Genomic DNA, 125,106 nt, shown 5'->3' on the forward strand with positions numbered 1-125,106 from the left:
AGCCCACAGAAATGCCACCAACTGCAGCCCAGAACAAGTCACCTGACCTGGCAGAATGCAATAGCCAGCTTTTCTTAGACAAAACTATCAAGGTAGATTTATTGCTTGCATGTAAGGCTCCTTCATACTGTAAAGGCAATTTTGATCAAGTATAGGACTGCAACGAGAGAAGTCAGCTCCCATCCTCCTTCCCCCACCCCTGGGTCCCAGCACTGCCAGGGGCCCCCAGGACACCCCACTTAGACATGGCCTCTCAGGGGTGCTACAGGACACAGGCCAAGCTCTTGCAGAAGGACCCAGTTTCTTAGAGAGCAGCATTACTCCCAACACCCAGATTTTCCTGATAACTGAACATCTCCATGAACAGACCCCTCCTTTCAAGCATAGCACAAGTTCAAGGCAGTCTTGGTTCTACCTCCATCAGAGCCTGACGAGCCAGGGCCACATGACAGTGGGAACTCCATCAGCCATCACTGCCAAACCATATCTGGTATGGAAGCAAAATGAAACTCTTACAGATAGGACAGTAATCAAATCAATTTAATATATAGTCAACATATTGTAAATGCATCTGAACCCTACGCTATTGCTATCAGCCACGGCCATCAAGCCCAGGGGACCACCCTTCTAGAAAGGCACAGAGAGGTAGGAGAGTTGGGTCATTTCCCTAGATTAGTTGCAAGTGAGAATGTGCACATGGGACCTTCTTCTGGAGGCCAGAGATAACCAGAAACTTGTGCTTTTTGAAAGGAATGTTAATGTGCTGGGACAAGTACAGGCACTTGGAGTAACAGCCAAGGCCTCCTGCTGACCAGTAAGGCAAGAAACTCTTGCTGGCTTTTACCTATACTAAAATAATAAAAAAAAAGATAAAAAGAAAAACAGGGGACAAAAAAGCCTGGCTGTGTGTGTGAAGGGTATTTGGTGAGGCAGGAGCAAGAGAGATGGATTAGGTTGCTTTTGCCCTTGGCCAGGGACAAGGGCTATTTGCATTGGACTCTGTTACCACCCCAGGGGTGAGTGAGAAGAAATGTGTCATCCTCCAGGAATGGCACCACATTTTCCTGCACCAGAGCAAGAGCAAAGTTCTGGAGCAAACAGCACCTGGAGCAGGGACAGTGGTGTCACCATACGTTTGGCTCATCTGCTGTGGCAGCTGAAGTGGAAAGTGGCACCGTGGTCATCTCCTTGTGGCAGGGGAAGCAGAGTCCTGTGGCTCTGTGGGAAGGCACCATTCACTGGGGTGGGCAGGTCTGGAGTTGTTAATTCTCAAATTTTGCATAAGGGTTCTCTTCCTTGAACAGGCCTAGAAGAGAAGAGAGATTCATTCAGACAGCAGCTGCCATACCAGTCATGGCCAGCAAGAAAACTAATTCTTGCTAACAACTCTGTCATTTGTGCTTCATCCAGCCTCCTGTCCCACAGCCCTTCCAAAAGACCTGCTACCACTTGAGCTGCACATGCCATCAGCACCATTGCACTCTCCTCTGCACAAGAGGAGAGATTCATTAAGAAGCTCAACCTGATGGCAAACTCCTCTCTCAGGCAGTCATATAAAGTCCAGGTAAAGCAGCATAACTGATCTTTCCGAGCAGCCCTTCTGCATGCCGATTCTGTTGGACTGGACTTGGAAACAGAGACCCCAGACCCAAATTAAAACTGCTCCCCTGTTGCTAAACCCACAGGCTGGGAGAGAGCAAGGCAGGGTATGGGGCTGACTTGTGGGCCTGTGACAAGCCCCTGTGCCACTCTGCTGGCTGCTTTCCCAGCCCCAGCCCAACACTTTAGAGGTGGAACAGACAGAAAGGATGAGATTGCAAACTCTGAGGTCACACTGCAGCAAGACAGAGCCCCGTTGTGGAAAGACAGCCCTGGAGCACAGCTCTTCCACTTCCATGAGCAGGTACCTCCCCCACCAACAGCTCCTTTAGGCGCAGCTTTGCCTGCTCTTCCTCCCTCAAGAGAAGCCAGCCCAGCCAGAGGCCCCTGGATCTCCTGCCCAACACGGAGCAGCAGCAGGCAACATCTGCAGGCACAGAAGCGTCTCCAGCTTTCCCTAAAGTCCCCCACAAAGCCAGAGACCACCACACTCAGCGTGTAGGAGCCTGACTGCTCCCTGGCCACCCTGGGAGAGCCCCCAGCAGCCCCATCGGGCAGGCAGAAGAGACCTCTCCACCAGTTCCATGCAACTGGCTGCTCCCTGCTTCCTACCAGGCTGCTGTCCCCAACCTGCTCTGGGGCAGTGGGACTCACCCGAGGGACAGGCCAGCCCCAGGAGGAAGGCTGTGCATCCCAGCAGCAGGGGATTGAGCCACCTCCCCAGGATCTGCTGCTGGCTCAGACGACTGGCTCTGCAGTCAGGCGGTGCCCGCTCTGTGCTTCTGCAGCAGTCAGCCCCCTGCTCCCACCTGGCCCCCTGCCCCGGGCTGCTGGCTCCCCAGGCACTCGCTGACCAGGGCTGCTGGAGGGCTGTGCCTGAAGGGCAGCAGCATTACAGCTGCTGCCACATCTACCAGCCTTTGCTTCTCCCCTCCAGTCAAGCCCCAGCAGCTTCTCCCACGTGGCGAGTTCAGAGGACACAGGTTCCACGGAGCGTTAAACACTCCCTCTTCCCTGCCCAAGAGGAGTAGCAGTAGTGTGGGTTAACACACCATGACCCAAGCATCTCTACACTTGCTGCCAGAGGGCAAGAGAGCAATTCACTGAGATTAAGGAAGCGGAGACTGCTTTCTCTTTGCTAGCCAGGTCTCCTTTGCAGCTGCAACCACAGCAGGGAACACAGTTACTGAGGCTGCTCCATCTCAAGCTCAGTTTGAATTGCTCATCTCAGCACTGTACCGTATTTCCTTCGGATTTCATCGTGCCGTGATTTCATCTCTGCTCTCCTGCAAGAAGCAAACACAAAAACCACCAGTCAGTGACTGGCAATACAAAATCAAGCCAGAGGAGCTACAGCTCCTTCCTTCTTCCCAACCTAAGGAGCTCTAGGCTGCCAGGTTTGCTCAGTGCCCCCGCCCCCCACCTTCCAACTTCCTAAAAGCACTGGGAACCACCAGAGCCCGTGCACATCAGCAGTCCTTGAGGAGTCAGATACATAACACTGTTGTGGTGGTGCACCCACAATTTGTCCCAGAAAGACACTGCTCACGAGGTTCACGTTTGAGCTAGGGTTGAAGCAGCCACTGGCTGCGTGCATTGAGCCCTATGTGCCTCTAGGCATCATGTTTGATGATACGGACAGGAGCCAAGTTGTTCTGCAGCCTGAAGCAGTGTGGCTTGCTCACAGGGGAGCGAGGGCTGGGGGGCAAGCTCACCTCTCCTCCTGCCGCACCCGCCTCTTCTCCCGTTCCCTGGCCGCTCTCTCATCATCCTTGTCTGGCCTGACAGAAAGAAAAGCCCATTAGTGACACTTACCACTCAGGTCTGCAACAGCACATGGTTGCATCAAAGCTACTCCGAGAAAACGGGGAACCCCTCCGATACTTGCTTTTTGCTCTTTTTCTTACAACAGCAGCAGCAGCAGACCCCCAACATGATAAGGATCGTTCCTCCCACCACAGACATCGCAATGATCAGGGCTTCAAAGTTCACTAAAGGATGTGACAAGACAAATTTAGTACATAAACACACGGCTGTCTGGATTTACAGTTTTTACAAGCATAAGCTACTGTCACCAGCAGCTTCAGTCACTGGGCTGGAGACATGCGTAACCACCTCAGAAAGCAAGATGGACATCATTATCTATAGGTACACCAAGCACTAGCACCAGCACGAACACACCGAGCAGATATAGCTGCTAACTACAGCACTCATTTACTGGCTATGAAGACATGCAAGAACAAATGCACTGAGGTCAGACCCCTCTGGCAGAAACAGAAGCAAAGTTGTCTTAATCACTAATCCAGGTGAACAGTAACCCATCAAGGGGAAAAAACCCTGCAGGCTGCAGTGCTGAGAAGCAACCTCTGACAAAGAAGCTGCAGCTGGCACTGGAGTTGCTGCCCACAGGAGCTGGCCTCAGAAGTCATCCAAGATGAAACGACAGTGGACTGGAGGCACTTATGGGCGTCTGGAGCCCTTGGACAACAAGCAGAGCAAGACAAGATCTGTTGTGATTTATCAGCTCAGGGCCAGCAGCATGGCTGAAGCAGCTGAAGGTGGAGGGCTGCTTCATGCACACCACCACCACATCTCCCCAGGGCTTGGGGGATCTGCTCGCCCATGCACAGCGCAAAACCTGCCAGGATGTGGTGGTGAAGCAGCAGCCTTGAGCCCTGGCCCCAGGGATGCAGTCATCCTACTCAGCTTCTGTCGTGACAGCAGTAGAGACACTGGCCAAAATGGACATATCTAGACATCACCTGAAATCTTTTGCCACAAAGAGGAATTTCTTCCAAGTATGATTCAGACTGTTCAGCGACTTGGGCCTCTAGAAGTATTTGTTTACAAGCCGCTTCACGAACAGCAGCCAAGTTGCAGAAATCCTAGAGCACCCAAGCCTGCTCAGAGCACTTCCAACCCCCACTTCTCCATGCATCTCAGACCGTAAGCCCAGTGGAAAACCTAAGCACTACACATCACGTATCTCAGGATATTTCAGAAGATGCCTGCCTGTCCCCTTGCTGCAGGGACTCAGCTGCAGCAATCTTACTGGGGTGCTCCAGGCTGAGCTGACTCCACCACTGAACTTGCTTTCAAAGCCTTCTGCTCCCAGTGGAGAGCTTCATTGCTGCCACCTGCGCCCCCGACTCTCAAATCATACTGCATCCCTACCCAGGTTACTGTGGCATGCACCATGCAAGGAATGTGGTTCCAACTGCAGACCACTGCCATGGCCTCGAAGGTCACCAGTGAGCCCAGAACTCAGCAAGCCACCAGCCTGCAGACACTTGTGTTTGTCCCCACAGGTGGGCTCGTGCAGCCTCTCCAGCAGCCACCCTGCAGCAGGGAGGTCAGCAAGTCTATGTTCCCAGTAAGGCTTTGAAAAAGTCTGAATTTGAGACCTGACGGTCCATGGCACTGTCTTGCTTCAGAGCAACATGAAGCTTTTGTGAGTCCACCGCAGCACACAGCCAGCAGTCACACAGGGGACAGCCCAAAAGCCAAAGACTAGAAGTCAGCCCAGTGGGGGTAGCTCAGAAGGGAGTTTCTCCACTAGCACATGTCTGTACTGGTGCCTCTGAAACCTTGGCTTTCAGGGTGAGCCTGGGGGCTCAGATCACCCCTTCCCGGACAGGGGCCTGTGGCAGAGCACCAGGCACTCCTCCACCTGATGATAATGTCACACACACTAAAAACACAGACTTGTTTAAGAGCTAATCCCCCACAGGACTAATCTCCTCTGAAGCGAGTTTTGCAAGCAAAGGAATGTGTTCTTCTGTAATTAAAGTTTTTGTGAAGCTGCTCACAGAAAAACTTGTATTTCAAGGTCTTGCACAAGTTTCAGAAAAGCACACTGTGGTGCTCACAAAGAGCAGATTCTTCCTCCACAAGGTATCACAGCAGCTTTAACTGTCCTGTGGGTAGAGAAGAGAGCCCTGCCTCAAGCACAATAGGTGACATATGACCACAATTCAACTCCAAGCCCCCCACACCAAGGGGATAGGTGAGATAAGCCAGCTTGATTCCTAGCTGCCCCAGAAGCTGGGTCCTGTCCGAGCAGGAGCATGCACCAAGCTTGGTCTAAACAGACACCAATTTCTCCAGAAACACACCAGAAAACAGAGCACCAAGGAGTAAAGTCAGCCAACAGTCAGTGTCAGCCAGAAAACGCTCCCAGAGGTGACCCGGCTGCAGGCAAGCCAGCTGCAGCACAGCTTGCACAGGGCTAGTTTCAGAAGAGGGCATTTCTCAGGCAGGTGAGAGCTGAGCAGGACTGTGGGATGCTCAGCACTAGAAGCCCATGCAGCCCCCTAGGTAAGTCACCTCACTTCTGATTCCAAGAGGCCCCATGAATTTTGAGAGCCTGCCTGGGTCCACAGCTGCACTGCTAAACATGAAAAGCCAGAAGCAGCGCAAGGAGCGACGCACGGGGCGCAGCAGATCCTGGTGAGCACGCCTGGAGCGCCAGGAAGGGCTGCGCAGGCAGCTACCCACAGAGCACCTTCGGCTCTTGTGCCTAGGTGCTAGCCATGTCGGAAGCCTTCCTTCACACCAAAACATGAAGAACATATTTAGTCGCTAAAGCCCCACTGGTCCTTCTTGCCAGAAGGCAGGAAACTGCTCACACTCTGCTTTCTCACCCACGCTTCAGGAAGTTTACAGAGCCCTGATTGACTTCAGCCTGTCAGTGCTACACCAGCAGCGAGAAAGGGAGGCAAGGGAAACCTCCTGTCACCACTAGTGCAAGCAGCAGCCCGTGCCATTTAGCAGCAAGCACTAAAGGCAGCCATCACTCAAGCATCATCCACTTACCCCAGCAGACTCCCCAGTGCGCAGAGCGGAGCTCACAGAGGTCAGCTGGGGGGAGGACTCTTCGGACGGGGTACTCCACACACCTCCCACTACTGGCACACCACAGGCACTGGGACACAGGAACCAGGCAGCATAGCGTTACTGGTGCATGGCTGTGCTGCCAGTTAGCCATGCTCTGCTTTGTTAGCCACAGCGACAGGGCCACTGACACCTGCTCACGAGAGCCAGGCACCACCCATCAGCAACAGGTAACAGTAGTGTTCAGTCAGCACAGGCTGCATCAGGCTTTCCCGCACCAGGGGAGAGGAGTGCACATTTCTAAAGCAAGTGAAAGTGCTGAGCGCCCTTCTCCTGGCTTGCATGATGGTAGTAACAACCAAATCCTTTGTGTTTATTCCACACAGCATTTTGGGGACAATAAGAAAGCCTTTGAAACAAGCCACTCACAGAGCTGATGAGCAGGAGAGGTTTGTGTGTGCCTTCACCAGTCTCCCCTAGCCAGACTACCTGCAGCAGCTCTGCACCCTCCTTTCCTGGTGGCTCCAACCCCCAACACCAGTGTTTGGTCAAACTGGTTCTGGCTACATCAGCTGCAAGATCTGACTCAAGTTCAAGTTTGCTGATATCAAAGATAAGGTCATCGGTAGTTGGTAGCACACAGGCACATGTCCTGCATCCACCATCTACCCACTGCCACAACACCCACACGCTGCTGGGGAGGCAGTTTGACCAGCCAGTCCAGCCCACTCTGCTCCTTCTACATGCACCTCCCCTGACAGTGTCTCCCACCCGTGAGGAAGGGCTCAGCAATTCCATTACTCACCTCAAAAAGCACACAACAAAACCCCAGGGTTTCCGGCAACCTCTTCCCAGAGCACTGAGTCATGGCTGGCTGCTCACCAGCATGGGCCGGTGGCATTTGCAGCATGCTCAGGATAAGGGCAGGGGCAGCCCCTCTTCCAGGAGGGAAACTGCTCCCTAACAGCCCTGCAAAGCCCACGCTACATTTTCAGGCATCATGAGAGGTTGGGAGTTATACTGCTGATACTTACGGTGACATTTTTCAGACACTCTTCACAGCTCCTGTTTGTATACTGGTGACAATCTACAGGAAGGAAAAAAAAAAGAAAAAAAGACATCTCAGTACTTTGAGGACTTCTCAGTGGTTTAAAACTTGAGGTTCCTCAGAGCCTGCTGCCTTGCGGGCTGCAGGAGGCAATCGCTCCCCTCTGACCAGCAGCAATGCAGCATAACGGTGCTGCAAGAGCTGCCAGCTTCAAGAGACACTCAGTGTCACAGTGGGAGGCCTAAATGCAAATGGAAGTCATCTGCCTTGCCCATGCTGACCCAAAGCCCTGAGCTATTGAGTTCTTTTCCCTGAGTCTTATTTTCCCTAAAAGCCTGAGCATCTGCTGTGGCCAGCAGGCAGCAGGACAGCTGGGGTCAGTCCAGAGGGACCCTCCAAGGATAACAGGCACTGGGTAGGCAGAACAGTCCCATAGCACTGGATGACAGAACAGCCTAAGCAAACAAGCCCCAGACAAGGAAGTTACCACAAGGAAAAGCAGAAGCAGAGAAGCACGAGGGGTGGGGGGGGTGGACAGGCACAGCTACAGTCCCCACAGGAGCGTGTACCCTCCTGCTGCACATGAGGGGCCATACACTGCCCCAGCCAATTCATCCAAACCCTCCTTCAGCAGGAAACGCTCTAGCTGATGGAAGTGGCACCACAGCCAAAATCTGCACCCTTGTTCAGGACCTGTTCCCAAGCCCCTCTGGCAGAGAAAGACCCCTGCTCTATAGGCAGGGGTGGCTCTCTGCACCAGTGCTACCACAGACGACAGCATCCCCAGGGGAAGCAGGTAGCTGGGAACAGGGAACAGATCAGGTCTGAACAAGGGACCAGGTGGCCCCATCCAGATGCCTTCCTGGGCTTGCCTGCAGCTGCCAGCAGTACTAGCTCTTCAGGAAAGTCTTCCTATAGGATACTCACCTGCTATTTCACTGGTACGCTCCCCTAGATCCTCAGGGATGGTGGTTTTTGAGTCCTTGAGGGTCAGCCATTTAAACCGCATCCCTGCCCACAGGGTCTAAGCATCAGCCTGTCTGACTGTGGTTTAAAAAAACCAACCAAACAAAACACCACAAACCAATTTGCTTGACTACTCAGTAACTGGTGGAAGAAGGATCACTGCTTCACAGTACCTTAATCAGGAAAAAAATCCATCCCAGAGGTGCCTGTTTTCAATACGAGCAGCAAAGCTGCATTTTCTCTCTCCAGCTGGCAGGAACCCTCAGCTGTGACCCACTGTCAACAGTCACATGCTCTGTGCAGCCCTCCAAACAACTGGGCGATTTATTAACATAGCTCAGATAAGGGTGTTTACACACTGCCCAGAGAGGCCAAGACTGCAGATTTCAAACACTCTAGGAATCTGAGTCTTCCCCATTTCTCCAGTGGAGGCTGAAAAAGCATCACAGCGCCTGTGCTGCTCCCAAAGCCATGTGCTTACCAGGAGTCCTGAAACTGCCCTCTCACGTCACGGGAGGCCATCGACAGGCAGAAGGGGAGCCTGTGGTTTTAACTGGGCTTGCTACTTGATGCTTTCCTCCGGGTGTCCTCTCTCCTGGCACCCCTGGCTGGCATTCACTCTCTGAGCTGTTAGGTCAAAGCCACACTCTCACAGCTGTATGGGATGGGGCAATTTCCAGGACCTTGCAGCCCTCCAGGACTGGGGTTTTATCCAAACGCCCAATCTCAGTGGACCAACCCACTCACACAGGATGGCACGGGAAGCATTGCAGTCCTTTGGGGCAGAGGTGGAAGAGCAGCTCTTGGGGTGGTAGAAGCCTCCCAGATGATACTTTTGCCACTTGGCAACAGAAGTGAAGCGAATGGCTTGGGGTGGAAGGAAGACAGCAAAGCACGTGCTGGTCCTCACCCTCCCCCCAACACCCTCCCCCCAAGCAGAGCTGCCGTGCAGCCATCAGAGGGCTGGTCACCACGTCAAGAGCTGCTCGCCCAGCGGGGCGGGTGGGCTGCCCGGGACCCCCCGACGGGGACGGTCCCCACCCTGTACTAGAGCTTCTGCTCTACCTGGCACGGCCCTCGCGGTGCTGTGCTGCACCCTCCGTCCAGCAAGGGGGCACAGCCGCCCCCCACCCTCCCCCACGGCACCCGGGGCTCACCCAGCCCTGAGGTGGGACCCCCTCCCAAGGGCCGCTGGTGCCAGGGCGGGCGCCAGCCACCCCCCCCCCCCCCCCCAGCCATTAGCATCACCGCATGCACAGTCACATCGCAACATCGCAGCGGCCGCCGGGCATGTGGCGAGCACAAGCTCTGCTGCAGCCGCACACCTGAACGCTGGGGATCCGCACCGCGCAGGATCGCACCCTGCGGGGCTCCGGGCAGGGACGGGACCTGCCCTCCCGGCTCCCACGGCCCGTCCCCGTCCCGAGTGGGCGGCCACGTCGGAGCAGGAGCGCAGCGCACAGGCCGGCAGCCGGCGCCCCCCGCCCCGCAGCAGCGGGCTCCGGGGTAACGGCACGGCCGTGACCGCCGCGCGGGGAGCGCCCGGTGCCGGTGCCGCTGCCCCCGCCCCATACCCGCGGCCCCGGGGGCAGCTCCCCGCGGGGCTCGGATCCCCGCTCCCGGGGGGGGCCTGGGCGGCGAGGGCAGCCCACCCTTACCTCCTGCCATGTCCTGCGCGGCGGCGGGCAGCAGGGCCAGGGCCAGGGCCAGGGCCAAGGGCAGCGCCGGGGCAGCGCAGAGGCGGAGCGCCAGGGCCATGGCGGAGCCGGGCGGGGTGGCCGCCGCCGCTGCCTATGTAGGGCCGAGCGCGGGGGCGGGCCGGGGGCGGCCCCTCCGGGGGCCGCACGGAGCGGGAGCCACCGCCCGCCCGGCTTTACCCCCGCAAAGCGGGCGGAGAGCCCCCCGGGGCGGCCGGAGCGCGCCGGGGCGGGCGAGCCGCCCCCCGCGCAGCCCCGGACCCGGCCGCAGGGGGGGGCCAGACCCCCGCGCAGGAGGAGCGGGCGGCTGCGGGGGCGGCTGCCCCCTCGTAAAGCGCCCCCGGGTTGGGTTGTGCCAGCCCGAACCGCGGAGCCTCCTCCCGCCCCGGTGCGGACCGACCCCCGAGGGTCCCCCGGGCCCCTTCCTGCACTGCTGCGTCCGTCTTTATACCGTGAAAGTGCTTTAACTCTGTTGGTACATGTATTAGTTCACATGATGCAAGGTGATGAGATAGTGGAATTTTACTGGAGACTTTGGTATCGTTCGTGCTTAATTAAAACAACCGAAAGGGCGGCCCGGCCCTGGAACAAAGGGTTGTGCTGCTGGGAAGCTCAGGGCTGTCCGTGAAGGAGAAACAGCTTTATCCCTGGGACAGCCACGCTAACGCCGCCCCACAGCCCCTCTGGCACGTCTTTGAAACCCTCCCAGCATCATCCGGTGTCACAGGTCCCCACCGCCAGCAAGACCGACTGCAGGGACACTGGATCAACAGGCGAGTGGCAAGAATGCTGCAGAAACAGAGCGGCTTTGCAAAGTTCTGCTGCGATCAGCGATTGGTGGCGTGGGTGTTGGTGATTAGCCAAGCCGTGTTGTACCGGAACACTGGAAGGGTGTAAGAACCCCGTGTAAAACCACACTTGGGTGCCCTGGTTTGGCTGGGACACCTCATGCGTGTGAATAACCACTTACCCTTGTAGTTCTCTGCTTTGCATCCCGGCCTCTCGCCTCAGACAGCACAGGCCAGGTGCAAGTTTCTGTGACTCGTGGTGCTGGGGTCTCTCTCCTGGTCAAAGCAAGAAGCCCACTGGCCTCAAGCCCACGTGTTCAATGTTCAAGATGTGAGAAGTTGCAGCACTACATACAGGGATTTTTGTATGCTGTAGGTCTAGAACACCGCTGAGTGCTTTCCTTTGTTGGAGCCAAAGAGCTCCGTGTTCTTTGATTCATGCCCAGCAATCCAGACAAGATTCCCAAAAGGAATGAGTTTCCAACTGTCACTGTGAGGATGGTTGTGACACTGCAGGTGTAGGGCTGCTCTGAGATCTGCTTTTACCCCCAATCCCTTGGGAACAGAATAAGGGTATCACTACATGCATGTGGGCTTCTTGGCAGCAGCAGAGCAAAACTGCTGTTCCTACACCCATCTCAGCTTGCAATCCCGCGCCTAGGCCCCCACGGGTACCGCAAGGTGCTGTATCCGCACTGGCAGCTGCTTCCCTGCTCTGCAGTGATGGTGAAGCCAGCGTCCCTCGAAGCTGGGTGTGCATCGGGCTGCAGCACAAAGGCACACTCAGGCCAGGCTAATTGAGAACAAGACCAAGATTTTTCCCTAGAGGGAGTCACGCCCTGACACCATCACCCCATACCTGTCACACTCCTGAAGCACACCGTGCTTGCGTTGAGGTGTGGCAGCAGCAGGCAGCCTGGCACAGGCAGCGAGGCAGGAAGACAGGAGCTACCCCCACACCAGCACCACGACCAGGCGCACCCTTGGGATCCCGTGGAGGAACTAAGCATCACACGGATGTTTTTCTGTAGGAAAGCTGGCTGAGTTGTTCATGGTTGACTGATTTCAGCCATGTGGCAGGTGTAGGGGAGCACGAAGGACCCCATGGGTGGGAGGCAGGAGGCTGTGCCAGAGCTGAGTGTGGGTGCCAGGGGCAGAGCTCTGGGTTGGCAAATAACTGACTCCTCAGCGTGTAGGCATCTTGGGGAGAAGGAAGAAAATGTATTTTGGATTGCCCTAAAGTAAATTAAGAAGTCAACTAATATTTTTCAGCAAAATGGAAAGTGAAACTTAAGGAAAGTGATCCCATGGCTTGAGCAGGCAGCATCGCTGGCCACCCCTGGCACCGCCACCTTCATCATGGAGCTCATCATCTGCTCAGAAAGATTCACTCCCCCTGTTCCTGGTGTCCTTGAGAGCCAGATGGGCTGGCCGCTGGTGACAGAGCTCCCGTGGACCGGGAGAGTAAATAGCTGATAGCATTAGGTTGGCCGAACCATGGGATGTATGGGCTGAGCCGTGGGAGGTGCGTGATGTGGAGGAGGGAGCGAATGGGCCTCTCTTGATTTTGCCACTGCAGGCGAGCGCGCTGACACCAGCAGCCGCCTCTTGTAGGTGGTTCAGATTTTGGCAGCTCCTTGGGAGAAACACGGGGCTCTTTGCACGTAGCAAGGACTTGGGGGTTGCCAAAAAGACACGGAACCTGTGTGTTTGTTCCTCCAAAAGCAGCCGGTGCTTGAGGCTGGGCAGGCATGGGGATTGCTCCAGCATTAGCAGGTCCTGGGGGGGTTCTCCCTGAAGCCACCTCCTCAGCTGGAGGCAAATCTTTCACACTTGCTGAGCGATGCGCTGATGCCGAAGCCGCTGCCGGCCGGCTTGGGCAGCAGGAGGAAGTGCCTACTGAACCATTTCTGTCTGCAAAGTGCCTCATTCGTTTGTCCTGGGTTCATTCATGAAGCAACACTTGGGCTGCCGAGCGTTCAGGCGACATGGGCAGGGACCCAAAGCGAGCGGCCACGGGTGGGTACCCCGGGCGGTGAGAGCAGGCAGGGTGCCAACGGGCAAGCCGGGGGAGACGAAAATGCTGCTGTAACCCCGCCAGCCTTTCCGCTCCCTCTCCTTATTTGTCTCTGAAGGGTATTTTCAAACCCTTCAAGATGGCCTCAAGTGGTTTCCAAGGTGATGGTGCTAAAGTCATCACTGCCATGGAAACCCTTTCTTTGGCATAATATAAATATTTCCCTTGAAGGAGGCTGGATGAGTGGGCGATGTGCTATTTTCTAGCACTCCCTGGCTGCAACAGGACAATCTCCAGGAGCTGGAGAGGATAAAATTAGCTTGCCATGCCAGCCGGCAATAGAAAGAAGTGGTTGCCAGTGTTTCAGTGCAAAACCTGGGCTTGTTTGTGTCAACAGGCACCAAATGAAAAAGGTTGTAGGGAGAAAAAGGGAAAAAAGAGTGGGGAAAAAAAGTAAGGTAGAAAACAGCGGCTTTTTCTTGTCCTTCTTCTAGGTTTTCCCTTTAGTCCCAACTCCACATCCCCTCTGGTCAGCGCGGGCAGACGGGGGTCCTGGAGCACCCTCTGTGCTGGGCCAAAGGCAGCTGAACCTGAGCCAGCCTCTCCCAGGGGCACGGGCACGGCCACGGTGCTTCATGCTGCTTTTAATTGCCTCCTTTCTGTCTCATCAACTCACCAACACCTTGAGCCTGGGGAGAGGTGCCTGCCTGCAGCCCTGAGCGTTAGTGGTGGAGCAGGAACCCCCAGAACACCCTCTGTGCTGCAGCGTCCCCTAAAGTGGGGCTGCCCACAAGGGTGGGGGCTCTGCCTGGAGCCCCAGCCCATCGAGCCCTCCAGCCCCGTGCCTGCCTGGGCTCCTCTAGCCGCAGCATGCTCAGCACCCGGGCACATCTCCAGAGCGGGGCTGCCAGTGTGCCCGGTGCCCTCCACAGCAGGGATGCCCCAGCAGAGCCCGGTCTCCCAGCACACAGCTGTCCCCGCTGCCACCCCGCCGCGCCAGTTCTTGTCAGCCACCAGCTAAGGGGGATTTCCAAGCTGCCGTAGGAGATCCCAGTGCAGCAGAGCCGGTGTTTTCCTAAAGAGAGACGGCTGCATTCATCACCGGGACGGAGGTGCCAGCGGGGTGATGGGGGGCTGGGGACGAGGCACCCGCAGAGCTCGTCACTGCCCGAGCTGGCACGGCAGCATAAACACTGCCTGTCCCGAGCAGATGGCTCCTCTCACGGCCACACTCCAGGCAGATACCAAAGGGCTTTCCTAACAAATAAAACCCCACACTGAAGGCAGGGATGTTCCCAGGCCTGGAGCAGTGCTTGCCACTTTCTTGGAAGAAGGGGATGCTCTCACCTCACTGAACCACCCAGACTATTTTTAAATCGCCATAGCAACTAGAGGATGGGGAGACCCGGTGTGCCTCTGGCTGGGGGCAGATTCCCCCCTCCGTGCTCTCGTCTGCTCTTTGGCAGGGTACAGCGTGCCAGCAGGTGCAGCCCCCTCCAGCCAGCCAGGCTAGAGGACAGGGGCTTACCCTGTGACCCCCCCAAGCACCAGCTCAGAAAGTGTCCTGGCAGGCAGAGAGCTACCCCAAGGCCCACTTGACCTCCCTACCCCAGGAGGTGCAAGGAGGGCCGTGGCAGGGCAGCGGGGTCAGACCTCAGCACCTGCTTTCCTTTTTCTCCCTTTGGAAATAAAAACCCTAAACCCAGAGCAAACAATTAAAATGTTCCAGCTGCTGGCTCAGAGCAGCAATCCCAGATAAAACCCCAAGGATCTGCCGGCTAAATATAGTCTGAGCCCCATAAATTAAACAAAAGCTTTTCACTGGGCTCTCAGAAAGCTGGTTCCAGCAGCAGTTTTATCTATGTAAGGTATAACTCTGGTGGTATTTGTTATAATTAGCCATACCTCCCCCATGTCACTGACCTCCCCAACGCCATTGTTTAGGAACATGAATTTTTCAGAGCCAAACTTCTACCTCCCAGCAGTTCCTCTGCTGCAGAGGGACCACACCTCAGCCACTTTCCTGCCTTTTAGTAAGACTTTGCAAACCAAGGATTTTTTTCATTTGGACAACTGATTATTTGATACTTGCCTGTCTCAGGTGTCCCCTGTTTTCTAAGGCTACCCTCATTTAAGGCCCATCTCAAGCATCTGCTTGATTTTTATCCCTATTAGCTGTGAACCCTTGAATAAAATTACTGCTTGCAGTGCAAAGGTGTTGGAAAGCTCTTGTGGATACCGTGCAAGCCAATACACATGTAGGTGCTTGTCTTGCCTCAACATTAACAATATTTTATGCTATTACATATATTGCAGTGTATGTATATGATATTAGGTAGCCAATGACTTACGGCTTTCTGGAAATTTTGTCCCCTAACCCTTTAAAGAAGGACACTGCTGCCTTGAGTACATGTGGTCAGGTCACAAGCAGGAGCGATGCTACTTGTGTTGATGAGGATGAGTTTGCTCCATTTTTTCTCCAATGCTTCCTCCCAGTGCTCTGTGTTGGGTATGAGGAGTGCATCCAGCACCTGCTTTCCCATCCTAGGTATTTAGGCTCTGTTGCTTTTTCTGTGGGCTTTCCCCTTATTGCAGTCAGAGCAGCTCCATCCTGAAGCTGAGGGCTGGCTCAGCCTGCATGTAGCGCTGCTGAAATCCCAGCCCCTTGCTCCATCCCGGTGCTGGGCTTTGATTTTGTTTCTGCATTTGCTAGTGGGTCTATGGCTGAGTAATCTCCGAAAGGTGTGAGCAGGGCTGGCAGCCCAGAAAATCCAAATTGCCTTTTCCAAATGAGAACACCATCTCCTCACGAGTTCTTCTAAGCCTCCCATCGCTCCTGGCTCCCGGCAGCAGACTGGCTTTGCCAAAACCACCCGGCAAAGTTGCTGAGCTACATGCAAGCAAGCCTCTGCAGGCGCCAGCCTTTCTCCGAGGCCACCCGCTTGTCTTGTCCCCCATCTTGTCATGCTCTGTCCCCCCTCCCCAGCTTTTTTGGTTCCCTGCAATGGTTTTTAGGCAGATAGCCCTTTCCTGGGCAGGGTGTGAGGAAGAGGAATCCAGAGCTGCCTCCCTGGTTCCTCCTCAGGGACTGGAAGGCAGGCCAGTGGCTCTGCACCTGCATCCCCTCCATCCCTCAGGAGCATCCCAGGGTGGGCGGGAGGAAAGGCGAGGTTCCCCCTCCTGTCACCTCCTTGGGTTTGTACCTCTGTAAACACACCTCTACCTGCCCCCTTGGCAGGGCACACCAAAAAAACAACAACCAGGCTATTTTAAGTGAACTCAGCCTCCCCAAAAAAAAGTCAACTCCAAGGCTGTCATGGCTATATTTAGTTGGAACTTTTCTGTCCAGGATTCAGACTCTATTTGGAAACCATGTACCTTGGCATGCAGCCAAGCATTTTGGTTTTATACAATAATCCCTTAGCACATGGCAAATGTTTCTCATCTCCTGGTGGCTGCGGCACTGGCCCCAGTAGCCTGGCAGCGGAGGGTTTTAAGCTGAAACCGAGACAAGCTGGCTGGCTGTGGTTATGGATTCACATCTTAGACCCAGAAAGTCCTTTAATAGAAACATCTTCTTGATGTAGCTTTAAAAAATTCACAACATCCTGGGAGCATCAGAGCAGCCCCCTGCGCTGGCCCCCAGTGCCTGGTGGGTGTTTTAGGGGTGCAGACCTTGGGGCATCTCTACCAGCTGCTGACCTGGGGTGATGCCTGGGAATGGAGCAAGAGGAAGATGTGGGGCATGCCGAACTATGCCCTCGGGCCTCTCAGCTGTCAAGGTAAGAAACAGCTTCTGGCTTATTTTGCCCCTCTTTCCACTGAAAATGTCATAAAAATTCCCCTGTTTCACATGCCAGCAGTTCAGGGGTTGACACAACAATTGCCCAGAGCATGGTGTAGTTCCCAGTAACGTGATGGGGTTTCAGTGACAACAATTTTGCCCTGACAGTCTGCGGGTGTCTAAGTGATGCTCAGGGAAGCAGCAACCTCACATGCCCTGGTCCTGTCTCCTCTCCCATCCTCTCCTATATTCTGGATGAAACAAGGCTTGTGGCAGCATCTCTCATGGAAACACAGAAAGTAACAGAAAGTAAAACTGCAGGTTTGAGCGTGCCACACACATCTCCCTGCTCGGTGGCAGCTGGGAGATAGAGGGAAGCAGGAGCGAACTGAGAAAAGGTGGATTTTAAAATGGCTATTTATACAGTCCTTCCAAATATTTTAGACTCGTGACATGCATGATGATGTATAACAAAAATATCTGCTTCAAAACTTTCCAAGTTAAATCCCACATCTTTATTTTAATTCAGGAGTTCAAGGGATTTTAAGGAAGTGCTTACTTAAAGTGATCCTTCTTATCACCCACAGCAAGGACCACTCCAGCCAGCCCTTGGGGACAATGGGGCAAGCTTTGGGGAGAGACCCTATAACCCAGCACCACAAGCCCAGGGAAGAGGAGCTGCAGCAGGAACCCAGTCTGGACCAGTCGCAGGAATAATGTGAAGGACATCTGCAGGGATGTGCAGGATCAGCGCCCTTGAGGTGGTTTGATTCGGGGGGGACCCCTGTCCCCGTTGGTGGCCCCGTGAAACCTGCCACAGGAAGACTTGGTGTCCCCTGCAACCTGGTGCTCAAGACTGCTCAGCCTAACAGGGTTTCTAATGGGGCTAATTTAATCTTGCTCACTTAAGAGAGGCCAAAGCACCCAAGGGATCATTCAGGGCTCTGCAGGGCCCAGGAACTGTGGGTGGTGAGCCCCCCAGCCCCCAGCTGGGTGTGGGCAGGAGCAGAGGGATTCCTTGGGGGTGCCGGTGTCTCACACCAGTCCAGCCCTGCTGCTCCTCACCTTCCCCATGCTGTAAGTACTGCTGCAGCACGCCGAGGCTGGAGGTCTGGTAAGCAGAGCCAGGAGCAGAAGAAACAGCGGCAAATGAAGATCTGCCACCTCCTTCCGACCCGATGCAGCAGCAGCCTCCGCCGGCTTCCCCAGAAGCTCCACAGCCCCAGGGCAGGGCTTGTCCTGGCAAAGCTCGGCTCATGCTAGCATGCTCTGCTGGGACCATGTGCTCTGGTGCTGCAGCTCAAGGCACTCGTCTGCTGGCCCCTTCTCCTGCCTCGGGGGTGGCAGTGTGCGGGGTCCCCCATGAGCATGGCGCTGTTTGGATCTCCTCTCTGCCTGTGCCATCTCCCCTGTTCTGGTGGGAGAAGCCTGGGAATGGGGCGCAGAGCCCATTCCTGCAACACCCAAGCGTCTGCCGGCACTGAGCCAAGAGTAATTTAAACACCTGCTGGCATGTTTGCTGAAGTTCTGTGATTCATCGATAGCCGCTCAGTTCAGCTCTACCCTTTCATCATCCCCGAATGCGGCATTTCCCTAAATCACATGGGCTTTTTCTGTGCTATTACACACCTACGGGTCCAGCTGTTCCCTCCCAAACACTTTCTGTACAGTGCCATCTTGCTTTAAAAGTGCCCGCTGCCTGCATGACGCATCGCCTTTAGGTGAGGCACAGGTTTGTCACAATGGGTTTGATTCCCACAGTCTCCCTGTAATCCCTCTTCCCGGAGGACAGGAGTTTCCACGCCGTGGTTGCCACCCCACGCATCTACCTGTGTCCCTTGTGGTGCAGCAAGGAAGGATGAGAAGATTTGGATAAAGGTCTGGTGGCTCCTTGTGGATGAAAGGCTGGTGGAAAACCTGGGCAGCCCAGCCAGCCCCCTGGTCAGGGATGCAGGATCCATGTGTGCACTCCCAGCGAGACGGGGCATCCATGGGAACCAGCTGCCCCACCAGAAGTGACCCACTGCTGGGTGGGTGTTTGCCGGCAGTGCAGGATCTGCACATCCCAGAACATGGAATGAGTTGCCCAGGAGCTCTGCTGTGCAGCAAGGATTTTTGCTGTTCTGGTTTTTCTCAGTCTCAGACTGGGAAGTTTGAGCTCACAGTGCCAAATGCCACCCTGGCATGTTTATTAATGCTGATTGTAAAACCTTGGCAAAAGCATTCACCATCAGGTCTGCAGAAATCCTGCCGGATCCACTGCCTTCCAACCAGATGGGCCTTATTAAGAGATGTCACACAGCTAACAACATCTGACAGCTCTTGGATTCCCTTCCCTGCTCTGCTCCATGCACTCCAAGCAAGGCAGCAGCCTAAGCTGAGAGCTGAGGGGAGGCAGGAGCCCACTGTTCCCATGCCAGCCCCAAGGGCGCAGAGCTGGGGCTGTGCCTCAGCATGGGCTCCTGCACCCCAAATTCTCTTCATGCTCCTCACCTGCCCTCCTCTTCTCACCCCCATTTTGCTGCTGGAGGCACCCAGCTGCACCCACATGTGCAACGAACTGTCACCCACAGCATCAGTCACTGGAGGCTGCAGATGATACGTTGATACCTCTGTACAAGACAGTTTTTCCATATATTTTGTTGAATGTGTGATTTCTTCTGCCATGCGATTTACTCAAGCTAAAATAACCACTGGGAGCACAGATATGGCAGTCCACAGCAGTTTTGTACATGTTTTAATAACAATATTACACCAACATTAGCAGACACAGGCAGAGCATCTCCTGCATGGCTGGGCTGAAGCATCCCTTGTGTCTTTGCTCTGCATTTACACTGCCAAGATGTAATTTTGGTGAACAACGTGGTTGTGACATGGATGGCAAGTGCAACAGTGCACCCTGCATTTTGTGTGCATGGCCATCCCTGGTGCTCTGTGCTGACAGCTTCTGATGCCATGATGCTATGATGCCGTGATGCCATCCCTTTCTAAGCCGTTGCATTGTCACTGTGGTCATCATCTTCTGTGACTCAAGGTCACTCAAGGTGAAACAGGACAAGGCTGACATTTAGCAGAGCACCCGTGGGTGCTCTGGCTTCGCCCATAGCACTGCCCTTGGTTGTCCAGCTCCCTGCCACCTGGTTTTCCCCAGCCCATGCTGAGTTCCTGGGCTCACAGGGAGTGGGTGGCTTGCAGGCTTGGTGCCACCGGTCACCATCTCAGTGTGGGGTCTTCCTCCAGCCCCGGGGAGAATGCTGCTCTGCCCAAATCCCTGACTCACTTGCACCATCTTTCCCCGACACCAGGCTGGCTCTGTGCAGGAGCCGGGCTCGGGCCAGAGCTGTGCAGCTCTGGAGAGCTGCTGCTGGCACTGCTGCGCGCGTTCCCTCTAACTGCATCGCTGCAGCTCTCATTTGCTGCCTGCCAGGGCTCCCCCATGTGATAACACCAACCCCATAGCCTACAAAATCAGAACTATTTCACACTCCAACAAGTTATCCTGCCTAAAAATCTTGGTCCAGCAGGGAGCCGGGCAGTTTGGTCTCCAGGCACAGGAGGCAGGCACAGAGTCAGCTGGCAGCCAGCAACAGGGATGCTGTTGTTTTCCCCTCAACGTGCAGCACCCCCAAGCAAGAGTCTGGGAAAAGCCTGCTGGGGTGACACTAAGTTCTTTGGGAAAACACACAGTAATGAAAGCCCGCAAGTGGCCGAGCAGCCGGCTGTCCTGCCCTGCCACGGGCTTGGCTCGCTCAGCGCCCAGCACGAGGCTCTGGGGCACCCCACATAGCTATGACCAGCAGCTGGGAAGGGGCCAATTTGGCCACACCAGCATCTCCTGGCTCTGCAGCTGAGCCCCTCTTGGGGGACATCCCATCCCCACCGTGTTTTGTAATTTCCAGACTAATCTGCTGCTCTCCAGGCTCACTGCGACTTAATATAACGCTGGTGACCACCCGCAGGCAGGAGCAGGGGAGCTTGTCTTTCTCTCTGCCTGTCCCCAGGGCACCACCGCCACGCAGAATGAAAGCTGTTAAAATCCCCCCAAACCAGCCTGGAAATCGCTGAAGTGGTTTGGGTTTGGGTGGGTTTTTTTTCCTTTTGAAATTTACCATCTTTCCTCTGGTCACTGAGACATAGCTGCGGGGGGTGAAGGACAGGCAAATGGCTTTCTGAGCAGCCTGCTTGTCTTTGGAGCAAGAGCTGGGGCTGGGGGAGCCTAGGCTTGTTTTAATTGTATCTTAACTGCAGTGCTCACTACGCAGAGCCCTAACAGGCTGTGCAGCTCCCATTTGTAATCACACATTCAGTAAAATAATTGAGTTATAATTGCTAGGGATTCCTTCTCCCCTATGTAACAGAGCCCAGGCAGGGGAGGCGGCACTACAACTGAGTTAGCAGCAAACAGCGTTGCCTTGGGATGACATTTCAAGAACAAATTAACCAGAGTTAAAGCAAGAGAGCTGGTAAAAATCCCCCAAATCTGCCCAGGTGATACAGACACTTTTAGCCTCCCCTTCACTTGTCCCACTGAGAAAAGCATCCTCTTGCCTTTGGGTGGCCCCAAAATAAGGCTCGCCCTGCTCCTGCACCTCTGCCCGTGCCTCTGGCAGCAGCAGGGGCTGCCCATCAGTGGCCACCCTGGAGGGTGATGGCTTTGCAGAGCAACCACCTCCTTGGAAGCCCAGGCACTCGAGACCCGCGGGTGCTGGGCAGAGCGATCAGGGCAGGGATTTCAGCCCCCAAAGCCACAGGGACCTGCGGTTTTTGCCTGTGGCTATGCCCACCCTTTTGCCTGCTGACCCCTGCTGGGGTTGGAGCCCTGCCAGGGGGAACCAGCGAAAAAGAAGATATTACTGAACAAGGAATCCTAAGTGACTCAGGTTTAAGAAGGACAATTTTTGCCAGGCAAAATGTGATGGCTTTTTTGGATGGGGTTAGAAAACGGGCTGCAGCTCTAATCAATCCAGCTTTCAGCACATTGCTTGCATTAATCTGGAGAGCAAGGCTCGGCCAGCCCCGGCCTCGAGGCGCAGGGCTTGGCAGGAGCACCTTGCAGAGGAGGCACGGGCAGCCATGGTGGGTGGTGGGGTCATCACTCATGGCAGGGAGCTATCAGCACAGTACTGGTAAACTGGTGAGGACTAGGTGCAAGTCACAAATCCCCACTGGGGAGAGGTTATAAAACAGGGCAGCATCCCCACATTGGCACATGGATCTTCCCGCTGCTCCAGACTGGGATTTTCCTCTTTCAGTGTGCACAGAGGCAGCACGCAGGGACTTCCCAGCTGCTGCCAGCACCCCTGAACCACCATCACTGCCACCCCAGCAAAGGGACCACCCTCCTCCTGCAGATGCAGAGCACTGTGGACCACATGGTCAGGGCTTTCAGATGCAGAGATTGGTGTTTAAGGCACCCGTAAGTAGCTCTCATCCATCCAAGCCCTGACCCCAATGTCTTTCCCACTAAGGGAATCAATCCAGGTGGTGCATTTGCTTCCCACAGCCCTTCAGGGGAGGTGGGAATGTGCTGGGACACAGCATGCCTGTCTGCAAGAGGGAGACATCATCACCAGGGCTTGTGCCTCATCATAATAATTTTGTCTTTCTACAATTTTAATTTACTAATTAATCCCTGGAAGGAATACCTACTTGGAGGTGAGGAAAGAATGAAACTCTCTTATCTGGATGGGCAGAGCATTAGCAAACACAATGCAGGGTGGGGGGGTACAGCACCTCAGCTGGGCTGCCGGCTTTTGATGGTCGAGCTGGACTCCATGCCTGAAAAAAATGTTCATGCACCACTCATGCAGGGCCACTTCCAACAGCTGGCAAAACTGCGAGCATGGCAAGGGCCGGGGTCAGTCCTGAGCTGGGAAAAGTTTCGTCTGGTACAAAGTTTTTTCTGGGAAGAGGGCTCTGTATCTGCCATCTGAGCCTTTGCAGGAGGTACTTCATCGGCTCTGAAAAGGTCTCTGCCTGCCCAGCCTGGAGCCGATGTGCCCTGGTACCCTGAGCGAAGGCAATAGTGGCTGTCCAGTCAGGAGCCTTCCCCATCTTCCTCCTCCTCTCACCCACGGTGTTTGGCAAACTGCCACCTCCTGGCGGAATGACCTCCCTGGGGTGGAGGGGAGGTGACTCGGAGCCATCGGACAGCAGGAGGACAGGGCTGGGGTGCTTGTCTCAGGGAAAAGGAGAGGTTACACGCTTTGGCACAGGTTACAACTCCCAGGGGAGACGGTCGGTGTGGGTGGGAGCAGGCGAGCTCAGGGCCCCCTTTTCACAGCTCTGCAGGCAGAAACCGCTCTCTGCTTTGCCACAGCCCATCACGAGGGGCTGTGGGTGCTTTGAAGGGATGCACCTCTGGCCCGGGCACAGATGACATGAGTGCCACCATGTCCCCTAAAACTGACATGACTCTGGGGACTTCACCATCCTTAGCATCCCAGCCAGCAGCCCTGACCCATGTCTCTGGGGTCCCAGCCAGGAGGGATGGAAAATGGGGCTGAGACTGGAGAGATCCCAGGCACAGAGCAGGAATGGCACATGGGACAGGCATGCGGAGTGCAGCCGTAGCTGTGTATTCTGCTCCCCTCTGCCTGTTCCTCTCCAGAAAGTTCAGTCTCGGCTGTCAGTCCCCTTCTGCTTTTTTTGAAGTCGGAGAACTACGTACATTGATGGCGTCTCTAATTAATATAAATATAGTGAAACATAAATAATAGACATGCCTGAAATAGTGTCAACCCCGAGCAGGCAGGCGTACGCGTCATGGAAAGAAAATAAAAATGCTTTTTATCTGTTTTGGCATTATTTTGTTTGTTTGTTTTTGGTGGTTTGTTCCGTTCCTTAGGAAAGAGCAACCTCTGCCATGGGTGAAACCGCTCAGGAGCAGGAGAGACCGAGGTGCAGGGTGGGGTGGGGGTGCAAAGCCCCAGGGAGGAGAGCGGGCAGGGATGGGGACGGGGATGGGGATGGGGGCGGGGATAGGGATGGGGATGGGAGCAGGGACGGGGGATGGGGACGGGGCGGGGCGGGGCTGCGGAGCACGGTGCGGGACCGGTGGGGGAAGTCCTGCCGCTGTGGGGGAGGGTGTGTGGGAATTCATAATAAATGAGTTTTATCGCGGGAAGGCGGCTCGCGGTGCCCCGCAGCCCGGCTGCTCCCGCCACGGCGCTGCCCGGGCGGGCGGGGCGGGGCGGGGTGGGGGCGCGGTCGGGCCGCCGGGCTCTTCCCTCCAGCCCCTCCCCCCTCGGCTGCCCGCCGGTGCCGGCGGAGGCGGGCGGGGCGGGCCGGGGCGGAGCGGAGCGGGCCGGGCCCGTTCGCATCCTTTCGCCCCGCCGAGAGAGCGGGAGCCGCCGGGCTGCCCAGCTAGGCCGGCCGTCGGCAGCCCCGGAGCCGCGGGAGCCACCTGCCCGGCCCCGCCGTCCCGCCGCCGATGGCACCGCGCTGCCGCCGCCAAGTAAGGGGACAGCGGCGGGGGGACGCGGGGCTGCGGCGAGCGAGAGGGGGAGGGGGGGCCCGGGGACCCGCCGTGGGCTCGCCCTTTCCAGCCGTGGGCAAACGCCCCGACCCGCGCGGGACCGCCGCTCGCCCAGCCGCCACCTCCCGCCCCGGCGGCGTCCCCCCGCCCCGGGCCGGTGCCTTCGGAGCCCCCGCGGCCGGGCCGCCGCCGTGCCGGGGCCTGGGGGTGCGGAGCGGGGCAGCGGCGGGAGCCTGGGCGGGGAGCTCGGTCCTCGGGAAAAGCCGCCCTAAGGGTCGGGAAGGACGGGGCAGCATCCCCTTGTCCCCCAGGGCGGAGAAGATGGCTGCCATCGAGCCGGTAAGGCAGCCCGGGGAGGCTACGCGGTCGGCACTGGTGTCTCAGCGTGTGTCGGTCTCAGCGTGTGTCGGTCTCTGCTGTAGAACCGCACGCCCTTCGGGTGGGCAGGGGTGCCCGGGCAGCCGCGCCGCACGGCCAGGCTGGGAAAGCTCCTCGGTGCCCCCGGGGGGAGGGAACTGCCGGGGCCGTTGGCTGCGGGGGGTCGCGGGTCTGGGGTCCGACAGGGCGCCGAGGCGGGGTTCACCACCCTGGCCCGCCGGGGGAGGCTGCCTGCAGCTTGTTCTCCAGGGTGTGCTGGGGGGCGGCAGGGGAGCAGAGCGTATTGCAAAGCCACCGCAAAGCGGCTTCGTCCCGCGCGAGGTTCAGTTCACCCGTGGGACTCGCTGCCACGGGGTTCCTGCAGCGACAGAGCCAGGGCTGCCCCGGGCCGCAGCAGGAAGCCCTGGGTTTGTTGGTGTGAGGTGATGGAGCCGGGAGGATCCCGGGGAGGATCCCAGCCTCCCCATCTGGCGTGGGAAGGGGCTTGTCCATGAGACAAGCTCTGGTCTGGCTGGGACCTGCAGGGGAACCGGAGAGGGGATGGGTCTCGCTCAAAAGGCATCCTGCTTGGAGACAGTCCGTTCCGAACTCGGCCAGCAAAATTATTCTCTAAAAAGGCAACAGTAGTAAGTCAGGAAGTCTTTGGTGTCCCTAGGGTGTGAGCTGAGCTGCCTTGGCCCTGGCAGGCTGATGGAGGGGGGGAGCTGTGCTGGGTCCTCGCTGTCCCCGTGTGGCCCAGCTCCTGGTTGGGAGTCTGTACATCTGCAGCCCGGCCCTGGGGCCAGAGGGCCAGCCACAGTCACCCTCCTCTTCCTCAGTCGCTGCCTGACAGCGTGGGAGCAAGCACCCACTACGCAAGACCTGGTCAAAGTGACGGCAGATGTCTCTTCTGCCCGGCTTTGCCGGTTCTCTAACACAGTGGTTGGGGAGAGGGGAGCATCTCTTACCGAAACACTGCTCACTTGCTTAAAAGCTGCTGGGGAAGGATGTCCTGCAGCCAGGAGCGGGTGCGGAGGCCCAGCAAGGTGCTCCGGCCAGATGTGTGCACATGCAGTTTTGGGGTTGTGCACCAAGAACTGCCTCTGTGTTTGCTGGACCGGTGCCGAAGGCAGGGGAGCAGGCAGCTGGCACAGCGCACTGAAGGGCAGCTACCCCAGGTGGGAAGGAGCACCCCCTCTCCCACCAGAGGTGCTCGGAGCTGGTGGCTGTGGGCTTACAGGCAGCTGCCCTCCAGGGTGCTCTGGGCACCCCTGACAGAACGTGAGGGTGCTCAGCACCCAAAGCAAAGCTGATGCAGGGTACCTGGACAGCGTGCCTGTCCCTGTGTGGGTGGGCAAAGGGCTGAGGGAATGTGTAGAGAGCAACAGGCAGGGAGTATGGAAAAAGCGGATCCCGAGTGTCCTCTCAGGCTGACAAAATGCAGAAAAGTGTGTTATCCTGTCACTGCAGAAAATAGTTTGAGCGTGACTTGGTTGGGGTTTGTTTGCTGCACTGGGACAGGAGGGATTTACACTCCACGCACCGCCTCAGGGGCCTCTCCCCAGTCCAACACAAAAATAGGCTGATCTTTCCAAAAGATGGGCTGGAAAAATGCCATTCCTGCAGGGACCCACCGAGCTTCTGCCTCGGGAGAAGATGCTGTGAGTGCCTGTGGTTTTCAGCCAGCCCAGCCAGGGATGCAGGGAATAGCCCAGCTTCAGGCCGTGCCGTGCCCTGCTGCTGTTGGAAAGCTACAGCCTCCACACGTGCAAGCGTGCGTATGCACAGCAGGAGCTTTCCCTCCTCGTGTGGTCTCCTGAAGCTCAAGGAGCCAACGCACCTGAAGCAGAAATCTCCTGTGGGCAGGACAAGCGCTTCCAGCCCCATCTGCCTGCCCCCGCGGAGGCGGCTGAAGGCTCTGCCAGTGCTCTTCTGCCAGCACCTGGAGGCTGCTGTCCTGCTGCCCACGGTTGCTCTGCCTCAGCTTGGACAGAATTAGGTCTCCATCACTAGTTCTGGTTCTGGAGAGGGCAGGTGGGTGCCAGTGGAACAAGCCCTCCCAAACCTATCGTGAGCCCCGCGGCGCTGTGCTGTGTACCAAGGGAGCAGCCCAGGAGCCGAGTCCTCCGTCCTCGGCAGCACTGGGTGGCCAGGGGCTGGTGAGGAGGCTCGTGGGCAGGGGTGACTGGCTGGAAAAACAGCTCCTCTGCCCTCCCATCGCTGCTGCCAGGAGCCCCCAGCCCCGGACACCGGGGTTGCCTATGCGCAGCCCTTTCTCATGGATACCAATACATACTGGCTGCCCGCGGCTTAGGCTGCCTGCATGGGCCCCGCTCACTGGCGGGGACTGGCTCATCGCCAGCTTCAGCCTGGCATCCCCCTTGTTGACGTGAGCTTTTCAGGCCCTACATGGCTGGGCCCTGGCTCCCACCAAGCTGCACCTCTGCCCGCACCCAGTGATGCTCCCCGCGATGCCCCCTGCATTGCCCCTCACCCAGCTCCTGCGCCCAGCCCTGGGGCTGGCAGGGTGCTCTGTGCAAGGGCTTCCTGAGGGCTCCAGCACCAGCTAATCCCCCGGGAGGGTTTGGGAGGTGCTCAGAGCCTTCCTGGCTCCCTCCCTCCATCCTCCCCCGGCCACTTCAGCTGCCTTGAGTCACACCGTGCCACTGGTGCCGGCAGAATGGCAAAACCCACACACGCGGCTGGCAGGCATGGAGCGAGGAGTGGGAGAGGGGCTGTGTCCCAATAAATGCTTTCAGGCAGGGTAATCCAGTGTCATTTGTAACACTAGTAGGGGAGCTATTTTTAGAGAGAGGCAAATTTGATTTAATAGAACATAATTTGCCACTGACAATTCAGAGGGCGGCCAAACGAGCAGCAGCTGGATTCCTAAGGAGGCTTTTTCCTGCCCTTCCTGAAATCCAAGGCTGACATGCCAGAAGTGGCATTTGTTATTCCAGCAATTGCTGGGGGAAAGCCCCTTGGGATAGCCCAATTAGCTCCACTTCGCTTTCCTTCCATTGCTTCATGCCACCCTGTAACCCACTGTTAAAAGAAGCAAGGGATGTTTTTCCTGCCATCCATCGCGGGAGGACTCGGTGCACCCAAACTCCTTCAAGCATCTGGAACCAGGCAGGTTCCACCCTTCGCCTTTTCTTTTGCAGGCTGAGCTAGCTCTGCTCTCTCAGCCTCTCCTTGTATAATTTTGGATTAAAAAATGGGTTCTGGTCAAACCAAACAGCTTGTTTGCCAGAAAACAGAAAGCCTGCATGCACTCCTGGAGGGTTTCTTGCAGGCTGAGTTCTTTTGGACCAGCCTCAGAGATACCTTCGGACAAACCCTTCACCCTGGAAAGGTGCAAACACCATATTCCTGCTTGTGCTTTCACTGAGATGAACATCCCCAGAAAACAGACGACAGTGTGGGAAGAGGTTGGGTGTTTTTTTTCCTAGCCCTAAAACTGTTGTGTCCAGCCTGTCCCCAGTTGGTGGCATGGGGACAAAGAGCTGCTGGGATGAACTAGAACAGCTGCAGGTTGGAGTCTAGCTGCCAGGGGGTGGGCAGGGCCCTGGGGAGTGTGGGGAGGTGACATTTCCCTCAGAATCGCGTGTTGCCCCACACGAGTGTCCTAAGGGCAGAGCAGTGTGGGCACATGGCATCATCCCCCACAGCCCTGTGGCAGCTGTGCCCCTGCTGCCCTGGGCAGGAGAAGCAGAAGCATCTCGGGGGGGGTGTGTCCCCAAGTCCCTGCCAGCTCAGCCCTCACTGTGTTCCTGGTAGCCTTGGGGCCATGTTGTGCTGCAGCCAAGAAGCCCCAGGTCATGGGGTGGGCTTGTCAAGGACAAGAGCCCCAGCAACTGTGTCCCCCGGGACCGTCTCCTGCTAGCAGAGGGAAGGGAGAGCCCTGGGCAAGAGAGGCAGGAGCTTTTCTAGGCAGCCTCATCTGCCCAGCTCTCTGAGAACATCCTTGGGCAGCAGCATCCCGGCAGGACATGGCTTCATACCCAACAGAATTTGCCATGAAGCGAATCCCCCTGCCCACCAGCCAGGCCTGCAAGGCACAGGGCTGGAGCAGCTCCCGGCGGTGAATCAGGGTGTTTGGAGCTGCAGGTCCCGCTGCTCTTGGGAGGAAAGGGCTGGGCAGGGCTAAGCACAGCTGTGTCGTTTAGCTCCGGCAAACATGTGCCCGGGGTTTGGGGGGCTTCTCTCCAGATGTGCAGTCGCTCCCCGTGGCTGGCACCCCTGCCCCGGAAGCCCTCTGGGTGGGTGCTCAGCCCTGTGCTGCTCCCTCGGGGGTCACAGTCTTCCCCGTAGCTCCAAGGGGAGGTCTGTAGCACTCCCCTCCCCGCCAACACGGGGCTTTGCCCTTGGGCCGTGTCTCACCCTGGACTACTTGCAGTGGCTGGAGTTAAAGCCAAAATAACGTGAGCAAAGAAAGTCAGTTTTGCTGGAGACCAAGCAGCAGTGCTGCCCCGATCGCGTCCCAAAAGCCCCGTGAAGGTGGTCGTGTCTCCTTCCTGACACTGGGGCTGCCCTGTGTGGCTGGGGTGAAGGTCTGTCCCAGGGACTGCTGCGGGGGGAAATCCTGAGGTTAAGTGCCTGCCCCCAGCGTGCCCCATGTGTGAATGTCCCTAGGATCGCCAGCTGGGGTTGGTGTGGCACGTGGGACCTGGCAGCTCCCCAAAATGACTCCCTCACCTTAATCAAATACATTTGCCTGTGAATGAAAAGGTGCCGTGGGCAGCCCAGCCAGCCTTTTGGGGGGTGCGGGTGCTCCCCAAGCATCACCCTAAGTCGTGTGGCCTTTCCCAGCTCGCCCTTGCTCCACTTTATTGTCAGGCTGGTGGAAACCAGGAGCCAACATTTAGCAGGGGGACAGCCCTCAAATCGAGATCAAATTGCTCTCCTCTCCTCCTTGAAGAACAACCACCTCCTCAGGATGCTGCCCTTTCCCTGTGACTGATCTGGTTAAATGGAAAAGCTAATAAACTTTGAAGTCTGCAAATGGATGGGTTGGAGAGGGCCGCTTGGTTGGGGGCCCTCTGACGCTTCCTCTGTGGTGCAGGCTTTTCCCTCTCACCCAATTTTGAACGTAGATTTTCATTTACAATGGTTCTCGGCAGCAGAGCCAGCTAAAGGTCACTGCCAGCTTCGGAGATGGAGGCAAGAGCTGAGATTTTCCACTTGTGCTGATCCCCTGCCTCCAGGCACCGTCTTCTCTAATTAATTGTGTCCTTCTTTCTGCTGCTATCATGCTGGGTTCCCCTGGAAAATGCTGGGGGTAAATAAGGCGACAAGCTCCTTCCCCTGCCCATGGCGTTTGCCTTGCCTCTGTTGAGATGCTTCCTCTGGCTGCTGGGAGCTGTGGCCACTGTGGGTGGCACTGCACTGGGCTCCATGGCAGAGGGGCTCCCCCAGGGACAGCCATGTACCGAGGTGCCCCGTGTCCCTCCTTGCACTCGCCCGCCTTTCTGCCAGCCCCACGCTGTAGCCCGCCGCTCCCTTCTCCATTCCTGGAGGGCACCTGGAGCAGGGGTCCCCCACATCCACGGCAGGGGCCCTCCCCAGCTGGGAAAGCACCCTTGCACCCCATTTCCCAGCTCAGGTACCCTCTGCTACAGCCCCTCCGAGCACCCCCGCCGCAGGCAGCTCTGCCCCGGGCGAGCGCAGCAGGCAGCCTGTGCGGGCAGGAGCCAGCCTCTGCCTGCCCTGCGCAGGGCACTGCTGACCCCCTCCTCTTTCTCTCCCCGCTGCAGGGAGGAAGGTGCTGACGGGTGCTCTGAAGCTCCGGGGTTTGCTGCCCACGGGCTCAGCAGGATGATGCCAGCCAGCCGAGAGCTCCCCGTGCCCCCTGCGGGGACAATGTGACCAAGCAGCCGGCCCGGACCTGTGGCACCGAGCCCGGCACGGTGGGTGCAGCGGCTCGTGGCCCCACCGAGTGGGCCCTGCCACACGAAGATGAGCGATGGCGGGTGGATCTCGCTCAGCCCTGCTGAGTTCGCCCAGCTCCAGCAGTACACAGACTGTGAGTACTCTGCGCATCCCCCTGGCATAGGGACAGGGGGTTTAAAAGTCCTGTCGGTCTGTGCTGGAGTGGTGTCCTACAGGTCCTTGGCATCCTCCTGGAGGAGTAGATGACTTCTTAGATTTTTGGATGCAGAGGCTGGGAAGATCCCTGACCCCCAGCTTCGGCTGGTGGGGCACAGCAGAGCAGCGCATGCCTGGGAGGATTTAGCTGAGCAGAAGCTCTCCTGCTTTGGGGAACGCACACGTGAGCACGGCTCAGTCCCTCTGAAGGCGGCTGCTCCCACGTTCGTTAGTGAAGTGAAATGCCAACGAGGAAAGCAGACTGGCTTTTCCTAAACATGCGGAGCTGCTCCACAGCCCGCCTTGGGTTGCCAACCCTCTGCAGTAATTTTGCTTAGTGCTTTTGCAGAGCAACTCTCTCCTGTGGCTCCTGCTGAGGAGAGCGTGTTGGCAGTGGTGCTGTGGGATCCTGGGGCTGCAAGCAGCTGGGGAGGGTGCCTGGGCAAAGCCCAGGGGTCCGAAACAAGGTCCTTAAGGTCCTGCCTGCTGGAGAGCTGGTGTGCAGATGTGCTCATGGCAGCGTGTGCAGCCTGGGGAGGCGCTGACAGCAGGACAGGATGGACAGGAAAGCCCAGCTGGAACTGTGGGATGAAGGGAGAACAGGTGTAAAATCTCAGGGGCACTGCTTTGCAGGGGTGGCATGGCTCCAGGGTCAGCAGGCTCCTGTGGCTGTGCGGGACAGAACTGGGAGGCAAAGGGGAACCCATGAGCCCCCCGGGGCTGTCCTCAGGGCTGCTGTGCGTCGTAGGGATGAGGCAAATCGGGTCAAGGCTGACAGCATGGGAAGGCACAGTCTCCCAATCCAAAGAGCCCAGTGCAAGCAGCCCCCAGCCCCCTGCCCACCTGCCAGACATCCCAGGCAGGGGCAGGCAGGGCTGTGGGCAGAGGTGTGTGTGCAGCGTCACTGTCTGTGTCTCGTCCTGCCTTTCCAGAGAACGCTTTCTTAAATCACAGACCATAAAACGCCATCCGTAATGCTAAGCACAGAACCCATACAGCATCTTCATTTCGTTGATCAAAGTGTAGCGAGCAAGGCTACAGTGTGGTCAGCTGCCCTCCTCCCCGGGAGGGTGGCCTGGCACTGGGCTGGGGATCCTCCCACAGATCCCAGTATGGGCCAGGAGCCCCCTCCTCTAGTGCACACTGGCCCCTGCTTGTGCTCTGCCAGCCCCAGACCTGCCTGAGGCACCACAGACAGTTGTGGTCCCGCACCGAGCTCCATCCCCCGTGGAGGGCTGGGGGAGCAGGAGCCAGCACAATCCCTGACCTGGGGAGAGGATTTCATGGTAATTAACAGGGCTGACGTGTCTGAGAGCTTTTTAAATGGGCATGCCCATAGATATGCGTCTGAAGGTTAGGGCTTAACGTTACCTCCCTTTGATCTTGTTTTCCATTTTCCCCTTATTTCTCAATTTTGGAAGGACTGATGTCCAGCCCAGAGGACACACAGCCAGGGAAACTCACAGGCCATTTACTGTTTGTGTGAAAGTTTGCACGGTGCAATACCATTCTTTGTCCCTCCTGGCACCTCCTGGAGATATCAATGAGCCAGCCCAGGGCAGGCTCCGGGGATGGCTCGGGCTGCCAAGTAATTGCCAGCAGGCACCAGCTCTAAGTGTGGGGGCAGCCACCCCAAGCCCGTGCAGAGGGGCCGGGGCAGGCACGGCCAAGCTCTGTGCCCAGCATCGCCCCTGGAGCAGCTGGGACTGGGGAGCAGGCTGGGCTTTCCTTGCCCAGCACCTTGGTTTCCCTCTGGGTCTGCATTTATTTTCATACAGGTAGGAGGAAGAGAGCCTATCCCTGGTGGCCAGCTTTACATATGTGCCTACCCTCTAGGGTGTGGGGGAAAGCAGGGCATGGATGGTCCCTTCTCAGGCATGGAATGAACCAGAAATTGTATATCTAGCAGATAAACTTGTCTCTACCATCCTGCTGGTGGTCTAATGGCGAAGGGGGCTCGCCAGCACCATGCTCAGCGAGATGCCTTTGTCTCCCTAGACTCCACCAAGAAGCTCAAGGATGTCCTGGAGGAGTTCCACGGGGACGGCGTCCTCTCGAGGTACAACCCTGAACAGGTATGGCCCTGTACCCTCCAGCCTCCCCCCACGCTGCTGGCCCCCCCGCCAGCTCCCCCAGCCCAGCTCCCCCAGCTAAGAGCGGCTGGGAGAAGGCAGGTCTGCTCCGTCTGCCCCCCTGCCTCTCCGCACAGTCCTGCTCCCAGGACTGGGAAAGATGCCCCCCCTGTGTGGGAAGCCCAGCCGCATCCCCTTGGCCGCCCCGGGGGCCAGGCTGGCCGCACAGCCATCCCAGCCCATCCCACCGATGCTGCCAGCACCCCACGGCCACGCTGCCGTCGGGGCTGGCTGCAGGCTGCCTTACTCTGAGCATTTCGGGGCATATCCTTGCCAGGCAGAAGCCAGGAGGGATTTACTCTCTCTTCCTCCAAAAGCAGACAATTTTGCTGTTGCCAGCGTGGGGACGGGAGAGGGCCCTGTGCCTTCCCGCTCTTGCCAGGAGAAGGCTTATTTTTTCCAAGTGGTCCTTTCAGAGAGACCTATTAGTGTGCCAGTAGGACAGAGCCTTTCACAGGGACCATAATCACTAGAAATGAGGCGAAACAGGAAAAATCAGTGGGCTGAACATGGTGAGGAGGGGCAGCAAAACTACCCCGCTATTCAAGGGCACTGCGGGACCCTTGCTGCAGCTGGGGCCACTAAAGCCACCCAGAAGGCAACATCCCGATGCGATGGGGAAGGCCAGTGGGGAAGGAGAAGGCGAGGAGACCTCAGGAGGATGATAGCCCTCAGGGGCTGAGGGTGGGCTGGAGGGTCCCGCTGCTCTGTGCTCCACCCCTGGGGAGCGGGAGGCTTTGAGAGCACAGCTCGTTACAGCCCCCTGCCTCCAGCAGCCCTAGCCTCCTTTGGCTGTGGCAGAAAGTCTGTATTTAATTCCTCAGTTTTCTTCTGCGAGCTGAGCCTCTGGCTCCGTCAGAGCCGGCTGCCCCTCCAGTGAGCTGCCCACCATACGGGGGTCCGCAGACCCCTGGGCAGGTGGGCCAGCTGCTGCCCCGCTGCCAGCAAGCACCATCCCAGCATGGCTGCGCCCTTCCCTGCAGCTCCCCCAGCTCCCACCCCAGCTGGCCATGACTCCCGTCCCTGCTCCCAGCACCGCTGGCCTGGCTCAGCCGTGCTGGTCCCTGGCAGCCAGCTGGCACTGGGGATTTATGACCTTGCTGCCTCTGACTCCCTTCAGGTTATGTCCCACCACTGGGATTTGGGAAGCCGGTGGGTTTGGGGAGGGCTCTGCAGCTGATGTAGCTGGTGAGGGGGGTCCAGGGCACAGGACCCACCCCACTGCCTGCAGTTCTGCACCCCTGTGGCACCTCCATCCTCCTCCTCTATCCTCTCCCCAGCCCATTGACTATGAGGGCTTTTGCCTCTTCATGAAGACCTACCTGGAGGTGGATGTACCTGAGGAGCTTTGCCAACACCTCTTCACCTCCTTCAGGCGTAAGATATGCCAAGCCTCCCCCGAGACTCAGCGCCAGAGCCCCGGTGTCTCGCAGCTCAGCACCCTCGGTGAGCCAGCCCTGCCCCTGCCACCCAGATGGGCACGCTGTGGCATGTTGGGCTTGCTCCCACACCAGCCCCATGGGGATGGAGGTTGTGGGGTGGCACCTGCAGCGGGTGGCGTCAGGGCTCTGTCCTATCCGACGGATAGGCTCCCAGGGGCGCTGCGCTGCGCCAGGGAGGGGAGGGCTTTCCCTGAGCGGGCACCCACGGGGCACCGTGGCACTGACCGATCCCTCCTTTCCTCCGCGCGGTCAGAGCCCAAGTCGCTCGATGGCGTCTCCATCCAGACTGAGGTGGCCTGTGCCCCGGTCACCGGTACCGATGCTGACAGCCACCAAGCGCGCAGCTGCACCCGGAGCAGGGGACGTGTGCCAGGCACCCAGCTTCTGCCTCCCGGGGCCCCTGCCCGGCTGGATTCGCAGCGTGTGGAGACATCTGCTGAAAGGACTATAAACTGCAGAGGAGAAGGGAGAGCCCTTCCCAGCTGCTCAGCCGCCTGCTGGGCTCCTGAGCGGCTCTGGCTGCTGCTTGGGGACCCCGTGTCCTCCCTGCCTGGTCCCGAGCAGCCTGGCGGCCAGCACCCAGGGGCAGGAGCGCTGCTGGGAGCCGTCTGGCCAGGCAGGACGGTGGGGGCGGCCCACGGTGCCCCTCAGAGAGTCCTGGGGCTGAGATGCCACCCTGCTTTGGGGATAGCAAGGAAGACCCAGGGCGAGTGACCTGCACCCAGAGGGGCTTCTTGGAGGAAGGGGCTTGCTGGGTACAGGCATCGTGGCGTCACACCGCCCACAGGCTTATGTCTGCTTTGCAGGGATCAATGGGAAAACACTTCTAAGTGCCCTGGGACGACACACTCCTGAGCCCAAGAGCTGCCACAGCAATGCAGCTGAGCTGCAGCCAGCGTCCCTCACCCCTGCATCGATCCCCAACGCTTCCCCCAGCTGGTCCAGGTCATCCTCCCAGAAGTCCACCACCGGCACCCCTTCTGCTCACAACTCCTCAGGCTCTTCAAAGATCTCTGGGTCCCTGCTCAGCCCTCAGTCGCCAGGTGAGCTTGGCTGGGGCTCCACAGGGACACGGGCTGTGACAAGCCCTCCCCTTTGCTGAAGCTGCCCAGTTTCCTGGCAGTGCAGCTGGTCAGGTCCCTGGGGCGGTGGCGGTGACCTTCCAAACTCAGCAGGTCCCTGGTGTCTTGACACCTTTGCTTTGCAAACTTAAGCTGCCAATCCCATCCTGCAGAGCCCCCACCAGTCAATGTCTTAATTACCTGGCAGCAGCTCCCAGCGAGGGGGGACTGGAGCAGTGAGTCACCGCTGCCTCTGGCCCAGCTCCTGCCAGCCACCGGCGAGGGGGGCACTGCGAAGGGCCCCTCTGCCAGGAGCAGCCGTCTGCCGAAGGCTGCCATCGTGGGTGGCTGTGAGCGTGGGCTGCCCCGGCACCCCAGCAAGCTGCCCTGCCGCCTGCTGAGCTTCTCACTCCTCTGGGTGGGCATTTGTCCCCAACAGGGCACATCCCTGCGGGCTCCCACCACTCATCCCACCCACAGTGCCGGAGATGCAGGAGTCTGTGCCCCGGGAACTGACTGGCAGTGCCCAGCCCTGCTCCTGCCACGGCACCCAGCCCTGTGTCCCCTTGTGTGCCCAGCCCTGCTCCTGCCACGGCACCCAGCCCTGTGTCCCCTTGTGTGCCCAGCCCTGCTCCTGCCATGGCACACACCTCGTGCTGAGTGGGTCCGTGCCCCAGAGTTCACATGCTGCCAGCCCCCTGCCCCAGCTGGGGACGGCTCCTGTTCCAAATGGCCAGCCCTGTGCATGGCCTTCATCCCTCACAGGCACGAGGAGTGTGGAGAAGAGGTTACCTTTCAGCCTGCGGAAGAGCCACAGCTCCCTGAAAGCCACCCCGCCACTGCCCCCCATCCCCCTGGCCCAGGTGGTCCACCTGAAGGACATTGTCTGCTACCTGTCCCTGCTGGAGAGGGGACGGGCAGAGGACAAGCTGGAGTGTAAGTGGGACCCTGGGGCCAGGGACTGGGGCAGGGGGACTGACCGGTGGCTGGAGGTGTTGCCTGGGGGCTTCACCCGAGGAGGGGTGTGGGGCTGGATGCTCCTGCTCACTTTTTAATGCTGAAACATTAAAACCACTTGGGAAAAATGCTCAGCGCCATCCCTCTGCTCCTGCCGGCCGGTACCTGGGTCTGGCGGCCAGGGGGGCCATGGCTTTGCTCTGACACCCCGCAGCCCGGTGTGGGCTGGGGTCACAGCTTGCCCAGGCTGGGCCAGCACAGCGCTGCTGCCATCCCACAGCCCCCGCCGCCCCGGTACTGGGCGCAGGCTGCCCGACCTGCCCCGGTGCTGGGCTCTAACTGGCAGCTGGCTTCTCTTCTCCCTCCAGTTATGTTTCGCCTCTATGATACTGATGGAAACGGCCTCCTGGACAGCTCGGTAAGCCTTCTCTTGGGAGAGAAAGCTGGGGCCGGACACACACAGGCCCCCATCAGGGTGCCCGCTCCCCTGGCAAAGTGATCCCAGCTAGCCTGGAATATGGGAAGGGAGGAGGAAGGCAGCAGCATTTGCTGCGGGGCTGGACCATGGGGCTGGGGGACGCACGCCAGCTATGCAGCATCCAGCAGCAGCTAGAAAAAATCCACCCACCAGTAACTGTAGCTCTACATCAGGTCACAGTGTTTCAGAAAAGGAAAAAATCGTGCACAACCCTCTCCCCCGGGATGTTTTTTTCTTTGTCCTTTGGGTATTTTGCTTGAAACCCATTGCAAAGAAAAATCTCTTTTATCAGAGCAGTTTTTCCAAGGGAAAATGCACTGCAGATTTGCTGGCAGATTTTCAGAGGAGAAAGCAGCTCCCAGCACCCCCCAAGAAGTGGGGTGTCGCTGGCCCCCTGTGCAGGCGGGGGCCCAGGGCAGCCATGGGCGTACTGGGACACAGACCTGGTACATCCCCAGTTTGGGGGCTGGAGGCTGGACATGCCGCTTGTGCCTGAAGCTGTCCCTAAGCACCGGGGATCGTTGTCTTTCTGTGCTCAGGAGCTGGATCGTATCATTAACCAGATGGTGCACGTGGCCGAGTACCTGGAGTGGGACTCCACGGAGCTGAAGCCAGTGAGTGCTGGGGGCAGCTGGGGGGGCCACAGGGGCTCTTGGACGGAGCCAGCAGCTGGGGTTTGCGGGGGTGGCATCGCCATGTCACCGTGTCTCCTCCCTTCTCCAGATCTTGAAGGCAATGATGGAGGAGATCGACTACGACCACGATGGGACTGTGACACTGGAGGAGTGGATCCGGGGCGGCATGACCACCATCCCCTTGCTGGTTCTCCTGGGAATGGAGACGGTGAGTGCCCATGTTTTGGCTGCATCCAGCCACCCTGGGAGGAAAGCCCAGGGCCCGCGGCAGCAGCAGTGGAGGGTGGTGATGGAGGACATGCGGGGGCCGTGGGAGGGCACCCTGCCCCCAGCTGTGCACCCATCTGGCACTGCACAGCCCCACACTGGCCCCTGGGCTCCCAGCCCCTCCAGACACCCCTGCCCTGCCTCTGCTGACCAGTCTTCACCCCCCAAAGCTTCACAAGCTCAGTTTTGAGCTACAGTCATTGCCAGCTGCTGTGCCCAAGCTGGCTGGGCTTGCTCCTTGCTATCGTACCACACTCTGATTAATATTTAATCAAAAAATAAGATGAGCGCCTAAAATGCCAGCTCCTCTCCTGGGATGAGCTTCAAAGAGCAGAGGTGCTTATTTGCCTGTGTTGTTTTCTCATCCTTTTTTGGCTTTATTTCATGGAGATGCATCCCTGGCCATTGGCTGATACTTTGTGGGGAAAATCTGGGGTTTTGCTTCCTGGTGCCCATTTTGGTGTTTGCTTCCCATGGAGAGGTGGTGTGGCAGGCTTTCTGGCGTTTTTAAGTGGCTCCTGCAAAGCATTTGTGCCTGGTCTCAGATGTTAGAGGCCTGCTTTGGCCACCCCATGGTGGCGGTGGCCTGGCCCCAGATCTGGAATCACCTTCCCAGTCTGCCACCAGCAGAGCATCCCTGCAGCACAGCTGTGCCAAGAGGCCATGGGGAGCTGGAGCTTGGTGCCAGGAGTGCCAGGAGCCGGACATGCCCAGGGAGTAGGGGGCACAGCAGCAGTGGTATTCAGGGAAACACCAGGGAGAAGGGGAGCAGGAGAACTCACAGTCCTGCTGGGAGCAAACTCCCACGTACACAGTGGGGGCTTCTATGGGACAAAGAGCTGATAAAAGTGGTGGGCTGAGTGGGCTGGGACCCCCAGCAGTGGGGGAGTGACCCCCCTCGCCCTCCCCTCTCCTGCCCTGCAGAACGTGAAGGACGATGGGCAGCATGCCTGGAGGCTGAAGCACTTCAAGAAACCCGCCTACTGCAACTTCTGCCGCACCATGCTGCTGGGGGTCCGCAAGCAGGGCCTCTGCTGCTCCTGTGAGTCATGGACACATGCTGGACTGTCGGACTGTCGCACCCCCGGGCCGGTGGCTCCTGCCCTATCCCAGTGCCCCAGGGAGAGGGGATTGGTCCCCATCGGTGCTGAGCCCTCTGGGTGCTGCAGGGGGAGCAGAGAGGGGGCAGTGCCTGTACCGGGGAGTGATGTTCACCACCTTCTCTCCCACCAGTCTGCAAATACACCGTCCATGAGAGGTGTGTGTCCAAAGATATTGCCTCCTGCATCAGCACCTACGCGAAATCCAAGAGAAATGCGAGCGTGAGTAGGCAGCCAGTGCGTTTCTGAGCTGGTGGGTCTCCCATGAAGCCCTCTCAGAGGCAGCACCACTGGCAGCAGCTGGCCCTCAGTCTCCTGCCCTGGTCCCCCATGGCTTTTTCCCCTGCAATTTGTCTTTTGGGTCCTGGGCAGCAGCTCGTGGGCAATTGCAGCACCCAGAGCCTGGCAGGGCAGGCCCCGTCCCTAGCCCTCGGGGGCCCCCGGGACCCCCCGCCCCGAGGTTTGCCATGGCTCCGGGTGGGGGATGGGTGTCCCTGCTGTGCCGTATGGAGCAGCGAGGAGGGAAGGCAGCCATGCAGGGGGCTGGTTTGTGTCAGTCAGCATCCCTGCACAGTAAGCCGCTCTCCGAAATCACAGTGGCAGCCCTTAGCGGAGAGGAGATGCCGGAGGGTCGGTGGGTGCTGCACCCGCAGTGCCCCCCACACTGTGCCTTGCAGGTGATGCAGCACACCTGGATCGAGGGCAATTCCCCTGTCAAGTGCGACAGGTGCCATAAGAGCATCAAGTGCTACCAGGGCATCACCGGCCTGCACTGCGTCTGGTGCCAAGTCACCGTGAGTATACGGGCCCGGGGGGCCCGGGGTGGGCTCCGTGGCACACCCCACATGGCCGGCCCCGGGGGAGGAGAGGCTCATGAATAGGGGATGGAGGGGTGTCCCCCACCCAATGTCCTTTCATCATGCCCTCTCCAGCTCCACAACAAATGTGCCTCCCATGTGAAGCCAGAGTGTGATGGGGGCCCGCTGCGGGATCACATCTTGCTGCCTTCCTACATCTGCCCCGTTGTCCTGGTAAGTGCCCCCATCCTTGCTGCCGGGCGGCAGGGACCCGGCAGGGCATCGCCGCAGCCACCCCACCTCCCCTTCTCAGGGGAGCGTGCCCATCCGTGCCTCTGCTCCCCAAAGGACAGGCAGTCCCACTGCCGGAGATCAGAGAGCGACTCCCCCGCCAGCACCAGCCCTGAGGACAGCCAGGGCTTCAAGTTCAACTCCATGACGGTGGATGGGCAAGGACTGCAGGTAAGTTCCCATGCCGGGCTGCCGGCAAGCTCTGCCGCGGGTGCATGCCAAGCCCCGCAGCGGCCAGGCGTTTGCAGCCGTGCTTTCTGCCCTCCAGATCAGCCCGCGGCCTGGGACGCACCCCCTCCTGGTGCTTGTGAACCCCAAGAGTGGAGGAAGGCAAGGGGAGCGGTAGGTGGGGTCCTGCCCAGGGAGAGCATCCCCCTGGGGTTGGGAGCTGCCGGTCCATTGGGCTGCCCCAGCACCTCTCCCAGATGGGGATTCACCTCCCTCTGCAGCATCTCTCCTTCTTTTCCTAGGGTCCTTCGGAAATTTCACTACCTGCTCAACCCACGCCAAGTGTACAACCTGGACCGTGGTGGGCCGGCGCCGGGGTACGGAGATGCTACGGCCAATCCTCTGCCCTCTCCTGCCAGCCCCTCTTCCCCCACCTCACCCCCTGTCTCTCCTGGCTTTCTCCAGGCTGAGCTTCTTTCGGGACACTCCAGATTTCCGCGTCCTGGCCTGCGGAGGGGACGGCACAGTGGGCTGGATCCTGGACTGCATAGGTGAGCGAGGAGTGGCCACACTCCTGCAGAGCATCGTCCACCACATCCTCAGTGATCTGCCGTGGCTTCCCCGTATTCCTCTGGCAAGAGCGAGGAGGGGGGGTCCTGCCAACAGCATCACCCCCAGGCTGCCAGCCAGGGAGGGACATGGAGAGGAGCAGGGAATGACCCCTTTCAGCCCCGAAACTCTCTTTCCCCTTGAACTGCAGACAAGGCAAACTTGGTGAAGCACCCGCCAGTGGCTGTCCTGCCTCTGGGAACAGGCAATGACCTGGCCCGGTGCCTGCGATGGGGAGGAGGTGAGGCTGGGCGAGCATCGCCGCGGCGGGGGGAGGGGGGGCTGGCCATGGGGACCGGCGGGGTGGCTGGGTAGGTGCTGTCCTGGGGGAGGGAGGACTCCTCTGCTCTTGAGATGTGGCTGGGGGCTGCATCTCAGCCCTAGTGCCTCGTGCTGGTGCCTCTAACCCTTTCCAAAAAAAGCAGCTGCTGCTTTCTAACCCCCCATCAGCTAGGTGCTGCCCAACAACCTTCTTCATCTGCAAGAGCCATGCCGTTAGCTGAAATCTCAGCCACTGCTGCAAGGACTAGCCGGGCATCTTGCTGGTGCCATAGCTGCAGCCCCAGGTTCCCCAGCTGCTTGGCACCCAGCTGCCTCTGGCCCCACGTGGCATGGCTGCGCTCCCCTTCGTCCTCCTTCATCCTTCTCTGTCCCCACCTTCTTTTCCTTCCAGGCTATGAAGGAGGCAACCTGATGAAGGTCCTGAAAGATATTGAGCACAGCACAGAGGTGATGCTGGACCGCTGGCAGATAGATGTCATTCCTAGTGATAGAGAGACCAATGGGGACCCCGTCCCATCCACCATCATCAACAACTACTTCTCCATCGGGGTGGTGAGTACCATGGGGCAGGGATGGGTCTTGAGGGCAGCCCAGAGTGCAGGGGACACACGTTTTAGCTGGAGAGAGTGGCACAGCGGAGGGCTAGTAACTGGTGCCCAGACCATGCCATGCCCACTGGAGCCTCCCAGCCACAGCAAAGCAAAGGGAAGGGCTCCAGAGGCCAGCAGAGCACAGGGACTGTCGCCTGGATCCACAGCACAGCCACAGCCTCAAACCCACCCAGATCAGCGGATTGCCAGGGGCATTTCCCACTCAGCCAGTGGGAAATGTCTCAGCTTTGTGAAGTGGCTGGAGCGATCCAGCCCAGCAGGTGCACTCAAGGGATGCCAGCGCCCTGCAGCCCTCGCTGTCTCCTAGACTCATCCTTAGACCTCTTCCGAGCCAGCCCCATGTTAATTCCCAGGAGCAAAGGCTAGTTCCTCAGAGACCATAAAAGCCTTTCTACGTATTCGGTGAAACTGCATTTGAGCTTGAGTCTCCCAGGCCAGCGACTCTCCCTCCCTGCTCTTTCTTGCTCATGTTCCCAGCCTACCTCCCTCTCCTGGCGTCATTCTTCTGGGTTTATTGTCATTTGTAATGGCAGCACTTAAATACATAAACAGGCACGGAAGCTCTCTCTTCCCAGCTGGGAATGTTGCAAGAGAAAGTGTGTGAGGAGCTTAAACAGGGTTCAGGGAAGTTTGGGGTCCCAGGGACGGGGGGAGTGTGCTGAACACCCCACCTGAGTTGTTTTGCCCAAACGGCACCCATCAGCAAAGCCCTGCTGTGGTGCTGGGACCTGTGTTCCCTCACGTTTTCCTCACGCAGGGAGGTTAGGGAGCCTGGCAAGGATGGCTGCCCCGTGCCACAGGGGTCTTCCCCAGTGCCGGGGGTCAGTCCCAGGAGCAGCAGGGCTTTGGGGGAACGGCAAAGCGGGAAGCACTTCTCTTCCCTGGGGCTCGCAGCACTTTTGTCCTGAGCCATGGGTGCCGAGTGGTGCCACCGCAGTGTGGGTCACCCACCCGGCAGCACTACAGGATGCTTCTAGTTTCACATCAGCTCCTGCTAATGCCAGGGGATGTCACTGCAGATGGCACTTGGTGACAGCTTCCAAGTCAGGCTTAAAACACCCACCACCCTGCACAGGAGAGGTTGCAATGAGTTTCACGAGAGCTGCCATCCCGCCAGGGGAGCTGACAGGGTGCGGGGTCCTGGGGTATCTCTGCAGCCCCACTGCCCCCCCGCTCTTTCCCTCAGCATCACCTCCATGTGGAGCCCCTGTGAAGAGGGAGGGAGTGCACTAATTATGTCTCCTTAATGAGCCCGTTCAGCACTTCGCAAGCAGCCTGGCTGAGGGCTGCCTTGGCATGGCCCCCGGGCTCTGCCTCTGTGCCAGGGGGCCAGCAGCGAGGGCGAGGAGCGGAGTCCCTGTATCCTGGCACAAGCCCATGGGGTGCAGAGGGGGGGGTCTGTTTCTCTGCTGTGCCGCTGACATCTCTGCGCTCCCTCTGCCTGCAGGATGCCTCCATTGCTCACCGTTTCCACATCATGCGAGAAAAGCACCCCGAGAAGTTCAACAGCAGGTAAGGGCTGCCCGTGGTGCCCCCGAAAGCAGGGTGTGGGGGGATGCCGGCTGCTGTTGTGCGCTGTGCCGAGGGGTCATGCTGGAGCCTGCTCCCCTCCCGCCGAGCTGCTCTCAGCCCCCTCCCCACGGGACTGGCAGCAGCCCCGCGGTGTTTGGCCAGCCTTAGGGGGTGGGCAGGGGGCACACCAGGCGCGGCTGAGCGGTGGGGGCCAGGCGTCGTGGGGGTTGGGGGTGCTGCCTCAGGCCCCAGGCAGTGAGGCAGGCTGCTCGAACTTGGCTGCACACCCAGTTACATTCATTCATGCTTTATAATCGGCACTGAATTCCAGGACCGGCAGGAGCAGGCCAGGCAGTGAGGGCAGGGCAGGCAGCAGGTCACAGCTTGCTCCCACTGTGCTCGGGGTACGGGGAAGTGGTGCGATGGCAGCAGGAGCTGTGGCTTGTGACCCCCATCCTCATGTTCAGAAATACCTGCTAGAAAAACCCCAAATGGACGAAAGCATCTTACTCTGCTCTGACATTCAGCTCCCCTCAGCTTACAGATCCCCCTCAAAGCCTGCGCAGCGGTTGATGCAGGGGGTGAACAGGATTCAGGGGCTGCCCTGGTAGGGTGCTGGGGGGGGGACATCCCCTCTGTGGGGTACCCTGTCCCCGGTAGCCCTGTCAGGAGATGACAGCCCATGTTCAGCTCTGCTGAGGTGATGCAGACACCTGGTTCCCATGCCAAGGGAGCACCCAGCCCCCCCATCCTCCTCCCTGCAAGGTGTCAGAGCCAGGCCTGCCTGAGCCACCCCCTGTCTCAGGCGCACTCCCTGAGGCCGTAACACCCGTGGTCTCTCTCCACAATGAATTGCGTCCCCATCAATGGTTTGTGTCACCATCACAATGGCTCCAGAAAGGCTCTGGCAGCCCATCCTGCCACTGCCTGTGCTGAGGGCAGCTGGGGCAAAGCGCTGTTTCCGAGCGGGATGCTGACACATCTCTGTGCCCCAGGATGAAGAACAAGCTGTGGTACTTCGAATTTGGGACATCAGAGACCTTTGCGGCCACCTGCAAGAAGCTCCATGACTACGTTGAGGTGGAGGTGGGTTTCCCTGAATAGTCCCTGGCTCCAGCTGGGGCACAAAGGGTTTTTGGGAGGTGTCACCCATGGGTCCCCTTTTGGCTGTTTGGGGAGAGGGTGCTGCGGCAGCTTTGACCCCTGATGGTGGCAGAAGGATGCAGTGGCTGGCAGGACCCACTCTTCCACCATGTGGCACTTGCTGCAAAGCCAGCCAGCTGCAGGCAGAAGAATAGCCCTGTATTTTTTCCCCCCTTCCAGCTGTATTTGAGAGCATGCCTGGAATATTCTCTGTGTAAACTCTGCTCCCAGCCCTCGTTGGATGACATGGAAACAGCCTTTAATTAGAGTGGGGAGGAGGGCCCACGGTTGCTAAGAGCACTGTCATTTCTCCGCTCACGCTGGGGGGTTTGGGCAGTGGTTTGCTGCAAACTTCCGCCTCCTTATCTCTGGATAAATGACCCTTTTATAACTTAGGCTTGAGGGCAAGGGGAAGAAACCTGGCTTGCTGCGATGGGCTGGTGTGAGTCGGACCAGGTGGTGGGTGCGGGGTCGATGGCAGCAGGCGGAGAGAACCCAGGGAGCTGGTGGTGTGGCGCCTGCAGCCGTGGGCAGAGGCACTTTGAAGTCTGTTTCGAGGTGGCGAGTTTCAGCCTTCCCCAAAGCCCAAAGGAGGTAGCTGTGCCCTCGTGGCGGGTGGGAAGAGGCAGGAGCAGGGGCACGGCCATCCCAATCCCTTCACCAGCCATGCACCAGCATCCTGGGGTGGGTAAAATCCACGTCTATGGGACTGAGTGCTGCCGGTGATGGGCATGAGATGCCCCCGGTGCTTGAGAGGTGCCCCCCGTGCTGCCCGCACGCTCCCCACCGAGCGTGTGTCGGTACAGCTGTGCCGTGCTGGCAGGAAAGCGTTAATCCTGCTGTATTTGAAGTTGAAAGCGGCAGCCTGTCCTCCCTTCAGCTCCCAGGCAACTGTCAGCCCTGCAAAGAAATGGCAGTTTTGTTTTGGAAATTGGCACTCATTCCCCTACAGCTCCTGGAAATGAATTTGCTTTTTCCCCAGCTGCAAATTTCTACTTCCAGCATCGCTGCCAGCATGCTGTCAGCTGCCCCTGCTCAAAGAGCCCATTGTGGCTCGCTGGCACACTAACAGGGGAGGGCTACGCAGGGAGAAACTGCTCCTTGCACGCGTGTGCGTGGGCAGGTATGGGCAGCCGCGGTCCTGCCCCCCTCCCACGACCCCAGGCAGGAATGGGCTCCTGCAGCGTCTCCGGAGAACGGCAGCCCCAGGCAGCAACTTGCTCTCATCCCAACGCGGCGGGTTGGTACCCGGTTGCTCGCAGGCAGGTGGCAAAGGTGCCTGCGGTGGGGGCGATGCTCAGCTCGGCCAGGCCTGGGATGTGTGGTCTGTCCCATGAGGAATCAGAGCCCTCTTGCTTGGTATCCGCTGCACAGAGCGTTAAGGTCTTTTCTCTTCCTACAAATCATAATATCATTAAGATGTATTGAGAGTGAAAGGATTTACATCCTTTACAAGCTTTAGACAGCTCTTCGCTCCCAAAGCAGAACATTCCTGCCTTTTGCTTTCAACGCAAGACTAAAAATAAGGTCTCGGAGCATCAGGGGAGGCAGAGCAGATATGAACATACAGAGATGTTTGCTGGTGTGCACACCCAGCTCCACATAGGTGCAGCCAGCATGCTCAGCACTTGCCCAGAGGGTATTATAAGTAAGCTCAAGACCTTCGCTCTTTGCTAGAGGGGAAAAAACTGGAGTCAAAGCAGCAGCACAGCAGCAGGGGTTCATCAGCCCATTTGCATTCCTCTCCACGATGCAAGAGAGGGCATAAATGCTGTCACATCACCAAGGCAAAAAATGCGCTGGCATTTGCTGAAGCGTAGCATGGCAGGTAGAGAGCCGATACATAAAGGAAAATACAAACGCTCTAGAAAAAATACAGTTGAACAAGAAAGTGGCTGCTTCCTCCAGAGGTATCTAGAAAGGGGATCCAGTGTCATCTGGGTAGTGTGAGAGTGGGAAAATGTGAAGTTAAGCAATGCATTTCCATGGCTGCTGCTTCCACTCCTGTGGGAAAGCCACAGACAATGGATATTTTACCTTTTACAGGGAATTTTCAGGTGGGGCAGTCCCGCTGTGTGACAGTGAAGCCTGGGATACCAGTTCTGTGTGTTGGCTTGTGGTTTTCTCTCTAAAAACTGACTGCTTTTCCTCTGACACCTTTCCTATCATTTCCTTCCAGCCTCATTTCTAGTTTCCAAATTGCCCTTGAAGACAAACTGGTTTGAGTTGCCCTTTGGGCAGCCAAACTTTCTGATTCTTTGGAGTCAGTTTGAACAAGGGGAGGTGGGGAAGCGTGGGCTGGAGGTGCTTGAATGGAGGTTGCTGTGGGGCCAAGGTGGTATTGCCTCCTATTTTGGGTCACAGCACCGAGCCCAGCCAAGGTTTTTTGCTGTCTCATAGAAATTTGCTTTTTGAACCTGCCATCTCAGACGTGTAGTAAAATTCATATTGAAGTAACAGGGAAAGCAGTGCAAGGAAGGCGAGGTGGTGGTTTTCAGCCCTAGAAAAGCCAATCCGGGTGGTATTTGTTTGCCCCTCCTGCACCAGCTGCCCCCAGGCTGCCAGTGCCACCCTGGGGCAGGTTTGTTCTGGGCACGCTGTGCTTGGGGAGCCCCGTTCCTTTGTTCCGTGGGTGGACAGGCGGGGAGAGGAGGCTGGGTTTCATGGTGCTGGGCACCAGCTCCCCCCAACTTCATGGCCGGACACTGCCCGTATGCCTGGCAGTGCGATGGGACCCTGCTAGACCTGAGCAACGCGTCCCTGGAGGGCATCGCCGTCCTCAACATCCCCAGCATGTACGGAGGCTCCAACCTCTGGGGCGAGACCAAGAAGCAGCGTGGTTACAGCAGGCTGGGCAAGAAAGCACCGGAGAAGCAGCATGCCACGGTGGTCACCGATGCCAAGGAGCTCAAGTTCTGCGTGCAGGGTGAGCCGTGGGGCCTGGCAGTGCACGGGGGGTGCGAGGGTAGCACGGGGGAGCTGGGCAAATGCCACTTCTGGCTGTGGCTCTGTGCAGGTGGTGCTACAGCAACAGCACTGGAGGGGCTGCCGTTGGCTCGCTGTCTTTTGAGGTGCCGGGGTAACCCCAACAGCCTGTCCAACCAAGGTGGCGAAGGAGGGTAGCTCTGCCCACCTGGGTATGGCCTAGCACTGGATTTTTTGGAGCTGGTTATGCCGTGCCATGGTGGCCAGAGAGGACGTGGCTCCCCTGCCCTGTCATCCACCTCTCCCCCCGGCCTCTGGGGATCACGGCTCGGGGGTGCCCGGCTGGGAGCTGTCACCTGGAGGCATGGGGCTGGGCAGCCCCGGTGCCCGCGGGCTGGCAGGCAGCCACGGTAGGGCCGGGTGCCCGCTGCTGCAGGGGAGGAGTCGGAAGCGGAGCTGCAGAGCTGGCACCGAGGGCTTTTGTAAGCATCTTCTCATACTCCGCCACAGCACTGCCAGCCTGGCTGCAGGCTTTTGGGAAGCGCACAGTACCCATGCTGTGCCCTGGCCAGCACCTCGCACCCACTGCTGCAGCCGCCGGAGCCGTCCCCACTGGCACAGGCAGGGTGCAGGCAGCCCGAAGTGCTGGCAGGGTTCCCCAGCAGAGAGCGGTGGGTTAGAAAGCAGCCAGCAAAATAGGCAAAAGCGCCTGTATTTTCCAGTCGCCACCTCCTGCAGCCCAGGGCTGGGGCAGGAAACAGCCCCCCTGCTGCATGACTGCCAGGACGGTGGTGTCACCGGCCATCCGAGCCTGTCACCAGCTGTCCCTCGCTGGGTGAGCCTGTGGGAATGGGCAGCAGGGAGTGGGACGGAGCAAAGACCAGTTCCAAATGCGGTGAGAGGCAGTGGGGTCAGTCCCCTGGACACATCCCCACTTGTGGGTAGGTAGGAGGGTGTTGGAGGGGGTCAGAGGGAGGTTCCCACCAGGGGTGAAAGAGGACCCTGAAGGGAGTGAGAGATGGAGCGAGTTGCCCCATTGCTGGGTGCCTTTGCTGACAGCCCAGAAGAGCAGAAGGAGCTGGGAAAAGGGGTGATATCCCGGGATTTGAGCAGATCCCTCCTGGTGAGGGTTCCAGCGTGCATCCTGGCTCCCGTGGGGGCTGCAGTGCCCCAGGGCATGCAGGAGGGGGTGTCTGACACCGTTTCATACAACACTGCAAACAAGCAGTCCGAGGGCTGGGTGCGGGGATCCAGGCTGCCACCCTGCAGCCATGGAGGACCAGGTGCTGTTTCAGACCAGGAGTATTTTTGCACCAGAGACTTTGGACAGCAGCGTTACCCAACGCTGCGAACACCCAGCTGGGTGGTCTCAGGGTATGGGGAACATTGGGACACATCCCCACAGTGCCACAGCAGCCCCAGTGTGCTGGCCCTGATGTTTCAGATGACAACGGAAGGCAGGGGATCCCTAGGGATGGGGGGACTGACTCAGGTCCCTCTCTTTCAGACCTCAGCGATCACCTCCTGGAGGTGGTGGGGCTAGAGGGTGCGATGGAGATGGGGCAGATCTACACGGGGCTGAAGAGTGCTGGGAAGAGACTGGCCCAGTGTTCATCCGTCACCATCAGGTATTTGTCCCCATCCCAGTTGAGCACCCGACCCAATGGCGCAAGCTGTCGCCTGTGTCACCCTGTGTTCCCTCTCTTTGCATCTTGCAGGACATCCAAACTGCTGCCCATGCAGGTGGACGGGGAGCCCTGGATGCAGCCGTCCTGCACTGTGAGTCCCCAGGGAGGGGATGGCTCTGCCACGGGCAGCCGGAGTGGGCAGGGGCCAGCGGCACAGTGGGCAGCCTCAGCTCCCCGTGCAGTGCAGCAAAGCCTCCAGAGCTGGAGGGAGGCTCCTGCGCTTGCTGGTGGGTGGCCGCAGAGCTCAGCCACCTGTGACTCCTGTCTGTGCCCGTGCTGGTCCTGCGCTCATGGCAAGCCATAATGGGAGCTGCGGGGACATGGACATGCTTTTCCCTTGCCGGGTGGGTGGGTGCAGCAGCCTCACTTCCTGGTGGGGCTGCAGGGGGGTCCCCCACCATCCAGCAGGCAGTTTGCACAGAGGCGAAATCCTCTGCCCGTCCCAGCATTGCCTGGGTGTGATTCTGAAGCTGTTACTCCTGTGCAGCAAAGCGTTTAGCAACCTGGCTGGGGGGCAGCAGCAGCTCCTCACCCCGGTGCTGGGTGCTGAGTTGCCCCTGGCTTGCTCAGGTCGCTCCCCGGGGTCCCTGGGCTGGGGATGCCCAGGAGGGCTCAGAGCCTGAGAGCCCCTTACTGAGCTGGATTTTTCACTTTTTAGGTCAAAATTACACATAAAAGCCAAGTGCCGATGCTGCTGGGCCCCCCTCAGAAAAGCAGCTTCTTTTTCCTGAAGAGGAGAAACCGAACCCGAGATTAAGCAGTGTGTGAGGAGCTGCGGCCCAGACCGGACAGCCGCCCGCTGTGGGGTACCCCCAAATCCCCACTCTGTGGCAGGGAGAGGAAACACCCCCCTAGCCCAGCGAGGATGATTTGTCCTGGGCAGGTCTCAGAGACTCCTTCGCAAGCACCACAAGCTCTGGGCAAAGGCCGGCAGACAAGTGGGAGTGTTCCCTGGAGCAGCACTAGGACTGGGTTTTTTTTCCCTTTATTTAAGTAACCCCCGCCCACCCCGGCAGAGCTGCAAATGAATGTGCTCCTAGGAAAATGCCAAGCTTCACTTATTTATTTTTAATCCTCTTGAAGGACACTTGATGTTTTGCTGCACTGGCTTTCTGTCCACCAACCCTTGCGCATTGGAGAAGTTATTTATTTTCTTAGCCTGGAGGAGATGGTCTCTGCCATGCCTTCCACCAGCATTTCTGGGATGGGTTTTAAGCAGGTGCAAAGACCGTGTTTGCTGCCGGCCCTGGGAGCCTCAAGGTGTGGGACAGCCTGGGGAAAGAGGGTGCTTGGGCCATGGGGTCAAGCGTGGGGTGGATGGGAGGAGACCATGTTTTGACAGGGAAACAGCAAAACCAGGATTTTTGGGGCAACTGCTGATCCTGGGAAACCCCTGTGTCCCAGCTCTGGGCTTCATGTTCATATTTATGTATTTATTCAGCAAACTTTGGGGGGGTCACCTTTTTATGAGCCCGGGTTGGATGCAAACGCCACCTCCCGTCTCTGCTGGCTGTCCCCCACGGCACTTCCTTCCACGTGGACTTTCCTCTCTCCTAAAGCCTGCCAGCCTTTGCTGGGGGCTGGGGACTCTGAGGACCGACATCTAGAAGCTCTTCTTACTTGGCAGTGTCCCCCCCACACCTTTTTACACGTGCTTCGCCAGGCTGATGCTCTCCCAGTGGCCGGTGCTGCGTCCAATGCTCCTGAATGGCTGCAGGGCATGGGGGTGAACTGTTGCACCTCAGTTTCCACACGGCCAGGTCTCCCCACAACCCACCCTGGAGCTGAGGAGCTATGCAGATGCCACTGCCATCCCCCTGCCTGCATGGGTGCCCACTGCTTGTCACCTGGCTGCTCCTTTTCGCCTCACCCAGCCAGCTGCTGCAGCCCAGCTGGGATGCACAGGCAGGTTGCACTGGTGGCATCACCCCTGTGTCCCCCACTAGGCATGTGGGGACAGACGGCGGGATGCAGCTTCTCCCCAGAATGTGGTGGGGACCAGAAAATGGAAAAAATGCATGGAGGCTGTGGTGGCTCCCAGAAGCTGGGAGCTGGCAGGACTGGCCCATAGAAGGGGCTGCTGGTTGCTTCTGCAGGCCCCTGCTGCTCCCTGGGGTGGCCCTGCGCGGGGGCATGCCCGGCTCCCGGATCAGCCCCTGCTCCCAGGCAGCTCCCTCCGGTCTGGTGGAGGCCGCTGTGCCGCTGGGAGCAAGCCGGAGCGGTGTGCCCCTGTGGGTGTCACCGGCAGGCAGCAAAACTGCTGCTTATCCCCTCTGTGCCCCTGCCACAGGGCCAGGAGTCCCGGCTGGAACAAACCACCCTGTCCTCCCCGGTGCCCCAGTGCCCAGTTCCTCCTTGAACTGCAGGTCCCTATGCGATAGCATCCCCCTGGCAGTGCAGAGGGTGCTGCCATCATTATGTTTCAGAGTGAACAGAGAGCTGGAAGGGAGCTGTTTGTCACCCTCCCCAAGCTCTTGTGTGAGTTTGAGTTTTAGCTTGGGGCTGTTTGTGACAGCAGCCGTAGGGCCCTGCCGACATGGGAGGAGGTGGCAGTGCCCCGGGTGAGCCCCAGCCAGCCTCCAGCCCGTGAGTTGCCCTCTCAGCTGGGGTGCAGGAGGAGGCTCCAGTGGGCTGCCACAGCCCCCTCTTGCCCTGCCCTCAGTGCCAGCACTGGGCAGGGCAGGGGCAGGCTGCGGTGTGATGCTCGGGGATGTGCTCGGAGCACCGGTGGCTGCTGAGGAGCTGGGGGGAACGAGGGGGAGCGTGGGCCTGGCCAGTGGGCATGGAGATTGCCGCAGCCATGACCTGCGGATGCGGGTATGGGCACGCTCTGCCTGTGGTGCATAAATTCGCCCTTGTCACCCTGGGGGCAGCGGTTAATGAGTAGCCAGATGAAGTGTGGGAGCTGGGCCAAATAACCCCTGGGTCCCACGAACCAGCAGCCTTCATTGCCCCAGCCTCTCCCCAGGGGCAGTTGTGCCTCGCAGCCCCCACGCTTGGGGAGGGTGAAAGAAAAAAAAGCCTCAACCAGCTCTAGGGCTCTGCAGGCAGGTGTGGTGACAGGCTTGATCTCTGGGGTGACAACACGAGGTCAGCAGTGTTTATAGCAGCGGGTTTGGCTCCATTTTGCTGCCCGTTCAGCCTTGAGCCAGGGCTCTATGATTAGAAAGTGCCTGTATTGAATGGGCAATGGTTTTCCCTGGTGACCTGCTCCTCGCACCCAGTCATGGCTGGCCAGGCTCTGGGCAAAGAGCAGCGCTCTGGTCTCTGGTGCAATTTGCTGTTGGTGGTGGCGGAGCCGGGGGAAGCAAGTGGGCACCGTGCCCGTGCCCGCAGCCATGGGTCTGGCAGCGCGCTGGGGGTGAGGGGCACTGATTGGAGTTCAAAATCAGGGCAGAGCACTCCGACAAGTGTCCTGAAGAGCACGGGGAGCCCAGGGCCACCGCCCTTGGCCAGTGGGACAATGAGATACCAGCACCAGTCTGCCAAGAGTGGCGGGCTCCAATAGAGCCATTCCCTTCTGGTGATTAGGGAGATGGTCCCTGCCCACCTCCCCCAGGGGACACAGCATCGATCCACTCCCACTGTGCCGAAGCCATGGTTCAACGGGCCTGGCAGCTAACAACCTCCTTAGTCTAAGGATGCAAAAGTCTTCAGCCCAGGAGGGGACCTGCAGGGGCTGGGAAGCCAGCCCAGCTGTCCCGGGCTCTGGGGAGGAGTATGCCACGGAGCTGAGGGGCACTGAAGGCTCTGAAACCCCTCATCCCCCTCAGTGTCTCCTGGCTCAGCCCCATTCATCCCCCAAAGGCCGCGGGATGGAGCAGAAGCCCCCAAACGCACACACCCCCCAGCCCCACGCCCTGGTGCCAGTGTGCAAGCACCCTGCTGAGCCAGTGCCATGCTGGGGACCCCCATTCCCGTGGGAGCCCCAGCCTGGCGCCAGCCCCGTCCTCCTGCTGTGTGTGTAGCTGTGGTTGCCTGCATGGAAATGGCGTCCCTAGCATAGCGTGTGTTGCTGTGTACACCTGGACCGCTGTGGGCTTGCCTCAAATAAAGATGGTGATGAAATACCCGGCTGATCACTGGGGTTCCCCAGTTCCTGCCAGGTGCAGGGTCCCCACCTTCAGGAACTCAAACAGGGGGTGCCCAATGTGGGGCACAGGGGCTGAAGGAGCGTTGTCAGTGGCAGCATGATGGAGCAGTGCTCAACAGGAGCTGCAAACAGCTAAATTTGGAGCCTGCAATTTTTTATTTTTTTTTTTCCCCTGAGTGGGCTCTAAATTTAGCAGGCACCGGTTGCCATCCCTGCCTCCCAGCCCTGGCTCTCCAGGGCCTTCGACTCTTCCCAAGGAACCCCTGAAGCCTCCCACCCACCTGCCCCACAGCTGAGCTCGGTCCGCATCGCCTCTCTCTGTGCCAGCTGGCAGCAAGATGTCCTGGGGTGCTGAGCAACCTCTGCCGGTGTGGGGCCACAGCTGCCTTGGGGCGCCGGTTGTGCCCAGCTCTGCGATGACCCGGCTCGTCCCCCGCAACCCGCTTTGCTCCCCAGCCCAGGTTTTGTGACCTGCCCACCTGTGTGTCACCTGCTAATTTTACCAGTGGGTGCCGGTGTTCAGAGGGGAAGTGAGAGCCCAGCATCCCCTGGGGGCAGTCCCCGGGTGGCAAGGACACCTTGTGCCCTCTGTGTGCTTCCCCCCACCCCATGCAGGCACTTGGTGGGCAGTGTATCCTGGCAGCCTCCCCCCTCCCCATTTCACCTAGAACACGATGGGAGACAAGCTACCTGCCATTACCAGCATCGTCCCTGGCAGGTGGTGTTACGGCCCTGAAGGACTCTGGGAGCTGATCAATGCCCCAGCACTGACAGAGAATTTCCCAGCAGCAGCCTGGAGACACACTCGGCAGCTCTCCCAGGACAGCAGATGCAAGCCCATGACCTGATGCTGAGGATTTCAAAATGGTCAGGACAGTCCTGTACCGACAGGCTTCCTAACCGCTGAGCATCTTCCCAGGATCTGAGCAGAAGGCTCCCATCCTTCCCAAGCTGAGAACTATCCCTAACGCCAGCTGAGCACTATCCCTTGTTTTTCCCTTCTCCAGCAGTGATTTCCCACTCTCACTCCACAACAACGTGAAGCCTCCACACAGTTCATTTATACTGTGCAAACTGCTGCTTCTTCCATGAGCAGCCACTGGCAGGTCTCCATGGTGGGTCTCACCACCTTTGGTTACAGATGGGGAAACTGAGACACTTGACAGAGCAACACCGGGGCGGGAGGCCTGGCAGGAACCCACCAGCACAGCTCTGTCCTAAACTTGTTTTCAATCCTCTGAACTATTTGGGCTTGGTCTGCAAACCTGCTCAGGGGGATCCGTGGCCAGGGCAGCCCCAAAGCTCCTGCAGGTGGGAACTATTTTTCCTATGGCCTCCTCCAAAGAACCCTTCTCAAAGGCAAACCTGGCTCCAGAGTGCCTGCAGGGGACGAGCTGTCAAAGCTGCAATCAGGCACGGGTTAGCCCTGTGCCCGCAGGTAGACCCGTGTGATGCCACCTTGCTGGGGTCAAACCGCCTCCCAAGAAAGCAGAGGGGACCCCATGGCCTGTGCAGAGGACCCAGGTCCAGCCCACCCGCAGAGGTTGCTGTGCGGCAGGTTCTTGGGCACGGCGTGCAGGGTGAGGCCAGACCCGACCTCCTGGGCTGTCCCCCCAACCCCTCGAGGCCGCCCGCCAAACCTCCAACTCCTACCCTGGGCAGGGCCGTGGCTCCTTTAAATCCTGCGCGGCCCCAGCCCCACCCGCCGGCCTCTTCCCCCTTCTATTTTTTTATGAATGAAAAACGTTCTCGCCGGAGTCATGCAAATCACTTTGCGCCCATTGGACGTCTCCACCCCCGCCCACCCGGCCTGCCTCAATGGTGCTCGGCGGAGCGGCGCACGGGCGGGCACGCAGTGGCACCGCAGCCAATCCGACGGCGCGGGCAGCCGAACGGCGGCTCCCCATTGGCGGGCGCCGAGGGTAAACAAGCGCGCGGGGCGGGGCGCGGCGGAGGCCGCTGGCTGGGGGCTGTGGGCCGGAGCAGAGCAGCAGCGCGGTGCCCGGGCGCGGAGCAGCGCCTTACCCGGCCCCGGCTTCAGCGGAGCCCCGCGGCGGCGGAGCCCGCGGCGCCCCGGCCGGGTACGGCAGGGCCTGGCATAGCGGGGCCCGGCGGCAGGGCCCGGCGGCGGGGCGCGGCCGCGGCCGCAGCCGCAGCCAGGGGCGGGGGCGGTGTTTATGAATGGCGCGGGCCGCACGGTGTGAATGGCGGGGGGGGTGGGGTGGGGGAGGGGGGGCGCGCGAGGGGGAGGGGAGGGGGGCGGAGTTTATGAATGGGGCGCGCGGGGCGGCGTGGGAACGGGGCTGGCTGCGGCGCGGCCCTGCAGCGCAGAGCACCGGCAGGGGCGGGGGGAGCGAGGCGAAGCGTGCGTGGTGCCGGCCCCGGCCCCGCTCCCCCGGCGCGTGATGTCACGGCCGTTTCTATAGAAATTGGGTGACATCACGAGCCGGGGGGCTGCGACCCGCCACGGCAGGAGTGGGCCGGCTCCCCGGGGAGGCGCGGCGGCCCCGCACCCGCACCGAGCCAGCCCCGGGGGCGGCAGGGGCCGGGGCCCGATCCTGACCCCCATCTCCCCGCCAGCCGCGCACCTGCCGGGACCCGGGCCGGACCCCTCTTCCCGGGCCGGCGTCGATGCTGAGCGGGCCGGGGGCACTGCCCGCCTTCCCCGCACCATGGACGGCTTCTACGACCAGCAGGTTCCCTTTATGGGCCCCGGGGTAAGTTTGCTCTGTGCTTCCCCCCCCCCCCCCCCCCCCCCCCCCCCCATCACCCTGTTGGGCACCCCCCACCCATCCCCCAGTTGTGGGGACACCCCCATCCCCATCCCCGGAGGCTGCCACCCTCACGGGCTGCTGTGCCCTGCCCGTTGCAGAAGGCCTGCACAGAGGAGGGCCGAGGCCGGCCGGGGTCCGATAGGAAAAGGAAATTCTTGGAGACTGACCTGGCCCACGACTCCGAAGGTAAGGCAGGGCTGGCCCGAGTGGCCGTGGCCTCGCTGCGACCCTGTGAGACCGCTCTTCTTCTGTTTATCAGTTTAGAAATAACCCTGCGAATAATGGCAGTGTTATTTATTCTTCCATGGAGCGCATAAGTCTTTCACTCTGTTCCAGAGCTCTTCCAGGATCTCAGCCAGCTTCAAGAGGCCTGGCTAGCTGAAGGCAAGTCTTCACCTCTGCCTTTTGCCATGTAAAATGGCTCTGTGAGCATTTTTTTTTTTGAGAACAGAAAATGCCATAAACCCACTTATTTTGTTTGTTTTTTTCTTTTTTAGCTCAGGTCCCTGATGATGAACAATTTGTCCCAGATTTCCAGTCTGACAACTGTAAGTGATTGTTTTGGGTTTTCATTCTCTAGGGCAGGGGAAATGTTTGGGTGCCTGTGCAAAACCTTGAGCTGAGTTTGGAGCTGCTTCCTTGGGAAAGCAGTTGTTGCTGGGGCTGAAACCATGAAATCACAGACTTTTGGGAGAAAGCACGTGTGGTTCGGGTTCATCGAGATGAAACTTGCAATGCCCTGTCTTTTGTAAGTGGGGAAAATCATAGCCAAATGCATGGAAATTCTCTAACTGATCTCTGGGCTCCTCTGAGACTCGCTGCTTGTTCATAGTAATGTTGATTTGCTTATAAATGCTCCTTTTCCTTTTCAAGTGGAAGCGAGAGCCCGTGCTGGGCTCCTTGGTTAGCCACAATCTCTGCAGTTTCTGGAGCTTTTTACAGTCCAGGCCCAGCGCTGTTGGCAAGAGTGGACCTGAGTGGTGAAACTTGAGCCGCTTTAAGCAGCATTAATCACTGGCAAGGCAGCGTGTTTAAAAGGAGGCCAGTGAAAATGCAGTCCCTCTTGAGTTGCATAAGAGCGAGAGTTGGTTCTGTGCCGCGGTCCATTGCAGGATGTGTTAGTGAGGGCAGGGGCTGGTGAATGGCGCGTGGTGCTCATGCTCTGGGGCACTGAGGGCTTGGTTGGAGGAGAAGGGGGGATGGGGGGGGGGCATTCAGGATGTTTTAAGTCGTTACCTGGCAAACAGAAGTAGTAGCTTGGTGTTGGTGGCTGGGTTTTGCTGCTGAGCCAGACAGCTACAGGACTTAAGGTAAATCAAATTTAGCCTGCAGTCGAACAGATTTTTCATTCCAGCTTTGTCACAGCATGCAGCAGGGTATCTTCTCCTACAGTAAATGCATGTTAATTATTGCTCTTTGATTACTTGAGTGGGAAGCTTGCCATTAAACTGTTCCAGACAGCCCAAGTTTCAGATGCGCTTTTTTCCTTGTCTCCCCTGAGATAAAAGGCGAGCCCAGAGTCAGAAACGCAACTGGCTGTTGACATCCTAGCGCAGCCCAGCAGCTCTCGCTTGGAGCGGTAAAAACTGCAGCATGTGTGGGAGGGTGGCTCTTAGAGCTGAAGCTGTTTCCAGCGCCTTTTGGCAGTCTCTTGTTTCCTTGTAACCTGAAGAGCTCAGAGAGAAGAGACAAACTTTTCTGGGTGATCCAGGAAAAGGGCAGGGGGTGTGGGGGGTGGGGGGAGCATTTGGTTTAGACTCTTAAAATGTTCTCCTGACTTGCTCAGCCTCTGCAAAGCTGGCATTGAAACAACTTTGTCACTTGAAAGGAGATCTCCCTGCATGACACCCTGCTGTAATAACCTTCCTTAACTTTCCAGGGGAAAGAAAGGAAAGGTTTCCCTTGCTGCTGTGGAAGGGGCTGTGCCAGCTGGGGTGGGGCTCAGACTGCGGTGAGGGGAACAGGGAGCCCGGCTCTTCCATACCAGCACGGGAGAGAGTCTAGCTTACAGCTTTCTGACCCGATCTTCTCATTTCCCTCTGGTTCCGAACCATGTGTGGTGTAAGAAGAGAGGGATGAATCTGGCACAGCCTTCCCCCTGCACCTGCCTTTGGCTAGCAGGGACATGCTTCTTTCCTGGGCTGGGGGGGCCACATCGGGGTTCAGTGTCCGTTAGCTCCCACGGGCAGGTAAATCCTTCGCTGGTCCATATGGATGTTTGCAGGCATGCGTTGGACCATTCCTGCAGTTGTGTAGCTCTGTGCCCTTTCCCTGAGGAAGCTGCTGCTCTCTTTTATTCCAGGCAAACCAGCTCTATCTCCTGCCCCGTGGTCCTGGCATACCCAGGGCCAAGCTTCCTCAGCACAGCAGCAAAAAGGGACAGATCAGGCTCAGTTTGGACCCTGTTGTCATGGGGAATGCTGCCATGTGTGCTGTGTTGAGTGTTGGAGATGCTCGGGAACACAGCATCATTCTCACCTTGCTAAAAAACCCTCATTGCATGGCAGCTGCCCGCAGCTCAGTTGCTGCCTGCTCACCGTGCCCTATTCTGTAGCTGAGGTCCCTGGCAGACGTGGGCTTAAAGTTGGGGCTTGGCAGCAAAATGCTGTAACACACCAGAGTGCGGTGGGTCGTGGTGTTGGGGAGGAAGTCCCACTGGAGGGATGGAGAAAGCAGGGCTTCTCTGAATAAGGGATGTGTTGTTCTCTGCACCCTGGACCGAGCTGCAAGAGCACCAGATTTGGTGCTTATAAGCTACCCGAAGAAGTGGCAGGTCCTCTTGGGAAGGTGAGGAGGCTGCGGGTGACTCCTGCAGAGCTCACCCTGCTGCCCAGCGTGCCATGTTGCTTGGCCGGGCATAGATGTGGGTTTGCCTGCGGTGCTGTCCTAGGGGAGAGGGTATATGTACAAAGTTGTATCTTGACCGGTTGTTTAAATGACTGGGAAGTGATGGGATCATGCTGGGGAGATCAAGTGCTGTGAGAGGCTTTGCCTTTTGCAGGGGTTTGCTCCCAGGGGACTTGTGGCCCCCTGCACAGGTGGCGTGTGGCTAAAGCCATGGGCAGTGCAGGAGTGGGGTTTCTTGCATGCCAAAATGAGAGCAGGAGGTTTGTTTCTAAGGAAGGTTTGTTTAAACAAAGGAAAGCAAGAGCCTGGCTTCTATTTCTGGCTCTTCTCCTGGTGTGACCTTGGGTGCGTCCTGTAATGCTGGGGGATGGAGGGGCAGGCGCAGAGCTCGGCTCCCAGGTGATGGCTTGAGCGGGTGCCAAGGTCCCCAGCCAGTAGCTGGGCTTGAAATGGTGGTTGGGTTGCCTTCCCCATGGCTCGGGCAGCGGGTGCCACTGGCAAAGCCAGCTTCTTCCAGGCTTGGCTTCTGAAGAGGGAGCAACCTGCCCTGTCCCCCACCAAGGATTCCCTCACAATTCAAGGCCCTGAATGGCTTTGAGGTGTCACGTTTCCCATGGGAGACCTCTTGGCTGAAGATGGATGCTTTGGGCATCTCCACCTTGGCTGGTGGTATGGCACGGAGGGTGTATGCCTGAACGGCACACCACCTCCCCCCCATCTTCCCCTCCCAGTTATGCTGCCTTGGTTGCCAAGCACGCATGGCTGGTCCCCTTGCCTGGTCTCCCCAGGTCCCTTCTGTCCCTGGGCGCTAAAGCAGCCCAGAGAGGGGTTGTTGGGCACCCACAGTTGCTCTTGCTGCTCCTGTGGCTCAGTCCTGGTGTGGGTGTGCCGAGGCGTGTTCTCTGGCCCCGTCTATAGTTAAGCTGTTCCCCTGCCTATTTGTACATTTATTTTTTTTTTTTTAGCCTTTAATTATGGTGCTGAGCACAGGACCGGAAAGGTTAAAAGTGCTTGTGCACCCAGCGTGCCTTAGAGGCACTGGGTGTTGAGGCAGGGCATCTCCTTCCCCAGGAACCCTCCTGCCACCTTCCCTGCTCTCCCTGCCTGGCTGCTCGCTGCTGGGGTCCCAAGCCAGCTCCTTCCTCCCCAGAGCCACCGGCCTCTGTGCCCCCTTGGCTCCCGCCACCGGGCGCTCTGGCCCACGAGCTCGGCGGCGTGAGCGCATCTCGCCCAGCAGCGCCGGCCAGCCCCGCGGTGTTTGTGTAAGGAATCCAAACGTTGCACTAAGTCTGGGCTTGGCCAGCTGGTCTCAGTTAGGATCTTAAGGCTTGTTTCCCTTTTCTTGAATGGCAGCTCTAAGCTCTGGGGAATTTCCCCCCCCCCCCCCCCCCTTAGCCACATGAATGGAGCGCTCCAAACTGTTTGTGAATGGAGGGTGGTGCCCGCTCGGAGACTTTTTTTTTTTCTTTCTTTTTTTTTTTTTTTTTTTTTTTTTTTTCCCCCAATGAATAACCAGACCCCATTGTACGACTGGCGGAAAAACAACCCGCTCCAACAACACGGAGCCTGTTAGGGAGAAACATGCTCGCGATAGGCAGCTGGAACCCTTCCAAAGCCAGTTCCCCTTTGCTTTCCCGTGGCTCGTGGGGCGCCCGGGCTTTGCCGCCGCTGCGCCGGCCCCCCGTTAAGGCTAGAAATGCTGAGAGTGGCACAACCTCGCCGTGGGGGGAAGGAGGAGGGGGATAAATCCGGCTTGGGAGCGGGTGGAAGGCGTGTGAGGGGCTGTGCTGGCTCAGCGCTGGGCTTTGTGTTTCAAATCTTCCGGGGGGGGGGGGGGGGGGTATGCCCTTGGTACCAGCTGTGCTGGGCCCTTGCCGGGGGTGGGGAGGGGCACTGGTAGAGAGGGGAGTCAGCAGCTCTTTAAAGGTTTTGACAAATTAGGGGAGCAGCTAATTACCTGGCAAGCTGTGAACAGTTGTCCTGGAGCTATTTGCTCCTCTCTGCTGTGTTTCGGCTTTGCATGAAGCTAATATTCCACTTCCGATTAGTCTTGGCTCTCCTCTGCAGGCACTATTTAGGTAAAGATCTTTGAGGCGCTTTCCCTTTCCTAGGGCACCTGCTTTTAGAAATTAATTAGGTTAAGTATATATTACTAGGTTTAAAATTATATATAGCGAGTGGGCTTGCAGGGGGCTGGGAAGGGTTTGGTTTTAGTGGGACCTTTGGCACTTGAACTCATACGATTGTGAGACCCTGGGACTGGGTCCTCTTGGATTACTTTGGCTGGGGGAAGGTGGATCCCATCTAGCTGCTTGCTGACTCTCTGGCCAGCTAATCGGGAACTGGGTATGTTCCTGTGAGGGCGAGTGGGTCACTGTGTCCTGCTTGCAAGCTCTCAGAGCTCCAGGCTGTCAAGACCCCTCGTTCCTCTGCCTGTGATGCCTGGGCTCATCTCACCTCATTGAGGGGCTTTTGGCCCAGCCTGGGCATGTGTCTCATCCATGGCTGTTGTCAAGCTGCCTGTTCCCCTCTTACCCTGTGCTGTTCCCCTCTTGGATCCCAGTGGGAAACATCTCCCCCTCCGTGAGCAATGTCTTGGGCCAGTGGGACTGTCCCAGCCCTGCCCATCCCTGCAGAAGTCAACCCTGCCACTCCAGCTTGTCCACCAGCACGTCAGGGTCTGCTTGGGCACCATCCTGCCATGGATTGGTTGCCTGATGTTCCCAGGGGGGTAATTCAGCACCTGATTCCGAAGCCAAGAGCACCCAAGCACACCAAGCTCCCCAGGGGTCAGCACCCCCCACACACACCCCTCCTGTGTGGGTGAGCCTGTATGCTCCTCTGTCTTGTTGCAGTGGTCCTGCATGCTCCACCTCCGGCAAAGATCAAGCGGGAGCTGCACAGCCCTTCCTCGGAGCTGTCGTCCTGCAGCCACGAGCAGGCCCTCTGTGCTGGCTATGGGGACAAGTGCCTCTACAACTGCTGGTAGGTAGCATGGGAGTGGCTGCTGCCTTCAGACCCCTTGGGTCGCAGTGTGGGGACTAGTCTTGCTTGTCGCTCTGCCACACAGAGATGTCCTTGGTAGCGTCACCATCAGCCCCCGGCCCCTTTTCCCTCCACAGTGCCTATGACAGGAAGCCCCCTGCCGGGTTCAAGCCATTAACACCGCCCGCCACGCCAGTGTCTCCTGCGCACCAGGGATCGGCCCTGCCGCCGCCGGCCTCAGCTGTGCAGGCAGCTGCCCATGGGGCGGCGGCGGCCCCGGCCCCGCACCCGCTGCAGGAGCAGAGGCAGCAGACCTTCGCCGTGCCACGGCCGCCTCACCCACCCATGCACATGCCAAAGATGATGTCTGAAAACCAATACCCCACCGAGCACAGGTAAGGCTTCCCCTGCCCAAGCGAGCACTGGTGACTTGTGGGTGTTTATGGAGACTTACGCCCTCTTGAAATGGATCGGTGGCCTCAGCATGGGGAAGGAGGAGGGATGTCCGTCCCTTTGTCCCCATGCTGCGGTTGCAGACCTTGGCCAGGCATTGCTGCCTGGGATCCCCTGTAAACCAGTGTGGCAAAACTTGCTGCTTCCCACTGAGATCTCGTGGCTTTTTCTCCCCATAAGGCAGCCGCCTCCTAATGCGGACCCGTTCTTCCCAGCCCCAGGGACACCAGGCAGAACCTTTGCCTCCACCTTGAGAAAGGCGAGGCAGGCAGAGGCTGCCGCCTGCATCCATCCCTGTGGCAACGGGTGATGGTGCTGAGTCAGGTCTCCTGCTCTTTTCTCTTCCACCTGCTGCAGCTCTGCCATCCAAGCTGAGCCCTGCTGGGCCGGGGAGCTGCAAGCATCCCTGTCCTGCCCCCGAGCACCCTTGGGCTGAGGGTTGCTCCTTAGCTCCTCTGTGCATCACGTGACATCCCTGTGATTTTTGGGGCTGTGGAGGGAGAGACCCTGCTCCCTGCTTCCTCTCAAAGTTGTGGTTTCATCTCCCATCACCCCTGTGTCCCTAGAGGCTTTGCCGGTCCTCTCCTTCACCCCAGGCTTGCCCATGTTATCAGTAGGTGGCATGGCACAGGTTGCAGTCGACCTCCAGCTTTGCTTGTGGCCTCCTGGATTCCCTTTGTGGTGACGGCTGCTTGCGTGTCCCCTGTGGGCACGGGGCCGGACATGGCAGCCCAACAAAGCCATACAGCTGGGCCGTGGAATCTCTTGTGATGTGCCCGCAGTGGGCAAGCATCCCTCCCCAGCAAAGCAGGGCACTGCTCCAGGCAACCTTCAAGCTATGTGGGGGGCTGGCCGTGACCCCTTGGGAAGCGCCATGCCAGCGTGGGGCTTGGGTTTCACTCAGGAAGGGCAGAGGGACACGGCTCGGAAATGGAGTAATCCCAGCCCGGCAGCTGGGAGGGCTCCAGTTACAAAGCCAAATGGTGTATGGCTCGCTGAGAGGAGCCAGGTGCGGAGATCAGAGATCGCCTTTCAAGGTGCTGGAGGACGAGGGGATGCTGCAGCACCCCCTCGAGATAGTCCTTTGTCCACTGCCACCAGCAAGAGACCATGCTGGGACTCAAGCCGGTGGTGGCAGCACCCCAGAGCCAAAAATAGTGCTCCCTGCCACAGAGTTCAAGGTTTAATCCCAGCTGCACAGGCGGATTAGTGGCCGGCTGGAGCTGCGGAGTAGATTTGGTTTGCATAAGCGCCTGCCTGGGTGCATCATTCCCCAGGCCCCACAGCTCTGCCCACCACACCGGGGGGAGGTTTTACAGGTTTACAGAGATATTACTGTCGTGGGCTGGGGTTTGTATCCTGTCCCCACTCCTATCCACATATCCCCACTGCAGCACCACGCTGCCATCACCTGAGGTGCACAGCACTTGACCGTGGTGAACCACGTGCTGTCCTGCTCCTCTGGCAGGGGGTCTCCAGTGCTTGGAGGGGGCCAGGGCTCTCTTACAGCCCACTTGGTCCCCATGGGACAACTCCTCGTGGTGGTCATGCTCCTGAGGAACTGTCCTAGCCTGCTGCGGGTGGGACACAATACCACCCAAAACCACCCAAAACCACCCTGGGCTGAGGGCACCGAATGAGCATGAGGGTCCTGGTCTGGGGTGGCAGCATGCTGGCAGGGCTGACCTCACCACCCCTCGGTCATGCTGTGTCCCTCTTCCCTCCAGGTTTCAGAGGCAGCTGTCTGAGCCCTGCCACCCCTTCCCACCACAGTCTGGGGTCCCAGGGGACAGCCGCCCCGTCTACCACCGGCAGCTGTCGGAGCCCCTTGGCCCTGCTGCCCCCTGCCCCCCTCAGGGATTCAAGCAGGAGTACCATGATCCGCTCTATGAGCACGGTGGCCCCGGCCTGCCTGGCCCCCCTGGCCACGGCTTCCAGCCCCCTGTGGGCATCAAGCAGGAGCCCCGGGACTACTGCATTGACTCAGGTGGGTACGAGCTGGGGAGGCAGCTGGATGCCCGGGGGTGGTGCGGGTTACGTCAGCAGCCGGGGTAGCGGGGCCATCTCTGCCATCTGCAGCTCACAGACAGCGTGGCAGGCACAGGGTTGAGCCTCGGGCAGCAGGTGCCGCATCACCCCAGGGCTTCTGCAGCGCCCGGCTGCTGCTTCTCCTGGTTTCACTGCCCCCCTTCCTCTTTCAAAGCAGGAGGGATAGAGCAGGCATTCACCAGATGCTGCGTGGCGTGGTCTGTGCCATAGCCGCAGGCTGGGGTGCCCTGCAGTACCCGGCGGGTCCCCCTGGAGCCCTGGCCTGGAACCAGCTGTGATTTCTGGCTGCTGGACCCCACCAGCATCACGGAAAAATCCTCTAATCGCCTTAGGACCTAAAAATACCCTGACCTCGGGATGGAGGGTGGCACAGCTGAGCAGATGGCAGGGGAGGCGCAGCGATGCCTCCCTTCCTGGAGGGCCAGAATAACATAGTGAAAACCTGAGCTGACTTACACCTTTCTGCCAGCGCTCATTCCAGTACTTCTGCCCTCCCAAATTTGTACTGGTTTTCCCCAAAAGTTTTGGGGGTAGGGGCTGGGGGTGGGTGCGGTGGTTTAGGGGGAGATGCCTGGACTTGGCTGTAGGATGTGCTGAGGGATGGGAAGATGCTGCTGAGTGCTTGTTGGGACCCACAGGATGCATGTCCTTAATGCCACCTTCATGTCCCTCACAGAAGTGCCTAACTGTCAGTCCTCGTACCTGCGAGGGGGTGTCTTCCCCAGCAGCCATGACGGTGAGTGTGCCCCAGCCTCCTCCCGCTCATGGGCATCCCTGGTGTGTCCCATCCCATCCCTCTCTCAGGGTAGGCAGACCCCCCTCGTGGCTGGCAGAGCTGCTGGGCACCCTGAAAACGTCCGTGAGGGCCCACAGGCGAGCAGCACCCGCGCTGCTGCTAAAAATAGGGCCTGTGCCATGCAGCCACCGGCCCCCGCGAGTGCGCAGCACTGCGTTGCATAAGCTGGGACAACGTGGCCAATGTCGCTGCTGAGAGTTTTGGTTCCCCCATCTCCCCAGGGTGAGAGGGTGCCAGCGCTGCATGGCATTCACCTGGCAAGCCAGTGCAATGCCACTGAGATAGCTGGGGATGAGTCTGCTCGTGGCACTGGGGGATGGGGTCCTGGTGCTGGACTGGGCCAAGCCAGGGTTTTTCTGGGGTCTGGCTGGGGTGGTAGAGGGGCCCTGTGCTCACAAAAAATCTTCTTCCTCCCTAGGATTTTCATATGAAAAGGACACACGATTGTATTTTGATGACACATGCGTGGTACCAGAGAGGCTGGAGGGTAAGAATTCACCCCCAGAGGAGGGCTGGGGGGTGACCAGGGCTCATGGAAGGGAGGTCTGGGGCCAGGCTCTGCAGCAGTTGGCTTTTAAGGCCATGCTGTGCTGGCATGCTGCTCTTGAGAGCTGCAGGGCATTGTCCCATGGAGCTGCTTGGCATCACTCTCAAGCCCTGTCCCTGCCACCCACCCTGTGCCTTGCCTGCATGCAGCACCATCCCCACCACCCCTCCACTCTCCAGCCCTGTGGCCTGATTCTGCACGGGGGTGTCCCACACAGGGGTGAACCCAATATTGCCGTACATGTCCCCTGATGGATGGCACAGCCTGGGAGAGGGGCAGAGCCAGGGCGTTTAGTCAGCTGTGTCTCGGTGCGGGCAGGTAAAGTGAAGCAGGAGCCCACCCTGTACCGCGAGGGCCCTCCATACCAGCGGCGTGGATCCTTGCAACTCTGGCAGTTTCTGGTCACCCTCCTGGACGACCCCGCCAATGCCCACTTCATCGCCTGGACTGGCCGGGGCATGGAGTTCAAGCTGATCGAGCCTGAAGAGGTACAGGGGCACCTGGCGTGCTGGGGCTGCAGCCCTGGAGTGGCTGGGGGTGAGCCTGGGGCGCAGGGTGGGGGAAGACCCTTCCCACACAACACAGCAGCTCATGCTCACTTGAAGTGAGACACAGGGGCAGCTTTTGAAGGCAAAAAGGGAAAAGCCAGCCACCCATCCACGCTCAGCAGCTGTACAAATTTGCCTTTAATCTCCTCTGCTGCCTGTTGGCACGACACGTGCTTTGCTCCTGGAGGTGTCGGGGGTCACCGGCCTCTGTATGCCTTGGATGTCTTGCTGAGACCTGCACTCAGCCACGGCTGTGTCCCTCCCAGACGGCTCCGATCCTTTGCCCTGGGTCCCTGGTGGCAGCTCTGTGCTGTGCCCGAGCCCTGCAGCTCTGCAGGAGGCTGACACAGAGGAAGGAGCTGTTTGGGCAGTAATTGAAAGCAGCTGTAGTGCTGAGCTGCGCATTGTGGGTAATTACCCATAATATCTCTTATGCAGTGCATGGAAATTGTGGTTTTTTGAAGTGTCTTTTTTGGCAGGCTCCCCTAATCAAATGTCTTTTGATTCATCCCCCGGTTTGGCAGTGGCAGCATTGTGGCAGCCAGCGCTTGGAGCTGGAGCTTTGTCACAGCAGGCGGGGAACTGCTCTGGGACTGTGGTGACATTTTCACCTCTGTCTGCTCCAGCCCCCAGAAACAAGCCCCTGCCCCATGTTTCAGTTGTGATTTCCCTCAAGGATCCAGGTCCAAGCCCTGGCTGGAGCCTTTACGGTGCTGCCTCTCTCCCCACAGGTAGCACGGCGCTGGGGCATCCAGAAGAACCGACCAGCCATGAACTACGACAAGCTCAGCCGCTCCCTGCGCTACTACTATGAGAAGGGCATCATGCAGAAGGCGAGTGACCCCGTTGCCACGGGGAAGGGGAGCCGAGGGTGTCACCATCCTCTGCTGTCACCCCAACGTTCTGGGGCACAGGAGGAGTGGGGCTAGGTCCAGTGTCCGTCATGCTGTGTGTGTTACTCCCTGGGCAGGGGGGAGGGTGCAAGGCACCTCTCATGCCCTCCTCCTCCTCGCAGGTGGCTGGTGAGCGGTACGTCTATAAGTTTGTCTGCGACCCTGATGCCCTCTTTTCCATGGCCTACCCCGACAACCAGCGCCCTTTCCTGAAGACGGAGCCAGACTGCCCGGTGCCCGAGGAGGAGACAGTGCCGCTGACGCACTTTGAGGACAGCCCAGCGTACCTCCTGGAGATGGATCCCTGCAGCAGCCTTCCCTACGCGGAGGGCTTCGCTTACTGACTCGGCCAGCTGGCAGAGCCACGAGCACTAGCGCATCTATGTTGGGCAAATACGGTTTTCTAAAAAAATACTTGTTGCTGTTCACGAGGAAAAAAAAAAAACGAAACAAACCAACAAACCACATGCACGTGCACACAAATTGGAGGAATCTAAAATGCCCCGTGTGTGCCACTGCTGAATTCCCACCCTTACTGTCCAAGGGCTAGTGCGTAGAACTGTCTGTCGCTGGCACCTCCTGCCAAGCATCAGCATGATGTTTTGGGGTGACGGGAGCTAAAGACGCAGTCTCTGACCTAGGCCCCGTTCCTCGCAAGCACCGCGAGGACTGATGGCTCCAGCAGCACCCCGGGACTGGGCTGAGCCAGCATGGCTGCCTAGCCAGTTGTCACGACAATCTGCTTTGCATCAAGCACAATCCGCGTAGCTGCCTTGTGTGGTGGAAAGGGCTTTGATTTGCACAGAGGAGGGATGCGGGGGAGCCACCTGGGCCAGCACCCCGGGGCTGATGTGCGCAGCACCCTACCCCAACCCCGAGGAGCCTTCTGCCTTCTTCCTGACCCTCTCCTCCCTGCCCCACTCTCGTGATATAACCTGAAATAATGCTTTCCTAGCCCCTCAAGGTCCTCTCTGTGCCCCTCTTACTCCTCAGCTCTGGCTGCGGGCCACGGGTTGCATTTCAAGGGAGGGGAGACCCTGACATATCTCCCTCCTTTTTTTTTTTTCTTTTTTTTTTTTTTTTTGATGTTTTAGCAGGAAAAAAAAAAGTTTCTAAACTGATTTTTGTAGATTTTTTGTATTTTAAGGTAAAGCTATTTTTTGCAGACTGGCTGCTGTTCCCAGAGCCCCTGAGGATGCCCCCCTCCGGCTCTCCTCCTAGCATGCTTGTGGGGGGAGCCCTTGGTGCCTGCAGCTCCCTGGGATGGTTGCTGAAGTATCTGGTCCACTCCATTTCACTGCTCGAGTCCTCTTTCCTGGGGGAGCTGGGGCTGAATACCGGTGCCAGCTCAGCTGCGCTCTCCCCTTGCTTGGCACGGCCTCGGAGCTGGGCTGTAAGGCTGTGGTGGGCAGGGAGGGTGGGGTCCCTCACCCCCCTCCTGGGTACCCTACTTCCCTCCAGCTCCCTGCTGCACCTCTTACCACTCCGTCACCACTCATATATCCATATCTGCCTATCCCCCTACTTCCACTGGCTACATGTTTTTGTTGTAAATGCTGTATAGGAATTTTTTTTTTCTCTTAGTTAGCTTTGGTTGAATCTTTTTTTTTTTTTTTTTTTTGACTGATTAATTCTTTTTTTTTTTTTTTTTTGGGGAAGTATGAAGATTAACTCTGGGTAGACTCGGTTGCTTTTGCCATGGTGGCTGCCGTGGCCTGTACCTGTGGGGAGCATTTGGTTGCGGGAGCCCAACCCTGGGGACAGGGTTTTAACCATTTGCTCAGTATGGCAGGTCTACAGTGCAGAAGGGGTTAATCTGAGGACTGATTCGAAATAACCTTTACTCGAGCAGGGCTATGTATCTCCTGCAAAGCTGCATTACATTCTGTACTGTGTACAATAAAGGATCTTGCTTTCTGTTCCTCCCTGGGCCTCTGCTTTGCCTGTGCCAGGGGCCGTGGCCTGGGCTGGGAGGCAGCCCTGTGTCCTTTGTAGGAGCTGGGACCAGGTAGGGGTCTGGGTCACCAGGGCAGGGCTGCCCTCTCCCCAGGCTTGGGGCTGTTGCTCTGGCATCTGGATGCTGCTATGGCTTTCACAAAGCCAGTCTGGTGAGAGGATCCATTTGAAGTGGTGCCATGGTTTAATATTGCCTCTTCCCGAGGGTTTCTCAGCTAGCGGATCTGGCTGCCTTTTGTCTGCTTTGCTCTCCCCTGGAAACCCAAGCTCCTGCCATCAAGCAGGGCTAAAGCTGGTGGGGACCCCTCAGTGTTGTCACCCAGGGAGGAAAGCCCCTTCAGGAACATCTGGCAGTAGTTCTCCAGCATTCACTGGCCCCATTTCTAGGCTGGGAAATATCTCCATGGAGCAGCAAGGTCTGCGAAAGACTGAAGGAGGTGGGTATAGGGCAAGGGCTGTTCCACAAGGACTTGACTGTTGAAGGGTCTGTGTTTCCCCTCACAGGCTGCAGAAATTAGAATTGCCTGGTCACGATGGCCTCTATTTTAGTTGGTCAAAGCAAGTTGAGCTGGGTGTCTGTGGGCTCCCAGCCCCATCCCTCTGCTGGGTGGTGGCATGATGCTGCTGGAGACACTGGCAGCTCTTCTCTTGCAGGCTGTTTTCACAGCCCAGGCAAACTCCCTCCCTAGACATGACAGTGGAGAGATGGAAGGTTCTTATGTGCTGTGATGCTCTTTATATACTGCACCTCACCTCAACCCACACCTGGCCACCAGCCATGTTGCTAATAGGTCCTTAAGCTGCTCTTCTTTCATCATGCCTGAAGTGTTAGGCTGAGCAGAGAAGCATGGCCTATCTCCTATCCTAAGCAGGGCAAAGCAGTCCCCCGAACACTTCGCAAAACCAATTCACCTGGCATGAAGCCTTCTAGGAGTTAAATCAGCTACTCGGCCCCTGAAGACATCTTGCACTCCCTTAGGAGCTCCATGGCACCAAGCCTCGGTGTTTTGGCAAGCAAGTCCCTGACTGGTGCTCGGGTAGGTTCTCCAGTGTGGGCAACCTGTGGCTATCTAGCAGCAGGGAGACACTTGGGTGGGGAGCAGCCCTCACTGTGCTGGGGCCAGGGGCTGCAGCAGGACTGCTGGGCACCCACAGCAGCAGCACTGCCCTCACCCTGCGCCCACACAGGGCTCTCAGTACAGTGAAACCCCCCAGCCCAGGCACACAGCCATAGCCCGTGCCATCCTCCCAACCCCATCCCACTTTTGTTGTCTACAAAGCTTTGTTCTCTGCCTAACGTCACAAAAATCAAGTTAAACAAGAGGGGAGGCAAAAAACCTTGCTAGCAATCTGAGCCCCAGACAGTGCCCAGTTAATCCCACCTCGATGGGGATTTCAGCAGGCTGAGTCCCAGTGCTCAGGATGGAGCACAGGGAAATGGGGCCACCGGCAGCGCTGCCGGCAGGCAGATGGCCTGGGGCGGCAGGACCTCAACTGAGTGGCACAACAAGTGTGGGGGACCAGTTACGGATGGCAAGGATGAGCAGATAAGGCAAAGCCTTTCAAAGCCTCATTGAGCAGTTTGTCACGCCACAACCCAACTGGCCCTGCAAATCCTGCTGTGGGCAGGGCTGGGGGGCCCCAAGAACAGCCCATAGGCTGCTCTTGCTGAAAGGTGAGGATAGGAAAAGAGGCATTTGGGTTTTTTCTATTCCAGCCTGTCAGTGTGGGACAAAAGGGTTTAGACCCCAGAGGGTTTGATACCACACTGGCTTGTAAGTATTCAGGACATCAAGAATTTGCTCTTCATTTGATCGTGCTGCACATCTCACCTCCCTCTGCTGCACACAAGAAGCTTTTGCTCTGTGCAGAGAGGATGGAGCTGCCTTGGGTGCATGGTCCCATTCATACCCCCTCCCCGAGGGTGAGGGACAAGCCACAGCTGCTCAGCATCCTGCCTGCAGTCCCCCAGGAACAAGGCCAAGAGCTCCCAGGCAGCCCAGAGACTGGGGTAGCATTTGCCAGGAGTTGGGGAGATGGAAGGGGAAGCAGGTGGAAAAACTTCCCTGCCCCCTGCACACCTCCTGCCTCATCAACTGCTGCTCCAAAGCATGGGGATGAGCCCTCCCTGGCCACGCTCCGGCATGCAGTGGGATGGGGAGCCAGGCCAGGGAGCACTGCCGTGGCCGCTGCCACTTCCCTCCAGGACCACGAATGGCCAGGGCCACCACTGCTCCATCCCCAAGACTGGCTACCTTGGTCCCCTCCTTGCACACCCCAGCACTGTCTGCCTTCCTCCCACTCCTCCTCGGCTGCTGGGGAGGATGAAGAATGAGCAGAAAGGATGGGAAGGATAAAGCAGGATTTTGGGGAAGATTCAGCCATCCAGGCCAGGCAAAACCATGGTGCTGGAATTGGCCTCTCCAACCCTCCAGATCACAGCTTCCACCTCCTACTCAGGACATGTGGTAACAAGGCCATCGTTGATTCAGGGTGAACAGAATCTGTGATCCTGTGTGAGCAGATAATAAAATGGAAGCTGGTATTAAATGGGGATAGATATTATTTTCCTATTTTCTTCTCTTTATAGTCTTAAAATGTGCACCAAGTTATTCCCTCCCTGGAATAAGAGCTCAGTTTTGCTAGATAGTCCAAAAGCTGTTCAAATGAGAGGTGCATGTTAAAAACCACTGGGAAAAGAGGAGCCCGTAAAAGGGAGAACATCATTACAGCCTTTTACACATCCATAATTCACCGAGTGTGTTTCTACTTTCCCCATCTCAGAAGGATATAGCTGGATTGGAAAATGTTCAAAAAGCAATAGAGATAGCCAAAGGTCTACCATGGCTCTTATAAAAGAGTGTATAAATAGTCTAGCACTTCTGTCTAGGGCTGGATTTGTGGCTCAGGGACTTCAAATTTAATAGTCCATGATGGAGTTTTCCAGCCCTGACTGGAAGAGCATTTGTGGGAAGAATTACTGCCCACGCAACTTGCTCTTATGGCAGCAGGCAGGACCAGCAAGCCTGGTGCAACTGCCGAGGCCAGAGGTGCTGTGTGGTCAGTGATGGCTCCACACAGGCAGCAAGATGCAGCTCCCTTTGCCCCTCATGGTGGCCTCATACCTGGGCTTTGCAGCTTGTGCATGCAGCTGCTGGCTGCCCTGGCCAGGGAGGTAGGTCACATCACAGCAACTCCTCTCTTCCCTAGCTCTTCAAACACTTGATTTTTTCAGTAAGTGGGTTAATTTGGTTTTTAAATACCCGGAGCGACGTGAGTGGCTGCATGTGTGAAGCCAACATCAATATGGGTGAGCTCCAGGGAAAAAAAAAAAACCAAAAGCACACATTTGGGCTGGTGAGTAATGAAGTAATGAAAAGGTGAGGCCCACCCACCCAGCAGGTATTGGACTATCACACCAGGCGTGCAGGGCACGAAGCTCCCTTTGCATCAGCCTGGCACCACTTCCTGGATATCCACCTGCTGCTCCTGGCCACCATGGTGTTTTGTGGCCCTGTAGCACAACAGGAAAATCTTTAGCATCCAAAACGTGACTGTGTTTATACCTGCAGGCTGGAGCACTCATGTGGCAGGAAGGCCTTCAGCTCCAGCCTTTGTCCTGGGGCTTTATTCTGCTTTAGGCTGACTTTCATGGGAGGTGTGGGTCTGGATCATTGACTACAAGTCTCCCACTCCTGGGCAGGTTCTAGGTAGAGGGAGACTGCCGCAACCACCTTCTCCTGTGCTCCCATGAAAAAGAAAACAGAGGCTGCACAAATACCTTGGAGTGTCTGAGTCCTCCAGCGCTGAATTTACAGCCACTCACAAGGCAATAATACGGTAATAAGCCACTAAGTGGCTTCTGAAACCATTAGCCAATTGCTGCATTAAATGCTCTCAGTGCCACGGGGGAGGCTCTGTCATTTCTCTGCCCCTTTTCGGAAAGGCAATCGACAAAAAGCTTCCCAGAGGCTCAAGTGGGGAGGAGGGGTGTGCTCCCACCTCGTTGCAGCATGAGCAAGCTGGGGTAAGGGCCCTCCTGCACTGGAGGGCTGGGTGCTCACCCTGCTGGGTGCACAGCCCTCTGGCTAGGATGGGGTCCTAGACGGGGGAGACGCACAGCATGGGCAAACCAGCAAGCAGGAGGTTTTGTTTCAGCTGGCCGTGGAGTCAGGGCAAGGGACCAGAGGAGGAAGCTGCGGACTTGTCTAGCATACAAGTAATCAGTTGTAGCATCTTATTTTGAAGGCTTTTTAGTTTAATATAAATAAAACCATCCTGGACAGAGCAGGCAGCAACTGAGTCCAGAAACCGTGGACTCCCACAATACTGGGCCAGCACAGCTGTTAACCTTGCAAGGGATAGCCAACCTAGTCAACTATCTTCCAGCCATAAATGACGCTAGGAGTCATGAAGGGGTTCAGTGAAAATGGGTTTTCAAACAGTGGGGCCAGGCCAACCCTGGCACCAGCCTGGGCAGCAACCCTGGGTCCAGCACCCTGCGAGGGCAGTTCACTGCCTGCTGCCCCAACACTTAGGCTTGCAAGGCTGCAAGAGGACATGGGGAGAGTGACCTGACCCCCAGGCCTGCAGCATTCTCTTTTAAAAAATCACCTCTTGTCTTCTTGGCTGTCTTGGACCCAGGAGAGGGCAGCAGCAGCCCAGGCTGCAGCCTCAGCTATCCTTTCTGAAGCTTCTCTTCATCACCTTAGCTGCTCAGAGAAAGCTGAGAAAGAAAAGCAATGTACAGGGGGAGCAAGGAAAAAGCAAAACCCCAGTGGCAGGCTAGCTAGAGGTACTCTTCTGGATCTCAACACTGTCTGCTTTCAAAGTGGAAGTGGAAAGAAAATGGTCTTTCTTTGAAAACAGCCTAGACTGCCAGAGGTTTGCATGGTATCTTTCATTTTTTTGATATCACCGATCACTGTACGGATGCTTTTTACAGCAGCAGAAAATAAGGTGGTGATGCTGAGGATATCCCCAATAGACGTGGAAGGTAAGCACAGGCAATGACATGCAGTGCGTGCACTTCACACTGTTGCAGAGATGATAAAGCCCATGAGATCCAGCTCTAGAGCCCTTGAGGCTTCACTTAGAGCACTTCAGGTTAGTGAAACGTGATTGCCAGTGCTTCACAGACATGCCAGCTGCCTTTCCCTTGCTGAGACTTAAAGGGAAGGTTGGAAACAAGAAGTTTCTGCTTCTCCGCCTTGGTACCCTGAACATGGGCTCCCTCCCAGCTCAGTCTAAGGTTCACAACTGAATGCTGTGAAACGCTTCCTGCGCATTTTCCCTCACAGCATCACCTATTTAGGTCAGCATCTCCCCGTGCAGCTGTGGCCCTGCCTTTCAGTCCATCCAGAATGGTAGCGCCCGCCTGGTTTTACTGAATGAGATCACCAGGATGAGTCATGTAGCTAATGAGTGGGAGGAAGACATCCTTACAGCTACACTGAAATCCTAACCACTGCTTTGAGAACACCTTACTTCCATTTTTGTGTGTGTTGGTCTTCCTTGTGACACATCGGTGACAGCATGTCCCTCTCCTGGCTTGCAGCCTAAGGCTGAGCCTGCAGCCACGTGGCCTTCATTCTCAGTTGGGCTCAACTGATTCTTCTGATTTTTTATATTTTTTTTTTAATTTTTTTTTTTTAGTTCACACCCTCTGCAATCACAGCAAAGTGCAAAATTGTTGCTTACTAAAGCAGTTCTGAAATGAGTCATGAAAGGAATCTTGTCACTCTGCCAGCCTGCAGCCTGCTTGCTTCTCTAAAGGTAACGACACAGAACAGCTTGCTGCTCTGTTTGGGCTTCAACCTGCCTGCACCTCCGCCTGTTACCTAACCTCCGTTCAGAGCCCGAACAGAGTAACTCCTGTATTATTCCCACCACCTTGGATGATCAGTCCTTTTCACTCCATTTTTGCGTGAAGGCCCCACCTGTCTTCAAGCTGGCTCTGATGATGTTGCTTTAATTGTGTGTGCAGCCAGGAGCTCTTGCATGTCTGTATGGATTGGAGCATGGAGGGTGTTCATCGAGGGGTCATGTAAAGAGATCCACATGTCCCATTGTGTGTGCACTAGGAAAGCCTCTGTGAGCTGCTGAACTTGAAGCTGTCAGGCTGATGAATACAACAGCCCACAATGCTTGTAGGTGTTGTAACACTTTGGTGATGCCTTGCTTTGTACCAGGCTAGCAGCTTGTTTGGGGAGCTACCACTGTGTCCAGAACTCTTGCAAAATATATCTTTTACTCTTTTATTCAGAAAAAAACATTCAGCCAAACTCAATGTTGCCTCTTCAATCCATCACTCTCTCGCCAGTAGCACCAGAGCAGAGGAGAGGCTGTGGAAGGAAGAAGCATCAATAACATCTTCACATCCAAAGCCACGTCCACACCAGCTCTTGGGAGACATTACAAAATGCACAGCCAAACTTTTGAACCTGTGAGGGCCACCAGATTTATGCACTAACATAACAGCCCAACTTTCTTTTTCTTCTGAGATGTTGTCTCATGTCCTAAGTCTGCAAAGCCAATGGGAATCATGTATTCTTGGTGCTTGAGAAAAAGCAATCCACAGTATTAGAAACCTTACTGCAATTTAGAGTTTGTTTCCTTACCTTGAAGTTTTGGACTTCTCCTTCCCAGCATGCAAGGTTTTGTTATTCTAAAATCAGTACCAGAGACAGGATTCTGTCTGTATTGACAGGTCTTTTGGAAGCTTGTCTCGTGTCTCCTGAGAGACCAAGAGCATGTATGAAGCTAGACCTACTTTCCATGACTGCTTTTAGTTCCTTTTGTAGTCTGGATGACACAGACTCAAAAAAGCATTGCTTAGGTGCCTCTTGCTCACGTCCAGGCCGCTGTAAGCAGCTCACAGCAAGCTGCAGAACACAGACCCCTGAATTTTCTTTCTTCATTCTTTTCTCTCCTCTGCAAAAGACTTCCCATGCAAACCTTCTGATGGAGCCCCTGGCCTGAACACTGGGCACCTGGCTCTGAGGCCCTACAACAAAGCCTTTCCAGGATCTAGAAGTGTATATTTCTGACACGGGGCAGCCCACGCTCAACTTCTCCTAAGTCTAGAGGTGTGTTTGCAGCAGCTTTTGGATCAGAGCAGGTATGGCTCTGGTGAGATTTTTTGGCTTCATTTTGTTTTTTGTTTTTTGTTTTTTAAAGCAATAAATTAAACAGATTTCATACACCAGATGAGAGCATTTGTCAAGACCTGGCCTGATAATTTAATTTTTCTTTAAAGTTGCTGATTGTTTGCAGCACGGTTGAAACATGTCCAGGCTGCACACCTGCAGTCAGCAAAGGCTCACTAGCCTAAAAGCATGCCCACATATCTGAGCATTTCACAATGAATTCATACCTTTGTCATGGAAGAGACATCCATGGACAGAATCAGCAAGGTGATCATAATTTGAAACCTGGGGTATTGGTGAAAAGTAGCATGGGACAAGCAACAGAGGCATGGGAAGGGAGCTGTGAAGTGAAGCTCTGTGGGCACCACATGTACCTTACAGCAGGCCCAAAGCTGCCAGGATGGGATTGCCACCAAGAATGGCATCACCTGGACTATCTTAATGCAAAAACCAGGAGCAAAGTGTCAGAGCATAACCTTGGCTATTGCTCGAGCAAATACAGTCAGTAACAATCTTTGAAAGATCAGTGATTCTTCAGCTGAAATCTGGTGTGCACTGTTGAATGGATTAGCCAAAAGACAGGCTGCGAAGGAGATGCCCTGCATTCCTGCGGCGGCTGCTTGTTGTGGCAGAGCTGTCAGCCCAGAATAGGATATTTTTAGCCTAGTTTCCAAAGGCAACAAAGCTCCAGAAACCATGCTCTGTCTGTCAATTCCCCCCTGCAACTTTTGAATGGGGGCTACTTTTAAAGACCCTTTTTTATCTGCTGGGGAGATACAGCTCCAAAACATCAAATAACATGAGCGACTGGGTGGAGGTAGAAACCCCTCCCCTCCCAAAGTCATGGAGATGCTGCCACCTGACTGCCTGGCACTGCCTCCCTCAAATACCCCACATGCTGAAGGAGCCTTATGGATGGATGTTCACCCTGAGTTGGACTCAGGATAGTGCCACCACGATGCAGGATGCCTGGCTTCAGCAGCTGCAGAGCTCACAGGTGGTGATGGATACTCCCCAGCACGGCTGCCATCCTGCACTGCCGCCATGGCTCCTTCCCCTCCTTTGATACAACCAGGTAGCCATGGTTAGGAGGAGACGTCTTTCATGTATGGGCAAAGCCAAACAGGAGGGAATAACTTGGGTATTTGCCCCCAGGGGGGGCCTGCGGAGCTTGCAGCAGCTGCAGGCATCCAAATTCCTCCTCAACAGCACATATTCACTGTGCTCCCCACTCACCTTGCTTCCAGTTTCCCAAGCACACAAATTGCTTGCAGAGGCTTCTGTGCCAGGCCTGAGCTGTCAGCCTTTAAAAGACATTGTTTTTGCAGGATGATTATAACTTAGTTCAAATAAGAAACATATTCTTTCCACTTTTTAGCTCTGAAAGTTTCAGTAATGGAAAAATTTCACCTGGTTTGCCACATGGCAGTGCCTGAACAAGTCCCTTGGTCAAGCTGTTCTTGGGTCTGTGGTACATTTATCCCATTAACATTGGGCTGGCAGCTGATGGTATGGCGCATCCCTGGTCGAAGGGCAGGTTACAGTGGCCGATGGCACTCGTGTCAGCCCTTGCCAGCAGGTACATCTCATTTGCAATGAAGAGTCAGATGTAGAAACTGATATTGCATTAGCGAGTCCTGGGCCCAGATTTAGCAGCAGCTGCTCCAAAGTTGCCTGTCTCCTTCCACTCAGGACATTGAGATGGAAACGCTAAGAGGAGTGAGACGAAATGTAAAAAGATTCTGGAATAAGCAAATAATAATGATGGAGTAGTGAAGTCAGTGTAAGCTACTATGTTATGGAGGCATCCAGCCCCCATCAGCGCATCTAAGCTTTGCCTTTCTTATCAGTGGAGGCCTGTGCAGACTCAGCAGTGCTGTACCACTATAATGTCAATTTTACACACGTGCAACATATATTAGCCATGGTACGGGTGACCAAAAACCCAGACGTAAGGGCTGGTTGCGGAGTGGTCATCTATTTGAGCCAAAAGCCTTTGTTTTTGAAGGGAAACAAATCTGTTCTGTTATTGCCTACCGAAAGTGACAGATGAAAAAGGCCAGCTTTGCCACTAAAAAAAAAATAAGGCATCGAGAAAAGAGAGTATTTAGGACAGAGTGCAGGCCCAGCTCCAGTGGAAGGCCAGGCTGCCCAAGGAAGTAGGGCTTACAGAGCACCTCAGGCCTGAACATAAACAACTGGGCCTGGCTGCAATCATCAGATCTGCCAAAAAAATGTCTTCTTTTTTGGCATGTTTATGTCTTCCAACCCTGAAAGATTATTCTCCTGCTCCCTAAAGCACTGGTGTATCCAGACACGGTGAATTTTCTTTTAATCCTGCGTTCATCTCAATACTGTGAATAATCATGTTTTTAAATAATGTCGCATTTCTGCTCTGAAAAGCCCAGGCTAGGCACTGTGGTGGTTTTGCAGCACCACAGCATTTTTTTTAAAAAACTCATTAAATGAACACCGCCAGAGAAAAGAAAAAACATGCACCGAAAGTGTAGATTCATCCACCCGAAACTGGACACAAGTAAGATGGCTATGATGAGAGCATGGTGCCCAGAGAGCAGTCCAGTGCTGTCCAGAGGACTCAGAGCTGAGAGCACGCCCAGGAAGGGTGGGGGTGTCCAGCAGCAGCTCTCCGGGGGACACCCTCACCTCGCCTGTCCCTGTGCCAGCAGCTTTAGCTGCTCTGTGGGCAGGACGCCCGGCCTGGCCTGGGTCAGGTGTCGCTCTCTTCCACCGCAGCCTCCAGGCCCTGCCACTTCTGCTCTGCAAACAACTCCTGCCACTTCATACACAGCTCCTTGGGATTATTGCTGGCGTTTTGGAAGAAATGGTGCCTCTGGAAAAATAAAAACAGCGACATTCCCTGAGGGTGGCTTTCCTGGAGGACACAGGGGAGACACACAAGGCCAAGAACAAGCTCCGACTCCTGGTCTGAGCTGATAGCTACGGGAATGTAGTCACACTTTCATGGGCGCGTAGTTTATTTCTTACCGTTTTGTGTGGAATTGTTAGGTTTGGTGGGCTTTTGACTGGACTTGGGATCTCGCCTTCCCAGGTGAGCACAGCCGTGGCCAAAAACCTCTGGCAGACCTTAAAAAAAAAAAAAAAAAGGCAAAAAGTCCAGAACTTCAGAGATTCTCCACCCTTTCCTGCAGTCTCCCATAGTTTATCAGAGGGGTTACCTTGTCCTCCCCTCCTGCTCACTGCCCTCACACAGAGATCCCTGAGCCCTGGAAAGCTCTGGGAGCTGCTTGACTTTCCAGGCCATTCACACGGTGCTCCTGGCCCTAGTGCCACTGGTGGCAGCTGGTCCAGGCTGGCAGCTCTCGTCGTGCCGCCAGCTCTGACCCACGCTGACCGTCCCTGTTCTTTCTTCTTAAGCAAGAGCAGCTCGGGGGGTCACAGCAAAGCCCGTCTGGGGGCACTGCAGGCACTTCTTGGCCTCAAGCTGTCTGCGCGCCTGAAGAAAGGCCTGGTGAAGAAGGGGTGGCAGAGCCAGCCTGCTAAGATCAGCAGCTCCTGGAGGCTCATCCCTCTCTCTCGGGTGGGTTCAGCGTGTCCTTTCTGGCACTAACCACCTCATGGCCAAAGCCCCACATTTCCAGGGCTGGCTGCGTGCCTTTGCCCAGAGCATTCCGCTCAGTAGCACGCTGATCACAATCAATCCCAATACCACCCGCGGGACACACGAGGTGGGTCTCCTCTCCTGCAAGGACAGGTTCCTATTTCCAGAAATAGTTGGCAAACCAAAGGAACACTCAGTGCGTGGCAGGGATCGCAATCACATGGAGGCGGGAGCCTCGGAGACAGCAGGCGGCGGGTGACATGCACATCGCCTTCCTTGTGCCCTACTCTGCTGTCCTGGGAGCCACACGCACGGAGAGAGCGCTGCGTCTTCCCACTGCTGCTGTCAGCTGGCCACAGGTGACCTTGTCTGTGGCAGAGCCTCGGCTCATGAACTCCCCTCTCTGGAGCCCTCCTCCTTAGGCTGGTTCTTCCTTAGGCAGCCGCTCCTTCCAAGCCGGGTCAGATTTAACATCCCACTAAGCCGCTGTCAACACGCACCGCATCTGATTCTGCGGTGCACGGCAGAGCCCAAAACACTGTCCTGGGCCTTGAAAGACAAGTCCTGTGGCAACACGGCACCCCAGGAAGAAATGAATCTGACAACGGAGCTCATTTCAAAACAATCTCATCGACACTTGGGCCGAAGAGCATGGCATGGAGTGAGTAGATCACATTCCCTACCATGCAGCAGCCTCTGGGAAAACACAACAGTGCAATGGGCTGTTAAAGACTCCACTGAAAGCAATGGGGGCAGAGGGGCGCTTTCAAACATCAGGCTGCACATTTAGCAAAGGCTGCCAGGTTAGTCAACACCAGAGGATCTGCCAGCCCAGCTGGCCCTGCCCAATCAAAGCTTTCACGTCCTGCAGAAGGGGATAAAGTTCCTGTAGTGCACCTGCAATATGTGCTTGGGAAAACAGGCTGGGTCATTCCTGCTTCAGGCAAAGGTGACCCCATTTGTGGCATTGCTTTTGCTCAGGGACCTGGGAGCCCTTGGTGGGTGATGCAGGAGGATGGGCAAGTTCCATGTGTGCCTCGAGGGCATTTGGTGTTGGCTGAAAACAGCCAGAGAATGGAGTTGTGTGAGGTTAATGGTTGTCACCATTGTGCTCCTACCAAAAAGGAATTTGGGATGGCCGTGTTTTCGGCGAGCTGTAACATGGCAAGTAAGAGCCGTTCCCTGGGCCCAGACGTTAACCTGGGTTGAGCAATATTATAATCTGGTCAGTGACAAAGGCAATAGAACGAGGTATGTTTTTTGATTATAGGGTTTTGGTTATTTTCAAATGGAGCAGTTTTTAAAAATATGCTGTTTGGGTTTTTTATGTACCAAAGTGCTGTGGAGAAGGTTTCTCTGGGTTGCACTGTTGGTTTTAAATGAATTGCACTACAAAGCTTCACTAAGGGCCTTCAAGGTCTCTAGTCTCTGGTCACACTGCCAGCTGCCCGTCTCCCTGGGGAAGGCAGCCCCAGGTCTTGCTGCTGGTGGCTTCTCTCATGTTTAGACACAGCTGCCCAGGGGTTTGCTGGAAAGGCGTGAGGAAAAGCCTTCCTATGGCTTTCTTAACTGTGCACAGCAGGAGTAAATCTGCCCTCAGGATTCCTCTCCCTTGCTCATCAAATCACCAGGATGAGTCATATCAAGCTTCTTTGGAGCAAGAGCTGCATGTTGCCATAGCCTGTAGCCTGTTCACTCGTTTGTCCAACAGCAAGGGTCAGAGGTGGGGTTCCCAAGAGCTCTAGTCTTCCACAGACTGGCCATGCTTCCCCTCCACGGTCATGTTCCAGGGAATTTTACAAAAAGACTAAGGAAGAGTAAGACAAGCATTTCTGGACACATTTGTTCAGGGCAGCATGGAGTCTTACCTACCGAAGTCATACTGTATCTGGATACCAACTGTAATGGGTTTTATTCCTTTTTCCTAACTATAATGGTGCCTATGCAGAACAGCTTGCAACATCTCAGCTGCTTGTGGCCAGCAAGATGTCTGCCATCAGGCCGGCACCAGGAGAGCTGGCTGCCACCGCAACACCATTGCCAGCATCTCTTGGTGGGCAGAGGGCACAGCTGGAGGACCAGTGGCTGGGCTTGAGGTTGTGCTGGCCAAGCGGCAGTGGAGAAAAGCAGGAAGAAAAGATGGAGAGGCATTATGAAAAGCAGACATGAGTCTGTTCTTGCATCTGCTTCACTTTCTCAAGTATCATGTGTGCTGGGAAAGCAGGGTGGCTGCCATCAGAAGGGCACAAACTCCAGATTTAATTGAGGGTTTGAGTTTGTGTGGATAATGTCAGGGTGGTAACTTCCATTTCACGGCTTCAGTTGAGTTCACAAATCATGCCCAGAAATGTTTGCATCTGCAGAAGCAGCATCTCAATCCTGGAAAGGCAGCCCAAACTCTGCTTCCTCTTGGTGCACAGGTTTTTTGCTGGTTTGTTTTGTTTTTCAAGAGCAGTGATGGTTGCTTCCATTATTTAATGGATTTATTTTTAATGCTTTATAGAACACACATCACCAGGGAACCAGAGCTCTTAATTACAAATGTTTTAGAAGAAAATGACCATCTCGCTGTGGGTGGGTTTACTCATCATCACTACTACTGCCTGGGAGGTGAAGACACAACTGCCTGCTTTCCTGCCTGCAGGCTTCAGGACTGGCTTGGAGAGACTGGAGCTGCAATGTTTAGGTTCCCAGACTACTTTTGAAGACAAACAACATATTTTAGGCAGGTTGAACTGTTATTAAAGGAAGAGAGGAAGGTGTCAGGGTTTTTTTCCAAACACTCTGTTTATGTTCTACCAGGAGTGCCTGGAGAACAGGCACATTTTCAAACGTTGTTCTTAGTCTTCTGCGCACTCTCCATACTCCTGCTCCTGGAAAGTAAGGCCAGGAAGCTGGCACCTGTAAATCCCATCTGTCTGCGTCATGTATATACACATCTGTCAGGGTCCCAGCATTTCCCCAAATGGCACCATTTGCAAAAGGTCTGCAGGGACACAGCCCCCGGCTCTGGCTGTGGGCAGTGGTAAGGGAGGCTGCCCACAACCTCCCCAGGAGAGACCGCTGCTCTATCACACCAGGCTTTTGGGACAGGCAGGTGGCATTGCCCCAGTAAACCTGCCCATTTTAAGTGAGCAGGTTAAACCCTGCACTGCTCTCTGCGCCTTTCGTGCTCTGTCAAGCCAGGAGTTGTCAGCCAGGCAAAATGAGATGAAAGACTTCTCCCATCACAGGAGGAGCTGCTTGGTTTCATCCCATCCAAAACCAGATACCTATTTGGCTGGTTTAACAGCACAGATGATTATACCCAGAGCACTCACCCCTGGCCAGAGAGCCCTTTGCTTGCCTTTGATTTTGAGGCACTTGGCAGACGCGGTGCATGGTGCTGGGCAGCAGGAAGAGAGAAGAACTGGTTTTTCAGCATCACCCAGAGGCTTAACACAGCTGTGTCCCAGCAGCATGTCCAATCTTCTCATGAGCTCTGTGCGTCCTCTGCATGGCAATAGGTGGTGGAGCAAGCAGGTCCCTCCAAGCACTCAGGGGAGAGAGTTTTCTGCAGAGGGCAGGGACAGTAAATCAGTGTGGAAAAGCCAACACAGACTCAGACCCAGGATTAATCTGAGGCTGTTTCATGCTGTCATTGTACGGGATTGCTGCACCGGTGTCTTGTGCCGTGCTCCCCTGCATTTTATGTCTCGTGTGCTGCAGCGTTGCAGAATCCCGAGTCCTTCACACAGCTGTGGGGCGGCCAGTAGTAATGGGTCAGGGCAGGCCATGCAGAAACTACAGCACCATGAAATAGTTTCAGCATGAGAGTTTAAAGTGTATTTTGTGTTCTTTATAACCTGCTTTTCCCTGCATAGCTAGATCACCGCTAGTGATTGAAAAAGCCAGGAAATGCTGCAGAAAACAGCATTTACGTGCAGTCCTGCTCCTCCTGCTGCTCCCACAGCACTCCACATGCCCACACAGCCTTGGCTGCTTGGGCGCAGGCTGGCATGCTGGCAGTCCTACAGCTACCAGCAACACGATCAGCAATCAGCGCTGCCCCACAGCCCTGCGGAGACACAGGCCGGAGGTCAGCGGAGGCTGGGGAAAAAAATGCAAGCACAGGAAGACTCTTCCCATTCTCCAGCTGACCACAGCTACCTCCTCGAGACGAGCTGCCCAATATTTCATTCCTTCAAAGCCTGAGGACATCACTGTCTTTGGAGAAGTTGCTGAAGTAAATTGGAGGCACTTTTAAGTGAAAGATAGCTGGATTAAATTCCACTTTTGATATAATCCTCAACCCCATCTTCAAGGGAAGTGCAATGCTGCCTCCAGCCCCAGCTGGTGCCTCCACGCTGAATCACTCTGATCCCAAAGTAAATAAAGCTCTTTGAAAAAGGGCAAATGTTTTCTCAGCTGCTCTTCTTCCCTTCAAAAGAGGGGATGATTGAAATTTTTATGTCTGCAGACATAAATATATGCAGTCAACAAATGCTTCTTACTAAGAAGCTATCTTCACAAGATAACTGGTTTTTGGAAAGTACATTGTGAATCCATGGGACGTTCCTGGACCACTCTGCTCTCCTTACAGCTTTTCCTTCTCCTTTCCTTCAGTGTATTACATTTTATGAGCTCCTAAATGGGCTGATTTAAGTCACTGCAAATTAATCTTAGCATTTTGTCAGTTTAGGCTCCTGGTGTCCCCAAGACTTTGTTTCTGCTCAGCCCTGGAACTGTGTTCGCCCTGGGAGGCAGCAAATATAAACGGCCCTTTGACATGAGACATAGCAATGATCCGAAGGGCCAAAGCCCTGAGATGGGTGCCAAGTTGCCTTCTCCCAGCAGCAGCTGCTCAGGGAGCTATTGTGCCTTTACCCATCCCCTGGAGGGCTGTACACTCCTTCTCCAGCTCCACTTCTTAAGCTAGAGCTGAAGACTAAATCTAACAGGGCAACCTTTCCACCAAATGATGGCAGGCTAAGGGCAGACTTATAGCATGTGCTAAGCTCAGGACTGAATGCTGTGAAACCCAGCCCAGCCCTCCTCCACTGTGGCAACTTGGTAACTAGAGCTTTCACTCACACAGGTACAGCATTTTTCACCCTAAGAGGGCAAGTTCTTACCGCCCTGAACCCTCGCACAGCGCAGACTCGCAGCCTGGCTGCACGGAGGGATGCAGACCATGTTGCCCATTGAGGTCTCTCAATGGACCACAGCGCTCTTCCCTCCCACCCCAGGGCTGAACCTCCCCCGGCTGCTGGCACAACCTCAGGCTCAAGCCCACTCTTGCCAGATGCTCTTACCACAGCACCTTATCCTGGTGCTTGGTAGCTTGCAGAGAGCCTGGCTGGTTTTGAAGGCTGCCTTGAAAATGTCACCTAGTACAGAACATCCCCCTGCATCTCCAGCCAGCCCTGAGCTGGTCCCCTTGGAGACCAGGCTGTCCTGTACAGCTTGGACACTGGCCCACTGTCTGCAGCAGCAATATTACCCTGACTTTTACCTCCCCTTACAGAGTCTTCACAGCACCAGGCATGTAACTATTTCAAGCAGCTCACTGTACCAGATATTAATATGTTTAACATAGAGACATCTCGCTCAGCTTCCCCATGCATCCTCATTCCATCCAGTCATCAAACCCACAGAAAGCCTCAAGGCTGTGAATGCAACATCAAAATAACACAGGGCATTCTACTAATTTTTATTTTTTTTTTTAATTAAACTGCTTAAATTTAAGCAAAGCTGCTGTGCAGTTTTTCCAGACTTCCCACTGACGTGCTGCAGGGTTTGGGAAGCATGTCTCATAATTTCGATCTAGCTAGTTACAGACTCCAGTAGGTTTATTGCTTGTAATAATACACAGCCTTGGCTCAACTTTGTGAATCCATTGCTCTCCCTCAGAGATGAAATGTTACATTGAACATGTAAGTATTTTTAGCAGTGCTGTTCTCCTCCAATTAAGCTATAAAACCCAAGGGCACAGATATTCAAAGCATCTTTTCCCACCGTCAAGTGATCTGCCATTAGCCACAAATTACAGACTTACAGCAAGTATCAGCCCAGTGAGTACCAACGGGAACCAGCAGTGTGTACCCGCACCCTGATGGCAGCAAGCTTCCAGCGGGCAGGAGAGGCTTTGAACACAACACAACCACAACCACAACACTTTTGGGGTTGTTTGCTCCCTTTCAGATGCCAGTCATGCTTTCTCCTTTTCCACCCTGTATAAATGCATGCTGTCAGGCCTAATACAAGGTAAAATACAGCAGGCAACGGGGCCATCGCTGCGGGTACAATGCTGTTCAGGACAGCACACAACTCTGCCATAGCACCAGATGTTTGGCAAAGGGTTGCCTTCTCTGGGATAGAAAACAACCTGCTGGGTCAGATGGACGTGGGGTCAGACACCTTTCCCCAGGAGCTGTGGCAGCAAACCTACACTTCAAGTCTTGGGACGGAAAGCCTGACAACACAGGCAAGGGATTTTGCCAGCAAAAGCTTGCCAGGCTTAAAAACGGCAGTCTGGACATCTCCTGGCTGAGGAACTGAGAGCCAAGTATGTTCTAGCAGCTTACCAGTGATTTAATTTTTCTTTTGAAGTGCCAAGGAGATCAAAATAAAAGGCTGTTCGGTGTTGTTTTTTTTTTTTAAATGCCCTTCTTAGATTACCAGAAAATCCAGGCTTAGTTCTGGTGGGAAACAGGAACAAACTGTCCCTGTGGCAGCCACTGCCCAGTCCCTGACCCAAGCCTCTACATTAGGAGTAAAAAGGTGACACTGTGACGCTGAGAGGGCTTCAACTTCAACTTTTGGGTAGCTTTACATTACTTGGGCAGTGTCACAGAACATCAGGAGAATGGATCCGCGTTGCAGGGAGCTGCTCTGGGAACTCCAGCTCCTGCCTAATGAAAGTCAGGCTAGATAGTGCAAGGGTACCTTGTGGCAGGACAGAAAGCGTTATTGCAGGGTCTGATCCTGCCAAGTGGACAAGTCCTTTCAGCTCCCATCAGATTAGTGACAATGAAGGTCCTTGGTACTGCCCATAGTCCTCCAAAGTCCAAAGCAGTTGCCCTTCAGTAAACTGAAAGCGATCTCAAGATCAAGCCCAGTGCAAGTCATATTCCAGCAAGGGATGAGGGTGTTCTGGAAGTAGAAAACACATCTTATCTTGCTTAAACACGGAGCTTAAAAAAAGTATGAGTGAAGGTCATGAGCCAGGGCCAGAACTGGAAGTTTTAAACAACAGGGAATTGATCTCTTCAGTGTTTTTTTTCCTGAGCTTAGCTACACAATTCAGTATTTGACATAAGTGGAGAGAAAACAGTGATGGAGGAGACAAGCTGTAGTGCTCTCTGTTGGTATATGGGCAGAGAAATGAGAAGTTTCTACTGAGCTAAAGCTCTTAAATATGCTTGTAAGGAAGCTGGAAATTCCCTTCCCAACACTTCTTTTTTTTTTTTTTTTTTTCTTCTGTGAGAGGGGAAGCTTTTTTTCATATGACCTTGCCTGGACATGGACTGCATGTCGTGTGATTGACCCAGGAACACTCTATTTCCCACAGACTCTGCTTGAACATGCAATGCACTTCCAGGTTCTGGGAGACGGTGTAAAGTTCAACCAAGGATCACTCTGTTTAGCTGTGCTGGGGGCTTTTAATCCCAGTGGGTCAAAATGTTTAGAGTTAAAGAGGTTACAGGCTTTTCTGAGGGAGTATTAAAACTCCATCTGTCAAATCACTTGCATAGAAGAAATTTATAGAGTCTGCCAGCAGTACATTAAATTACTGTTTTCTTGTCTTGAATTTAGTAGCATGCATTGTTTTCATGTTGCCCTAGGAGAATAATTAATCTGTGGCAAATCCATGCCTATAAAAATTATAACAACACTAGTAAAGAAATTCAAGGAGACACACGTTGATGGGAGCCACATCAAGAAGGCTCTTGGCAAAGCTGTCAGAATGCCTTAGGGGCCTGATCTTTTCAGAAAGCCGTCTAAAGGACATGAAACCTGCTTCATATTCAGTTTAACGGTGTGCAAAAAAACCACTTGCAAGCTTTGCACATTAGAAGGAGAACAAAAAAACCAAACCAAACCAAAAAAAACCTACAGAGCTTTTTCTCAGGTTCTAAACAAGTTTGAAAATGAGGAAGTTTGGTAATGCAGTTTTCCAGGAAACCTCAATGTCACTCCCTGACACTATTGTTCCATACTTCAGTATATAATACAGATGCAAGTCTGATAAATTAAGGGCCTCACAGATTGTTTTCGTTCCATTTACAGGAGAAAAAGCAGTGCAGGAACACAAGTGACATCTGCTGTGAGACAGACCACTTCAGCTGCTTCAGTTGCTTTGAAGAAGGTGAACCTAATGCCAGTGTTTGACAAGGGAGAGGTGTAAGGCTGACGTTGAAGCAATATCATGTCTAGGACACGATAAGCATTGCTCAAATGCTCGTTATTGAAATACCTGAGCCGAGACAGCTTTCTGCTCCCTACGTTTTTGATAAAGCAGGTATTTCTGTTGACTTGCACCAACAAGTGCTGGGCGGAGGGGTGGGACAATCTTCACTGGAGCAAGTTCTTCTGTGAACAAAGGAGTGCTGAAACTCAGGTTCCTCCAGGCTCAACTCTCTGACCTTGACGTTCCCTGCTGTACTAACACACAGGCCGCTCTCCATCTACAAAATACTCCATATCCACTAAAATACTTAAGATGCCATTTCCTCATCTCCAACCCTTTTTCCCTCCTGTGACTACCTCGGCTTCTCCCACACATCCATCTGGCCCCCACTGCAACACCTTCCTCACATACCCCCCTCCTGTCCCAGTGTGACAGCAAGGCAGGAGGCAGCAGAACTTGGGTGGATTTTAAAGTGTGCTGAGTGACTGCTGCCTAACAGGGTGAAAGCAGCCACGTTTCCCAGTGCTAAAAGGAGGTCTGTCCCCTGCCATTGTTACGACCACTGTCCTTTAGCAAAAGGGCATGAAATTGGGCAGTGGACTGAAAGGTGACTGGGGACAGGGAGCAAACCCCCTCAAAACAGTTTGTGCATAAGAACATTCAATGTGATCAAAACATCTTGAAAAAATTAAGGCAACCTTCACTACAAGCTATTTTCTTGAGCAGATAATTGGAAACACTAGGGAAAAAATGTGAGATAGCTAGTTTGGGGAGTTTCAGTCTTTGATGCTGGAAGAGGAACAACAGACAGGCTTGCAGTATGAAGCAGCATAATAGTACTAACCTTTGTACTTACATTTTTGGTTTTCTTTAATAGCTTAATAAATTAGATGCACTCCTAGGAACTTCAATCATATAAAAGGAAAATGTTTATTGGGGTGATAAACAATGAACCCTGATGTCTCCCAGCAGGCAGGACTGGCCAAAAGAGAAAAGGGAAAAGAAAAATCAGAGAACCACAGAACTGCTGAGATTGTAAAGGATCTCTGGAAGTACTCTGAAAAGCCTAAATATTACAACTGAAACTGAATGCAACACAAATACTTGACTGAATCAGGCCCAAGACTGTTGCTTCCCAAATGCACAGTGGTGTGCACAATTCTGCTGTTTATTTTGGTAGCAGGACTGGTGCTGATGTGGTTATTGCAGAGGGAGAGAGAAGGGCAAAATATCAACCTGGTTTAACACTAAGTGCAAGATGGGCAGTAGAATTCTGCTCAGCTCTGGTACACATGTTGCAGGGACTAGCAAATGCAAAAAGAAAGACGAAAGGGAGAGAAGTCTGAAACCTATTTGTGAGGAGCTCCACCACTTCTTCCTTATCAGTAGTTTTCAGACGGAGCCTTTGTCTTCGTGCCTCTGTAACCCCCTTTCCACCCACACACATTCCTTTCCAGCAATGCTGCTTTATTTGGCTTATCATTGTCTTTTTGTTAAATCCACTTAATTGGTGCATTTAACTCTTTATGTTCCTTAATAGTCCCTCTGATATCACTTGTTTACTGAAAAAGCAGTCATAGCCTTAAGCATAACATTTCAAAACAATATCTAGATTGAGAAAAGTCTTGACAGTCCCAGTGTTCAGCTGTGCTAGCTCCATTAACTCACATACACTTCATAAACCACTAGGCATGATACGGCAAGCTGGACTTTATGAGCTGCAAACCTGTCCAAGTCAAAGTCTGCACACAACCAGGGTATTTCCAGAAATACAAAGCCTACTTTTTCATAAGCTCCTTTAAAACAACAAAGCTGCATCCCTCTGCAACGAACTATACTGCTTTTACTGCATCTGTTGCAGATCAGAGGGGATCCTCTCTGTGCTGCTCAAAGTGTGATTAGTTTACCATGTATGCCAGATCTATCAGGAATCTAAGGAAGAAAATCCCAAGTGGGAGAGATGCCAGCAAAAAACCCTAATGCCAATATAATTATCTCAGGAAGAAAAAAACCCAAACATATTCCTTTGGCAATTTGGAGAACTGCTGCAAGCTTTACACACACAAAAATGCACCAAACTCAAGGCACCATCAGCTGCATCTGCACTGGGAACTTTCTCAGTGTAATCCCCACCCAACTTTTAATAGTGCAGCCAAAGTCTGCTCAGACACTGCCAAAAGAAGCACACAGCTTCAATACAGAACAGGAGGCTTCTCCTTGGTAAGTCTTTTTGTTGGGGGCCTGGGGGACAGGGGGAGGTTGTCTTTTATGAGTTTTTCTCCACAAGAATTACTGTACTACTGCAAAAGTACTAGTATACTGAGATGCTAAAGCACCTTTCACTGCAGGTGTAATACTACAGGTAAAGCCAGGCCCAGAACCCACATGTCAAGGCACCAGCAGAAATGCAAAAGGCTAGACCAGTCAAAAGCAGGACTGTGCAAGGGTACAACCACCTACATATCCCTCTGCCAGTGGTTCTGTTGGTCAGAGCACAGCACTACTAACACTAGCAGAAACCTGTCTTACAGATATAACTGGGAAAAAAAAGGCTTTGTTTTATTTATATATTTTATATATATATATATATATTTATAGATATTCTCAAACCTGTTTGTAACTTCTGGATGGAAACGGTAAAGCCCCTTTAAACACAGGACGTGAGAGGGAAATCGGGAAAAAAGCCAAAACCAACTGCAAAATCTCATATAATGCCACGTGTTCTTAATCCAGAACAGTGTTCTTGTGTGACACCATGTTCTTGCTCGGAAGCAAGGTACTGAGCAGGGTGTCTCCCATGAGGCTTTGGCAGAGAAGAGGCTCCATGGCCCTCCCCTGCTGAAGGCTGCAGGCCCCACTTTTGTCGGTGAAATCAGCATATTTCTGACATGGTAACAACATGGGTTAAATTCCTAGCATGAACCAGGCGAGTTGTAGATTTAACACATTAACATGTTCTACCAGGGGAAAAGCTGAAGTATTTTTAGCATGGCCTGAGTGTTTGTCTCTGCAATGTTCTGGCCTTTTTTGGAATTTTTAACTCTGGAAACAAATACAATACCCTTTGCAATAGTGAAACACCATCTATTGTCTTTTATTGTTTGCCACAAAGACAACTGCGAGTTGTACTTCTGAATACATTAAAGGAGAAACATAAATCAGCTACTTTTGACGCAGCTTTCCCCCTTCACACCAACCACCAGACAGTTCACTTACTGTTTCCTGAATTCCTACCCATGCCCCCCAGCCTTTCCTACTTACATGCTTAACTCTGACAAAATCCCAGTGGAATAAACATTTTTCTTCATTATGAAATTCAATCCCGAGTTGTTGCTTGAAGGCATTGCCCCTCACTCTCCTGTTTGAAACAGCATGCAAGCGCAGTAAGAGGGGTCAACAAAACACACTTGCAAACTGCATCCCATGCAACTGCTCTCTAGTCCTGCCCCCTCACACAGTCACTCTGTCTGATTTCCATGGTATGTCAGAGAGAGGTATCTGATGTCAGTACATTTGTTTTTGTCACATTAAAAACCCACAGCTGACAATCCCCTCCACCACGCCAGGCTGGGGCAGAGCCCAGCAAGTCAAAAGTTATGTATAAAGGAGGAGATGGAGTTTAAGCACAAATGTAACAAGAAGAATCAATGCGAGTCTGAGGACTGAAAGCAGAATCACATTGAGTGAAGGAAGGACTCGTCCCCTCTATTTTCTATCCCATTTCAAATAATATCCCCTTCCTCCTCCCTTCTGCCTGTCACTAGTATAAGCATGCAACACAGCTGTGAGTAAAAGATGTATGACAGTCCACACTGCACACAGCTGCAATCAGTGTGCTCAGGGACTGGCAATGTCCACGCCACACACACAAGTCACCCAGCGAAACAAGACTCTTGAAAGGATTAATGGCAAGAGGCTCCTGTGGCTGCAAAAAGGAGACTGTGGTCGATCATCTGCTCCCAGCTGAAGGGAGAGGTGAACAAGCCTTTTTTTTGTCCCAGTTCTTCTCTTCCTCCTCTTCAGAGATTGCCATTACCACTGCTTCTGGAGTGGGGGAGGAGATGGGGTAGGAGGGTTGCACTTGGTGACTTGGATTCATCTCTCAGGGAGCAGGACAAAGAAGATAGCCTTGAGGAAGTGACCAAAGCTGCAAACAGCAGCCACGAGCCAGTGGGAGCGAAGGCTGGGGTCAGTATTCACCACACATTTTGTGATGTCTGCCTAATGAGGAGGGAAGAGAGATCATCAGAGAGATGCCCAGAACCACATCAGCCACCGCAGCAGGCTCTCCCGACCCCACAAGCTGCAGCACTGCCCCACCACTGCTGCAGCACCACTTTGCCACACCATCAAGGCTCAAGAGCTCTGCAAAATACATTTTCTTCATTCTGCATCAACAAGGCAAAGTATCCTCCTTTTCAGCCACCCCTGGGGAAATAATGCTACAAGATTGTCAAGCATTTTCCATACTGAATAGTTGAATAAAAGAAACTTTCTTCCCCTGGACTAGGAAACCTTGGCAATGTCAGCATTCTCATCCTTTTCTGTAAAGCAAGATGCTTCCTAGAGTTTGTCCTGTTTAATATCAGCTCAAGTTGCTTGCACTTTTTGTCTTGCCTTAATGTTTTATTTGGAATTCATTCAAGCAAGCCAAACCTCAATTTAAATCTAAAGCAATGCAAGCTTTGTTTGTGGAAATACGTATGCTGCCAGAGATGCCTCCCAGACGCGTGGGCCAGATTTAAAGATTGCTTGGGCAGCTGGTTTCAAGTATTAACAAGAATAGAAGCTGGCCTGCAATGTACAAAAAAATAACAACAGTCCAGCAAATTCATGAAGACAAGATCTCGGCTGGCATTGGGAGGAGAAAGTGGAAAATATCTGGACGATACAGTGAACAGGTCAGAGGTGGAGAGAAAATTGCATCTTCTGGTGGGGGGAAGAAAGTTCTGCCAGCAACATAATTGAGTTTGTGGTAAACCTCAGCCTAGCACAAGGAGATACAGACTGTAGTTCTGTGACAGAGGGTGCACCATTAGCATATCAACTTGATGTGATTTTCAGAAACAGCTTTTGGGTGGCAAATGTGAGCAAGAATTGGGTCACAAGGAAGGCAAGTATTCATCAGCCCCAAAAGCTTTTTCTTTACAAGCTTAGTTCAGCAGTCTTCCAAGCTTGTCTTCTGACACAAATCTCACTGCCCAGGCAGAGGGAAGTCAGACTTTCAACCCTGAGATGTTCCTCCTGTAAAATGGGACATAAGAGCTGCTAAATACTCCAATAATCTTTTCCAGTATTGTGTTCAAGACATGGGTGAGCCTCACTTGACCGACCTTGGCAATAATTAGAAGAAAACAAAAGGAGGATTGAAGGGACAAATCCCCATATCTGGTTAGCGAGTACAGCTGCACTAATGAACTCCATCATCACCTACAGACCAAAGGTCTGTTGACAGCAGCCTCAGTAGCCTCCCACACAGTTCCAACAGTTCCTCCCTCACAAGGAAGTCTGAAAGGCTAGCACGCTGAATCACAATGAACTGCTGTTCTCTCAGGAGCATTAGGAGATGCTGAGCCCATGAATAATTGACAAGTAGAGATTGAAGGAGGAATGAATACAGGCACGCAAGGATGGGAAGAAACAGGATGACAGGAGGAAGCTGAATCAGCATATGGAGTGTCCTGAGGCTGAACACCAAGGTATGGAAATGTTGTTGCCTATAGCTACAAAAGCACAAGCAAACGTAGCAAGCAGCCAAGATAGCACATAACAGAAGATGCTGCAATGTAGTACCTGTGGTATGGAGGAAAGTAAAATGGGTCTGCCTAAATGCTTTCAGTGATGGTTTAGTAAACTCACCCTGTTTGCATTTGAATAAAGCCTGAACTGATCCAGCCTGTCCGATTTTAGGGGCCTGCATGGTGTCATATTTAAAACACAGTTGTGTCGAGCTGTCTTTAGGCCAGAGAAGTCACGATGTGTAGGTACTTGTTTGAACATGTATTCAGATGTTAGGGTAGCTAATCAATAAAAAACCTAAACTCTGAAGGCCTCATGTGAAACAGCACAAGGCCCAAAGATGCACAACACGTTGATTATAGCTGCAGAGGGTTAACTTCCAGATGAGAAAGTGTGAACTCCTTAAAGCTGTGCTATGCTTTACCAAGGGCAATGACTTCACTGTGGCTAATCAAAGAGGAGCTGCCGACAGAAGCACTCACACATTTGTACTTGCTTGTTTAGATAAACAAAATCATTCTGCTGTTTAACAATTGCCTTAGCGGTTATCATCCAAATAAGCACAACTGATAAGGCACTGGAATTGAAAATTTCAAAGCTACTTAATAAAACAGGTCTTTGAGTCTTATGAGGCACTGATAAACTGTTGCAATGGCAGTTTGATCTTTGCTTGTTAATTATTCAAACAAGTTCAAGTCACATGCTCTTCTTTGTAGCAAATGCATTTAACAGCTGCTAAAAAAAAATCATAAATCTTTCTATTCTACTGTAACGCCACTACTGAGGCTGCAAACTCTCCCCAGGGAGAGAAGATGTCTCAAAGGGTTAAATGTTTCTTGTTTCTTCTAAGAGGTTTGGTTTGGGTTGGGCTTTGGGGGGTAGGGTCTTTCTCCACCCTATGAAGGCATTATGGGAAGCTACTGCCAAGTGGAGAATTTCAAATGCCTTTCCAAGGTCTCCACGGTGGCTTTTCCAAAACAGCTCAGAGCATGGTGGTTCCTCTTGGCAGCCTCAACCTGAGCCGATGCGTAAGAGACTGGGGCCATGTGCACAGGGGAAACAAGGACTCCATGCCAAGACAAACCAACAGCCAGCCAAGTCAGGCAGCAGATGTAAAGGTCCCCACTACAGAGCTGTTTCGTCTGGCCCATTTGTGAACAAGGCTGGGAAATTTCACAGTACAGTACCCAGATCGAGAGGAAGAACGTTCAGGGAAGCACAGCACAAGATACCAATAGGATTTGCAGCCCTTCCCCAGACTCACTTCTAGAGGAAAAATATCTCCTTGTTCCAGCCCAAAATTGCTGATAAGGGTACTGGAGACAGGCTATAATCAGGACAACCCAGCAGCTTTTACTGTTGCTTTGTTTGATCGAGGACAGTGAGACTGGCTTCCCTTTCTTAGGGCCAGATCCCAAGAGCAAGCAGCATAGGTTCAGCAACTCCAATAGAAATGTGCTGGCCATCCAAAGAGGGAGGATCCGCAGAAGGAGCTAGCAGTGGACAGGACTTATCTCTTCAGCTGCAAAGAACCACTTCTGGTCTGGGAGTGGGTTCTGCGTGTTTGCTATGCAACAAACTTTCCAAAAATATCCGCTTGGAACTATCAAAACACCCTGTTTTGAACTCCAAGAATGCAATACAAAAATTAAACCAAGATGCTAACTTATCAGAACACGCATGTTTTACCAAAACAAAAAAAAAAATCAGTTGGAAACTAGCAGGAGGCGTGTTCCTATGCAACATTTCAATTTTAATGAAACTGGATTTTTTCCAAAGGAAAAATTGTTTCAGAGAATACATTTCAATCCACTCTACAGGTACCCAATTAAAGTAAGCCTCAGATGATACTGAGCCAGGAATTTCACAGGCAGGAACAGTGCTACTTAAACAGTCGCTTTCCCAGGATATCCTCTTCACCTACCTCAGCACAATTATTTGTGTGGATGCAAAATTAAATAGATCGGGGCATTCAAATCAAAGGTTACTTTTCAGCCCAACCAAACAGTTCCCTGACTAGTTGGCCTCGAGGTCACAGTTTTAGAGAAGGCAGGGATGATTTAAGCTGGCAATGACACTTCATAAATGCAAGAGATCCAAAATCAGAACAATGCTACTGTTCTAGTTGCCCTTCATCAAAAAGGTGCCTTCGCTCCTGGAGAAAACAGGTGACTGAATCAGCTACAGGCGCACCTGGGAAGTCTCAGTACAGAAAAGCAATGCTCAGTTTGGAAAAAGACATTCCCCTCTCCCCAGGTCTGTGCAGGGCAGGGAGCCTAACCATTTCCTGATGGCTCATGAATAAATACTGCCTTTTGGAAAGGAGGGAATGTGCTCCTGTGCCTTAGTCTGGAAAGAGTGCATGCCTTGGGAACAAGATGTCCCATGAGCTCAGTGGTGTCATATGGCAATATTTAGCTCCAGGCAGCATCTGCCAGGCAGTACACCAAAGTGCTTTTGGTTGTATCACTCAAAGGAGTGTCTATATGCTTGCCAGAAAGTCACAGAGATCCTGGTACATATGTGTACCACCCAGCTGCTAACTGCTAACATAGCCAGGCAGTCCTCTCAGTCTTCTGGGAAGGTCACTAGAAAAGTGTCAGCTGACCTAATGCATACAGGTCATCAAGTGACTCAGTATGAAGTGTTCTGGGAAATACATACATTGTCGATGTGGCGTTGAGGGACATGGTTTAGTGGTGAACTTGGTAGTGTTAGGTTAACAGTTGGACTTTATGATCTTAAGGGTCTTTTCCAGCCTAAATAATTCTGTGATTCTGTGTCTGGCTATTCCACAGCACCAAAGCCCTTGCTCTGAACCATCCTCCAGAGAAGTATTTCCCATTGGGTATAGAGAGAACCAAAGAAATCAGATGCTTAAAGCCATATGATATGGAGCACACTCCAACGCAGAGCAGCACTGTGTCTTACCCACAGCCTCAGAACAGGCCAGTGACAGAGCCACAAGCCCTCCTACTGTTGATGGGTGTTATGAGTGCCCTTCAGAGCATAAGTGTGCTACAATTTGACCTATATCAGAAGTTATTCCTGGAGCATCATCAGGGTAAGGTCAGGGAATGGCACAAACTAATGGGTTTTAATATCCCTCTAATATTCCTGACGGTGGTAAGTCACCATAAATATAATAAGCTTTGACTTGGAGAACTGGGGGGGCAGGTGAAAGGTAAATTAAGTTGGCAGGCCTGATTTTTTTCAGTTTCTAGAAAACAGCTGATGCAGAGAATGACCCCTGTTTCAGTCTCACACTATAACCAGCTGGCAGCTCTAGAGATGTTCGGGTCAGGAACAGAATAGGCCCTGGTGGGTCAAGATTGAATTAGTCTTGCACAGTTACACAGGAAGCTGAGGGCCAGAATAGCTGCTGTTGTTCAAGAACAGGACCACGAGGCAGTAACAGAGCTAAGTGGAGTCTAGCACAAGTGCAAGTAGGACAGTGGTGGCCATAAGGCTGTGGAAGAGAATCTCATTCAATGGTTTTCCGCATAAAGCTGCAGTGGGGGCACTCTCACTTTCATTAACTGGGATATTTTCTGGTCTGCATATGTTGAAGCAAGCTTCATCAGATAACATCTCTTACCCAGCCTCCTCTTCTTTTCAGCCATGTCACCAAGGTCTTGCGGACAAACTCTCCCAGGCAGTCTACGATGGTGTGAACCATGGCTGGCTGTGCATGCCGTACACAGTCCACTGCCAGCCCAGCTGCCACAGCGTAAAGGGACACTACCTTGCCCCATGTTATGCCTATGAAAAGAAGAAAGGTCATTCAGATTTACACACGCAGACATAGCTCAGTTCTGAATAATCAAAGGAAACAGCTCTCCTTCATTACATGTGCCCATGCTGCATGTGCGCAGCTCTGAGTTCAGGTGCAGCCACAGTTCTGCATGCTCTCCACCATGGGGGAAAAGAAATACTAGGGGACCAGGACTGGAGAAAATTATCCATCTGGAAAAGCAGAATTAAATGATCTGAGCTGGGCATAGTTTGATCCCCTCTCAGCACTGGGTGCATAGCTTTGGAGAAAGCAGTCCAAAGGCATCATCAGAATAGGGAGGATGTGCACCACTACGTTTTATATTGTCATTAACTCTCAGCCATGCACAAGCTGCACAGAAGGCAATTCAATTCAGAGTCTGAGCAACCTGGGTTTTTTGTCACCAGCACAACTCTTGTATACTCTTTAGACAAAGCATTCCTGTTTTTTCTAGATCAGACTGTTCCAATGTGACATGGAAAGCACACATGAGGTAAGCATCTTCAGTCAGTTCTACCATGACAGAACAGCAAAAAAGGGAGGCAAAGCTACAGGGCCAAGAGGGTTGGCATCCTCCTTGATGTAAGGAGTATGCTTTAATCTCCACCTGAAAACCGGGTAGCTTCATTGGCCACCCTGGCTACAATACTTACCATTGCATATCCTATCCCACTGAAGGCAGTGCAGAGACACAGTGTCAGTCAGTTATCTAATCTCCCAGAAAACAGCCTTCCTGCTAAGCTGACCTGCCAGTAGTGAAGGCTCTATGGAAGTTGTCCCGGTAGCGGTCATCTTCCTGTTAGTGCTAGTGATAAGCACTCAAGCTTAGTTCTGGGTACCAGCCAGACTCCCTGGGTCTCCCCAGCACTTTGGCAACACCACTGAGCATAAATCCTCCATGCTTAAACATTGCAGCCAGTGTCCCTCATTGGGCTTTTATGGGGACCAGTGACTTGGAAATGCAACCTTTCTGCAGCCTACCACAACACAATGGTGCATGGATTTCCTTTGGATCCACTAGGAAGTTGATTTTCCCCCCTTACTTTATTATCTGGAATAGCAGTATTTGACAAGCATGCCGTGAAGTATTTTACAGTGTTAGGTCTCTATGGAATCTGCCCAAGGTCTCTCCTAAATGTAGCCAGAAGCCAAGTGAAGTTGCAGCATTTAAAAACCACACAAAGCCGTTCTTGCTGGGTTGCAGCAAGAAAGAAAACACGTGAGAGGGGGGACTAGTTCAGTCACTAGATCTAAGGACCAGAAGAGGTTAAACACGCAATCAGAAAAACTGGAAGTGCTCAGCAATCTATCAGCTAAGAAAGCAAACCCTTAAATACTATTTAAACAAAGTGAAGAGTCTCCCTCTTCCCTTCATTGCACTCCCAGATCTCCAGGCACCCTGACCCATCTCTCTGGGATGGAGTTCCAGACTGCTCACACCTGTTCATAGTGCAGCAGAGCTCCTCACATTCCTTTAAAATACGTGCAGGTTCCAAAATCCTTCCACTTAGTGCCTCAAAAGGGACACTCACAGTAACAGTTTTAGGAATTGCTGGCTTTTTTTTTTTTTTTTTTAATAAAAAAATACTAAACTTTAGAGAAACTGTTCATATATCAGTCACAGGAATGGCTTGTTAGACTGAAAAAAATCCATTCAGTGTTCCACTTTTCCATTTTTCACTCATGACTGATATAAGATCAAAATCTACAGATGATCCCTTTTGTGAGGCTCTGTAGCAACAGTAACATCAGTAGCTCGAGTTTCCTTTGATACCCTGTCCTTCATCAGCACTATGTCCAAAATCAGAGGAATTTATTAATATAGGCAAAACAGCAGTTATTCTTACACTGATTGTATTTTCTGAGTAGGCCCTGTGATGTCCATTCCCCAGAGCTGTCACTCAGGAAGTTCACTGCCTATGCAGTATTCACACTATTTATCTGCCTTCCTTACATTGTGTGTCACCATGACAGCCAGCAGAACGAGGCAGGAAAAGGCTACAAAACCAAATGAGAAAATACTAGACAGAGGGCTTCTCCCGGCAAGAAAGAGGCTGTCCTGTTGCAGGTCAATATGCCTCCACCCAGTGAAAGAGGCTTTAAGGGGTTACCTCTTGCTGATCACAATCTCCTGGACCAGAGCCTCAGCTGGCTTATACCCAGCTTTCATGTAAGTTGGTTTTTACAGTTCTCCATCCCTGAAAAAAATGTGGCTCCTTACATCTCAAGTTACATGAACCAAAGTTATCCAAAATTCCAGGGAAGAGTTCACTGGCTTATTGCCAAACTTTTACTGACAGCAGTCTTTCTTTCTTAAGTATCTGAAGCAAGTCCATTAGCTTTGAAATATTTACATGGCAGTAACTAAGACTGACTCAGGGCTGAAGCCACCCTGGTAGAGAAAAACAGCTGCAGTCTAGATCGACTTTGTTTTAAACCCAAGTTTCCCTTTCCAACAGAAGAAAAATTTATCCACAACCTATGAAAAATAAAGGATCAATAAACCCCTGATTTCCCTAACACACAGGAAAGCAGTTTGCTCTCCAGACATGCCAGTCCAGGCAGGGAGGATGGAAAGAAAGCCTTTCAGCTCTGGCTTCCCTGCCAAGGTTGCTGTGTAGTGGTGCTTGCTGCAGGACTCACATGAGGTGAATGCTTCCCCAGCACAGGACCTCTCCCTTTCACAGGGACAGCAGAAAGAAGGCAAGCTGTTGACAGGTGCTTATCGTGGTGATGGATGTGAAGGGCTCAGCGGTCACTTCCCATTATGCTCCTCTCTACAGAGCATGCCTATAAGGGTCAAATCAATCTTTCAGTCTGCTTTTCCTGTTAGCAGCAGAGCTGGGCCATGGATGTGGGAGAAGAGGAAATATCCTCCTGATTTCTTTGCATGGTAACTCCTGTTGCCGCTGCTAGAGGCAGAAGATGGACACAGCTGGCCGGGCTCCTCACCCGAGACAGCAGGTACAGCTGATGCTCTTGTTCACACAAGATGTTGTAGGGGAGGTCTGAAGCAACGGGAGAGCAGACACTCTCTAGACAGCTGCTCTAGACCAAAGCTGGGCCATGCCTGTGGCCAGTACCCCTTCCCCAGAGGGGCTCCAGCAGCTGCCCAGCTGCAGGCAGGGCAGGACAGGGGAATAAGCCACAGCAGTCCCTACCTGCACTTTCCTAGGACACCAGCCCCAGTAACTTTTCTCTCTCAAGGACTCCCTCAGCAGGAGCAGAGGAGCACAATCTATTGAGAGGGCAGTGCTTCTGACCCCTGCGATGGCCAGGCCAGGGTCAGGATGACACTAGCCTGATGCATCCCTAGGCATAAGCTGGAATTGCATCTGGCTAGCGCACATGAGCAGAGAAGACACATTATCTTGCATCAAATTCCTTGGAAGGTCTGTCTACCATCCACATTGGGTGAAACGGCCACTCATCGCTAAGCCAGACAACCTATTCACAGCTTCCCACTGCACAGACTAGCGTGCACAGGGGCTAACAAGAGGAAATGGGAAACTGGTCCAGAAAGGAGTGACCAAAACACAGAAAGCTCTGAAACTCCTGCTCACAGAGATGAAACAAAAGGACACGGAAAAAGTGAAAAGCTGCTTAGAGTGCTTTTTAAAAAATAAGAAATACAAGTTGCAGATTCAAGGCCAGTCATGGAACTGAAGGTATGTAAACACTGGCAAACACAGGGGAAAACAAATTAGCAGGAGGGGACTCAAAAGTGTTCCTGGCGCTTATCAGCTTGGCTGTCCCAGGGGAGAGCTCAAGAAGCTGTACAGAGCTCACATGACTGTACAGTCTCCGAGCACCACACTATCCAAGGTTACTAAAATAAATTTCCCTTTGCTCCACTCAGCATCAAAGCCTAACTTGCAAATCAGACCTGGTTCTCCCAAAGAGAAACATGATCAAGTGCTACATTTCAACAGCTGGCAGAATACAGCCAGTCACAATATAGTTTCCTTTGATGGAGAGAAAAAAGCCAGGAAGGATGTGCATAAGGCATGAAGCTCAATTCATAAGGCCTAAGGGATGAGGAAGCAGTGGGATGCATTTCTAACAGCATTTGCTCCTGTAGGGGAAAGTATTTTCACCTGAGAACCCATTAGTCATGCATCCCTGTTCTGCAGGGTTCACTTCGGCCCAAGCACTCTTGGTTAAAAACTGTTGAGAGCCCAAACCGATACAAAACCAAGAAGAAAGCTTTTGGAGACCCCTCATGCCTAGCAGCTCTTACCAACTGGAGGAAACTGTTTCCTTTAAGAAAGGAAAATGCATCTCCCTTTTTTTTTTTTTTTTCCACCAAATGACCCTTTCCTTCTGAGATTTATTTAAACAGCTAATGTAAATGCCAGCTCAGCCAGGCCCCAATCTAAAGCCTGTTAAAGTCACTGGAAAGTCTCCTGCTGGCTGCAGAGCAGCTTTGGGCCACACACCAGAACCAGTGGTATTGTCACAGAGGTGAGGCTGCTGCAGATCCTTCAACATCCAAAGTAGGTCAGGGCTCTGGGATGCCAGTCTCCACAACTCCACAGAAGGGCTCTCCTCACCCTGAATAACCAACAGGTTGTATGGGAAGAGTGAAGCAAAATACATCTTGAGCCTTGCCGTGCTCTGTGACCTGCTCACTTTCTCCCTATATTTCTCCCTACATAGGGTCAAAAACTGTAAATCTTGCTGTAATTTGGATTCAAGTTGTCCTTGCTACACCACAGAGAAAAGCCAAACCTGAGACAACTGGAACAGACAATGCTCTGAAGTCAAATATAGTACAAGGTATGTACTCCTGCACTGGGACCAACAAGGATGCCAGATGTCGTTGGTCTTGCCTTCTTGAGAGCTCCATCTAGGGCCTGTTCTTAGTTAAGACTTGACAGTGTGGACAGGAAGCAAACGCAGCCAGAGCTACAGTGTGAAGACTCAAAGCCATACCAGTGTGTGAAAGAAGCCCATGTAAAAGATTAAGGAGAAAACCTCTCCAGGAAAATAGGGTCAAAATCCCCCACTCCCTTGCTGGAACGGCATTGCGAGTGACTAGTGGGGCTCCCCAGACTGTCTAGGCACTGCAGTGTCAGACTGTAGCTGTTTTCTTAATAAAGTGGATGGTGAAAAACAGGCTGAGATGCTTTAGCCATTGGTAATTGGCATGAAAACTCAGACTGCACTTGAGTCCCTGGTTTCCTTTGCTCAGTAAGAGCCTCTTTCCTCCGCACTATGGAAAAAAAATAGGAATGAATGTCTGGCTGCCACAGCCAGCTCCAATTTACTGGATTTATCATTAAATGCTGAGTCTTGAGACTGCAGTTGGGATCCAGGAATGTTCAAAATCAGCAGACTCCCCCCGCTCTGCCACACAGCAGCCTTCCAGCAAGAGAAATTACAATAAATGAATTGATCAAAGCAATTGAACACATGGCCCCAGCTTCATACTCACAGGTCATCCTGTTAGTTGCTTGGAGGCAGAGATGAGAAAGCAGGAAAAAAAAGGAGCATGCAGAGCACTGGGAAGTTCTGAATCCACCCCATTTGCAGCCAACCAACTGCCAGCCATTTATGCAGCATGGTATCCCCAGATACGGGGCAGCACCAGCAACAGAGCTTGAGCCTGGGCTTCTATCATGTTCCCAGAGTCTCCAGTATCGTCAGCCTTAAAGGGCTGAGTCCAGATCCCATTCATACCACACTGAAAACCCGAAGTTTAGAACCAAGAGTTACAATTTCTAGCTTTACTTTCAACAAAAACATTTTAAGCCATCCATGCTTTTCACTTGACTCCTGAGCTGAGAAGCTGGAGAACACCAAAAAAATGCAGGTCTCAATGAATCTGTCAGTATACAATGGTGAGAGCAGGACTCCCAGAAGCCAGCAGGGCTTTCTCCCCAACATCATGCTTATGCAGCATAGCAGCACACAAAGTCTGCTCCACCTGCAGCTATCCACCTTTCTGGCTTAATTCCCTGTGTCACTTCAGCTTTGGAGGTGGGGCCATTCTGATGTAGTCAGCTATAGTCATCTAAGAAGGTAAACTACTTACCTGCAATGCAAATACCCGAGCCTGCAAACTTGACCATTTTTCTGTAAGTCTTGATGCAAGTAAAGCTCAGCACTAAATGACAAGACAGGGCACCTGCACTTTGAAGACAGCCACACTCAGATATTCCTGCCACACTTGCCCAGCTCTCTTGCTCAGAGAGCCCATATGGTCTCCTCCCAAGCCAGCGCAGTGCAACGGCAATCTGCATTCCAGGTATACTCTGAAGGATGCTGAGGGCTGCAGTGCTAGCCACAGAATCCAGTTCCATCCATCTCCTATCACACTGCATCAATCTCCCTGATCCAGGGAGTAAATCTGCCCTGCTCAATCTGCCAGTAGCCCTACTTGAGGAGTCCTTCTCAGAGATCTGTTTTGTCATCTGTTGTGATTCTGGAAAGGATCTGTGATCTGTACGACAACACACCAAATCTGAAGTCCAGGATGTCAGCACAGGGCTTCTCCAGGGTGTCAGTGGTTCCCGTGCAGTTCATATGCATAAAGAAGCACAGCTGATTGTGAAGATAAAAAAGTTTTGAGTGAGGAAGCCTATCTGAAAGAAAAACAGAAACCTGGACTTCTATCCTGTAGCAACTACTCCCAAAGTAACAAGCATCACTGTCGTCTGCGACACTTCCTACGTCGATGTCACTGGATCCAGTGCTTTCACACTACTATGCCACTAGCAAGTGGTTGTCTGGTTTTTCTCCTTATTTTTTTTTGTTTTGTTTCCAGTCTCTAACATCTACTGTCCCTTCCACGGACAACACAAGACGTTGCAGAAAATGTATGACTGTGTCACATGTCAGGACTTGCCTCACATAAATCACTACGTAAAATGTTTCTCTTTCCTTGATTCCCACAGACTGCATTCCCAATTGGACAGGGACTGTTTTCAGAGGAGGCTGAGGTTCCCTTGCAGGAACACAGCACAGAGCATATCTTTGGTTTTGACAGTCATCTCTGGGATCAGTCAAACAGAAAGGAACATTCATGTCTAAGCAGTGAGAAAGCTCAAAGCACCTGCTTGTCCGGAACAGCTAGCCTTGAGGGCCAAGACTCTCAGAGTATGAGAAAAGAGAAGCAGCAACTGGAAGCAGCAGGCTCCATGGCAGTTCTGGCTACTGCTATGGGAAAGGAAGCCAGAAAGAGAGGAACTCCCTTGTGATGAGTTGGTTCTGGCTCCTAGCATCAGCAGCATGAGCTGGAACAAGGCAGACTCCCATGTAATGAATCTTCTCCAGTTGCCAATGGTGAGCAAAGGAGCTTGGAATGAGTGACCTCCCTGTGCAATGAGGTAACACCACCTCCTAATGAGGAAGGGCAGGAGATGCCTTCTAGAATGAGTGAGAACCTGCTGGGAGGATATAATAAAACAAGGCATTTCCCTGCCAGAACAACAGAGTATAGAGGAGCTCTCATTAAATCATTAAAGCAGGGCACGCTGCCAAACTGCTCACAGCCCTTACAGAAACAAGCCCCACCTTGCAGGCAATCCCAGAAGCATCCCTTCTCTGAGAGAGGTGGTTCCATCCTGTTCCTTTCTGCCCAGCCCCGTCTACATACCTGTCACGGCACAGTACCTGCAGTGAAAATCTGCGCAGCTACTGCCAGGAAGGCATCCATCACCACCGTCTCTGAGTGCAGTGAGATGTTCAATTGGCGGGCAATATTCCGGTAGACGTTGGGGCGAATATATTCCAGCTCATCCCCTGGAAACAAACAGTCAGGAGTCAGCAAACAGAACACCGAGTCCTGCTCTCACTGTGTAGCCATTACAGCTGGAGCCACCCCATGTATCCCTTCAGCCAAGAAGACCTAGCCCCAGGTCCACCTTAGTTTAAAGAGGCAGCAGAGTGCTTCAGGTCATTTAGATGCAACCCCCTGCCCCCTGCATCCTGCTCTCCTAACGTCTTGTGCCTGGGACTTCTAAAGGGAGGGGGGACAGGTAGTGACCCTGTATCAGTGGTGTGGCTGCAGTAATCCCCAATACGAATGATGTTTCCAGACTGGCTGCCTGCCTTTCCTCCAAAACAGGAGACAGGTCTCATAAGCAAAGCCATCTCATTTTTCCTCAGAAGTGAAAAGGAGGCATGTACATCTACGTAAGCTTTTGAGAGATACATCCTTTCTCAACATCCCATCAGACTTGTACAAAAAAGCCTCAGGATGAGAGCGACTCAAGAATGCTGGAGGCTGATGAAAGCCAAGGATCCACCCAGAGCTGCACAACATTAGTTGAGCAAAGAGATTATCAGCCCAGCTGTTTTAATGCTCACACAGGCACTGAGTGATGCTCTGGAGTTCTTTCTCTCCTCCAGATGGTTAAAGTGGTATTCGTTTGCCTGGCTGAGTCCTCAGCAACAAGGTTCCTGACACACACACAGATACGTGCTTTCACCTCCAGGTTGTTTTCTCCCCAGCTGGAAAATGGTTGAAGGTGTTAGGCTAGCTTGAAGACCAAGATGGAAACACCAGGGACAAGGAAAGAACGCCTCCCACAGGTTTGAGCTATGGAGCTTGGGTCACAGCAGTAAAGCTTTTCCTCTGGAGCAAAACCATTTTTGAAGAGCAGAATTAATAAAGCCTAGTTCTTCAATGGATTTATCTCTCTGTAGGGGTTCACAGATATTTAATGAGGGTTGCACAGCTGCTGTAGGAGCACGACATGATGCAAACATTGTATGGGACCAAGGCCCTTTGTGCATTGAGAGTCCTATTTGGTTTAGATTTAGGACACACTGTGTCCTTTTCCTGAACAGGGATGCTCTGAAGCACCCAGGGGAAGAGGTGAGCTGTCACAACAGTTTTACATCCCACTGCAAGACCCAGATGACTTGTCCCAGTCAGAGGGCAACTGATCCTACTGAAAATTTCATTTGTATGAGAGCTAAAAAGGAAGATGCCACCCCAATCAGGAGCTTGTTGCAGAGTCATCAGCTACTGATCTTTAATTCATTTAACTGGAGCTTAGCACAGCACGGGCAAAGCCCTGCTCTACAGAATTCTGCAGACCATCTCTCTACGCCCTTTGTGCGTGTGGGATTGTGACAAGAGGAAACCCTGACAACACATGGTCAGCTCTGATAAGAGGAAACCTTACTTGCATTACTCAACAGCTGCTTTCTCCTGCAGGGAGCACGCAAACTTCCGGGTAAATGCAAGGAAATGGGGATAGCCCTGCCCGTGGTTAGCCAAGAGGGAGGCACGGGAAGTTGGGACAGCACTTGGTAGCCTGCCACTGTTACTGCTTTTAACAAGCAGTGCCTGGAGGCCCCAGATGAGATCAGGTTTTGGTTGGAGGCACACATGCTGTTAAAGAGGTCCCTGCCCTGCAGACACGCACAGGGAAACAAGAGGATTCTTGGTGTGGAAGAAAAGCACAGGAAAGCAGTCCTGGGCTCAGGGAGACTCCCTACCCTGGCAGCCTCAGGACCTCTCCTGCAGTACGTTACATTGGTGGCAGTCATCGGTGTCCACGTTCAGATGCCTAGATGTGCCCTTTGCAACATTTAGAGCAATTCCCGTGCTTCTCCTTTTTCTTCTAGTAGTCACAGAAGAACAAGCAGGGCAGCAGTGACCGTTCCCACATGCAGCAGCTCAGCGCGACAGTGAAAGGGTGCTTGCCTGGGCCTTGGCCAGAGGATAGACAAATTCAGATAAAAGAAACATCCGACACATATGGTAGGTTGGTCTGGGGTGTCTCATTTGGCCATACCATTAGTTTTTACCACCTCTGACTCACTAATTGCACTAATTATCTGCTAAGCCTCACTGAGCTGATGGGCTTTCGCTCCCCAAGACTGCATCTGCCTCTGTCCAGCACCTCTGGTGGCTCACCAGCCATTCATCAGAAATTTCTACATGAAGAGGTCTAGGAAATACTCCAACTTCTCATCTCCACAGGTTTGTCAGCACTATCATGGAGCAAAAACTGGTCTGGCTTGTTGCACTGCTTAGAAAGCAACTAAGGACTACCTTTCCTGGCAGGTGGCTGGATACCACTCAGCCTTGTACTGGTTACAGCAGCAAAAGGGAAGAGAAAGGGACAGGCCATGTAGCAGGCAGAGCTCCTGGACAAACAGATGGAAACAACTCTTCATCTTAATAAGGAAGATTGCTCATCCCTCTTGTTGCATGGGTACACATGGTGCACTCCAGATTTGCTCAGAGAAGGCACCAAGTTTCTGGGACTATCAGCCAAATCTTTCCATCTGGACACAAATATGTAAGAGGAGAGTCACTCAGAAGACACCTTCTTATCCAGTCTGCCACCTGCTTGCTCTTTAACACGCTCCTGGCCACCCACAGAAGATCTGGCTGAAAGAAAACAAACCCCAACCCCCAACACAGGCAGAGAAGAAATGGAGGACAAAGAGGCAATTAGACCGACAGAAGAACAAAAGAAACCCCAAGACCAAACAACCACTGGAAACAAACACAGAAGTCAGCATAGGAGAGAAAAGGTGAAAAAGAATGAATGAGGAAAAAAAAAAGTCAGTTAAAAGAAACACAGCTATGCCTTTAAAAGAAATTTGGGATAATATCAAACAAAAGTAGAAAGAAAGGGAAGAGGGTGGGGAAACCAGCCTGGTCCTGAGTTTGGTAAGGCCTAACTAAAGGTCACTTCAACAGACTTATTTGAACTTCAGTGTAATTAAGTCAGATGTAAATGCTAGTGGTAGTTTCCAAGCCAGATGTGAACTAATATACCAGCCTGCAGCCAAAGAGGGAAGTTGGAAGCAACTTCCAGGAATGAGGGTGTCAGGATCCCAAAAGACAAACAGCTAGACTTGAGCATGCAGGAGGCTAAAACCTAAAGCAAAAGCCCAGGCAACTGCCAGCATTTAGAGGGTGCTCTGGTACAAGCACAACTCCAGAGCATGTCTTCATGTAGCAGCCTACAGGCATAACCTTCAAATTGCTCTGCGATTTGGCAGTCACCTGGCCATGATGGGGACTGACTAGTTTGGGCACTGAATGGCAGTGTATGCCAGGCAACACCAGCCAACTCTTCCTTCTTCCAACAAAAAGCAAGAAAACTCAATTCTTGCTGAATGGTTAAAGTAGGCAAAGGAAAATTAAACACACTGTCAATACACTGTCACTGAAAACTGGCTTTTATAAAAACTCAATGCACATGACCTAAGCAACTACCCTCAAATTAAACATCCTTGTGGCTCGGTGAGCAACTGACAAGGCCCAAGTCTAGAGATAGCAGTACTCTACTAGATGCCAGCATGGGTTGCATCATGGCAGCCAAGTCACCTGTGTCTGGAGAAAACACTGCAAGACCTGTTAAAATGCCAAGTTGAGAAAGACTGCTGAAACTCCTGTGAAAACTGTTATACAGCTGGAGTCTTATGCAGGTAAAATTAGTTTGCTGTTGGGCTTTCAGGGACTGCATCATGCTTTTAAGTTGTTGCACGTGCTCAGAAAAAAAGTAGCTCTGCAAAAACACTGTGCTGAGCGTTGTTCCAAGTGACTGAGGAAATGCAAGTAAAGGAGCTGTTTAGGGGAGATCAGCAAAACCAAATCTAAATGCCCAAAGCAGAGAAGGAAAAACTCTATATCGTCACATGAAAAGTCCCTTGGCACTCATCTGTTCCAGAAACCTTAGTCTGGTCTGATTTGCTTCACATAGTTTCAGTTCCCACTCATACCTGCAGGGACTTACCTAGTCGCAGCAGTATGGTGGACACCTCGGCCAGCTTACCGCCAGGTACTGGTGCATTGTATTCAGGTTTGCTCCAGCTGACACCTGCTCGAATTAGCCTTGAATTTATGTAGTCTCTGCAGAGAGCCTTGGCTTGGGACACAAGCTCCTTGTCAGTGGGAGACCTGTCAAAAACCTCCATCACCTCTGCAGCAAAGACTGAGGAACGGCGTAGCACTTCCATCCTTGGCTGCTGAACCCACACCTCAGCACACACTTGGAAGGCTGAGCCTGTTCCTTAGATGAAAATCTTCAGGAGCTGTGTAGTAATCCTCTGGTCTCTTGGTCTGTCACAGCTCCAGCAGCTATACTCAAAAGGCCAGTTTTTCATTTTACCTGGTGAATAAAAGCATCTGTAAGTCCTCTATCATTGCAAAGATGTGAAACAAAAGCACAAGTATTATATCCTACAATTATGCTAAAGTCAATAGTACTGTATTTGCAAAACATCTGTCTCTGTGCAGCTTACAGACAAGGGGTAAAGTCTTGTTTTTCAGCCACTCTGACTTCCACTGGCAGTGTGACCCACAGAAGGCAGTTCTGAACTATCAAGGTGTTTCCTCTTTTCCCATTCAGATTCAGCAACCCTAGAATTAGTCCTCAGAGAAACTAGATGGTCAGACCAAGGAAACAACTCATAGAATGTATAGACAATCTCAGCTTGTTTCAATTAAACTGGAAAAAACCCTGAATTCCAAATACTAGCTACAGTAACCTCAACCAGATGTCAACAGACATCCTAGCTCAGTAGGTCATGGATCTCTCTGAAGAAATGGCACTGTTGAAAGAGCAGGGGTACAGGAGCATTTGAAATGTCTCAATGGAGACAGTTTACCACATTCTCAGTTTAGGTTTTGGTTCTGCCACTCCTTTTCTCTTTTTCTTCCTCCCCCTGCCCCCCCAAGCAACATGCATACTACTTCTTGAGAATCTTCAGCAACAGCAGAGAAAGCAAAACAACCCCCCCCAGATTTAAAAAAAAGTTTTCAGGTGTGAATGTCTAAAAAGAAAACTCAAAATTTCTTCAGAGGCACCTGAATTAATCTGTTGATCTGACTTCTTAACCCAGTGGTGCTTTTGAAGTCAGTCAGACCAGTCTTTATTCAGACGTTAGTATATGTATTTTTCAGTCCCCAGTTTTAGACATCTACTTACAATAAGGACTTCAAAACAAAATAAAGCCGGTTATTTTTGTTTGTCCTGACAAAAAATATATTTACCTCTTACGTTGCACTTTTTCCCCCTCAGTGATTTCTTTTGGGGTTTGGTTTCATGTTTCTTTGGAAGATCTGCATCAATGAACACCTGGTTAAGGATTCATAGGATACTGTCACACTTCTCTGGAGAGCACCATCCTTCTCTGGCACGCTCTCCACGGGGCTCTCGCGCGGTGCCTCCTTCGCCAGCTCTGCCAGCCTCACATCCCGACTGCACGCCACCGGGATCCTAGGGGCTTGCTCAGCGGCTTTTAAGGGATCCAGGCGGCAGAGGAAAGCTTCTAGCTTTAGCCTTGTAAGGAAGATGAAATAACCGGGAGGTGGGGTTGCAACGCTTTCTCCTCCCCTTCTCTCTTAAGGAGGTTCTCCGTTGTTCTGCTGTCAGCGCGCAGAGGCTTCATTCAAGGACTCTTCGGGCTGGCGGTAGGAGCGTAACTGCTGGACGAGGTTACCTCATGTACCAGACAGCGATGAATGCACTGCTGAAACAGGAATGGCTCCTGGTGAATTTCCATGTCGGCTTTTACAGAGTTGATGTTGGCCAGTCATTTTCATATAGTAGCCGAGCTGGAGAACTGCAGGTTGTCATATTTCAGTGGTCAGCTAGTCATACCAATTCCGTTCAAAAAGATGGAGGCGATTAACAGACAGGCACAGCTCGGGGCTAAAGCAAGTGGTGCTTGCATCCTCACCAACTACAAGCAGTCTGGTTAAAAAAAAAAAAAACCAAAAAAAAAACAACCCTAAACAAAAAACAAAACCAAAAAAAACAACCAGTGGGTTTGTTGATAGGAAATAGTTTTACCAGAACGAAGTGTTCTTCAGGAACATGTCGATTTTGTCCAGCGTGGTGAGAAAACTAACACAAAGTTTAAAGAAAACACTTCAATTGGTTCCTACATACTTAGAAATTAATTCCCTATCAACTTCTTGTTGCAACATTATCATATTAATGCCACAATGCTGAATATTTTTTCCCTGTGTGTGCAATACTGTTTCAACTCAACAGACCACATACGAACATTGCCTTTTTGTGTTATGATTTGAAACAAAAGAAGTTTTAGAATTAGACATTTCCTGCAGACAAGACATTCTACCAGCTCAAACACAAATCCCCCCCCCCAACACATAACTATTTGTAGATTAATGACTGGGTACGTAGCATGTTCAAAATACAGCCCTTCCAAAAGGAGCTCAGAAGCAAGAAGAAACTGTTGCCACCTCTTGCTTGTCACCTGAGAGAAAAGAGAGGCAAGTATACTTCTCTAAGGTGATCACAAAAAAACCCAAGCACAGCCTGCACCACTGCCAGTCTCAAAACTGAGGGATAAAAAAGAACAAATGAACTGCATGAAAAAGCCTTATTACATGATGTGTCAAATGCCCTGGCCAGCATCCAACACACACACATGCACAGGCTTAACACAGAGCATATGTTTTCATCTGCCGTTAAATGGATTGCTGGAGACTGCTTTGCTGTGTTGGGAAGAGGGCTGTGGTAAAGTCTCTTCTCCCTCCGGTGACAGATCCTCTTTCTGACCTGTTTGTTTTCTGTGAAAGGAGCAGGGTTAAGGAGAGGTAGGTGTATGCAGCAGTAGTCCACTGTTACCCCAGCATAGCTAGATATGATCATGTTAAGATGACAATAGTGACTGTGCATCTCCAGCACCAGAAGTATTTGCTCAAAGATTCTCTCAGAAATTTGTTTTTATCCACTAGCCTTCCTCAAATTTAAATACAGTCAGTATAGACAGAGGACCATCCCATAGAAGCTCCAGAGATCCTGTGCTACTTCCCATCCCTAACTCACCCCTTCTCTGCAGGGTGTGCCTGATGGTCTCTTGGAAAATCATATTTTTGTCTTTCCAACTTTGATGGCTGAAAAATCATTAAAAATTATGTCTTAGCTTCCTGCAGCAGCTGACAGCTTGATAGTCCTGTTTAAACTGCCCCTATTCAGTCAAGCTAAGAAACAAAGATGAATGCTTAAATATCAGTATTGCTTAACTAATAATAATGTTTCCCAGAATTCTGGCAAATATGCAAGTGCCACAGTGCCTCCCAGCTCTCTGCAGGTGCCAAACCCATCCCACGTGTTTCCTGCCCGACTGTCACAGCATACAGCACCCCCTCAACTTCCAACCTACAGCAAAGATACAAAGACTAGAAACATGAAGGCTGTGTATAACAAACTAAACGTTGTCTAAAAAACCCCTAAACAGTTCATGGTATTCTACCTATATTATTTATACACTAAAAGTGTAGCTTCACACCGAAAGGCAAGTAAAGTATCACCTCTGTAAGTAAAAATAGATGAAACCACAGCACAGAGTGCTGTGCTGATGACAAAAGAACAGGGTGTTAAAATCCAAGGAGCTCTCAGTGTAATTTGAGCCCTTTTCCCCATAGTATTACTTAGGCTACAACACTAGGAGGCTGCATCTATACTGGAAAAACCCTTGTGGCAAAGGAGAATCAGGAAACAGTGCCGAAACAGCTTATATCACCAAAACCCACTGTTCACAGTGTAGTTGTTACTGGCATGACAGTGTTCAGGCTGGAATATCAGGATCCAGACCACAGCTCCTGCCTATCTCTGATGGGGTGAACAAAACAGCTTGGAGCATTTATTTAGTAAAACCAGAGGACCACAGAGATATGACTACATTTATAAGTATGTAAAGTGGAAACAAACCCTGGAGAAACCACATCAGCAAGAACACAGCGACAGTCTAAATGTGGACAGCTTATGCTCCGTATTAAATAGTTTAACCGTTAGAGAGGTAAGCCTCTTGGAAGGGCCTTTCAACAGCTGCAGTGGAAGCAAAATAGCTAGCTACATGTGAGCACACTAAGCTTATGAAAGGGCCTGCATGGTATGGTTTCTTGCAATAGTATGAGAATAACCCTGAGTTCCCTATGAGGTCGTTTCCAGCCTTGTGTTCACAAAGCCTGGTTTGTCGCAGGTATTGTGGCACCACACAGTGCCAATCCCAATCACTTCACACAGCCTCCGATTCCAGCAGAAACTACATCCTGTAACACATAGATCCAATGTTCTAACACACCTGCAGAGCAAGGACTTAAGAGAAGCACAGGGATGCCAGAGACACACAGTTAATAGCCAAAGAGCCTGGCTTTTAACCCTGCTAGCCCCTGCCTACTACAAAAGGTTCCCCTTCAGCCAGAAGATGCTCTGGCACTGCAACCAGATCAAAGCCTTCTACCAAACCACCCCTGGACCTTATTCTGCATTATCTCACCCAGTTTTAACGTACCGTCTTCCTCCCCACTGCCTCTTCCTGTCTGATTTTTGCAGCAATACTTCAAGTCTGTGTTTGTGAAGTTACCACTTACCCCTGCAAAAACACTACAATGTCAGGTTGCATAGCCATACAGGAGGAACAGGGAGGCTTTTATACAGAAATATTTTATACAGAAATATTCTGCCAGATGCAACAGGAAAACAATACATGGAAGTAGCAGCTTAATGGGACCCAGGCAAAATACTGAGGCTTTTTGAACTTTTCTCTTGTTTCTGAAGGGGTTGATTCAAAGCCTCCTGAAAGCCAAGCAGTTCTTTTTATCAGCTGCATGATGGGATCACCCTGGAGCACCTTTCCTGGAGCAGGTTTTGTAGTGCCAAGTGTCACATGCCAGACCAAAGAAGCTGTGTCGCAGTTAACTTATATTCCACAGCCTTTAGACAGTTCTCCTTTATGAGAATATGGGTCTAGTGACTTAAACAGAACAAGTTTAGCAAACAATCCATTAGTTTCTGACATAGATTAGCTCTTACAGCCAATGTTTTCTTCTCTTAACCCACTGCCATGCTCACCATCACTACAGACACAGCTTCCTTGTTACATGTGTATGTCTACAAAGGCAGAACAAAGACACGGTGTACTCCAGAACTGATGTACAAATACAGTGAAGGGGAAACTGTAGCATGAATTTAATGTTAGCAGGTAGTGCTATGAGTTGAATCATAGAACATCTCTACCTGTACTCCTGAATCTTATTCTGGAAATGTTGCCTGAGAAGAATTTAACCAACCATTGCTGCTCAGGTATTAAGCCAGCAGCTGCACACTGTAAAAAAACATTTTCTAGCTAAATCTAGGACTTTGATGAGGCTTCATCACCGACTTAAGAACCTAATTGAATAGATGTAACTGTTTTGTTGTTTTCTATCCACTAATTTCCTTTAAAATGACACATTTTACTGAATGGATCATGTCATAGGCCAAGAAGACAGCAGACAAAAAGAAGAAATAAGAGTTTTTAAGTTGTTCAACAGCTACAGCTTTGTTTTGAAACACAGACAAAATATTTACATACTGTACCACCCAAACAGAAAAGGCAGAAAACACCTAATGAGGTCACTGTCCCCAAGAGAGCAAAGAGGACTCTTCCCTTTCAAGCTCTAACCCACAAAGACAGAGGATAAGCCTTGTATCATTCTAGCAATTGATCACCCACAAGGTTTGGGAATCAGTTCACGCTTACACACCAGATACACATATGTGGACAGGTGCAGACAGGCAGGTGCTTCTGCCTGCAATGATCCTGAAACCTCAAGAGCCTGAAGTGGGTGCAGGCACTTCTGCACTAGTTCAGCGGCATTTATCAGCTCTGACGCATTTATCTGCTGCTTCGAGACATGTGCTGGTGCACGGACATGTCCTACACAGGCAAATGGATTGCTGGATCTGATAAACACTCTTTACCAGAAGAATACTCTTCCTCAGAAAGGCTCTTCAGTCTTAGCTTCTAGTACCAGGCAGGCCAGCAACTACGCTTTTAAAAAATCTGTCCTTTCAAGTTGTCAGGCAAGGAAGGTAGATTGATGTCTCTAGCCTGCACAGATCAAATTTGGAGTGCATGACTGCTTCACACACAGTTGATTATATTGTACAGCATCTTGGCCATTAGGACACAGCTCCACCCTGATCGCCAGCAAAGCATTTCTACACACTCAATACACCTCAAGACCTTGTGGAACTCCATGTTGACAAAAATTTTCTTCAAAATTGCTTCAGTTAACAAGATTTACCCCTCTTACTTGGTGGGGCAGTATAGGACGGGTTTTTTCAGCAGCAGCAGCAACTAAAGCAACCTTCATGTCCAGCAGCTCATACCCATTCCTAAATTGCCTTTCCTAATTGTAACGCTAGAATTTTGTGTTTGCTGGTGCTGTGGACTTGTTCAGGGATCTGGCTGGTTATTTTTCATCCAGATGTGATAAACCTTCCATCCAAAGCACACATGCAGACAGAGCTGTATAACCAAGGCAGCAGAAGGAAACAATTTCAGCTTTGCCATCAAGACAAATGTCCATGAAACTATAGCACTAGTATTGTTTTTGCATATAAAAATGCAGCTCTGGTGATCTGGAGCTTCCTAGTCCACTGTAGAAGACAGAGAAATGCTGACAAAAAGTAAACAGATCCTTCTGCAAGAGCCACAATTGCTCAGCGTGTCTGGGTTCCCCAGCACTTTTAAGGTAACAGCTTCATGGCTTCTGATGGAAGACTTCAACTAAAAGAGGAAAAAAAAAAAAAAAAGATGGCAATTTTTTTTTCCTGACAGTGAGATATGTAAATCAGATATGTACAATAGCCAGGAAAAAAGAAAATCCTTATTTCTGGCTGCAACATGAGCTTGATCATGTAGGTGTCCATATTTGTTGACTTTGAATTCCATCCTCTTCCTTACTTCAACTGGAAGCCTTTGGGCCACAGTCTTCATATGACTCTGAAAGGCAGCTGGGTGCAGTAGCTACTCTAAATGTTTAGAGATGAGGTGATACAAACACTCACCCCTGCTCAGGGAAGAAGGAAAACCCCACCATCACCATTAGTGGGCCCTTCCCAGGCTCCACAGCACATCCCAGTTATTTTTTCAGGCTCTCAGGAAAGATATGCTACAGGTCTTGGTCAGCTCAGCAAGAGCTGGAGTCTAGCACTGCACAATGGCATGACAACTGCAAAGATCTGGCCAGACGTTAAAAGATACTACCAAAGATGCTCAGAGTGGACCCACTTCAGTCAAAGCAATTCAAGTCAATTTTAATCATATTTAAGAATCAGAAAGCAGGAAATCTTGTCTGAGGCCACTGATTTCAAATTTGGTGAAAGGATGAGTCTCAGACTTGCAGGAATTAAGACCTATTTATTTGCATCTGAACACAGCACAATGTTGGTTTTTTTCTCAGCTATAAAGAAGGAAAGTGTTGTGTATGTAAGCAATTTTACAGCTGATACAAATCAGAAATCTGAATGTGTTCAGGGTGTTTTCTACTTAGCAGGCTATTTTACTTCATGTTGTTAGTGTATGCCCCCTTGAACATTCATACAAATGCAATTTAAAAAGTAGAAATAAAATGATGTTTTTATGTGCTAAATTAAACTAGCAAACATGAAGTTGAAAAGGTTTTTAGAATGCAGAAAAGCACCCAAGACAAAAAAAAAAAAAAAAAAACACCACTCAACCCACACAACAACACAGAACATTTCTTATTCAGCTGCTGAACTGAGTCAACTGTTGAAATGAATAAGCAGCTTGAGACCAATAGCTTTTTCTGGGGAAGAAGTCAAAAATTCAGAGAAGTTGCAATCTCAGAGAAGTCTTCCTTGTTGAGCTAGTTCAGTTTGTGATTTGATTATGAGGACCAGAAAGGTAAGCGAAAAAATAATAAATCTACTACATATTGGGCAAGATGAATTACTTTTCACAAAAAGCCTGACAAACAACTTCAACATAAGCAATGCTGGTTGCTTATATTTTGCAAGACACTCACATATCACTCTGCTGTGCTTTACATCACCTCAGAATTTCAACAGATGCGCACAGCTCTAATATTTTTGTTTTACAGCAAAGGGCTTAAATTGGACTTGATGATCTTAAGTGTCTAAATGATTCTATGAAATCGTTACTTACCTACATGAATAAACTTTAAGTGAAAACTTGCACTAAAACTTCCCTACAACATTCCAGAAATTTCACCCAAGGAAGACACACATGAACTGGCAATGAGTGCAGTATCCCACAGCTCAAACACCAGCAATACTCTAGCCAGCTTAAATCTGAAGTCTCTCAGCAGCAGGACAGAGGTTAATCAGTGAAACCAGAATTAGGGAAAGTTTTTTCAAAGAACAAAGTAGCAATACATGAAACTACAGTTCTGGGGAAGAGAGGTGTCTCATTCAAGTGACTAGTTTCAGCTGAAGTGTGTAGTAGTTACTTGAGTAGTTGCAAGCACAGGGGTTAGTGGTTGTAAAGGAGGGAGTCAGTGTTGTTTAGCATCATTCTGTGTGGCAAAGACAGCGAGAAACAACATGTACACAATCAGATCACACATTTAAGAACAGCTGCATTGGAGAGAAGCAAGCAGTGTGAGAAACCCTCCGAGGTAGTGAGCTTTCCACTACCACCAAGACACTGGAACCAGCTAAGTATATCTCCCTTCTACAGCTCTCTGCGAGGAAGACAGACAGCTGCTGTACTGTCTTGTATGCTTCCTGCCAAATGTCTGTTGCTTAAGAGAAAGCGGTGCCCCTCTAGCAGAAGTCGCAAAGTGGGGTAGATGTACAGCATGAGTCATTTAACAGACATTGCTTCTTGATTTAAAAGAAGTAGATGATGCTCTTCATGAGTTACCAGAGCAAAACAAGCTTCATACAGACCTGCACAGGTTCTATGCCCTGCTTCTCTTGCATACTCACAAAGCATATTTTCCCTTAAGGTCTGATTTCCCATTTCCTGGTAACCACAGGCCAGTTTCTCTGGATAGAAGCCAAAGCAGCACAAGAAAAAGGCCTTGCTGGCACTAACTAACATATAGCATTTTTTTAGGAGAAATACAATCTTTATCATTTAAGAACATAGAATCATTTGGGTTGGAAAAGGCCTTTGAGATCACCAAGTCCAACTGTTAACCCAGCACTGCCAAATCCATGTCCCTAAGCACTGCATCTACATGGTTTTTTAAACACCTCCAGGGATGGTGATTCCACCACATCCCTGGGCAGCTTGTTCCAATGCTTAACCACCCTTTCAGTGAAGAAACTTTTCCTAATATCCAATTTAAACCTTCCCTGGTGCAACTTGAAGCCATTCCCTCTTGTTCTGTTGCTTGTCACCTGGGAGAAGAGACCAACCCCGCCTGCCTACATCCTCCTTTCAGGTAGTTGTACAGAGCAATAAAGTTCCCCGCCTAAGCCTCCTCTCCTCCAGACTAAACAGCCCCAATTCTCTTAACTGCTCCACATAAGACTTGTGCTCCAGACCCTTCCCCAGCTCTGTTGCCCATCTCTGAACATGCTCCAGCACCTCTATATCCCTCTTGGAATAAGGGATCCAAAACTGAACACAGTATTTGAGGTGCGGCCTCACCAGTGCCGAGTACAGCTGGACGATCACCTCCCTAGTCCTGCTGGCCACACTGTTTCGGAAACAAGCCAGGGTGCTATGGGCCTTCCTGCCCACCTGGGGATACTGCTGGCTCACCTTCAGCTGGCTGTCAACCAGCACCCCCAGGTCCTTTTCTGCCGAGCAGCTTTCCAGCCACTCCTCCCCAGGCCAGTAGCTCTGTGTGGGTTGTTGTGACCCAAGTGCAGGACCCAGCACTGAGTTGAACTTCATAGAATTGGTCTCAGCCCATCGGCCCAGCCTGTCCAGATCCCTCTGCAGAGCCTTCCTGCCCTCAAGCGCATCAACACTCCCCCCCCACAACTTGGTGGTGTCTGCAAACTTACTGAGGGTGTCATCCAGATGACTGATAAAGATATTAAACAGAACTGGCCCCAATTCTGGGGAACACCACCTGTGACTGGCCACCAGGTGGATGTAATGACCATTGATCACCACTCTTTGGGCTTGGCCATCCAGCCAGCTTTTTAACTGGTATAGAGTACACACATCCAAGTCACAAGCAGCCAGTTCCCCCAGGAGAATGCTGTGAGAGGTGGCGTCAAAGTCTTTACTAAGGTCCAAACAGACAACATCCACAGCCTTTCCCTCTCCCACAAGGCAGGTCATCTGGTTGTAAAAGGAGATCAGGTTCATCAAGCAGGACCTGCCTTTCATAAAACCATGCTGGCTGTGCCTGATCTCCCAGTTGTCCTGCCCATGCCGTGGGATGGCACTCAGGATGATCTGCTCCATAACCTTCCCCAGCACTGAGGTCAGGCTGACAGACCTGTAGTTCCCTAGATCCTCCTTCCTGCCCTTCTTGTAGATGGGCATCACACTGGTTAACCTCCAGTCTTCTGAGACCTCCTCAATTAGCCAGGACTGTTGATAAATGATGGAGAGTGGCTGGGCAAGCTCCTCTACCAGCTCCCTCGGTTCCCTTGGGTGGATCCCATCTGGCCCCATAGACCTGTGTGTGTCTAAGTGGAGCAGAAGGTCACTAACCATTTCCTCCTGGACTGTGGGGACTTCATTCTGCTCCTCATCCCCGTCTTCCAGCTTAGGGGGCTGAGTACCCAGAGGGTAACAGTTCTTACTATTAAAGACTGAGGCAAAGAAAGCATTAAGTACCTCAACCTTTCCCTCTTCTTTCTTGGCAATGTTCCCCTCCCCATCCCCCCCCAATAAAGAATATAGATTATCCTTGGGTCACATTCTGTGGGCTGCTTTTGTACATGTAGGGGTTTGGCTGCCTTCACTCCTGGCCCTGCCCATGCTGAGCCAGAGCTGCCGCTCAGCTGGGCCTCAACACGTCCCACTCAGGGTGGAGGGGCTGGGGCATCCTCTCTTTCTCCCCTCCTCTGCCCTCACTTCTCAGTTTTGCCATCTCACAGAAAGCCCCCCGTGGTCTCTCGGCACAATCCTCCACTCTGGAAAATGCCTGTGAATTTGTGAAGGAGAACTTCAGTTCTAGAAGCAGCCATGAGATCAGGCCACTGCCATGTGAGACTGATGAAGTGATTTACATAAATTATCACTGAACATTGCAGAAACTCATGTGATAGAGCTGTTAATGGTAGCTGTGGTCCCAACAGCAGAGGCCAAGGAAGTGTTCATTAATAAACACTAGCTAGCACTAAGCTCTTTGTCAGAAAGAGGCATAAAACCACAGGTAGCTTTGTACTTTCTTGTTTCACAAGAGGACAGAAAGAGCTTTTCAGAATCTTAATTCAAGAAACTGCACACTCAAATCAGGTAACTGCATCTTCCCATTTAAAGATGTTCCTGGACAAATATAAGCAAAGAGGAGCTTTTACTTGACAAAACACAGATTGCTAGTTTTCCCTTCCACAAGGCATCTGTGACGCACAGCATAGGAGTTCTTTTCTCTGAAGCACATGCATTCAAGTAACTGGTTTTATTTAGTGTTATATCTTAGTTCAATGGCATGAAAAATGTACTCATAAGAAAAAAAATCCATCAGCAAGGAGAATAACAGCTATCAAGTCACCTGTGGAGAGAAAGAAGGGGTTTTTCTCTCCCTAAGACCTTGCACACTGAACTCGGACTCAGGGATCAGCACTACAATGGGTTTGTTTACTCCACTGTTTCACAACACACAAATGAAACCATGAGTTTCCTTTCTAAGGAGTGTCCAAATAGCTCCCACACGCTGGACCTGTCCTCACAAAGCAGGTCAGCTCAGACAATAAAAACTTCAGAAAGACACAGTGGCAGTTTCACGGAGGGAGTCAAAAGCATCTCAGAAGAATTAGTTAGAATTTTTAATTGCAGAGACCTTTGTAAGCACAAGTGTGACCACACTGTGTTTTTATCAGAATTGTAGCTGAGTACTCCTGTTCCTAGTCTGGATATGGGTGAGAAAGTAGGTGTTTGGCAAACCTGCACACACAATAGGCAGGCAATTGAAACAAGCTTCTCTTCTCCAGCAGTTCTGGATAGCACCATCTTTTTTCTCATTTTCCTGGACGGATAACTCCAAGTGGATTCAACAATATTTAGCAGCTCCAGTTCAAAAGCAGGTAGGTGACTGAAACACAAAGTCATGCTATCAGTTCCATCAGAGCATATTGTTCTCTGTTTCAAGGAGCATTGACACTAATTTCCATAGGGACTCCGTGGTTCCAGACAGGAGTAGCTCTTAAAGTGCTCAGTGAGTGCCCAGCCCATCCCTCAGATAAACTGTGTGCCAGCACCTATCCTTTATTGCTCAGTGAAACAGGGGTCTACTCACTGACCTGAATACAACCTCCAGGGTAGTCAGAAGAGACTAGCAAGAAAGCAAAAATTTCTTCAGGAATTACATTGGCCACATCCATTCCTGCCTCAGTACAGCACAGAGGCCTGCAAAAGCCCAGGATTCAGCTTCATCATCTTAAACTTACTTCTGTCACTAGACATGAACATGGCTTGGAAGAACAACTACTTCAAGCTCTTTGCTTGGCAGAACCCTAGTTTAATTTAGGCATTAGTTAATGTGGGAAGCAAAGGGATGCTGAGCCAACAGGAGAATCAGCTGCACTCTGAGCTTTACCAGCTGTAAACGTCACTCTTGCTTATTCTACTTTGCCAGCAGAACTGGGAGATAAAGGCTCTGTTTTTTGCTGAACACTCAAGACAGCCTTAAGAACCACAATATCAGCAGAAAGCCCCATGCAGTCAATATTGCAAGATTTGTAGAGATAAAGTGTAAAAGCAGGAATGAGACTACTATAGCTTTAACAGTCTGCTGCAGACTCCATACAAGCAGGGATCTCACAAAGAGTTATCATCAAAGCAAGTGGATTTCTACAGTAGCAGCTCAGTCAGATCTATCTTGTAAGGATATGAATTCCTCTTCAAATCCGCCCTTGCATTCCTACAAGGAGCAAGGTTTAAGTACACTACTGCCAAAACAAAACAATCGCTCTATGCTTATCAGTAGCTGTGATGCACCTAGGTAGAGCAGAACTAATTAGCCCTATGCCTCATACCAAGGGAGGAGCAATTTAGATTTAGAGCGCTCTCTGCTACCCCTTTGCTTTGCTAAATTCAGGTAAGATACTCACTGTTGCATTTCAAAACCTTCACCAAAAATAAAGGTGAGTGGGGAGAACACCCCCATTTAAAATTGTCAACTTAGCTTGCAAGCTCAGGCAGAGACTGTTTTGGCAGGAGCTTGAGTAGCATCTGGTATATGGAAGCTCAGTGGCCAAGTTCAGGCACAAACTATAGACCACAGCGAAGAGGAAAACTGCTAGTCAAGTCCAGCTCTTGCTTCTCTCTATACAAGTGCATTCTTCTCTAGGACTTGAAAGCTCTGCTTTGCACTGGGCAAAAGCATATACCTTGGGAAGGTGACAAAAACTTTCCTTCCATTCTTGTAGTTACTGCTGAACTGCATAGTGCAGCAATAGTGTGCTTCTGTATCACTGATCTCCAGAAGTACAATACAGAAAACCACTTCAGCCTCTTGGCATACTAGTGGAGCTAGAAATAGCTCCTCTCCAAACAAGCGCTGCAGCACTGAGAGAGTTGTTCTGTTGGACTTTTTACAGCAAAGTTTTAACCCATCTATCCTGCTAAGTAACTCTACCTTCAGGGAAGCATGTAACACTTAATACACCCTCTAAGGCTAACCGCTGGGCTCCAAAGCTCAGCTTACGCCAGGGCTCTCCAGGCTCAAGGTCCCTGAGCCACTGCTGCAAATAACATCCTATAATAACTCCATGGACCAGTACAGAGGAAGCTGCAGTGCCAGACCTGATGTCATCCAGCCACCATACAATCCTGTTGCAGCTGCTTCCATCTCTATGCACAGTCATTGACACCCTCTGTGACACACGCTACTCTCCTGTTTTTACCCTCACTGTGCCTGAATTGCTGGTATCTTTCCCAGGGTAGACATGAGGAATTGAACCAGACTTAGCCTTGGCCACACAGCAGGAAACTTCAGAGTTCCAGGGTCAAGATCTAGCCACCAGCCACCACCTCCCCTGCTCCCCAGCCAGCTTCTCCCTTCTCCTTTGCAAGCAAGAGATGTGTGCTTGAACGCTGAGCAAACAGTACTGGGTTACTGGCTTTGAGCACGACTTCACGCACTGGCAGGAAGGGCCGCGGGAGGCAGATGGTGTAACCCATGCAGGAAAGGAACGAGCAGCGACAGAGTAATAGGGATTTGGCAGGCGTAGGTGCTGCTGGGTGCTGCAAGGAGCCTGAGGCTGCGATGCGCTGTTGCCTCCTGGTGGCACCAACAAAGAGCAAAGCAGGCTGGCTTCTAAAACAGCCTACCAGCCCCCAGAGCCACGGGACATCACAGTCAGTCTGGCGAGGGTGCTAGAAGGACTCTCCTGACCCACTGCATGCATGAGAGGAGGAGAACAGGATGGAAAGCCCTGAGCTGCTGCAGGCTGAGCCAGCCCCAGGACTCGGACAACAGCACCAGGCTTGTGTTCTCATCTGAAACACGGACTAGCTGCCGCACACCCCAGGGACTGGAGAACATCTCACCGCAGGCTGTACCATACCGTTCTGTGCAGCAGTCTGAGGGATGCCTACATGGCCTCTCTGACAGCAATGTCGCAACCAGTTCTTCAAGAGGTACAGAATAACGTAAATCTGGGTGTTTCATACAGATTCATTACAATTCATACAGAAAAACCTATCAGTGCTTGAACCATCCACAGACACTTTTTTGGCAGTTTCACAATCCAGAGCAGGTAAGATATAGAGCAATAGTTTGAGGTCCTTTCCTCATAGTTTGTTTTGGCCATAGTTACAGCTCGACAAGCCTGCAGAGGCACTAGATACTGTCCACTCACCAGCATTCTTTGCTTTTATCAGTAGACTAGGCTCCAGGCTGACTCTCCTTTAAAGATACTTTATCACACTTTTTAACATCCCCCCCATTTCTGTCTGACCTAAGTAAGTATGCAACAGGTGGGGATACGGTAATACAACTGCAGCACTCTTACCTTCAAGTGGGGAAGCAATTTTGAGATGTCTCACTGAAAAGTTTGATGTTCTCAAAAGCATCTGGTGAAGGGCAGCAAACAGCAGGAGAGCAGGCTACAAGACCGCTTGTGATTCACTCAACACTTCCTAGGAAAAAATAACAGCTGTATTACTTTAGTGGGCATTTAACGCCACATCAGCCAAGTTTCTTGTAACAACTCTTCATGCTTTTCTCTGGACTTCACAGAAACAGAGCCAGGTGTATCAGCTTATTGGGCAGAAGTTGTAAATGCCTGCGTCAGGATTTCTCTATTACGAGAGAATTATGTGGGTTAGCTCAAGCAGCGTTCATGCCACACTGTCAGCAGAGTACAATGGTTTTTTGAAATAATTACTTTTTTAATAGGGAGAGCATTAAGCAATTTTGACCCCCTCATCTCTGAGAAAGGCTGCAGTTCCATGAGCAGGAGCAGAGCTGGCTTTGCAGTCGGGAAAAACTTGACTTGGGAATGGGGACTGCAGAACAGCTTATTTCTAAGCAGCTTTCAGAATTAAGGTGGGGTTTGGGGGCAGAGGCAGTTGTTGAGCAGAAGGCTTGTTTAAATACTTTTTTTTTTTTTTTGTCACCAGCTTTTAGCCTAATTTTTCTTTATTCTGAATGTTTATCACTCTGCTTTAACAAAAAGAACTAGAAAGGGAGAAGAAAAAAAGGAACTAAACCAGCTTATCCCCTTGAAAATAATACAATAGAGAAAAAATAACTTTTTGAACGTTAAAAGAAACCCCAACAACGTACACAGACGTCTTTGGGTTTTAGCCTTATTTCCCCACAGCGTACAAGCTTGGGCAGCCACACAGCACAGATAGGAAATGCGCATGCATACATGCATATGTATTTGACTCTCTTGTGCAGTTTTTGACCAATTTTAATCAGCTTAGGAAAAG

The 125,106-nt window shown here is 53.1% G+C and overlaps 4 protein-coding genes across 6 annotated transcripts; 2 read left to right on the forward strand and 2 right to left on the reverse strand.

Moving 5' to 3' along the window:
- Positions 1 to 519: 519 nt before the first annotated feature.
- On the reverse strand, positions 520 to 10,358 carry PTTG1IP (PTTG1 interacting protein). The gene is made up of 7 exons (XM_080410453.1): positions 10,105 to 10,358; positions 7,467 to 7,519; positions 6,415 to 6,523; positions 3,488 to 3,590; positions 3,315 to 3,380; positions 2,839 to 2,885; positions 520 to 1,306 (listed from the first exon to the last, which is right to left on the reverse strand). Exons 1-7 carry the CDS (start codon positions 10,202 to 10,204, stop codon positions 1,263 to 1,265), a joined length of 522 nt encoding a protein of 173 aa, XP_080266579.1. The 5' UTR covers positions 10,205 to 10,358; the 3' UTR covers positions 520 to 1,262.
- A 251-nt stretch (positions 10,359 to 10,609) lies between these two features.
- On the forward strand, positions 10,610 to 49,838 carry LOC308072874 (diacylglycerol kinase beta-like). Of its 2 annotated transcripts, XM_080410387.1 has the most exons (25): positions 10,610 to 24,188; positions 30,323 to 30,591; positions 32,652 to 32,728; positions 34,066 to 34,231; positions 35,034 to 35,270; positions 36,054 to 36,224; positions 36,614 to 36,663; positions 37,263 to 37,337; positions 37,447 to 37,566; positions 38,550 to 38,667; positions 38,859 to 38,947; positions 39,403 to 39,519; positions 39,658 to 39,756; positions 39,871 to 39,984; positions 40,082 to 40,155; positions 40,284 to 40,358; positions 40,447 to 40,532; positions 40,742 to 40,831; positions 41,264 to 41,424; positions 42,931 to 42,995; positions 43,991 to 44,081; positions 46,863 to 47,064; positions 48,571 to 48,691; positions 48,782 to 48,842; positions 49,410 to 49,838. In XM_080410387.1, the coding sequence occupies exons 2-25, from the start codon at positions 30,525 to 30,527 to the stop codon at positions 49,506 to 49,508; spliced, it is 2,625 nt and encodes an 874-aa protein (XP_080266513.1). In that variant the 5' UTR covers positions 10,610 to 24,188; positions 30,323 to 30,524; the 3' UTR covers positions 49,509 to 49,838. The 2 variants fall into 2 exon arrangements, with proteins under 2 accessions (XP_080266513.1, XP_080266512.1); XM_080410386.1 differs by lacking the exons at positions 10,610 to 24,188; positions 30,323 to 30,591 and having other exon boundaries at positions 32,636 to 34,231.
- A 121-nt stretch (positions 49,839 to 49,959) lies between these two features.
- ETV5 (ETS variant transcription factor 5) lies at positions 49,960 to 68,660 on the forward strand. Of its 2 annotated transcripts, XM_080410388.1 has the most exons (13): positions 49,960 to 54,925; positions 55,425 to 55,561; positions 55,717 to 55,804; positions 55,955 to 56,002; positions 56,116 to 56,166; positions 61,321 to 61,450; positions 61,588 to 61,845; positions 63,631 to 63,890; positions 64,629 to 64,688; positions 65,167 to 65,235; positions 65,614 to 65,783; positions 66,575 to 66,676; positions 66,859 to 68,660. In XM_080410388.1, the coding sequence occupies exons 1-13, from the start codon at positions 53,986 to 53,988 to the stop codon at positions 67,078 to 67,080; spliced, it is 2,535 nt and encodes an 844-aa protein (XP_080266514.1). In that variant the 5' UTR covers positions 49,960 to 53,985; the 3' UTR covers positions 67,081 to 68,660. The 2 variants fall into 2 exon arrangements, with proteins under 2 accessions (XP_080266514.1, XP_080266515.1); XM_080410389.1 differs by lacking the exon at positions 49,960 to 54,925 and having other exon boundaries at positions 55,124 to 55,561.
- A 21,722-nt stretch (positions 68,661 to 90,382) lies between these two features.
- BOK (BCL2 family apoptosis regulator BOK) lies at positions 90,383 to 111,367 on the reverse strand. Its single transcript, XM_080410434.1, has 5 exons — positions 110,297 to 111,367; positions 109,038 to 109,412; positions 104,944 to 105,072; positions 97,150 to 97,313; positions 90,383 to 92,033 (listed from the first exon to the last, which is right to left on the reverse strand). The coding sequence occupies exons 2-5, from the start codon at positions 109,258 to 109,260 to the stop codon at positions 91,908 to 91,910; spliced, it is 642 nt and encodes a 213-aa protein (XP_080266560.1). The 5' UTR covers positions 109,261 to 109,412; positions 110,297 to 111,367; the 3' UTR covers positions 90,383 to 91,907.
- Positions 111,368 to 125,106: the final 13,739 nt, after the last annotated feature.

This window comes from Falco punctatus (genome assembly GCF_963210335.1).
Source record: "Falco punctatus genome assembly, chromosome: 13".
NCBI classification, from domain to species: Eukaryota; Metazoa; Chordata; class Aves; order Falconiformes; family Falconidae; genus Falco; species Falco punctatus.

Bases quoted from the DNA above. Each gene is read 5' to 3' on its own strand.
- LOC308072874 (XM_080410386.1), top strand. From the start codon at position 33,796: ATGACTCCCGTCCCTGCTCCCAGCACCGCTGGCCTGGCTCAGCCGTGC. The intron at 40,156-40,283 runs GTAGGTGGGGTC...TTCTTTTCCTAG, and splicing joins GGAGGAAGGCAAGGGGAGCG to GGTCCTTCGGAAATTTCACT. The intron at 40,832-41,263 runs GTGAGGCTGGGC...TTTTCCTTCCAG, and splicing joins GTGCCTGCGATGGGGAGGAG to GCTATGAAGGAGGCAACCTG.
- BOK (XM_080410434.1), bottom strand. From the start codon at position 109,260: ATGGAAGTGCTACGCCGTTCCTCAGTCTTTGCTGCAGAGGTGATGGAG. The intron at 97,314-104,943 runs GTACTGTGCCGT...TTCTTTTCATAG, and splicing joins TGCGCAGATTTTCACTGCAG to GCATAACATGGGGCAAGGTA. The intron at 92,034-97,149 runs GTAAGAGATGTT...CCTCCTCATTAG, and splicing joins TGAAAAGAAGAGGAGGCTGG to GCAGACATCACAAAATGTGT.
- PTTG1IP (XM_080410453.1), bottom strand. From the start codon at position 10,204: ATGGCCCTGGCGCTCCGCCTCTGCGCTGCCCCGGCGCTGCCCTTGGCC. The intron at 3,591-6,414 runs GTAAGTGGATGA...CACATCCTTTAG, and splicing joins GCACTGGGGAGTCTGCTGGG to TGAACTTTGAAGCCCTGATC. The intron at 1,307-2,838 runs GTACAGTGCTGA...CTTCTCTTCTAG, and splicing joins TGAAATCCGAAGGAAATACG to GCCTGTTCAAGGAAGAGAAC.
- ETV5 (XM_080410388.1), top strand. From the start codon at position 53,986: ATGGGGAAACTGAGACACTTGACAGAGCAACACCGGGGCGGGAGGCCT. The intron at 65,784-66,574 runs GTACAGGGGCAC...CTCTCCCCACAG, and splicing joins AGCTGATCGAGCCTGAAGAG to GTAGCACGGCGCTGGGGCAT. The intron at 66,677-66,858 runs GCGAGTGACCCC...TCCTCCTCGCAG, and splicing joins AGAAGGGCATCATGCAGAAG to GTGGCTGGTGAGCGGTACGT.